General features: G+C 39.1%; 5 protein-coding genes and 1 long non-coding RNA gene across 10 annotated transcripts; 1 reads left to right on the top strand and 5 right to left on the bottom strand.

Moving 5' to 3' along the window:
• Nucleotides 1-648: 648 nt before the first annotated feature.
• si:dkey-163f14.6 (protein HEG homolog 1) lies at nt 649-9474 on the bottom strand. The gene is made up of 7 exons (XM_053493203.1): nt 8257-9474; nt 4800-4925; nt 2720-2842; nt 2049-2177; nt 1766-1969; nt 939-1082; nt 649-861 (listed from the first exon to the last, which is right to left on the bottom strand). Exons 1-7 carry the CDS (start codon nt 9392-9394, stop codon nt 728-730), a joined length of 1998 nt encoding a protein of 665 aa, XP_053349178.1. The 5' UTR covers nt 9395-9474; the 3' UTR covers nt 649-727.
• A 4157-nt stretch (nt 9475-13631) lies between these two features.
• On the bottom strand, nt 13632-14297 carry LOC128518765 (uncharacterized). Its single transcript, XR_008357766.1, has 3 exons — nt 14235-14297; nt 13901-13947; nt 13632-13718 (listed from the first exon to the last, which is right to left on the bottom strand). It is a non-coding gene; the product is annotated as an uncharacterized LOC128518765 (long non-coding RNA).
• A 980-nt stretch (nt 14298-15277) lies between these two features.
• On the bottom strand, nt 15278-50122 carry ppef1 (protein phosphatase, EF-hand calcium binding domain 1). 5 transcript variants are annotated; one of them, XM_053491275.1, is made up of 18 exons: nt 50063-50122; nt 42800-42906; nt 41329-41361; nt 39824-39951; nt 37658-37718; nt 35015-35187; nt 33741-33855; nt 33091-33137; nt 32645-32811; nt 32517-32553; nt 32278-32427; nt 23598-23894; nt 20228-20413; nt 19890-20032; nt 17777-17883; nt 17524-17687; nt 16474-16558; nt 15278-16298 (listed from the first exon to the last, which is right to left on the bottom strand). In XM_053491275.1, the coding sequence occupies exons 2-18, from the start codon at nt 42852-42854 to the stop codon at nt 16099-16101; spliced, it is 2148 nt and encodes a 715-aa protein (XP_053347250.1). In that variant the 5' UTR covers nt 42855-42906; nt 50063-50122; the 3' UTR covers nt 15278-16098. The 5 variants fall into 5 exon arrangements, with proteins under 5 accessions (XP_053347250.1, XP_053347251.1, XP_053347246.1 ...); XM_053491276.1 differs by lacking the exon at nt 50063-50122 and adding an exon at nt 45974-46040; XM_053491271.1 differs by lacking the exon at nt 50063-50122 and adding an exon at nt 45743-45845.
• Nucleotides 26777-31018, top strand: LOC128518262 (uncharacterized). The gene is made up of 3 exons (XM_053491277.1): nt 26777-28950; nt 29565-29679; nt 30314-31018. Exons 1-3 carry the CDS (start codon nt 27184-27186, stop codon nt 30316-30318), a joined length of 1887 nt encoding a protein of 628 aa, XP_053347252.1. The 5' UTR covers nt 26777-27183; the 3' UTR covers nt 30319-31018.
• A 2804-nt stretch (nt 50123-52926) lies between the features above and the next one.
• Nucleotides 52927-57939, bottom strand: rs1a (retinoschisin 1a). The gene is made up of 6 exons (XM_053493087.1): nt 57858-57939; nt 57636-57661; nt 57421-57532; nt 54974-55115; nt 54259-54454; nt 52927-53171 (listed from the first exon to the last, which is right to left on the bottom strand). The coding sequence occupies exons 1-6, from the start codon at nt 57922-57924 to the stop codon at nt 53019-53021; spliced, it is 696 nt and encodes a 231-aa protein (XP_053349062.1). The 5' UTR covers nt 57925-57939; the 3' UTR covers nt 52927-53018.
• Nucleotides 57940-67880: 9941 nt separating this feature from the next.
• cdkl5 (cyclin-dependent kinase-like 5) lies at nt 67881-116517 on the bottom strand. Its single transcript, XM_053492709.1, has 18 exons — nt 116448-116517; nt 112075-112310; nt 110394-110428; nt 97699-97744; nt 95805-95941; nt 93393-93513; nt 93175-93234; nt 91489-91579; nt 87978-88167; nt 87652-87732; nt 87046-87230; nt 85603-86692; nt 81095-81196; nt 76344-76449; nt 75993-76116; nt 75621-75726; nt 71856-72065; nt 67881-68546 (listed from the first exon to the last, which is right to left on the bottom strand). Exons 2-18 carry the CDS (start codon nt 112136-112138, stop codon nt 68154-68156), a joined length of 3141 nt encoding a protein of 1046 aa, XP_053348684.1. The 5' UTR covers nt 112139-112310; nt 116448-116517; the 3' UTR covers nt 67881-68153.
• Between the last annotated feature and the right edge of the window lie 2893 nt (nt 116518-119410).

Raw genomic sequence — 119410 nt, 5'->3', positions numbered from 1 at the left:
TGTTTTAGAGGATTCTCCATTCTGTAAACTTTTACAGTTATAAGCTGAGGTCAAATGCATGCTTAACTGGGTATAGGTCTGGTAATTAACTTGGCCAGTCTAAAACCTACCATACTCCTTTTTTTTTTTTTTTTAATCACCATCTCTCACAATTTTTGTCATCAACTGCCACTTTTGCCTTGGACAACCTGTTCAATGTCCTTCTATTAGTACACATTTAGTTTCTTTCTAATCCAGAACGTGTTGTATCAGCTATGTCCAGTGTTTCTGCAATGGCTCTGATCAACTTTTCTTTTCTCGGGTCCCATAGTAGACATCTCTTTGGTCTTCATTTTAGTGTCTAGATGTAAATAAGGCAAATGACACCCAACCAGATATCAAAATGGTTTTACAACCAATTAACCCCCACAGCTTAGTGCATAAAAGCCACAGATACCTCTTACAGCTGAAGTCCCCAGAATCACAAGTTCTCATCCATACTTATAAATACCACTGAGAGCAAAGTGCACCACAATTATGCACAAATACGTGTCTTTATGAAAACCTTTCCAACACTGTTTACAATTTTAATTGAGGGCACACTTCTGGCCAAAAAAAAAAAAGAACACAATGTCTTCAGTACAATAAATATGAATGCTCTTTCTACCTTTTAACTTCATATACAAAAATTAAAGCTCAACAATAACATTTTAAATACATTACATCTTACACTTCAATGACAGTAAATTTAAACTGGCTGGCATTTCTTCCTGTTGTAAGGAGAGAGACGGTAATTTTCAGGACAAGCGCATCTGTAGCTGCCTCTGACGTTCATGCACATGTGGGAGCAACCTCCGTTCCTCGGTGTACATTCGTCAACATCTGGGATGGACAAAAGAATCATATAATAAATCTGATTTGTTTGGTGCATATTACTCTAGTTAGTGATATGAACTAACCCTTGCATTGGTATCCGTTCGGATGGCGTGTGTACCCACGTGGACAGATGCAGCGGTGTGTGCCTGGGAAGTTAACACACTTCCATTCACACTTGTGCCGCTGGTGGTGGTGTGTTTGCTTCATGTCCTCACACTCATTAATATCTGAAATGTAGTGCACATAACTATTGTGGAATAGTTATCCAGGCTTCCTAAACTTTGGCAAAGTTTTTTGGCACAGTGATGCATGAATAATTCAAGTCATGAAAAAACATCGAACCATCTAACTTAAGGCATGAACCGGTGAGAAACCGGTGCAGATGATGACAGATGATCAGGCTGGTGATTAGTATACTGCTGATGGTGAATGCTAAGGTTGTTATTTTTTTTTATTGGCTCTTCTAGACTCTCTGCAGGTTGGCATAGTAAAATATTTGTTCCCATTTCTTTAATGTAATTCTTCGCTTAATATGAAGAAATGAGGTGTGACTTAAGGCTTTTAGGAGCCACTCGAAGGAAAGCACTGTCAGCTCTTTTTACATTCATATATGCTCACAGGCGCATGATTAGATAGTGTTGCTATGGTTGACAGCAATGGAGAAGGGGTATCTCATCCCTCCAACCCAAAAAGCGCAATCAGTTGCCTAGTTTTCTGGCCATGGATGGCTTTGGTGGACACCATCTTATCTAACCCACATGGAATATTTAATATTAGCATTGGGTCCAGTTCCCACCGCTCTATAAGGCTTCTTTCAATATATTCCCAATATGTACCCCAAACTCAATAACTTTTTTATTGGAGCTTCAAACATTTCTGCAGTAAGTCCTAGCTCTTGTGATGCACTCACCCACACAAACCAGTCCGGTTGAGTTTCCTTCTTTCGGATCAGAACGTTTTCTGGCGTATCCTGGTGGACACTCTGAGATGCAGGTGGTCCCGTCCCCAGCGAGCCGAAACCCATCAGAACACACACAGTGGAAAGAACCCGGAGTGTTCATGCATGCATCCGCACATGGTCCCAGACCAGCGTTCTCAATACATTCATCTATATCTGTGTATCATACGACAAACACACATCACTCAGAAAAATGTTGTTTACTGTAAATATAAAAACATTAATCATGACTGACCTTCACATTGTTCGCCTGTGATGTTCAGGCTATACCCCTCAGGACATAGACAGCGAAAGCTACCTGGTGTGTTAACGCAGCCAAACACACAGCGAGCCATGCCAGTAGGCAGCACGCACTCATCCACATCTGGAATAGAGGGATGTGTAACAAGATCAGCTTTATGAGAGCTGGGCAGAGCTGAATACTCAGCTGAGGTATATGAATATATATATGAGGTCACAAAAGGTTGAAAATCTGATCTGATTTTCTGCTACTCAAATGCACTTATCCCAGTGTTTCACTAGTGCCTGGATACCATAAAGGTCCATCAAGGTAGAAAGTTTTCTCAGTATGCCAGAGCCATAATCGGACTGCTTCATGTCTGAAACCTCCCAGGAACTCCCTTACTGGCCCAACACGTGGAAATGGCTTGGTGTAAGTGAATGATTGTGTTAACAATTGACAAAAGTTGCGTCTCTTCGGCAGTTGCTGACAAATTTTCAGTCAATTTTCAAAGATCTGGCGTTCTCTTCTTTAAACGTTCAGGAGAGTGAGTGCGGTGGGCTCCGAGCCACCTCGGCCTGGATCGCCATTTAAGTCTCATCGCCTTCATCCTGTCTGGAGCATGTGTGTGAAAAACAGACACTGTAGACAGGATGAAGAGTTTAGTCCTGGAACGAAGAACTCACCGGTGCAGGACATCCTGTCGGTTGAAAGTTGGAAACCAAGGCTGCAGCTGCACCTGTATGAGCCAAAGGTGTTTACACAGAACTGCTGGCACTCATGCAGACCCTCCACACACTCGTCTAGGTCTACAGTACAACACACACACACACACACACACTTATGTAAAACAAATTAATTAAAATCTTTTCCATCTATTCTATTAAAATGTCTTCCATCAAATGGAAGACATCCCAGAGTATATAAAGACAACTGATATAAATAAAAAACGTTCTAGAGAAAAGAATAAAGACACCCGGGTAAAGTTCTCTGAGTATTGGTGTTCGTCCTTACCTTACACATTAACAGTTGGTACTTGGGATTTTAAGGATTTTATGCATTTTTAAATAAATAAACAAAAAAATAAATATATCTAAAAAAAAAACAATGTATTTTTAATCAATTGAATGATTTATCCATTTATGTTGACGTATATATAATACTGGCCACAGATGGCATTGTGCAGTTTCATACTTTTCAAGTATACATCAAAGGTCTAAAGAATGTTATGCACAATTAAATATTAATTAGGTATACATAATATTTAAACACTGCCCTAAATTTATTTATGATGATTATATTTTATCTGCAAATCTGCTCTAACCACACAATCTTTTTTCCGCCCAAACTCTTGAATGCTGTTCATGTCACACGTTTCCTTCCGGTCTTTTATCATTTACAGTCATAAGTCACCCTGCTCCTCTAACTAAGTGAAAAACAAGCTGCTTTATTCATGCACTTCTCTGCACTACTAACAGCTAGACCATATGGCCAACAAGAGATGATGTTTTTTTTATATCAAACCTAGGAAATCTTATAATTCTGCTTTTATCTTTTTTATTTTCTGTATAAACAGCCTTGGGTTCTGTTATGGAGGTCTGATTTACTATAAATGACCGATATTACTAAATATAAATATTTTAGGAATATGAAAACAAAGTAACAAAAAATGGTTCTAATTAGCTCATTAAAAATGTTTTTATAATATATCCCAGCAAATTTCACATTTGTGCATTCCTATGTTTGTACTGTATGTTTGTACTGGCGGTTTTAAAGCAAGGGCTCATCTTCTGGTTATCAATCCAGCAACAGATGTCACATTGACCCAGTACCTTCTCATGATTTTATGGTTATGCCACAGTAAATTCTAGAGAGGAAAAACTCAAGGGATTGGAATGAAACAGCTGTGTAGCCTCAAGAAAACCACTTATCAGTGAGACTAATCAGACAAATAAAAAGCTTCAATTTGGTAAGGAACATAAAGAATGGACTGTGGAGGATTGCAGTCCAGAGTGATGGGAGCGTAGGGTATGGGCCAGTCATGCCTAGTGACTATAGTACAGTACAAGCCTCTGCTGGCAGTGTTATGATCTGGGGTTGCTTCTGTTGGTCAGGTCTAGGTTCAGCAACATTATGGAAAGAAATCACATCATCTGATGACTTGAATGTACCGAATATCCAGGGTTTTCCAACAATTCATTTTTTTTACTTCCCATATTGAACTATGACAAGGACAGCATTCCTCAGACTCAAATTGTTAAAGAGTGTTTCAGGGAGCATGAGGCGACATTCTCACACATTCACTGGCCACCACAGAGTCCATACATGAACGCTAACCCCATTGAGAGTCTTTAGGATGTGCTGGAGAAGACTTTACGCAGTGGTTTGCAGTAAAGAATGCCTTATACCTGCTGTGGCTCGCCCCCGTTAGAATAACACACTACTGTGGGACAAAAATTCACTGCCTTGGGGAAACTTCTTGAAAGTGACAGAACAAGGCATTTATCACTAAATCCAGATGTTACAACTGGTTTGCTGACAGATGTGTTTACATAAAGCCATACTAAAGACAAATGTTATGTTAGTGCCAGAACCGTGGCGCCTGAGGAATGATTGATAAAATTAAACAAGGCTATTATAAGGGCAATCTTGTAGATGGTCCAGGGTTAAATCTGACCTCTGACAGTGAACTTTCCCACTGCATAGCTGGTAAACTACTGTTTTATCTTTATCACCAAACATATGCTATGGAATAAAATGCGTTACCTCGACATGTCCTTTGGTCCCCCAGTAGCAGGAAGCCAGGGTTGCAGTGACACTCGGCATGATTGTGCTCGTTCACCTGGCACACTTGAGAGCAGCCACCATTGTTCAGAGAGCATGGAGTTAACCCTGCAGGTACGGATATACAAGGGTAAGTCAAAAATCATCCGCATTTTGGCTGTAGAATTAGTTTTAATTAACTTTTAGAAAAGAGCTGCGAGCTACGAATACACCGCTGTTTTCACTTCATCATTAGAAGTGAATCTTCGTCCTCATAGAGGACTAGGAAGGTGAAAGACAGGTGATCAGGACTATAGGAAGAATGCTTTAAAACCTTAAATTGAAGTATTTTGCAAAGTGTCGACAGTGTGCATCGTCATGCGAGATCACAGCGCCCTTGGATTGCAGTCGTCTGTGTTTTCATCCGAAGTTTAGCCTTCAGCTCTTTAATAAGCATCTCACTGTAATGAACTGTGTTGATTGTTGAACCTTTCTCCTGATAATGTTCCAATACTGGCCCTTGAGAATCCCAGAAAACTGTCATCGATTTTCCAGATAATGGTTGACTTTTGAATTTTGTTCGGTTGCCAATTGATAAATCCATGTCTCATTACCAGTAATGATTGTCTTAAAAAGAACTCCAAATGTTCCAAATCGCTTAAAATGTTGTTTGTATATATCCAAACACTTCTGGCTATGCTTTTCCGTAAGTTGTTTCAGCACCAGGTACACCATCAGACCCGCTCTTCTTCAGAACATCTATTTTTACTCAGACCACAGATAAACAAATGAACTAATGTAACACGTTCACTCCTGAACAGCAGTGACTGCGGAGACAGTAGTCTTGAACGGAAAGCGCTGATGAGACAGTACGGCCAACAGGAGTTTAAATATAACCGGAGTGCGGATAATTTTTGACTTACCCAGGTACATGGAAATAATCCATCTTAAGGCTTTTGTATTATGTTTCTTCCTTAGCTAAATACTCATCAGTCATGGAAAAAAATCCTAAGAAACTCAAAACCTAAAGAGGATGTCCTCTGCTTCCTGAAATGATTTAATAGGCAGACCCTGTCGTGCCCTGCTCCATGTCCAGGCTAATATATTTACCCTCTGAGGATACGAGTACTCCAGTTCATGTTTCTTACAAGTTGTTGAACAAGAGCGTCTTCTGTGGTATGTGTCTGTACTGTATATATGCATATATATCTGTAGTTCAGAGAACACATTTAATAGCCTGCAGCCCTTTTAATTTAAATAGCAGAAAGCAGTAAACAGAGGTACACAAGAGCTGCTTCGGAAAAAGATAATGAGCAAAACAGAGCACTAATAGCCGATGGTATTCACAGCCTAATCCCAGGTTGGTCTGATGTACAGTCTGGAGTTGCAGTGACTTTAGCCAGTTAGAGAGATTCCTGATGGCTTTTACACATGCTTATTATAAGCATTAGCAAAGCAGTGTAAGTCAATACACCTCTGGTTAAGTGTGATACAAGTATTGATGGATTGGAGTCCATTAACAGCTGCTCACACTAGTCGATTAGAGTAAGAGATCCACTGCTTTGGGAATGTCATTGAGTCCGAATGGTGAAAAACACGAGGCGGTTGTTAAAGAAAGCTCCTACTTTCTACACAAGACATTTATACATTCGGTCCTGTGACACAAGTTGCCCGCTGGTTTAGTTTAAAGCAGTACATGCAAGCTTAAAGAGATCTAATCTCCAGACTAAAGCCTAAAGAAGGTGTGGAGTTTAACTCCTGGGTTGTTATTTTCTCAGGAAAACCTTCCAGATTTTGGTTTTTGATACAGCAGTCACAAAGAGGTTTTGTAAGGGGTTAGAGTTATGGTAAGGGCCTTACTCAAGGGCCCAACAGTGGCAACCTTAATCCCTTGAACCACCCTTGCCTCATATGTACAGTGCAAAAAAGTATATAGTCAGCCACCAATTGTGCAAGTTTTCCAGAACTTGTGAAATCCAGAAAATCACACTGTAGGATTTTTATTTGCAAATTATGGTGAAAAATAAGTATTTGGTCCATAACAAAATTTCATCTCAATACTTTGTTATATACCCTTTGTTGGCAATGACAGAGGTCAAACGTTTTCTGTAAGTCCTCACAAGGTTTTCACACACTGTTGCTGGTATTTCGTTCCCGTTCCTCCATGCAGATCTCCTCTAGAGCAGTGATGTTTTGGGGCTGTCGCTGGGCAACACGGACCTTCAACTCCTTCCAAAGATTTTCTATGTGGTTGAGATCTGGAGACTGGCTAGGCCACTCCAGGACCTTGAAATGCTGTTTACGAAGCCACTCCTTCGTTGCCCGGGCGCTGTGTTTGGGATCATTGTCGTGTTAAAAGACCCTGCCACTTTTCATCTTCAATTCCCTTGCTAATTGGATTTCTTTGCAAAATCTCACCATACATGGCCTCATTTATTCTTTACTTTACACGGATCAGTCATCCTGGTCCTTTTGCAAAAAAAAAAAAAAAAAACAGTTCAAAAGGATGATGTTTCCACCCCCATGCTTCACAGTAGGTATGGATAAACTCATCTATTTTGTATGCAACTCAGCGTCAAGTTGAGTTTTTATCAAAAAGTTCTATTTTGGTTTTCTCTAACCATATGACATTCTCCCCCAATCCTCTTCTGGATCATCCAAATGCTCTCTAGCAAACTTTAGACGGGCCTGGACATGTACTGGCTTAAGCAGGGGGACACGTCTGGCACTGCAGGATTTGAGTCCCTGGCGGTGCAGTGTGTTACTAATGGAAGCCTTTGTTACTTTGGTCCCAGCTCTCTGCAGGTCATTCACTAGGTCGCCCCATGTGGTTCTGGGATTTTGCTCACAGTTTATCTTTTTGACCCCACGGGATGAGATTTTGCGTGGAGCCCCAGATCGAGGGAGATTATCAGTGTTCTTGTGTGTTTTCAATTTTCTAATAATTGCTCCCTCAGTTGATTTCTTCACACCAAGCTGCTTACCTATTGCAGATTCAGTCTTCCCAGCCTGGTGCAGGTCTACAATTTTGTTTCTGGTGTCCTTTGACAGCTCCTTGGTTTTGGCCATAGCGGAGTTTGGAGTGAGACTGTTTGAGGTTGTGGACAGGTGTCTTTTATACTGATAACAAGTTCAAACAGATGCCATAAATACAGGTAACGGGTGGACGACAGAAGAGCCTCTTAAAGAAGAAGTTACAGGTACTTATTTACAGAGGAATTTACCAATAATTCATTAAAAATCCTACAGTGTGATTTTCTGGATTTTTTTTTTTCTTATTTTGTCTCTCATAGTTGAGGTATACCTATGATGAAAATTATGCTCCTTTTAAATGCATGGCCCAATGTCTTTATGGTGCAATGGGCAGCGATAGCACAGATTAATTAATAGGAAAATTATCAAAACATGAAAAAATTTCAGCTTGTGTCTTAAGCAAAGTTCTGTAAAAGCAGCAGCTTACCGATACACATGGGTGTGACACCACTCCATCGCCCATTTTCCAGACAATAGCTGTAGACGTCCCCATGGGCCAGCGTGTAACCAGCATAGCAGGCATACTGTATGTAGTGTTTAAACTGGAATGGAGCAGGGTTGGGTATTGTATGGAAATAGAACGTTCCGTGAGCAGGTAAGGGAGGATAAGGACACACAGGTCTTCGTTTGCTTGAGTGGAGAACTGGGACACCTGACATTGCTGAAGTGGTGACAGAGATCTTGTGTTTTGCTGTAGAGGCAAGAGTCTGGTTCACCACACTTTTCTTAGCTGTTGCATTTTCCTGAACATGAAGACTAGATGTGGGTGGTGCACTATTGTCTGACCTATTTGAAACATCATGTAATTCTCCAGTTTTCTGACTAACTGAAAGACTATGAGGCTCCAGAAGTTCCTTACCTACCATTGTGCTACCATTTGTCAGAAATTGTGGTTGAGGATATTTGGTAGGAACAACTGAAGTCGAGTCTATGGCAGGGGCACGAGCTGTTGGCACTTCCGTCCTGGGCAGAAATTCTTCGTCAGCCCTGGCTGCTGCAGTGCTCCAGAGGACAAATGTTTCGTTATGGATACCAGAAGTAATGAATGGTGGGGAACTAGCCATATAAGATGCTGGAAAAGATTTTAAGGCAAGTGGCTTGTTTTTAGATACTGGGAGGACAAGAGGGCTTGTTGTAGAAACAGCAGTGCTGACTAACTGTGTTACCTGAACAAACTCTGGAATATCTGTATCAGTAGATGTATCATTTGAAACATTCCTAGAAAAGTCTCTGTTTCTAAAGATTTCTGGGGACACTCTAGGACCATCTTGAGTTGCACCATCTTGAAGACTGTTGTGTGTTTTGGCTTTACTTGAATCAGCTGTTGTTAGAATGCCATCCAAATTATTTCCTCTTGTTACACCAGTTACTTGCAAAGGTGTTTGAAATTCATGTTGCATCTCTGCTGTTGAAGTCGGGTAGTTTTCTCTCGTCTCTTCTCCTTTGGATGACATCCGATCTATGAATCTGGATGACCCCTTTTGCTGTTCTGGCTGATGATTTATAGTCGAAGTGACCAAGGTGGTTGACTGCATGTTTTTTGATAACAAAGAGGATGGAAGCATTGTGATGGTTGAGATAGTTGGAGAGTTCACTGGGAGTGGTGCATTGATAAGAGACTCTTCAAATGTAGTTGTTCCCCCAACTTTGTTCCGTTTAGTAATTGTGGCTACGGGTCCTACAGTCTCCACACTGGCTTGTGTAGTAATTTGATCATGCCAGAGTATTTTTGGATGGTTTGGATGTTTCTGTGAATCCTCAGACGGATCTCCAGTCAACTGGGGTTGGGGCTGAGGAGCCCCAGGCAGAGACCATTTTAGAAAGCTCTCTTTTGCAGCTGTGATAGCAATAGCGCCGAAATGTTTTTTCAGATTGGTCATGTCTTGGTTTAACTCCATAACAGGGTTGTTCAGTGATGTTTGCTTGTGGCGAAACAAATTCATGATGTCTAACTCTGAAAACAGAAATGAAATTGAAAAATTACTTTCAGAAACTTGCATGGCCTTGTTGTATTTTCTATTGTAAAATGACTATTAACATCAATAACAGTAAATGTATACATGTTACAGTGCTTGAAAAGAACCTATTAGACAACTCTGTTTATTCGGTAAGCTGTGTATGGGAAATATAGACAGATACTGTCATAGACGTCATGTACCTGGTTTAGTTGCTTGTGTTATCTTGTCTATATAAAGTTTATATATTCAACTATATGGAGTCTCACTCACCTTTACACACAGGAATGCTGCCATTCCAGCTCTTGCCATTGCAGTAGAGCAACGCTGAGCCAAAGAGTCTGAACCCGGTGTTGCACGTGAATTGGACCAGTGAACCATCAGGAGACATCAGTGTGATGCCATGCAAGAGATTGCCAGGACTAAGGCATCCTGGAGCTGGAGTGTGCAGGTGCCAGGGAAAAACAAGTCAGCTGACTAACCAGACACAGACACATCAATGAAGCAACAAAGTGCAGCATCCCTTGAAAAACCCGCCAGATAGAACATACTAGAGCCCTGACAAATAAATACACTTTTGCATGATTAAAAAAAAAAAAAACTTGGTGTTAGCGGGTATACATTAGTTCAACTAGATAAGCATAAGTGACATGAAGCACGTATTATATTATTTAACATATATTAATAACTATAACAATAATAATAAAATTTTCATATTATACATTTTCCCTAGGATCACTAGCAAAAGCATGATTATCTTTACATTTGCATATAAGTAAAACATTTTTTGAATAAATAATGGGTGTAACAACTGACCTACACACAGTGGTGGATGTCTAGCCCACTGGCCAGACACACAGCTGCTGGTGCGGTGGCCATGGATCCTGAAACCGGGATTACAGCTGAAAGTGATGTAGAGTCCACCATAACGGAAAAACGTGCGGCCATTCTCAAGATGCTTGAAGTTACTGCAACCGCTGGCAGCAACACCTCAATTTAATTCAATAAATAAACAAACAAATAAATAAATAAATATTTATCTATCCCTGGGGGGCAGTGTAAGGCACAGTGTAAATAATAAAAATAATAACATAAAATAAAATTTGACATAAAAAAAAAAATGAAAACTTCTAATGATAATGAATGAAATAGTCTGGTAGTGCAAAACAGCTGTAAACATCTGTATTAAATTACTGCACAAACTGTAAGGCAAAAGACTTAAGGTTATTATTAAATAAAAGGTTAAAATAACTGAATCACATTAAAATGGAGAGTCCACACCAACCAAGCAAAGTGTACAGTATGAAAGCTGTTCAACCCTACCATGTAAGAGACTTTCAATCTTGCTGATGTACTTCATATTTAAAAAAATCCCATGCACAGCTTATTCTAATCCAACAAAGATAAAGAAGATATGTTCTGTCTATAGTGTTTTATACCTGGAGCCAAGGCCCAATTCAGAGTGAGCAGTGCAGGTAAGAGAGTAGCTCCAAGAACCTCCATAGAGATCCACTAACTTTCAGACGAACAGGGGGAATGTTCTGTCGCTAGAAAAGGATGATGGAATGGTTGAGTAGGGGAGGGCACAAGGCAGAGCAAGTCACCAGCTTTAGACGTCACAGACACTCCTCTTGCTGAAGAAAAAAGAGGGAACATTCATAAAGTTCATAAAAGGAGCATGCTGCGTGGAACATTTCTTTGAACACTTCACTAATATATAAAATGCATCTAAAATCTTGCAAAGACACAACAAAACAAAAAAATTTGCTTTACCATGAAAATGTCGCCTTAAGCTCTTAGGATCTTTATTTAAGGGGGGAGGAGGGGCAGCTTTTAACGCCTTACAAAAGTTGTAAGTAGGTGAAAGTGGCAGCTATTACCACTGTGTTTTGTGGGGATAAACATGACTCAAGTGTCTATTTTCTCTCTCTCTCTCTGGAATGTGAATTGCTCTTTGCTGGATTCAGGACACACATGCAGGTAACACAGGTCAAACTGAGGCTTTGTGTGCTTCTCATATTCCAACATGAAAAAGTGCAGAACAGCCTTGAAGTCTTGAGTCTTACTGTACATACATAAAAGACTTGCAGTCAGTCAATACACAGGTGATAAAAAAAAATGTTCAAAATGTGATGTTTTTCTTGGAAGTTTTATATACTACTACTACTACTATTGAATAAATTTTTTCCCATTTTCCTAAAAAGCTCATAGTTAAAATTAGCAAAAGTTGTATTTATTGGGTTTAAGCTTTTTTGTTAATGTTGCTTAAAGTTAAATGGCCTTTACAATTAGAAGCCGCTCTTTATTTGAGAACATCTGCGGTATGTCTGTAAATCTGGAATACTGCTAAGTACTTTTCACCTTTATAGTATTGGAAATGTGACTGTTTTCAGCATGAATCAATTATCATTTACACTCATCATCAATGAAATCATTCTGATTATGTCCAAATGTAGGATTTCTTTGATGACATCATAGTTCCACTATACTGCTTAAGCATTGGTCTATGAAAAACATCCAAATCCTGGACAGGGTCTCATTCATGAATGCTTTCGATCGGGAGCGGGGTACAAACAGTTACAGTATAACGCAAGAACATGACTTTTCTATAAAAATGCCAAAAGGACAAGAACAACTATAATAAAAGCTTCCAAGACACATATAGCAACATCAAAGGAGATTCTGGAACACCTGTGGAAGGGTACTGTTCCTTCCATGCAGTACTGTACTGTGGGAACCCACTCATTTCTTTATGTTTTGCTTTCAAAGAGCCAGACTTTCATGTTTTTTTTTTTGCTGTAGTCTACAGGCCTCCTGAAGGACTTTTATTTTTTTAGCTCTCATTTTAGTTTCAGAGGAATGCTTCTGTACCCTATCAATCATTTAAGCATAAAAACATCTAACTTAAAGCATGGAGCAGTGAGAAAGAGATGCAGATGATCAGGCTGGTGATTAGTATACTGATGCTGAATGCCGAGTGGTTGGAACAGACGAGAGGGGAAATGAGGTTGCTGCTGAGGTTGTTACACAAACAAAGCAATTTTTCAATGGTATCTTTTGTTACATCGAAGCCTCTCACAGTAAAACATTTTGTAAGGAAGAAGACTTTCGCACAGAACTATATTCACTCTAAAAAATAAAACTGTGCCGTACTCAATTTTTTTGGTGAAACATTTTAACATTTTTACACTTAAAAATATTGAGTAAATATAAAAATAATATATAAAAATCATGTAAAATATACTTCATGAATTGAGTACAAGTCAGTAAAAAAATTAAGTAGACTCGAATAACTATATTTAGTACAATGATGTACAAAATTGAGTAAATGTAATGAAAATCAGAAGTTAATGCAATGTGAAAATGAGTAAAATAATTGAGTAGATATAATTGAAATGGAAGGTAGAAGATACTGAAAATTATACTATTATTTAACTAACAAATGTGCTACATTTACTAAATATTTTAACTGAATGAAAAAAAAAAACAATACACACATTACCGTTTTAATTAAACATTTATTTGCCAAATTTGACAAAACATGAAGTCTAAACTCAACCTGGTTTACTTTGCAAATGACACGTAACAATATAATAAACAAAGAGCTGAATTTATGTTATTATTAAACAGTTTTAGAAACAATACTCCTGCCACAAGTATTATACAGTTAACATGTGGAAAGTAGACTTTTGTATTAGAATCTGATGAGTCACATTTTACATCTGAAAGATTGCACACCTTCAAACTGTGGGATCCATACAAATGTGTGTGCAGACCTTCTCAGGTCTTAAATAAGCAATGACAGTCTAAATGAACACAGGACACTAAATATCCATGACCAACAGCACCATGCTTCACTCGATAATGATCGAAATTCCTTTTGATGATACGACAAATGTGCAGAGCTTACACCGCCATCCCATAATGCTGGCACCTAAAAAAGGAAAAATAGTATACAAGTAAGTACAAGTGTGACTGTTACTGTAAAGTCTACCAGACTGGTAAAATAGTACTTCCGTTCAAATACATACTTTTTGGACTAATAGTCTATTTCTATCTTTGATTCAATGGTTACACATTTAATACTTCTGTAACATTTAGAAAAGTTGACATTACCTCCTGTTTTATCTCCATTCAACTTCTCTTCATTAGTGGTGTTGGTGCTGTGAAAAGGACACCGGGACATGCACGCGCTGCTGCTCGGTGTTAAATCTCTCCTTTTACACCAGAGTTTAAGTGTCTGTATTAACGCCGCTTTAGCTGAGCAGTTCGGTGGTTGGAACAAACAAGCTAAATCACACTGAACCCCAGGACTGGCCTGTTGCTAGCTATCGTTAGCTCTGGAGCTCGACTGTGACAGGATTCAGAACAGTAACACACACACTATAAAGTTGTGTGTGCAGGCAGACAGAGTCATTATTACAGTAACTTGTGTTAGCTGTTTACTCACCAGGATTTGTAAGGAATGTTCCAGAATGTTCCAGGTGCTTCCTGTCCATTCTCACATCCTCACAGCGTCTCTGATGTTACACCAGACTTCCCATGAGCACTTGCACAGGGCAATTTACTCAATTATTTAAGTTTTTGTTGTTAAAAATAAAGAATATTGAGTTGGAATAATTTATAATTCTAGTTCTTGAAACTTATCAGTACAATTACTCCATTAACAGATATTTTGATTAAAATGTATAAAAAAAAATATTAAGTGCATGTTAAAAATATAATTCAGTTAGTCAAATGCTGATTTTTACTAGTGAAGTAAACTTAAATTATAGTTTAAATTTAAGACAAAATGAATAATTGTTTTTTAGGCATTTATTTTGATTTGTCTAACTCAATCATGTATGTGACTTTTAGAGATTTTATTAAGGTAACATAACTTTTTTATAACTGTGAAACTTACAAGGCCACAGAATCATTTTTTAGAGTGTTTGTGATGCAATGACAAGATCATCACATAATTACACCAGACATTTAATAGCTCTGCAGCTTTGCATTTAATATGAAATGTCATAGATATCCTACCTGCATGTAAAATACATGAGAAATGAGAAATTTAATTTCACTAAATAATATATCACGATACCCAGGTGTCAATTTTATTTGCATTGCGACTCTTAATATATTACAAATGTATAAATATCCTCAAACAGCATTATTATTATAATTGTTTTTAATAATGTGTTACAATTCTAAATAAACTTAGCAAATCATTTGCTCCACAGGATGCTGTGCTGCATGCCAACATGTGAAGAGTTCAGAGTGCACCAGCTGAAAGATTATATAGAAACAGCAACATTTTACCAGTTCAAAAAAAAAAAAAAAAGAAAAAAACGTTCATTTTGGAGTCAGTGTGGTGATACAAGAATTTCTCACCAAAAAAACAATATTTATCTGAATTGATGTTTGTTTTGCCCCATCACTAGTATCCACAATTTTTACATATATTTTAAATAAGTGATTATTGTGAATATTATTGCATATTAAAAAAAATTTATATTATTAAAATGAAATGTAAATCTGTAAATCACTAGACTTTTTATATAAATGGGAATAGTTAAAAATTTGCTCATGCTAGAATAAATATTCTAAGGTTTTTAATAAAAAAAAAAAGGTTTATAGTCACCACTGCACTGTATATTTTGTTTTTCTGGACATCTGATTTCATAAAATCCATTTAAATAGTGTTTTTCTCTCACAGCCATACTGGAATAAGAATTTTATGACTATTTATCTGGGCGAAGTGCAACTAAACTTGACAGATTTAACAATACAATCACATTATATTAACTAAAATTAGCTCGTGTGTGTTCTTTTCTTTTAAGTTAAACTAATTAATCTGCTGCTTTAAATCTTGCATACAGCAAATCAGATTGTTCCAGAGGTCTCGGAAGGACAAAAATACAAAGCTGAAAGTTTGTAAAGCATCAGTTTAAAAACAGGTTTGAATACAACAAATAGTTTACATCAGACATAATAACCTTGATATCGTGTTGCCAGTTTTTAACCAGACCACAAAATGTAAGTGGTGCTACAGTATAAAATGCGGTGCCAAAACCTGCTTCACACCTGTATTCACATCTGTCTTCTCATCTACTGTAAATACAGAGAACAAACTCAAACCTAATTAAGCAGACTCAAACCTAAAAAGCACATTAATGTTGATTAACCCCATGCTTCTCAGTCCTTGTTTTGAATTTTACATTAAGTGCAACTCTGTCATTAAATTAAAACAAATGGAAATGCAGTTAAGATCATTGGATATTGATCGTTATCTGAGCGTTATACTGTCTTGTCTTATGTGAATGTGTTCGTCAGCCTTGCTGTTGCTCCTTCACATCCAGTTTATGTACGACCCGGAACGCCTCGAGGAACTCGTTGAAGTCGATGCTGCCGTCCTTGTTGAAATCGATGCTGCGTGCCATGTCATCAATGGCTTGGTCGTCCACATCCACACCCAAGTGAGAACTGAAGAGTTTCCATGTCTGCCGGAACTCCTCGATGGAAATCTGACCTGCAAAAGGTGAAATCGTCATCCCTTAACCATGAAGAGTAATACACACAATGGGATTATGGGATGAATGAGGATTGTGGGATGGTGAAAGGAGTGAACGAGAGCAAAACATTTGGGGATGTTAGGAAATCAGTGCTAACAATAGGCTTAGGTTTACATTCAATTTAACACTTGCCGGAATGGTCCTTGTCGATGATGTTGAAGATGATCTCAAGGTCAGTTCTGTACCTATACAGTGTTTCTGCTAAGTTTGGTGCCACCTTTAGGTTGAAAAAAAACAAAACAATTAACAATAAACATCAGTTATGTTGATGGCTTAACAGTGAAAGTCCTACTAGGACACATATTAGAAATTTATTTACAACCTAAAGTCCTATATACTGCTTGCATGAACAAACTTCAGCCACAAATCCCCAATCGCATCCAAAATCTAATGCCAGTAGTACTGCACGTCATTACTGACTTTAGCCGATGCAATTTCTTTAAAGGTTCCAGAAACCGGTTTTAAAAAAAATCTGGTTTGTTATTACTTCTTAATATTGCTATTATGCAAATTTTGCCTTTAAGTCATTCCTGGGTTTTCAGATGGATTTTTCATTTTTGTATGGGTTTGGGCTTAAACAAGCCAATTAGATTTTGCCCCTGATGTGACCTCACAAGCAGACTCACTAGTAGCTTATTTACATGGACACTGAATTATTGTGTTTAGAGGACTAAAACAAAGTGAGTACAAAGTGGGAGCTCTGTGCCATGTTAGTCGTCTTCTTTGTCTTTCTGCTGTTCCCTTTCAGGGGTCACCACAGCAAATCATCTGCCTCCATCCAATCCTATCCTCTGCATTTTTCCCTCTCACCAACTAACTTCATGTCCTCTCTCTCTGCATTTACAATTCTTCTCCTTAGTCTTCCTGTAGACCTCCTGCCTGGCAGTTCCAACCTCAACGTCCTTCTACAATACCAAGATGCTCACAATCTCTCCTCTAAACATATCCAAACCACCTCAGACCTCTCTGACTTCCAAACATCTCCCATGGGTTGTCCCTTTAATAATAGTATAATAACAGAAATAGTAAAATATGGGGCCTTTCACAATTTTTTTTGCATGCAAAGAATGTTTAAAAAAACATTCTTCTGTGTCTTTAATTATAATATATTTTATATTCATATAAAATTTGAACATACATTTCTAAAGTAACTTTCTCTTTTGAACTAAATGAATGTGAAACCTGTGGCATAGGTTGGCCTGGACCGATGTTTTCAAAGCATGACTCGTATTCTACGTTTCCATCAGAGGCCAGGCGCACGAGGCGAGGTCTCAAAGTACGCCAAGGAAGATCCAACCTCAGCACCGACTCCACTACCTCGGCCCATTCATTAGTGGATATTCTGCCTGTGCAAGAAAAAGCAAGAAAAAAAAAATGAAGAGCAAAACAGTAAAGAAAAAAAAAAGTTTAGTAGAACAAATTTAAGTTCTCTTACCCGTCTTGCAGATATCGTACTGCTGAAAAGCAGCCACGAGTTCAGAGCGATGTGCGAACAGCTTCTCCTGCAGAGCTTTTAGAGCCGAGCTTTCAGCCACACTGACTCTAAAACAGACACACATACACTCAGATACATTGAAGCACTTACGTCATCATGTGTATGATGCTACAAATGTCACAGCGTTGACCTTATCCCATTCTTCTCTGTAGAATCCCTCTAGCACTGTCATGCTGGATGGGGAGCATTGCCTCAGGTTTTTCCAGAGATTTATAATCAAGTTGAACTCAATGCTATGGCTGAACCCCTCCTGAATTTCAAGCACTCCTAAATGGGGTTTTTACTGAAATTTAGGATTCAATAAAGTCCATCCACTCATCTATCTGTCTTTTGACCCATTTATCAGTCCTGTTTATGCTGCTGAAGACTATAGTCATACTGTAGGGTGATTCTGCCCCTGCCGTGCTTCAATGTAGGAATAACGTTTACAAGTACTTATGCAATAATATGAAAATCATGTGCAATATTTATATATATCCGGTGTGCAATATCATTGCTACTTTATATGCAATATCAAATATTGTGTGCAATATAAATCCTGAGTGCAATAACATAAATGTACATTACACAAAAAAGACAATTCTGCACCTTTCTGTAAAGTCTGTAGTTTTTCTTATATATTTTCTATTCTATTTATATTGTATTTTATTTCTCTCTCTCTCTTTTTTATTGTATTTGTATTTTATTTTTTTTATATGCAGACACTGGAGAAACTATTTCCTTCGGGATTATTAAAGGCTTATCTTATCTTACAGTAGTACAAGATGCATTCAGGCAAAAGAGTTGCCCCATCATTCCAGAAAATCTTGTTCTTCATAGCTTGTAGATGCTCCAACTTTGTCTAGGCTTCAACCTGAGCTGAATGATGCCACCTACTGTAGTCTTCAGAGCGTTCCACTAGGTCTGTACTGAAGGTTTACAGGCAGTTCTTGTAATCTCTTGGCTTGTTAGTCGATGTATGCCTTTACAAATCTAAGAGGATTATTTTGTTCAATAATACAATTCAACAATGTACATAAGACAAAGCTGTCTAAAAAGAAACAAGGGAGAGAAAAAAAAATATGTAAAGCTCAACAGAAGAGGATAGGATCCTTAAAAAGGTTAAGAAAATGCCTCGCCATAATGCAATATGCAAAGGAGAATTTAACATGTGTGACCACACCAAGTGGGCACCTCCCCTCAAAAAGAATGCCGTATTCACAAAGGCTTAAGCAAACTGAAAAATGGAACAACAGGGCCACCTGCTGTCCAAAATGAAACATTACATTACAGAGTCAGAGCTGGAGCAGGTCACAGTTCTAGTGATTCTGATGGTGAACACACACTAAAACCACTAGCCAGAAAGAAGAAATGCTGATTGATCAACTAGTGCCTGCTCAGGCTGACAATGTATGAAGATGTACAAATGATCTTTATTGAAGCTCAACTGGTTCGGTACGTTCGATGCGTGCCAGAGTTGCCCATCCAGTGTGTGTGATACATCTGTCTTATAAGCACTATCTGTTCAAGGCTACTGAAAATGAGACATGGATTCATCATTACGAGCCTGAGAGTGGATGGTAGAGTATGGAATGGAAATATCCTCAATCCTAGAAAAAGTTCAAAAGTCAAAGTTCTAGTGAGAAGCTTATTGAAGAGCTGAAGCCTAAACATCAGAATAAACACTGCACTGGTCTGCTATCCAAGAGCGTTGTGATCTCTCATGATGATGCACGTCTGCACACTTCTGTCCACACCGTGACTGACAATCTGCAAAAGCTTTGTTTCGAGGTGTTAAAGCATCCTCCCAATAGTCCTGATCTCGCTCTCTGTCAGACTTTCACCTGTTTGGTCTCCTGAAAGCAGCTCAACGAGCATAAAGATTCACTTCTAATTCTGGGGATTAGATCATACATATCTCAATATGAAAGAATATCTCACCTTGCATATTTTGGATGCCTTCAGTGTAGAAAGCAAAAAATAAATAAATAAATAAAATAAAATAAATCAGGAAAGACCATGGAAATCGAAGGTGTGTGCAAAGAAAAAAATATTCTCATCCAGACTTATATACCTCTGTTGCAGAGTAAGCTTCCTGGTGCTACGGCTGACTTGGTACTGGAAGAAACGTGGGATCAGATCTGGACCCAACTTCACGTATGCACCACGATTACTGCCCTCCTCGTAGTAGTTTGATGCAGAGAAAATGGTGATTACCTTTTAAAAGAAAATTAATAAACAAAGCCCAAAGCTATAGGTTTATTTCAAGATCAACTACTAAAAACACAAATACCACAGTTCTATAAGTATGACTTAATCTTTATCTAATATACAGTACTTCCCACAGCTAAGTTTAGATACATGCCACATTATATCCAAAACAATGTTGTTCTACCCCCTCAAGTGTCTGACCTGTCCGTCATGGCAGAGCTCATAGCCCTCCTGTCTGCATTCATGTGACCGAATGAGCAGACACATGCCGTGCTTTTCCAATAGCCGCCGGGTAACATCAGGCCCGAAGTAGCATCCTCCACCACGGAATGTGTTTGGGCTGCATCCATTCTGGCTCTTTGGGTCGCTCCACAACACGTCCACAATCTATAGCACATAGACATAATGACCAACGAATAAGTACGGATAATAGTAGGTGCTTATGTATATACTAATTGCTATGTTCCTAATATCTGAGGAGGGGATCCTTCTCCCAACTTAGAGGGGAATCAGTGTAGAAGGTAATGGTGGATGGTAAGACCTCCCATTGTAGCCCAAAAAATTTCTGACTGATTAAAATGTTTAAGAGGGCTCTAGAGAAGGGCTTCACCTCCAAAGGTTTCAGGAAAATCCCAGAACTGGGATAGCCTTCCTGCTCAGTTTGGTGGTACCAGTGGTATGAGTGCTGCTGACCAGCAGAAAGCAGCAAAAAATACTGATAACACACTGGCCAGTACAGACTGATAAAATAATTGCAAAACATTCTGCAAACATTAAAGAACCTGAGCTTCCTCAAGAAACAGTAATCTGCTCGGTTCCTTCCAGCAGCCTTTGTTACCTTTCCAGACTAGTCGGTTGTCAACTTGAATGCCAGAGTACCTGTACTGTAGCTGTCCACCCACCTCTTCCTCAAAAACAGAAAAGGCTATTCGGCTAGTCCCCGTGCTCCCAGGGTCGTCAACACCCTATTCTTCCTTGGTCTTGGCTACATTCAGGAGTTGCCAATTGCTCCCACACATCATGTGACATGTTCTGCAGCTCACAAGACTGACAGTTGTACTCAATTCCAAGGTGTATATGATAAGGGGGAGAAGATGACGGGACTTTCCCTTGTAGTCCCTTTGTATTTGGACTTGTATAGTCCCTCCGAGACACATTATGCCAGCCTGCTGCTCATGCGCCATTAGGAAGTGATGTAAAACACTCAGAGGATCGGACACATGATCAGCTAGTGTCATTATGATAGATTTGTTGTCTCTAAAACTATGAATGACATCTGTAAAACCAATATGACATGTCCACAGTTTTCCTTCATCAAACACATAGAAGATGTTGTGTTATTAATGCAAGGTGAAACCAGTTAATCTTCATTTTAATGGCACAATCTTTATTTCCTGAGGCTTCAAGTTTTCTTATTTCTTTGCTAAATTCAAAGAAAACATTGATGCCATGAATGTCAAATTTTAGCTTGACACATGACACACAAGCGACAGACAAGTTTGATTTTTTTCCCCTTCATAATATATATATTTAAGTTGATTTTATCTAACAGCACCAGGCCTAAAGCCTTATTTTCAAAAATTGATTCTGCTCTCAATCCCACTATTAATCAATTTTCTAAGATATCAATCTCTCTTTTTGGATTTTGCGAGATATTTTAATGATAGGATCTCACTGATTAAATCTCTAATGCCCCTGTCATCCTTTACATTATGTGATGTTTCCCTTTGCTCTTCTACATGCTATGTCTTTAAGCGTATCACCTTGCCTTCCCTAAATGAGATTGTAGCATTGTTAAAACCTACTAATTGTCTTTAGGATGTGATTCCCAATGTGAAACATTGAGAATCACATTTTCTTAAGCAAGTTTTCTTAAGCATTTTCTTAAGCAAGTTTTTTTTATTTGATTTGTTGCCTTTTATCAACAAAAGTCTGAAAACTGGGACCGTACCTGATTGTCTTAAACATGCCTTTGTTTTCCCTCAACTTAAAAAAACTAATCTGGATCCTATGCTCATAAGTAATTTTCGTCCACTCTCAAAATTACCCTTTCCTTCGAAAATTTTAGAAAAAGTGGTCCTAGGTCAACTTCAGAGCTTTTTGAATGAAAACAATTTACATGAATAAGTTCAGTCTGGTTTTAAAGCCCATCACAGTACTGAATCCACACTTTTAAGAGTTATGAATGATGTAATGCTGACTACTGATTCTGGGCAGTCTGTGGCTTTGGTCTTGTTAGACCTTAGTTCCGCATTTGACTTGGTAGATCACAATACTCTTTTATCACGTCTAGAGACCTGTGTGTGGGCCTTCGGGGTACGGTGCTACAATGGTTCCGATCATATTTAACTAATAGGAGCTACTCTGTCTGCCTTGACTCCAATTTCTCTTCTGATATACTTTTAAGTTCTGGTGTCCCTCAGGGCTCTATTCTTAGTCCGGTACTGTTTAATCTCTATATGCTCCCTTTGGGTACTATTTTATCTAGATATGGCGTATCTTATCATCTGTATGCTGACGACACACAGATTTGTCTTTAAAGCGTGACAATAGGTTTGCCTTAAAGCCTATATTAGATTGCTTGGACGAATTAAAACTCTGGCTTGCTAGTAATTTCTTAAGTCTTAATGAAAACAAGACTTCAATTATTTTGTTTGGCTCAAATGATCATAGCATTCATGATCTTGATTTTGATACTTTGTTACCATACAGTACCAATTGTGTTCGGAATCTGGGGGTTTTACTTGATAACAGCCTTAAATTTGACAAGCAGATATGTGCTGTGGTGAAGTCTTGCTTTTACCATCTTTGTCTTTTAGCAAAGGTTAAGCCTTTCTTGTCTGTTAAGAATTTTGAAATTGTCATGCATGCTTTTGTACCATCACGACTAAATTATTGTAACTCTTTGTATATTGGTGCCTCCAGATATGTGTCGCACGATTGCAGTTGGTTCAAAATGCTGCAGCCCGACTCCTTAAAGGGAAGCGTAAGTGTGAACATATTACACCGGTTTTGATTTCACTGCATTGGTTTTAGAATATCTTCAAATAGAATTGATTTTAAAGTTTTGTTATTTGTTTTAAAGTCCCTATGGAATCAGGCTCCACGGTATTTAGCCGACTTACTACATCCATCCACACAGTCGTGCTTACTCAGATCAAGTAACTCTGATTTACTCTATGTTCCTAGAACTAGACTTAAAAATAAAGGTGATCGCGCTTTTGCGGTAATCGGTCCTAGGTTATGGAATAGCCTTTCGATTTATATTAAATCTGCTCAAACCCTGTCAGTTTTTAAATCTGCTTTGAAAACTTACCTTTTCTCTAAGGCGTTCAATATTCCTTAGCTTAAATTTCACTTTTTTATTATTTACAAAATTACTATTTAAATGCCTTTGTATGTGTATTGTCTTTTTATTTTTGCTTTTGTAAAGCACTTTGGTCAACACTGGTTGTTTTTAAATGTGCTATATAAATAAATTTGTATTGTGTATTGTATATTTTTTAATTATTATTATTATTATTATATATATATTTTTTACTGTTTTTACTGTTCTGTTCACTTTACTTACCTGCTTCCACTCCAGCTCTTCTCTGGGTGCCTCAGGCAGAGCAAGGGACACTATGGAGTCGAGGAAGGGAACTTGCAGTATTTCAGCAGGGCTAGGAAACTTGGGCGATGGCGGAGCACGCCGCGATCCCTGAGGTGAACATAATGAGGAGGAGGAGGAAGAGGAGGACGATGAAGAAGAGCTGCTGCTCTGCCAGGTCAGGCGACTCTTACCCTTGCGCCTCTCCTTGCCAGTTCTTGAACTGCATACACGCATTTGATCCAAACTGCACTTGGGCAGCCGCAAAGCTGACTTTACCTGGAGCATGGGGACAGAATAGGGTGTAAAAAAAATATATATATATACTTTTTTAAACTGAAGTCAAATAGTACTCAATATAAAGAATAAACTTTATATGAAGATCAAACTTTAACCAAATCTGATTTTTGATATTTTCTATGATTTTTTACATACAAGAGTAATGGGATAAAATAAACCTGTTAATAACTGGGGTCTCGATCTTGGTGTGTTGATTTGCATTATGTTCTATTTTACAATTCCTAACCATCAGAGGGCAGTATTTAACACCTGGACATCATTTAGTGAGTACCTATACTCAATTCACCGTGAGTAAACTACAAACATACACTACAACAGTACTTGTACAACAGTGATTTTTACACAAAATCCTCAATCTGACAAACTGCAGACTTGCTTATACATGCCAATATTGCGGTCAAGCCGTTTCCCATCACCGTACTGTGCACCACACTGTAGAGTGTAAATTCTGCCAACCCTCTTACATGGGCCAGAGAGGGTCTCTCTTGATCCCCCCATATCTGAACCAAGCAGGTCTCCAGCTCTGCCATAGTCCCATCAGTCCTCTGACAAGCACTAGTGAATTTAATACGGTTTCTGTACAACAAGGCACTTGCTGATGTCAGCTGATTTTGCAAACATGCATACATGGGCTTGAGCAGATATCAATTTCCCCATATTTGTGCTGAAATATTTTCCCCAGCACTTTGGCTAGGAAAGTTCTTGAGCTCTGTGGTCTTCTGCCAAATGGGTCTGTGGCTGAGCTGCTTCTTTTTGGTTGTGGCAAAAAAAGGGCCCATTACAACCAGCTACTGGAGTGCAGAGTATGGACCAGGATGCTTTCTAAAAACAATGAACTGGTAGGGTTTTTTTTTTTCCAATACGCATACATACCTTATGCCCCAAGTCTCCTGGGGTACTCTTACGAATTTCCACCCATGGTTTGCCAACTAGTGGGTTTGTGACTTCATTAGCCAGATTCCTAAAACCCTAGTTTCTTGACTGAGCCATTGTTTTACTTTCTTGCCAGTTTATCTATGCATCAGTTACAATCTGATGACTAGCAGGCCTGACATTCCTTCCTGATCTGGTGATTTTTCACAGCAAAATACAAAGTTACCGAGTTTTCACCACATACACAGCTCCAGCTTTGATGGGTTATATAAGTCACAGGTATCATTCTTTCAGAATGCAATTCTTAACCATCGGGAAGCTGAAAACAAACAGTCACCATGATATTTACTGCTGTCAAACATTTTAAGTCAAAACTATACCTAAATCAAGTGAATGGATTGATCAGCTGGGAAGTGCCATAACCTGGTCTTTTATCTAGAAGGCTCCTTCAGATATTTTTTCAATCTAACTATCTTAGACAGCTCACTAAGGTAGCCGGCTTAGTGGTAAACACAGTCACCTTGCCTCTCCAGGGTCCAGGTTTAGTTTCTGGCCAGGTTCAATTCTGGGTCTAAAGTTTGCATGGTTTTCCCCGTGCATGTTGGGTTTCCTCCCACAGTCCAAAGACATGCAGTTAAGGCTAAGTGCCATATCCAAATTGCCTGTGGTTTGTAAATTAGTATGCAAGTGTGTGCCCTGCGATGGATTGACACCAGGGTGTACGCCACCTCATGCCCCAAGTCTCCTGGGATAGGCTCCAGCCCCCCCAGGATTTAGGCCTTACCACAGCACAGAGACTGTTTAAAGTACTGTTCTACTTGGCTTTGGTCAGAATTTGTCTCCTTGCTTATGTTGCTTGACTTTAGTGCAGACCACTGATCATACTAAACCCCACGATAAATTAGGAACTCTCCTGGCTCACGTCTTATTTAACTGATTGGTATCAGATTGTACCGTGGATGTAAATGGTGACTACCATTTTGGAGACAAATTTTAAAAGATTAAAAAAAAAAAAAAAAAAAAAAAAAAAAGCTATAGACTATTTGTTGGTACAAATAATAAAGACTAAAGCAAGAGAGAGAGCTTTCTTTTAAATCACATTGACCCCAAAGTACATTGACCCTGTACATGATGTTACAGTGAGAATACCCAAGTGTGTTTCTCTGTCTTTCTGTCTCTCTCCCACCCCTCCTCTTTGTCAGGCTACACAAGGCACTCCTGAGATACCAGTCATCTGTGATAATCAACCCAGATTTCGGGGATGATCTCATCAAGTGGCTACACTCAATAAAGTTTAAACTTCATTGTTCACATAATCAGAACAAAGACTTTCCACGTACAGAATTTCTTTATTTCAAAAGAAAGGTGGTTGATTCTTGAAAGCGCAGCGTTTTTGTTTGTGTAAGGTTATCAAATGTAATTTACTGTGATTGTGTAGCCATAAAGTAGGTTACTCTGGTAAATACGTGCAATGTACTTTTTATGACTAAATCATCAGGCTGAAACAATTTATTTGAAGCTTAATTTTCAAGGTCTGATCCTCAAGCCTTACTCTAGAGCTGAGGGATGCATGCAGGCAGCCTAGACATGAGGATATTGACAGGAAATATCAGACGGATTGACAGGGCAACTAATCCACTTAGTCCATGTGTAGGGAATATTTAATTTTTAGTGCGTTTCATGATATTCTGTGTGCATGAGAACAGTGTTTTCTTTCTTTGACCTCGACACGCTGCACTATCAGCAAACACATTCCTTAGTATAATCCATGTTCAGGGTCATAAATGCAGACCTACTCCCAAGCTTCTGTTATTCTTCACGTTATCTTTTTTATAAACATTTCAGACCAGATGTACCCGCTCCTGCACCTCTCCTTTTGGTGCTTTCTGTGTGTGTGTGTGTGTGTGTGTGTGTGTGTGTGTGTGTGTGTGTGTTTTTATACTCTTGTCTTCCACAATAAACTTTGAACATCTCACTGAGCACTGACTTGTGTGTTTCAATGAGGTGTTCCCTGGCCAGACGGGACAAGCTGAATACAGGCTGAGCACTGAGTAGACAAAGGGGGTCTAACCTTAATTCAAGAAATCCTTACAATCTGGGGGGCTTTGTCCAGGATACCTCTAATCAGGTGAGTGCTGCTTTTTTATTTTTCTCTATAAAAGGATAGAGCAAGCACGCTCCCTGTTTTGTGGTATCTGGACCGTGTAGAGGAGGTTTGATTTGTGGCTTTTACGCCTGTTTAGCAAGCACTCGCTTTTGAAAAGTTCCTGGAACTGAAGCGTAGTGTGAAAGCTGTATTCTGTTGCCCGCTCTTTGTTGTTTTTTTTGTTGAAGTTTTGTGTTGTTTGTTGAAGATATTGGTTCTTTCGGTCGGGGGTTAATTTACATTTCTAAAATGGGTAATAGGAACACAACTACTTATCCAAAGCCGGACCCAGAAGAGGTCCCGCGCGACTGGATGAATAGGTGTGGACTCACTCGCTTTACCACACCTTGGCTCGATAATTTATCAGGGTGGACTGAACCACAACCTCAATTTTTAACCTATCCACACAGAGGTACTTTTAAGTCTGAATATCTAGCCTATGCTTACTCTCAGATATATGAGGGTATGGGTGATCCAGGTTGGGATTATCCCTACATGGGTTTGGGTTACCAAAAATGGGTAGAAATGAAAGCTCTCTGGGATAAATACTTGAACATAAAAGAAACTAAAATACAAAAGAAAAAGATTCCCAAGGTCACATTTGAAACTAAGTTCAAGTCGCCTTTTCCGGTCCCTCCTCCACATCATGCTGAAACAGTAACATCAGCATCTAACCAATCAATTATTGAGGAAATCTATCCTAATTTGAATCCCACTAATCCTTTCATGAACTGCCCTTCTGTGCCTGTCTCCCCCTTTCTCACAAATGCGGGCTCACCCGTGAGCTGCTCCATTGCTGTGGAAGCAAGGGGAGCCTCGCTGAAAGAGTGGTTCTCTGGAAAGGGAAAGACTCCCAAGAGGGTGTTGGGACGAACTCCTGATAGCCCTCTTTCGGATGATCTCGAGGACACTGATGATGAGGATGATGATTATGATAACCCGAACGATGTAGGTCCGATTGTGAGGTCTCGCCCCAACCCTCTAACAGAAAACACTCCGTTTGTTTTCTCCATGGGACCCAAGGGTGCAAAAATCCTTCCACCATCCGTAAGCACGCTAAAGGACCTCATTAAAATGCTCCCTTCTCCCAACAAACCTTTGGATTTTGTTGATGTGCTGATAAAGGCTTCTAGGTACTGTCAGCTCGTGGGTGCGGATTATCGCTTTATTTTGCAAATGGTTTTGGGAGACTGGTACGATGAGGCTGATTTGATAAAGACGGTAAAATGCTTAGACCCCAAAGCAGACAAATGGCCTATAGTGGTGAAACATGAAGACGTAGACAGGGGGAGACGATGGTGGAAAAAGAAGGAATATGAGTTTCTTTGGGGCAATCCTAATGAGGCTATGGGACTTTTAAAAAATGAGCTAACTGCCTATCTTCTCTCACGTCAAGAAGCTAGACAGGATCTGTCGCAGGTAACTAATTGTAAACAAGAAAAGGGCGAGACTACAACCAAGTTTCTTGAGAGGTTTAGAGAGACCTGGACCCTTTTGGGTGGTATGCCCCTGTCTGAGGCAGACCCTAACCCACTTTTCCTTACCACCTTCTTGAATAATTGTCGACTAGAAATCGTAAAAATTTTAAAGTTCCAATTGTCAGACCGTTCTACAATGACTATTAAAAGATTAGGCGAGCGTGTGAGAACAATGGAAGGAGATGGTATTTTAGAATGCAAACAAGTGGAATGTCTCATACAAGGATACAGAAATGGAAAAAAAGGGGGTAGAGGAGGCCGTGGAAGAGGTAGAGGAAGTCTACAGGGTCAAAGTGCACCAAGTAGATCTGGTATTTGTTACTATTGTGGAAAAAAAGGTCATTGGGCTCGTGGATGTCGTACGAAGGCCCGAGGAGAGGGACGTGATGGACAGAATGCGTATAACCAATTGACTAATGGTCAGTGGCATGATGCTCATGAGGTGTTTTCTCCTAATCATTCCCAGCAGTCGCCGCAGCGAGTGCAACAACAACAACAACGGCGGCAACATATACCCAATCCCGTCTCACGGATGCAGGTGGGAATTTATGATTTAATAGACACATGCCATCTCCCTAGTACTCTCGCTATTCTAAAAATTAAGGCACATTCCTCTGGTGACTCTATGGAAGTGCGAGTTATTCGCTAGCTGAACATATTGCTAAAGAAGCGGCGCGAAAACAGATTTTCTTTTCTGACTCTGATTTTCATCTGATTAATTCATGTTTTCTTGCTAGTTCTTTGTCTTTAAAGCTTTAGCCATGCCGAATGGTTCCTCTTTTTGGCAAGCTCGGGGTGCCTACGTTGCTTCTGATGGTTTATGGCATTGTGCTGATGGCCGTTTGTGCCTGCCATCTCATTGTCTTCCGTTCCTCGTGCACGAGCTCCACAGTGTCACACATTGCGCAAGAAGGGGGGTTAAGGAAGATATCAAAACACTATTGAATAGACAACATGCTTGAAACAATTGATTCATTAATATCTAGATGCTAAGTGTGCACTCAGAATAACGTGACAAAAGGTTTAAGTGAACATGAAAGTCTTCCGTTACCTACTGCCCCGTTTATAGAGTGGAAAATTGGTTTTATGCATATGCCTGTATGTGGTCCATTCAAATATCTTCTGGTATATTTTTTTGTTTTTATTCACAAGTTTTCTAGGTGGGTGGAAGCTTTCCCGTGTGCACGAGAGAATGCAAAAATGGTGACCCGAGTCCTAGCAAAAGAAATAATACCTCGTTATGGCGTGCCTCATGCTATTGACTCAGGTAAAGGAACACCTTTTACATCACAGGTAACACAGAATTTGTGTAAATTCCTTTCACTGTCTTGGCATTTCCACATTCCTAATCACCCACAGTCATACAGGAATAATAGAAAGAAAGATAGGACACTAAAAGAGAAATTGACTAAAGCAAAGCAAACCACGGGTTGATCCGTTACCAGCTGTTCTAGCTGAAATGAGAATGACACCAAGAAAAGACGCGCACGTGTCACCACATTAAATTATATTTGGCAGAACCTTTCCCGTGATGGAAGAAAGACAAACCCACGATAGGAACGACTGATCTTGATGTACATATTGATGAATATTTTGCTGCTCTAATAGACACTCTAATCGAACATTAAGAACAAATTGCTCATGGGGCTTTAATACCCTCAACAACACCCACACGCCCTTTTAATGTAGGAGATACTGTTCTGGTCAAATCTTTAGCACCCAGAAAACTAGGAGATTGTAAATACGACGGACCAGCAGGAATAATCGCAATCACTCGTACTGCTGTCCTAAGTGGATCAATGCTACTGAGATGTCGTCCTGTCAGCGTGAGATCAAAAGATGAATAAATGCTTCTGGATTATTATCTTTCTTTTTCCGCCATTTTTGTTTTTGTTTCCTAGACTAAAGACGTGCTGCAGTGATGACCAACCCGTGACATGACACAGAGGGATCGTCTTGGGTTGCCACGGAACGACTTCACTTCTGCTATTAGTGTAGCATTCCTGGTGGTGTCTTAGCGCCTCGTGAGGTGGGACGAGTGCAGATTGGGCGTGCCCGCACTCTGAGCACTGTAGCGTCAAGAAAGGCAATAGGTCACCACTAGTAATTATTTATGAGTCAGACCTGTTGTGTCTCTTTAGCCTGTGCATTCTCTGCTGTGTGCAAAATCTTTTGTATACGTATGTTTCAGGTTATGTTCTCGTAGTGTTATTCAACAATGTTTCTTGTGAATAAAAGGGGGGGAATTGTAGGGAAAATTTCATTTTTAGTGTGTTTCATGATATTCTATGTGCATGAGAACAGAGTGTTATCTTTCTTTGTCCTCGACACACTGCGCTTTCAGCAAACACATTCCTTAGTATAATCTATGTTCAGGGTCGTAAAACTGCTGAAGGCTCATAAATGCAGAACTACCCCCAAGCTTCTGTTCTTCTTCACGTTATCTTTTATAAACATTTCAGACACTCCTGCACCCCTCCTTTTAGTGCTTTCTGTGTGTGTGTGTGTGTATAAATATATACTCCTGTATTCTACAATTAACTTTGAACCCGTGCTTAGCATTCATAGACTCTGTTATAGAGCTTTTTTTGTTTTCATGTTTAATAAAGAACATCTACATTTACATAGCCTCTGATGCATGACAGTGCTGTCACTCCTTTTGCTTTATTTTTCAACAATATTGTCTTTCAATGATATTGTGTGATATTGAGCCAAATGCAGGCTGTCAACAAAGACACCTTGAGAAAAATGAGACTGTTGCTTAGAGATTCAGTGCTCAACATACAGTCATAGTAACAAAAAAAACTAAAAATGAAAAGCTAAATGACTCTCAAAAATGTGTTTTGCATTAATAATTAATATACAATCTTGGAAGCCGTGTCAAGCATTAAATATATCACGGTTTTATTACAAAATTTTTCGCCACGCTTACTTTTTTAGCACTAAGATCGACAGCTAAGAAGGTACCACATGCGCTAAAATATACAGTTGTTGTTGGTCTTTCGGCTGCTCCCGGAAAGGGGTCGCCCCAGCGGAATATCCGGGCCGCACAACAACTTGGCACAGGTTTTGCCCTTCCTGACGCCACCCTTCCATTTTATCCGGGCTTGGGACCGGCACTGCATCCAGTGGCTGGGGGGCTTGGGCACTGGCTGGGAATCGAACCTGGGCCTTCCGCATGGCAGGCGAAACACCTACCACTGAGCCACCAGTGCCCCACCAAAATATACAGTACAAAAAAGACGAAAAAAAAAAAGCTGAAGGAAACTAACACACACTATTAGCATGCTGATTTACCATGGTATGTGTAATGTAAGTGTTCATATCATTCACACAGATTTTCAACCAGGATTCCCAAAACAGAGGTCGCTGCAGACTCCTGCAACAGGAGATGATTTGCTTGCGTGATGTACATTTACATTTAGTCATTTGGCAGACGCTCTTATCCAGAGTGACTTACATTTTTATCTCATTACACATCTGAGCAGTTGAGGGTTAAGGGCCTTGCTCAAGGGCCCAACAGCGGCAACTTGGTGGTTGTGGGGTTTGAACCTGGGATTTTCCGAACCGTAGTCCAATGCCTTAACTACTGAGCTACCCCTGACCCTAATGTAGATCTTTACAGTTGAAAACACTCTGCTTTAACATTCCCCACAAGCAGACGTCAGGTGGTGTGAGAACGGGGGAATGGGACGGGTACAGGAAGGAATTAATTGGCCCCATTTTTCAAACTCGCTTCGCTTTCAAGACCACTTCAGATGCACGTTTGAGATGCGTATGTTTCAGTACTGTATAACTCGTTGCATTCTGTATTAAATCTGGTGTTATAGAAAGATAAAATACTAACGTAGGAGGACAAACTCACCCTGTGTCTTTCAACAGAACTTAGAAAGTCCAGGTCGGTTTCATCTGAAATGCCGCCATGAACAATAAGAACTTTGTTATCAATAACGGTAGCGATTGGAAGCAGGCTGAAGACATCTTGAAGGAGCTGAAGGATTTCTCTCCCATGAGTCTGGACAAAATCGAAATCATGCCACTTAATGAAATTCAATTAATAAAAAAACAAGTAGGAATATCCTTTACAAATAAAAACTATATTACCTTGTACTTCTGCATTACTTCTTTTGTAAATCCATATCTGAAAGAGAAATAACAGTAAATCATTTAGGTGATTTTTTTTCGGGTTTAACACATACCTGTAATGATGTATATGGTGGTTATTATATGACCTCAGGTTCATGATATGATCCTCATGGTTGCCTCGGTTGAGGTGCATGTGATCTGGGTAAAGGAGCAGAAAGGCAAATAGGATGATGATAATTTCCATGGAATTTTTGCCACGGTCCACAAAGTCCCCGTTAAATATGTAGGAGTTCTCCGCAGATGGCAGACCATTCTGGGGGAAAAAAGCATTATAACACAGTATACAGTAGTACAGTCAAACAATAAAAAAAAAAAAAAAAAAAAAATTCACATTTTATTTTTTGTTTTCACATCCCTTATTTAAAAATTGGTTTGATTGACACTTGCTTCTTTATGTACACTTCAGCAATATCGTTTTACACAAGCTTTGAAAAATATTGAAGTCATTATGGTAAGTGGAACCTGTTGATTCTACCAGTAGCAGGGAACACAAATGTTGATTTAAAAGTTGATTTGAAGAAGGAATTATTACCTTATAGAAAATAAGAAGCAAATCATCTAGTCTCCCATGCAGGTCACCTGTAGTGAAAACAGAAAGAACCTAAACTCAGACAAATCATACTTTTCAAATTTCACCCTCTTTCAGACATCATCAATAGGGCTGACAAGTTTTTCAGACTTGATTAGCCCATAAATACTGTTTATAAATATTATGAAACTAAACAGTGATATATTCACAGACGCAGTAGAGCCATTATTGCTCATAATAAAACACTTATTAGCATCTGAATCCATTCATATCTGAAGAACCACTTCGTTCTGGGCTTTTAATCTGAAAAGAGAAAAAAAAATGGTTTATGTTTATAGGAAATCAGATGCAACATTTTCATGTTGGAATGCTGCCATTAGCTGCACCTCGTGTCTACATTTGATCTGAAGCACCATTCAAACGTCTGCTCCTCTGAGAAGACGACCATTGAGGTGCAAAGAAGTGCTTTGTAAAGTGCTGCATAAATACACACTTAATTTGGGAGACACTTTTCAGATGTGTGGATTTCTGCGTTTAAGCAGAAACAGGACTCGGAGAGGGGCAGGAACTGTGCTCGAAATCAAACCCAGCCTAAACAGAAAGGACACAGGACACATGTCTACACATTCAAACAGTGCAAGGTTTAATCTTACCGCAGATTGTAATTTCCTTGGCGTAGGATGATGACAGGTAAATGACATTTGGCATCTGTATTAGAAACTTCTGCGTCTCTTGAAGTAACTGCAGCACATATTTGGCATGGAGAACCTAGACAGGAGAAACACCAACATTTAGGACGTGAAATGAAACGAAGCGCATGGAAGCAGTTTTAATCATAGACCTGTTCCACTATTGAATAATTATATCTTTAATTATGTACCTCTATTTTGCCTCCTAATGAATTTGTGTACAACTTTACTTTTTGGGGTTGTTTCCTTAAAGCTAACAAGAAGGTAAAATTGTGTTATTTTAATATCCCACTAGAGTTTTTATGATTAGGACTTTTGTGTTGGGACTCTTAATTTGTATTGTCTGTTCTTTCAGAGGTGTTGTATTTATTTCTGATTATTTTAACTATTTAAGAAATTTTATTAAATAAGCTCACTGCCTCACTGACCCCCCCATGTCCTGCTAACTCAGAATGAGTCCTGAACCTAGCCCTGCACGACCTGAAATAACATTCTTCAACCTTACCTGAACCTCACCCTTCAAGCCACTAGATGACTTTAAGGACATTATGCGCTCACTGTCCAAGACTTCACAAACTGCAGTGCACCTCAGCTTTGCATATATCTTTCCTGCTCTGCCACCCGGCAACATGCCTGCAACCTCAACAGTGGCAACTTGCCATTTGTGGGGCAACCCAGTAACCCACAGTCTTAACCATCTGTGCCACTACTGCCCTGATAATGAGCTCTCCTCATGGTCCCATGAAGTCTTGGCCCATTCCCTTTGTAAAGCCAAGCGCTGGCATAAAGCACATACCAAGTCCAGTCCTAGTTTTCAGGTCATATCCCACCCCAACATCCATGTTAGCTCCTGGCACAAGCAATATACCAAGCTCTGTTCCAATTCCAGCTTTAGTGGTAAATCCTGGTACAGTCACAAACCCCATGGCAAGCCGCTCCCAGCCCCCATGACCATATCATAGCCTAATAGCATTGGAAGAGACCATTGTACTATCTATGCTTAGGATATGTTGCTTTAGAACTCTTACAGTATATGACCTCATGTTTCGTTTTTCCTTTGGTTCATTTGCCCTAGGTGTCGTGTTTACTTTTGATTACTTCCCTTCTTACGCTACTTGATTTTCTCTGTTTCCTTGCAGGCATTTTGACACTTGACCTATGCTAAAGCTAATTCTTAGTTCCTAACCATAGACAATTTTGTGTCTTGGTCACTTGGTTGACGTTGCAGAGTCTTGTACCTGCTGCTCTTTGAAGGCACTAAGCAGGGTGTTGGTATCAGTGACACTCAGGGGGAAGGAGAGCCGAGGGCCACTATATGACTCAGGAACCATGATCTGCTCATAATTATACTGTCTTCCATCTTCCATTACAGGGTCTACCGCGGGGTCCAGGAGGTGAGAGATCAGATCTGCTAAAAACAAAAAGCCATTATTGGGTCATTTACCACACAAATGATATTCTGGCTTCTTTCAAGATGTCTATGGATAAGGTAAAGTTATGAATTAAAATAAATGTTGATCGGCGGTCCTACCACGGTTGTACAAATGTCGGTCACCATTTTATTTATTTATTTAACCCTTTGGGAACACCAGATAACCTAATCTGCATGTCTGTGGACTGTGGGAGGAAACCGGAGTACGCGGAGGAAACCCACCAAGCATAGGGAGAACATGAAAAACTTCATGCACACAGACAAGGCGGGAATCGACCCAATGTCATCCTGGAATTTGCTTGATTGGCGAAGAGAAACTCCATAGATATTACACCCTATTATACAGTCACTCTGTCTGTATAATTCACATGACGCTGCTTTGTGTATCCGTTATATGTTGGTGCTGCTGTCAATCCAGATTTTATAAATATTTGTGTAAGCCTTATTTTTCAAAGCAGTTTTTTTTTTTCATTTCTTGGAAAGACAAGCAGGCCTGAGCCCTGCTAGTCCACGTATAACGGTCATCCCTGCTAATATAAATAACAATGCAAACCCATTATGTGTCTGAATGATCTAAAATCCTGGATATTGTTTTTCAAAGCAATAGCCAGTATGAACTGAAATTCAACAAGGCCATCACACACACGCACACACAGACACACACATATGCACACATTTATTTTGAAAGGCTGTTAATTATGTATTTGTAGTTACGTACTTTGTGCTACTGTGCCATTTGTGAGCATGTAAATGTGTGATTGTTTCTCGTGCATTGATTTAAAAGAGAGCCAGGCATCATGAGCAGCTGTTTCCACTGAACACGAGGAAGAGCCGACATCCTTGGCTCAAGTGTTTACTGGGTTGCTGTGTGTAAGCAAAAGCAGGTTCAACAGGTATGGATAGTTATCATGCTCTTAAATTGCTTTATAGAGTGATTCTCTGGCTAATTAGGGGATTAAACAAAGCTTTGACTATAAGACAATGTACAATGACAAACTACAGCATTTCAGAAAGAAAAGGAGTCTACAGTAAGAGACGTTTTGCATGTTTGCTCGGTGTCTACACGGGATCTGCCTGGGTTCTCTGGTATTCTTATAAAAGCATGGTAGATGGATATAATTCATCCGAATCAATTATTCTGTACCTTCTCCAGAAATAGATTTAATTATATATTTGTAACAACAACCAACCAGGACATCTAACCTGCTTTTGTATCTTTCTGTAGAAATGTCCAATTTCTATAATGCATGAACATCACCTAATTCAGTTAGGATCCTGCAGTATGCCCATGGTAGTCTTCTACAGCTTTGTTTTGGATTAGCCTGGATTAATTGTCTGCTCGATGCTTTTCTGACAAAACAGCACGGCTCTAAGTGGTATCTCCTCGTGTTGCTAAGCAACTGGGTCCATCCATGGTAAATGTTTTAAACCATTAGGATAGGTGCAGGATGGTTAAAAGGGTCTGCTCGTTTGATATGAAAAGACAGAAAACCAGGGGCTGATGTGTAAGAAAGAGGAGCTGCTGGATGAAAGAACATCAATCATAAAATTCTGAAAATAAATAAATAAATAAAGGTTTGACATGTATGGGAGCGATTACAAGCCAATTAATAATTTTATCCATATAATTACTGTAGATCACAGATTCCAGACATTCCAGCCCATGTTGAAACGTTTCCTGTAATGGGACTGAAATCTGGTATCTTGAAAGCACTAAGTTCATCAACACGTCAGTTGAACCAGCATGAGGTGACACATGGATTGTATCCTGCTGGATTACTTGCACAGAACAAACAGCTTAAGGTGACGCTTCAGCTTCAGTATGTCAGTGACAGTCAGGCACGTTATTACACTTCCCTCTAGATTTCATGTGCCTTGGGGCTCGTTTATTTTAGCCACCTTCGCGCACACGTCAGCAGTGACAAAACGGCATTAGCAGTGATGAGGACGAGGGTGTAATAAATGAAAAACAGGGTGGAATGCTTCGTCATTTACAGGTTTTGTTTTTTTAACATGGCTGTCTTCATGTGTAATACAGACGGACTCTCCTTCTACATTAGCAGAATGAAATTTGGTATTCCTTTCGTTCTTCATAAATACAGGCAGCAATTATCTACAGCTTCACGATTCATTCGTTATTTACACAAGCACAGTTTACTGGTGCGGGTTTACTAAAGCTAGACAGCAAAGGTTAGTTAAAACATCACATTTTTTCCCCCAATCTGTCCTGACTTGGTGAGCCTGTTCTCACTGCGACCTTAAATTCGCACCATTCATTTTATTTATTGGTACACTGGCTGGCTGGCTGACTATACGAAGAAGCGAGTGCTATTTAAGCAACTATGAAAAAGATTCCTGTGCCTGACTCACACTTAAAATCAACATGTTGCTACTGGACTGGTTTATTGAGCATTTTAGTGTATAGGTGGATTAATATAGATCTCAGTACCTGGACCGTTCCCATTGAGCTGTGTGAAGTTATCCAACATGAAGCTGAAGAAACTCGAAAGCTTTGAGAAAACAAAATAGAGCTTCTGTGAATTGACCATTTATGACAGTCAGTTCATAAATTTACATTATTAAAATATTGTGCATCATCATAATATTGTGCTCATGTAGTAAATGTGATTTATGCTTTAGAATCCTAAATCCCTAATCATTGATCTGGCAGCCTGGGGAACAACAGTTGGAAAGAATATTATAGTATAAACATGCAGTATATAGTGACTGTATTTTGAAGGTTAGGAGGATCAGAGACAGCATAGCATTTTAGAAAAAAGCATGTTATAAGCAAAAAAAAAATTATTATTCTAATATTACATTATTATATATCATAAGTTTTTGATTCAACCTAATATATACTTTATATTATAGCTTTTGCATTACTTTTTCATGGGGATCAGTCCTGCACTGTGGCTAATCCATGTGTGAAAATGATGTATCATGCTACCTGAACCACTCTTTCACGATTTTACCCCAATAAATCCTTCCATTCTTCTTCCAGGAAAAAAAAGATGCATTGACCGAAGAACCTGGTCATTCAGTATATATGGGTAGTCAGTTGATCACATTCTGACCAACAGAAGCAACTCCAGATCATAACACTGCCCCCAGCACAGTAAGCACTATGGATGATCACTCTGGCACAGGGTAAATCTGGACTTATCCGACCACATGACCATTTTTTTCCAATGCTCCACAGTCCATTCTTTTTAAGCAAATTGAAACCCTTTTTTTTAATATTAGTCTCAATGATAAGTGGTTTTCCTAGAGCTGCACAGCTGTTTCTTTCCAATCCCTTAAGTTCTCATCGCATTGTGCATGTATAATTGCTCTTACTTTCATTATTAAACTTGGGTGTGAGAGCTACTGCTGTTTCTTTCGATGTGGTTTCACTAAGCGTCACTCATTCCGGATCTCATTTCGACAGCGGCTTTCTTAAAGATGATGCTTCGCCACTAATCTTCCAGGTTTTTCATAATGTGTTTTGCTTTATGTAGTTTTAAGAATATCCATAGTTATTTCCTTTTCTAGATGCACAACAATAAATTCTTCTTTTTTTTTTGGTCCTTAGAATTAGCCCAAGTACTGAAGACACATATGTCTTAATTCGTCATTTTAAGACTGCCAGAGACTCAGCTGTACGGACATCTAGAGAAAGTTCATTCCACCACTTTGGTACAAAAACAGAAAAGAATCTACATGCACGTCTTCCTTGATCCCTGAGAGATGGTGGACCAGCCGAGCAGTGCTGGAGGATCGGAGGGAACGCGGTGCGGTACGAGGTGTGACTAGAGCTGAGAGGCAGGTGGGTGCTGGGCCATTTTTGGCTTTGTAGGCAAGCATCAAGGTTTTTGAATTTGATGTAGGCAGCTGCGTTCTGGTTCAGACCTGCCAGGAGATAGTCCAGTCTTGAAATAACAAGGGACTGAACAAGCACCTGAGTAGCCTGTGAAGAAAGAAATGGGCGAATTCTTCTGATGTTGTAAAAATTTTTTTTTAAAATCAAGAGCGAGTAAGGTTAGCAATGTTGGAGAAAATCACAGTTGATTGTCCAGAGTTACCCCAAGATTGCGGGCAATTTCTGAAAGAGTAATCTGATTGTTGTTCAGGAAGATCACAAGGTCTTGACCAGGGGATGAATCACCAGAAATGAACAGCAGCTGCCATCCAGGATGAAATGTCTGTTTTGCTTTTGACGATATGGTGAACACAGTTATAAAAGAGATCTATAGAAGGGATCTATTTGTGGTCTCACTATCTGGTATCACCTAAATGAGGATGGGTTCTCTTTTAGTCTGGTTCTTTTCAAGGTTTCTTCATGTTGTCTCAGAGTTTTTCAGGATCACATTCACCTCTGACTTGCTCATTAGGGATAAACTATAAAAAAAAAGCTCTTATTTATCCATTTTTTACTTTTTAAAATTTATCTCCAGATGTTTTTTTGTTCTGCAAATGTGCATTCTTAAAACTGCTATACGAATAAAACTGAATTGAATTTAATTAAATTAGACTTTTTCTTTATGTTCCTTCAAGCCAATTACTGCTTGACTAGTGAAAAACAATAGCTGTGCAAACCATATTTAAAAATTTTTGTTACTGATTTTGATATTACCTGTAACTGGTCTTGTTCTCCCGCATACTCTATGGACTGGAAGATGTTCCAAGTGTATCGTCTCCTGATCTCGAGCCGGGCGACGTAACGCCGGTACCAGCGCTGGATCAGTATGGCAGCTTTCATTGCTACAGACAGGTATACATGAAAATACAGTACTACTGATTCGATAATGTAGGAATTCTGGTCCTACTCCACCCGTCCAAATGCACATTGACAAGAGACAAAAATGCAAACCAATCCCAGGGCTCTTCCTACCAAAATATTAGCATAGCATTACGTCAGAACTACTATAAACAGACCGTGTTCCTATTTCCAGAGCATCAGTCCAACACTTTCTACAAACGCATCCATTGTCAGTCAACATAAGGACACTTAAATCGTTTAACACATGCTGGAGTGCAGTAGTACCACTAAAAATAGGAAAAGCGTCTGGAGACCTGGACCATCATGGCTGCTAATTAAAGATGCGCATTAAGAGTTGCTGAGACAGCATGGAAGGGAATTGATCAAGGGGTGGGGGGAGCTTTCATTAACAAGGCAAGATGCGCTCACTGTATTCTCTAAAAGTGTACATTCAATAACCTGATTCTTCATATTCTTTGCTGCAATAAACTGATATTGATTAAGTAAATAATATGTGGCTACTGTGAAAAACTAGAACATGCTGTGAGCAGGCTGGCGCACTTTGTTAAGAACTAAAAGGAGAACTAACGGACTGGTCTGAGCTGCCAGGAACACTGCAGGAACAGAAACCATTCTTTACAGTACACAGTGAGCAGAAGAGCATCTCAGAACGTATAAAACATCACGCTTCAAGGTAGATATGGTTCAGCAGAAGACCTGATCAGGTAATTGTGCTCTTCTGCTGTTTTAATGCATCCAACTCAAGGCTGAAGTTTTGTGCATGCTAGGGTGATTTTCTGCTAACATTAACTGAAACTCTTGCCCAGTATCTCTTTGTTTTTTTCAATGAATAAGTGCGTGAATGTGCAGGTGTATAACATGCCTTCCCTAAGACTCAAGAAGCCAGCCAAATGCTTCTTGTTGAACTCCTCAAAAATGCAGGAAGATTATGCACGTAAAATTCTAAAGTAAATAAAACATATCCATATTACTTTGATTATGTAAACTTATGATTATGATAGATGTTCTCTACCATGTTTTTTCTAGAATGCTGCTATTCATTTATATTGTTATCCTAGAATCTATAAAAACATGGAGAAGTCTGGGGAAGTATTGTGTATACTAAAGCCATTCAGTTGCACAAAATTTGTGCTATGGATTTTTCAGACCACACATCCTGGTAGTAATTATTTGTGACCTGGGATACTGCATGTGACATTGCTCTCTGTTTCCTATATTTTAATTTTCTGGACTTACTGTCCATAATAATAATGACGAAATATTAAATTGTAAGTTAATACAAATTCAGAGATTAGAAAAAGTAAAATAATAACCATAAAACAAGTTTATATATATTTAAGAGAAGGCCAGGTGCTTACTCAGTACTGGGCTGGGCGGCTTGACCATCAAATCTGTATAAGGAAGCAAGAGTTATAATCCATAATCCATTATAATGAAGTGAAGAAATGAAGAAATCTCTTTAAGGTGAATTTAAAACAGCAGAATTTCGACCTGCAGTGTGATAATATACACACATGTACACATTATGCTTTAATGACATTAAGTGAAAATCAATCTATAGCCGTGGCCAAAGGTTTTGAGATATAAATTTTCGCTTCAGTGTTTTTAGATCTTATTGTCAGATACTATGGTACTGTATACTGAAGTATAATTACAAGCATTTGATAAGTGTCAAAGGCTTATAGTGACAATTACATGTCACTTGTTAAAAATGTTAACAGTGTTAATTATTTATAATAAGTGTAAAAACTCTTCTTTCTCAAGACCTTAAGCGTTATCATCAGTTGTGTGATGTGCCAACAGTAAAGCATCCTGTGTGGGGTTGGACTCACTTACAATTTTGCCCAAAAACACAGCCATGAATAAAGAACGGTACAAAAACATCCTCAAAGAGCAACGTCACCAAAACATGGTTTTTTTGTGTCCATGGTCAGGAAACTCCCTTTTAAGAGACCTTAATCCCATTGAGGTGGACAAACAAAAACCCACAAATTCGAAAAAACCCACATATTATGCGAGAATGTGCTGCCATCAGTCAGGATGTGGACCAACAGTTATTTGACAGCAACTGCAAGTATTGACTCTTTGCTTAAACTTAATGTAATTGTCAATAAAAGGCTCCAACACTTGCCTGTAAATGACCATTATACTTATTATACAGTATACCATCTGACAAAATGATCTAAAAATACTATAAAAAAAAAGAAGAAAATTTATATTTTTGCCATTCTTAAAACTTTTGGCCAACTGTAGATTCATTATACATACTTCAGACATTTTTTTGCTTTAATTTTTAAATGATTATGCAGTAAAGCTCATAAAAAAATAAAATATTCACTTGAGTAACATACTCCAAATCAAAATTACTTTTTCTAATAGTTTGAGGTTCAGATTATTTTTTTTTTTTTACATTTAAACAAAAAAGGCCTTAAAATATTGCACTTTACATGCAATGAATCTAAAATGGGAAAGGTGTTTAAAGTAAACTGGGACTTTTGATTATGCAGAATAACAGCACACTTGCACTTATTCCAGCCTCCCACTAGTTTCAGGATTGTAACGCATGCAACTCTACTGCATCACCTTACCGTGATCATTCATGAGAAACTCCCAGTTTTACTTAAACACCCCTCATGCTTGAGACGTTCACTTTCGGAATTGAATTTAAAAAACATATTAAAAAAATAATAATAAACACTTTTATACAACATTCTACTTTATTTGGATGTAATGTATATATGCAAAGACACATCTTGCTACTTGAACTGTAGTGTCAAAGAACTAACGCTGGTCAAACTAGTTACTTGTTACAGTATGATAACCACTTACCAATTTCTGATGGCCCCCCTTGGTTCTCAGTGGCTACTGAGGCGCCGCAACCCATAATGGCAACATGAATGCTCTCTGTCTGATCATGTGTCCTTGTAAACACGAACCTGGGGAAATGTATTCAAGAATAGTCATGAATAGATAAGCAATTCAATGCATCAATATTTACACCCCAGCACTTCCAAATTTTATTCTTATTGGCTTTTCAATGGCAAAGCATTATCAAAGCAAATCATGGGTTTATGGTAATGTGTGTTTCATTCGGTTTCTATAGTAATGACTTTAAAAGAGGTTTGTATACTGGACTGACCACATAAAAGAAGTGTAAATGTTGGAATGTTGACATGTTGGCACTTTGTATCAGTCAGAGGTGCAGCTGTCCAACATCACCTCATCATTGATTACTTTCCTAGAACAGCACACTGCTCAGGTCTTTATCCTTTCATATTAAATTTAAAGGGTAAAGTGATCAACAAAAATGAGAGAGGCTCCAGCACAATTAAATGTGCAAATGAAAGCATGAGTGCCGTTGCCTATTTATTTCAAAATAAAAAGGATATCTAATTTATAATGGACTTTAATCTGTGTCTTAAGCGCTTTTTCAAAGGACCCTTGAATGGCTTTAGATTTATAAGAGCGGCTTACATCATTTATATCATTTATATCAGCTTTCCAGACAAAGTGAGAGACAGACACAAGATGTACATGCATAAGAAAAAAAAAAAGAGAAAATCAGAAGCCAGTTCATAGGCAGCATCCTAAATAATATTATGTAATGATATCAATTCATTCATCATCTCATGTTTGACCAACAGACGGATCCCATGCCACGTAATGCTTGAATTACAAGACTGATTGTTTGCATTCTTCAGGCACTTCTGAGCACTTTTCATCCACTTTTGTATTAATAATGTGTTTGCAGACATGCAGGTGTTTTTGAAGTACCACTTTTGCAGGCTAGTTAGTATGGAGAAGCAGTTGTTTAAACAATATTGCTGTACAAGTGTGTCTAAGTGTGAAGGTGGTAAAACATTCAAGGCATTGAATTATGTATTAAAAAATAGACCACTTGACTTTTTTCACCAACTGGCAGACATTCTAGCTGATAATCTGCTGAGATTTCACCCCATGCTTTCTTAAACATGTCCCACAAGATGGATTGATTTAATGGAGTCTTCCTCCATAAAAATCTGTTTTTCTTTGGAATTTTTTTTTTTTTTTTTTACACAAGTGATCCCAAACTTCTAAGCGGTGGTGTACATCTGAATGAAATCTTGCAACCCTGGTTAATTATAATAGCTCATATGGAACAGTTAGTTCCAACCAAGCAATCTGATTGGATGGAAGACATTCCACAAGAGTTAATAATGGATGGTAGCACACCTGGGACATTTATGTCCCAGATGTCCTACAGTTCTTAATTACACCAACTGTTGGTCTCAGCATACTGTAGATGAACGTAGGTCAGTACGGTCTTTTACACGCCAGTGCACAACAGAACAACAAAAGAAAACTTTGTTTTATGCTATTTAGAATTCAACTCCTGAATCCAGAAGCTAATGGAGCTGATATTCTAAAATTAAAAAAAATGGAAATCTACAGTAAAAGATAAATAAGTGAAACCTACAGGACTGTCCACCACCTCGATGGTTTATACACCTCATTAGTACCAGTAAAAATGTAAAAAATTCTCCCAAGCTGAAGTACCAGTTTACTGAGGGGCCAAACTAAAAGACATATTCCAGTTAATCAATATGTATTTAAGGAGAAAAAAGCAAATATGGCAAATATTACAAATATTACTAAAACGAGTGCTAAATTAAAGAAAATCAAATTAATATAAATAAAGTTTAGATAAACAATCATATTTTAACACACATTGTCTATTTGTCTTTCCTGCTATATCTTCTACTAGCGTAAGGACTCACTGTTAACGGGAAAAAAAAAAAAAAGAGTTTGTACGAATAGTTAAAATGTTACAGTAAAGCTACAAATAAGCTGATCAGCTTTATTGGAATCAGTAATATTAATAATGTATAATCCCACATACGTATCTGAATGCCTGTACATAACTGCTCATATCTTTACTTTTCAACATTTGCTTTTTTTCATTTAATAGCACTCATTAAATCTAAGGCAAATACCCAAGTACTGCTAAAGTTTCACTATACACTGTCCAGCAAGTTTAGCGTGATGCTGTGACAAAATCTGACTGGACAGACTGGTTTCTCGTTCTCTAATATATAAAATGTTAATATATCATTGAAAGAGCGAGTCCTGACCAATGTTTATATACTGTAGATATATAGGGTCATGGGGTGGGGTCTGGAGCCTATTCCAGGAAACTCTGGACACGAAGCATGGTACACCCTAAATGGGGTGCCACTCCATCACAGTGCACACACCCTATGGGCAACGCCAACTAGCCCAATCTGCAGTACAGTAAAAATCCGGAGTACTCGGAGGAAGCACACCAAGCACGAGGAGGACATGCAAACTCCATGGTGGGAATCGAACCCTCGGTTCAAGGCAATAGGGCTAACCATCATTCTGCCTCATATTTTACCTATATTTAATTGATGTTATTCATGCACAAATGAGTTCCTTTCTAAAAAAAAACTCAAATGAAATAAAAGCGATATCAGAAACCCTCTCCACTGTGAATGGGTGGGGGAAAAAAAATCACAATATTAATATTTTTAAATGTTCGGAAGGTGATTTACATGTTATTGAGGAATATACAGTAAATCATCTTTCAATTTTCAGGATATCAAACATTAATACATTTCCAGGATATATTCATACAGGACAAACTCATTTCCATGATATAAAACACTGGTACAGGGAGAGAAAAAAAGCGTTTGGAGAACGGATTAACTCAATGTTCTCTCTATACGAGCACAATACACATCGCATAGTAAATAAAAATCTAACATTACCTACAAAGACTGGACACCGCATGGCAACATCACACTTTGATGTTTTGTTTGTTAGTTTTAATCCAGAGAAACATTTCGTACACCCTTTGAAGTGAAAGTATCCGTTAGGCTCCAGCTCCTAGCGCGCTTCAGTTCCGTTCAATACCGTTAGCTTTTAAACCATTAGCGAGGCAAATAATGACGAATAACGCGACGACACACACTGAACTGAAGTCGGTTAAAAACCAGTACATACCGTCTCCGCGGTGACGTCGCGCGCTACAGGTGTGAGCGAACACGAAACGGAAGCGCGCCGACTCGCGCGCGTGTACAGCTGATGACAAGAAAGGGGGGGGGAAGCACGCGCGTCCTTGTCCTTCTTTGCGCGCGCATCTTAAAGACAGGTGGTGATATACCCTCGAAAGGACGCACAGTTAAGGGGTTTCACCATTCTGTAAGCCGAGTCTGTTCTCCTCAGGGTTTAGGTTGATCTTACTTAATTGTCTTGTTTTTCTAATAATGCAAACAGGTTTGAAAGTAACCAGGGCCTGATTATAAAAACCTACAACTGTGCCCAAAGTGTTTACGAATAATGACACAAATATACATTTTCCCAAAGTCTGCTTCTTCAGTGTTTTTAGATCTTTTTGTCAGATGTTACTATGGTATACTGACATATAATTACAAGCATTTCATGTGTGACAGGCTGGTATTGACAATTACATTAAGTTTATGCAAGAGTTAACATTTGCAGTGTTGACCCTACTTTTTTTTGTAAAGACCTCTGCATGCTATTTATCAACTTCTGAGCCACATCCTAACTAACAGCAGCTCATTCTTGCATAATTAATGCTAGGAGTTTGTTAGAATTTAAGAGTTTTGTTTGTCTATCTGCTGCTTGAGGATTGACCACAAGTTTTTAAATGGGATTAAGGTCATGGCCAAAGTCTCTTGGCCATGAACCGGAAAAAAATAATAATAAAAAAAAAAAAACAGTGTTCCACCTAGCATAAAAGAAGAAGAGTTTTACCTCTTATGATTGATTTTGTAATAAAAATAATTTACGTCACACTTAGGTCACCTGACATGAGAGCTCAAAGATGAATTCATTACAAAACCAAACATGATACACTTATCCAGGAGAATTGATTTCTTACCATCTTATTTTATTACATCAGCATTTTCCAACATCAACTATAATTTGTCAAAGTTAATTTCTGCAAAAATACCACTTGAGCAAGTCCAAGAATTTTAGTGTCCTAAAAAGGCTAATGAATCAAAGTCAACATGTTAAATACTTTGAAATTTAAATAATCACAAAACACACAAGAAAGCAGACATTCCAGACACAGAAGTGGCAGAAGCACAGAGCCACCAGAGCCAGTGTCTCGCTGAATGGGGATCGGTACATAGAGCACCAAATCTAGCGGCCTACTGAAACACTATTATAATTACAACCAAAGGGCTCGTGAAAAGAAAAAAGGTCACTGAATTAAAGATGTTAATGTTTTTAACGTATTAAACCGTATTAAGCATTAATACATTAAATTACCAAACCCCAATATACTATATGCACAGCAAATATTTATTTGGATTAATTTTAGATTCAATGTAGTGACAGACTTCAGCAGCTAGAGGGTGCAATGCACCTCCTGCCTTCCTGAAAACTCCACGAAACTCTTTCACCATACAACTTTTTCACCAGGCTTTAATCTATTTTTTAATTAGATGTTTAACTATCCTGACTAACTGTAAGCACATAATGTTTGTTTAAACTTAAAAATAATCAAAATAGAGACATTGTTTCCAAAGGCACCTTGAAGGTATCAAAAAGTTCTAGAAAGCCCAGTGGCGGCACAAAGTCACCCCTCTTACCGACATCCACTGTTTGAAGATTACGTATAAAAATTTAAATACTTGTGGTTAGCCTAGTGGGCAAAACTGCAGCAGGCTCTTGTAGAGGTGCATTGGGCCACAAATTTTCCAATGCTATAGTAAATGTGTCTTGCTTTTCCAAAGCCCCATTTTTGACTAGTTTCAAGTCTTTTGTGTGGTTTAAGATGTTGGGGTGAAGATGTTGCTAAAACCTGGCAATCCTAGTAACATTGTTTTTTTTCTTTGTGCAACTGACAATGGTGACAGGTAATACTGTACACCTGCTGTAATCAAACTTTGAACACAGGCAAGCTGCTAGATTTATATAATTATACAGCAGTGCACAGGCTCGCTTGATTTGTTGACCCAATATATACTATATGGAATAACAACTGCACTGTTGGGCCGTAATCATTACAATTGTGACATATTGTCAGCGTCACACGAGCCAATAGTGGACAAATGCTGTCTACAGTAAAGTAAAAAAATAAATAAATCAATAAAAGAAACACTTGATGCATCAGCTAGGTCATATGTTTCCTTGTACACACAGGAACCATATATGGCATCACATACACTATTTTCCACTAGACACACACCCTAGAGTACCTGGTTTCTTGCACATGACAAGTGTAGTTTTTTTTCCATTTAAAGGGGAATCATTAGGGTAACTATCACATTTAGATCTACTGAGGCTTTCCAGATAATGCTTCTGCAGTGAGTTTTTCAACATGGGGCACTAAAACCTCAGTGGATTTACCAATCTGCATCATCACATCCATTTGACTCACGCAACAAATGATCATTTTAGGGAACATGAGACACTCCACAGTTCCAAGGGGATGCTTAAAAATGGGAAAAACAATCCAGCATCTTCTATAGAGCATCTGACAGTTTTCATAGTTATCTAAAGAGATAGAAGTACCCAATCTCAGGTGGATAAACAAGCAAATGGGCAGAGTAAACAGGGCCTGGGTGTTGGTGGAAACATGTCTAAAAACCTGTTACTATCACAAGCTAGGCTAAAGCGGCTTATGGTATATGCTTTAAATCGATTTAACTCAATCTTTCTACAAGCCATCCATCTCAATAAAAAGACTAGATTGATGCAGACAATCACCTCAATACAATGGGACTGGACTGACAAACTAAGCTACAACCATCTAGTGATTCACACAAACCTGCAAATTTTTCTGCACAATATTTTATTTGCTGATTTGGAGATGGGCAAAGCTGTGGCAATTATAGAGGTATAAAGCTAATGAGCCAGAAAATGAAGCTGTGGGAAAGAGTAGTGAAAGCTAGGTTAAGGGCAGAGGTGAGCATTTGTGAGCAGCAATATGGTTTTATGCCTAGAAAGAGTACATCAGATGCAGTATTTGCTTTAAAGATGCTGGCGGAGAAGTACAGAGAAGGTAACGTACTTGCATTGTGTCTTTTTAGATTTAGAGAAAGCGTATGACAGGGTGCCAAGAGAGGAGCCGTGGTATTGTATGAGGAAGTCTGGAGTGGCAGAGAAGTATGTTAGAGTGGTGCAGGACATGTATGAGAGCTGTAAGACAGTGGTAAGATGTGCTGTAGGTGTGACAGAAGAGTTCAAGGTGGAGGTGGGTCTGCATCAAGGATCAGCTCTAAGCCCCTTTTTGTTTGCTCTGGTGATGGACAGGATGACAGATGAGGTAAGACAGGAGTCCCCATGGACTACAATGTTTGCAGATGACATTGTGCTCTGTAGCGAGAGCAGGGAACAGGTGGAGGAAAATTTGGAGAGGTGGAGGTATGCTCTGGAAAGTAGAGGAATGAAGGTTAGCCGCAGCAAAACGGAGTACACGTGTGTAAATGAGAGGGACCCAGGAGGATCGGTGAGGCTACAGGGAGCAGAGGTAAAGAAGGTGCAGGATTTTAAGTACTTGGGATCAACGGTCCAGAGCACGTTAGATGTTTTGGAGATAAAGTCAGAGAGGCCAGATTGAGGTGGTTTGGGCATGTTCAGAGGAGAGATGGTGAATAGATCAGTAGAAGGATGCTAAGGTTGGAACTGCCAGGCAGGAGGTCTAGAGGAAGACCAAAGAGGAGATTTATGGATGCAGTGAGAGGACAAGTTAGTTGGTGTGAGAGAAGAGGATGCAGAGGATAGGGTTAGATGGAGGCAGATGATTTCACTGTGACGACCCCTGAAAGGGAACAGCCGAAAGACAAAGAAGCCAAAAAAAAAAAAAAAAAAAAAAGCACTACCTCAACTCATTTTCACAGTAGTGGATCTCAGACACTCGTTTGTTATAATACTTGGTTTTGTTAATTTGCCTTAGCTAATCAGGTGTGCTGTATGTAGCACCTTATTCTTGGAGGAACGTGGTTTCGTTTCACTGTGTACTGATCTCATTAGGGTTGAAATGACACTTGACTTTACAGTACACTTTTGTTTTTTAAAAAAAAAAAAAAAAAAGGGGGGGGGGTGGAATTAGCTTACTTTTCGAGACAGATATCGTCCTAGTGGATATTCGAGGAACTGCACAGTTGCTTCTTTTTCTCCCTCAGAGGCTCTTATTTGATACACATCGTTTGTAGACATTTTATCTCCATCCTCTCATAATAAACACGGTGCAAGCTAAACTTTTTAAAAAAAAAAATTAGCATTTATTTTTAAATACACGTATAATAAAATATGTACAGACATTGGGTTAAAACGAGACGGGTTACGCTCCGTCCGTCGGGAGGGCATTGCGGCGGTGGGAGACCCGCTGCACGGCTGCACCGAGCTCCCGGCTCGTGATGATGCGGCGCCGGTTGAAAGCGGACAGGCGCGCGGCCTCCAGGCCTACTCTTCTTAAAAGAAACAGCGGCGCGAGCCTCACCGTTCTCCCGCGACCAGGCTCGAGCTGCGCGAATGAGAGAGGGGGGAAATCACCTCCTGTATTAAATGTCTATACTGTAATTAAGTAAAGCACACTATGTTTATACATCAAACAGATCGCGCTCACCTCTCTGTGCAGTTTATACATGTAGACCGCGTGCGCGCGGAGCTGGACCTTTGATCGCGGATGAGTGGCGCGTGGCTTCACCTGGCGGCGGATTGCTTTCATGTCGGCGGCGCGTGCTTTAGCGCCATGTGTGTGCTGAGATCATTTAAAGTGTCAGTAATAAACAAACACGTGCGCAATCAAGTTAACTTAATTAATTAATTAGTTAATTATTTACGTGTCACCTGACCTAATGACCAATCAGTGACCCCCGTCAGTTAATTTCCGGAGTTTCCAAAATTAGGGGATTATATATATATATATATATATATATATATATATATATATATATATATTATACATGCTAAACAACTGCTTGCTATTAAAATAATTTTTGTTAGATTATAGGAACATGATCCGGATTAAAAAGTTTTTGTCTAACAATAAAAGGTAGCTCAAATCATATGCATATTTCTATAATTATTATAATAAAATTTCTATAATTGTAGTTTTTTATTCATTTCAAGATTTTCCAAATAATGAAACGTATATCATAACTTAGATTAACTGAGCCGAAAAGCAGTTCCTAAAGAGTTCCTAAAGGGTTTTAATTTTTTTTTACTTTTACTTATTCTTCCCATGTCCTCTTATAAGAGAATGTCTAAGCCAAGGACACCTTACAAACTGCCAGAATCCAAAAGGCTTGCACTAAACAGAGGCAATATACAATATATAATTTTTTCTGTGTTGTATATGGTAAGCTGAAGACAACTTAGAAATCTTTCGCTTGCATTGTATGTAGAAGTACAGTGTACTTGTATTAGAATAAAAGGACTGTCACAGTATACAGTATATGTAAATTCACACTATTTTTATCATTTCATGATAAATGAAATGATAATTTCATGATTGCTAATTGTTACATAAAAGAATAACCCTACCCATTCCAGACTTTTTGTTTTATTCCAGTTTTTTTTAATCACATGACCACAAAGCATCCCTTAATAATCTATCTATCTATCTATCTATCTATCTATCTATCTATCTATCTATCTATCTATCTATCTATCTATCTATCTATCTAACAACATGATGAATGTTAGAAACAAACATAACAGTAGCTGGCTGTAAGTTTATTAGTATTAGTCCCTGGCTGTAAGTTTAAGTGGTCACGTGATGATTTCGATTTAGGGGAGCATCAAGTGGGTTACCTGTGCTGCTCAGTGTGCTGTGGTGACACATTTATTTAAGCTGGACATGGAGATACATAAGTTTCTGTTTTTTTTTTTTGTAACTTTATATTTAATTTTTGACCATGTGGAAAGTTTTCTATAATAATATAAAGCACTGCTCTCTAAGACAAAAGCCTCCCCAGGGTCTCATCATTCGCCCTCCATGTTACCAGGGTGTCACCAAGACAACTTCCAGAGTGGAAAAAGTACTGAGAATATACTGTACACTCACTGGTCACTTTAATAGGAACATCTGTACACATTTGTTTATGCAGTTATCTTAAAGGCCAATCCTGTGATATCAGCATGATGCATACAATTATGGAGACACAGTTCAAGATCTTCAGTTAAAGGCTGGATCAAATATATGAGTGGAGAACAGTCATCTCTGTGACTTTAACCATGGCATAGTTTTTGGGAATTTTATATAAACAGTCTTTTTAAAATGTCTGATCTCCACATGGTTTGCAAATGTCACACACAGACAAAGCATTAGCTTCTTAAAGAAGTCATACTGTACGTATAAAAACATCATCAACCAACCAATTATTCCCAGATTCACAAATCACATGACAAACATTTCAACACACAATAAACATGTTTAATGTGTTTCAGTGTGAAGTTTTCTGTCCCATAATATGGTTATATTAAACACCAATGGGAAACAATAATGGTCAAGAAATAAGCTAGTTGTTGATTTTAATACTTTTTTTAGTACTATATAATGTAATCTTTAGTGTAATTGATGTCATTTTTACAGGGGAAAGTGGTACCATAAGAGATTTTTATTCCTCTGTGGGTTGACAAAATTGCTCCATATAACGAAAAACAGGAAATATCACATACATTTACGTATACAGATGTAATGATAATAACACCAATGTTTCCTTATCTCCCTTTACCCTTTTCTATCAGATTACATCCAGCTTGCTGTAGCTTAATTATTTCTAATGCTCTCTTCCTATACTCCTGTAAGTTTTTTTAATCAATAATAATATGCAGAGTAATATAGAGTATCTATCTATCTATCTATCTATCTATCTATCTATCTATCTATCTATCTATCTATAGTGATAGATTATATATATATATATATATATATATATATATATATATATATAAATGATGAAGATGCTGTAATTTTAACACACATCTAAAAACAGGAAATAAACTAATGGGACAGATTGCCACTTGTTGTGGTGTAGGTGGTAAAGAAACGGGGCAGTGTGTCACATTAGGTGCATTTCTTCATGCAAAGCAGGAGCTCCATGCGGACAGCAATGCGTGTGTGCCAGCCCAGAGGGATGAGGCGGATGTAGCGCGCCACAATAGGGGGACGCAGCAGGTTTTGGACCGAAGAGGAGCGATCAGAATTTCCGTAAAACACCTGTGAATGGACGAGAGGTTAGCAATGTTTTAGGCTCTTTCAACTGGACTTGTGTTAGAGCAAGTTCCTCCGGACAGGGATACTGGGTGTATAATTCAAATTTCTATCAGTATAACATACATATAATAATTTCTACTGTAACAACTCATTCATAAGGATTTGTATGACATGTAGTATGTATCAGTTCACATGATGTAAAACTAAATTATTATTTATTCAAAAAAGTATGTATAATTGTTTATTTAGATAAGGTTTTTTTTTTAACAAAACATTTATTTAATACAGAAGAGGATTACACCGCCATACAATGTATTTGAGCTCTGACTTTAATATGAGAATTTTGACTTAATTTTCACAATTCTGACTGTATTCTAAGAATTCTGACCTTTTCCCAAAATTCTCACTTCAATCTAAAAAAAAAAAAAAAATCTTCTCAGAATGCTGAGAAGAATCTAACAGATTTTTTCCTCAGAATTCTGGTTTTAATCTAAGAATTATGATTTACAGTCATTTCAAAATTTTTACTTTATTCTTAGAATTCTGAAAAATCTCAAAATTAATTTTTTTTTATTAAATTAAATTAAATCTCAAAATGAAATAAAAAAATTTATCTTTAATTTTAAAATTCTAATTTAATTCTCAGACATGTGACTTTTTCTCACAATTCTGACTTAAATTTCAAAATTCAGACTCCAAGTCCCCCCTCCTTCTGTAATATCACAATTCAAATTCAAGACTTTTTTTCTTTATTCTCTGAAGGTTTTATTTGTTAGTATTTGCTTTGATCTGGGAAAAAAGTCTTTTTGAGATTAAAGTTGTTATTAAAGTTGGCCCACATCCTCTTCTGTAACGCAACATTGTTGGAATGAGTCTCTAGTTATCTTCCACTGGAACGTCCATGGTTTAAAGTCTTTTTGTTAACCTCTGTATTGTTTCTCAGATTAATTTCGAAGAAGCCGCTAGTTGGCAAATTTCATGGTATAGCAGGAATAATACACGTCAAGTTTATTTTACATAATCTTCCATTTTGATTTTTTTTTTTTTACAGTATTAATCATTTGGATCTAGTACTGAGAAAATCACTCACCCTGTTGTTTCCTGTTTGATCTTTGTAGTAGATCCAGTTGAGGTTCTTGTTGGTGCGGTACTGTACAGAGTACTTGGTGATCCACTCGTCTGCATCACAGCGTCCTTGGGTAAGGATACCAGAAACCACTGTCTCCTTCAAAAGGTCAATCTGAAGCCACTGGTTGGTGTCCTGGTACTTAGACAACCAGGAACAACTACAGAAAGAAAGAGTGAGAGATAACAATATAAAGTTAGACAGCATCAATTTAAGAAAATAAGAGGGCATGAAATATGACTTAGTATTGAAATGAGTTATGTGGTGTTATATTCCTAAAAAAAGAAATATATTGTGATATATATTGTTTATGATATTGTGTAACCTTTTCTAAAAAAGAAACTATTTTACAAGAGCCATTAAGTTGATGTCAATTTGGTTTTGCTTAGGCTTGTATCACTGGGTCTAGATGTCCAAAGACCCTGTGAATGAACTGTTACTATAGAAACCATGATAGATCAAAACAAGCACATTCATAAAAAGCTGTGATGCCAGCACTTCATGTCAGAGCGGCTATTATATTCAGAAACATTTTCAACATGTTTTGACTGATTTAAATAATAACGGTTTTAGAAAGAAAGAATAAAAGGAAGAAAAAAGAAGCCTGAAACAGCATTATAGCACTATGATACAAAAATATAAACATTTGTACAAAATTCATTTTAGAGGTTAACCTCACCCAAAACCCTGGTTGTTAAGTCTGGCTTTGTCGGGGATCCATGAGGAGAACCAGCCTGTGTACTGATCCTCATTAGAGCAGCTGATTTGATCAGAAGTGACTGCTCCAGACTCGAAGCCCAGGGGTCTGTGGTACGGGCATTCTGGGAAATAAACCGCTATCAGTCTGAGTGTTAAAATTACTGTGTTGTACAAGTTCACTCCACAAGAGCTTTCTAACAGGTTAATTACAAATAATTTCGAATAACTTTTCTTTATATGTAAATTTTTTTAATTTTATTTTTAAGGCTTTTTTTGGCAAGTTATCATCTTGTGTGCTCACAGCTCACCTTATATCTACTGTACAAGAAAAAGTAACTGTACAAATCAAGCAAAACTGGATTTTATCCCAAAAGAAATTTCCCCAAAAAGCTCATGTGTTGTTATGCCAAGGTCAAAGAGACCTTCTTCAAGGTAAGGCTAGCTAAATGAACTACTGAAATAAAAAACTGCTGTAAATCAATACAGTATGTCAGTATTCATGAAATGACATGATATGAGGTTTTGTTTCAATTCCAAGTTTCAAATGCTCTCTAAAAGGCACAATGTGTGTATTTGCCATGTAAAACAGAAAAGCGACTAGTCCATCGTAAGCATCATCTCATTGTTATGAACACTCACTCATCATCTACAGTACACTGCTTTATCCTGTATACAGGGTCACAGGGGTCCTGGAGTCTATCGCATGAGTACAGATTGGACAGGGTGCCAGTTCTTCGCAGGGCACACACACATACACACACTCACATGCTCATTTGTACACTACGGGCAATTTTAGAGAATGTTGGTTAACCTAATCTGCATGTCTTTGGATTGTGAGAGGTAACCGGGGTACTCAGAGGAAAACCACCAAACACGGGGAGAACATGCAACCTTCAAGCACGCAGAGACGGGAATCGAACCCGGCTGGGAACCGAACCCGGACCCTGGATGTGCAAGGCTCACTTTATCTTATGCTGTGTGTCTTTATTTTCTGTGTAAGCTACACAGGATTATAATCATGAAACAGAAACGATTCAGCTAAACCCCATGGCCTCCCTGATGGATGTTTAATGGAGCTTTGATAATCTCTACTGTATATGGCAAAAACTAATCACTAAGCATCACTAATCCTGATCCAATGGAAACAGTCCAGACAGTCTTCATGCCTGGACTGTTAGTTTCCTGGGCTCATAACTCCTCAATCCTTAAAGCCCCATTTCGATACAGAGCATCGAATTAATCTCCTGGCTTGAAATCTATTTTAAAATGTGTTTTCTCTTACTCCTGCTCCTACTCTTTTTAGTAGAGTGAGATGTTAAGTCATCCTTTGTATATAATCATAATAATGATGAAAATCTTTGCATTATTATGAATTATGTATTATAAATGTAGGAGTACACCATTTACTGGACCCCAGTCCATTGCAGCTCCACTACTGCTACCAATATTATGTATCTATAATATTTTGTATCTGAAACATGCATATAGTTTGTTATTGGCGTTTTAAATGTGGATTGCCTAGAAGCCACTAATAGATCCTTTAACCACTCACTCCACTATACTCCACCACCTATACTGTACCACTTTATCCTGTATACAGGGCCACAGGGCGTCCATCACACACTACGGGCAAGTTGGGAATGCCAATAAGCCTAACCTGACTCGGTCTTTGGACTGTGGGAGGAAACTGGAGTACCAGGAGGAAACCCACCAAGGACGGGAAAATTATGCAAACTCCACATATACAGAACCACGGAGGGAATCAAATCTGGACCCTAGAGGTGCAACGCCTCAGTGCTAACCACTAAGCCACTGTCTACCTTATTCATGTCAGAAAGACATGTCATATTCTACAGTCTGTAACCTTGGCATCAGATTGCTGTTTGTGCTAATCCATCTGGTGTCTGCCAGATGATTCTCTCTCTTTCTCTCTCTCTCTCTGTCTTTCCTATCTTGTATCAAAATGGAGCATTGCTGTCTGCTGGCTGTGTATCAGTGGGGCGTATCACGGCCTTACACGGTGCAGGTGAAGCTGCAAGCAAATGATTAATTACTTTTAAGTGTACAGTACCACCTGTCCTGGTGCTTCTACACACACACACACACACTCTATTTTTCAAAGAAACATTGGGAACGGCCTGATGGTCCATATCTTACTGTAGTTCTTTGCATCAACACTAAATATATGTAGTTTGTGTTTATAAATATGTGTTTGGTAATACATTAGAAGTTTTTGTTTAATTGCTATGGTAAATAATAATAATAATAATAATAATAATAATACATTTTATTCATAAGCGCCTTTCATAACACTCAAGGACACTATACTGTACAACATGGTAGAACATGTCTGGTCATCATAATGTCCTGTTGTTGATTATATTCCTCTAACACTGGGTCCTACTGAATAACGGATCATTTTCTCACCCGGCATGCAAGTGATTTCTTGGATCCAACTCAAGACAGGTATCTGAAGGGCAGATTTGTTTGCGTGACACTTGCAATCTTCCGTTGTCAAGCTTTCATTGCCTGTGATCTCCTGGTCAAAAGATACGGTCAATGTGCAGAAATGTGTTAATTGTCTTGTACTGTCATGTTAGTATATTCTAATAGAATAATATTAATAAAGAACTTTAACTCACCTGCTGGGAATAAGCTCCTTTAGGAACTTGGAGGATTATAAAAGCAAGAATTTATCAAAATTACATAACAAAAGACTATTTATTTATTTTAAAACCAATCTGTACCAAATTATGCATCTTCTGTATTATTCTTTAATATTATAGAATTATTATATTTCATTAACAAATAACTCCTAATATGGCAGATATATTTAAGGGTCCTTTAGGCAAATGTTCACCTACCTTCAATAATGAGCAATAGTGTGAAGGAGAAAACTTTCACAGCTCCAGATTTCATCTTGCCTTTCATATGAGTGGCGTAAAATCCCGACGGTGAATCCACTGGATTACTATAATCCACTGAGCCCTAATGGCCCCGTCTAATACTCTTTATCTCCACTAAGCTCCTCCCACAGTTCCTCAAGACCTGCTCATATGGCGCTCAGACCATGGTCTGCTCTTGTCTTTAACCAACAGGAGAAGAAAAGGAAAAGACAGGTAATAAACCCCCTGAAGTTCAGTTCAGGCGAGTCACCCACTGTGACCCAATTAACGCTCCAGTGCATGCAATTAACTCGCCTCAATCTCGGCCACCGATTTTTTACACTGCATGGACCATATATCTATGACTGTGGCAGCTTGATTCTATTTACCATCCAGCTATTAGCCTTCCCTTGACATTTTATAGCTGTGTACAGTAGATGCAAATTTTTAATTTACACATAATTCGTTTTTGAGTTTTTAAAATTTATTTCACCCGGTTACTTTTAGGTCCTGACCAAAATCATAATCCTATACATTGAGGAGAAACAAGCATTTAGACGGCATCAACAAACGAAGAAACGGTGATCTTGATGTTATCAAGAACAGGATGTTGCTCAAAAACTTGTTGAGAAGACTTCTTACTGAGTCTGCTAAAAGGGATTTCTGGCAGTTACGGGTTATTCTATAGACATGACAACAATTTCTTGTTTTTTTCCATTTCTGCACTGTGGAATAGGGTGGCTAGGCAGAAGGCGAACCATACAGGTACATATACAATATGATGGAGTCTAACAAGACCTTCCAAAAGATACGTTTGGAAAAATAATACATCAGATAACTAGACGAAAACCCTACCCATTGTGAAGCTTAGTGGTGATAGGACTATGATTTGCGGCTGCTTTTCTTCAACCAGAACTGGTGCTGTTATGAAGGTGGAGGGTATTCTGAATGAAATGGTGTGTGTGGTCATCCACAATTTTTGTGGCCTTTTGGATGCATTATGTGGTGTCTGTGATGAAGGGAAAAGAGACAAGAGTAATCACTTTCATAGGTCCTCATGAGCCACTGCAGGGTCTTCCAATCCTAGACAGTGCGATTCTCAAACCAGACAGGTGATACAGATGTTCAGGGTGCTTCCTATAGTTCTTTAAGAGAATTTATTAAAGATGGAGGAGTGGAAGATGGGCTTTTCTTCTCAAAAAGTAAAGATGCTGCAGGCCTTTCTTAGCAAAGGGGGTGGTACTGAGTAATTAACTGGGGTTCTCTGCCAGGGATTTGATCTTCACAGAAGAGCTGTAAATGTTCAATGAAGAGTGGTTGTACTGTGCTCTCCTGACGTTGTCCATCTTTGAAGATCGTTGCTGGTTCTGCAGTCTGTCCATTAGCTGGTAACATCATTAGCAAAAACAGTGCTCAGTGTGTTGGTTCTGGAGATGCTCCTCCCAATCTGGACTGACTGAGGATCCAGTTGTAGCTGGAGGTTTTCAGGCCCAGCATATTTAGCTTATTAAACAGGTGGTGAGTAATAATTTTTTTAAATTAATAAAATTGGTATTATTGCTAAAAAATAATGTAATGGAAATAAAAGTTGGTCATGAGCTTAGTCCTTCTCTACATATCCTCCACCTAAGGCGATACACTTCTTCAAACGATGGATGAGCTGGTGGAGACTGTCTTTTTGGGTCTTTCCACCTGTCATCTTCAAAAGCCTGCCACAAAGCTGTTTCTTTAAAATATGGAAGAGGAAGAAGTCACTGGGTGCGAGGTCAGTGTAGGGGACATGAGGCAGAATTTTGTACCCCAAGTCAGCTGTAAGTTTTATCATTTCATGAGCTAAATTCGGAGAAGGCAAACCTCCTGAGTGAGTGTTTCATGACGCTTTGCCTTAGTTTTGACCCTCAGGCGACATTGTGACGATCTATAGCGAGGGTTTTTTTTTAACAAGAAGACATGATCATGAATGTACTCATTTTCCTAAGAAACTTACAAAAGTGCTTTGAAGTTTCCGTCATTGGATAGATCCTTCGACTGGGATACTAGGTTAGTAACTGAGTACCATCAGTCAAACATTGTTTTCCGAGGGCATAAACCCAAATATAGAAGAAACAAATACAGTAGTCTTAAGTTGTCGTTTAAAGATTGCCAGTGACTCAGCTGTTCAGACATCTAGTGGAAGTTCATTCCACCACATAGGTGCCAGAACACAAAACCTAGAAGCATGTTTTCCACAATCTCTTAAGGACGGTGGGACCAGTCGAACAGTGCTGGAGGATTGGATGGAACGTGGTGCAGTGCGGGGTTTGTTTAAAGCTGAGAGGTAAGACGGTGCTCGGCCGTTATCTTTGTGACAATACAAGCCGTAATAATACAAGCAGTAACTATACACAAACTGCAGGTGGTCCAGTGAGAGGGTAGCAGAGGCTTGATGCACCTCTTGATGAACCTTTTGAAGCACTTTTATGCTGGTGGGTATGAGTGTTATCGAAGCAGGACACTGAGAAGATGGTGGTGGCCTTGAAGAACATTCAAACAACACTGTTATTCCGGGGGATATTAAACCTGTCTGTGAAAACATTCTCTTGCTGGAGGAGGTGTGGTCTTCCTCACTAGACCATTATTCTGTGCCTCAAATTGAGAAAAAACGTTGTTTATTAAATCTTAATGGAGGAATCACTGTCACATGCAGGTTTTGTTGTCCTGTAGTTGGTGAGGGTGTGGCCACATGTGACGTGTGAAGGTGGCTCTGAAGGTGTAGTCTCACATCTTGAGCAATGTTGGCCTTCAGCCAAAGAAAATCCATGTTTTGGACTGGCCCAGTGAAAGCCTAGACCTGCACCAAATGGAAAATCTGTAAAAATGGCTGTGCCCAAGAGGTGCCCTAGCAGTTTGATAGATTTTCTGAACTCTTGCAGGGAAAAGTGGGAAAAACTGGTCAAGATAAAATACTAAAACACACTTAGCCAATAAGACTAATTTCAGGAGGTGGAGACCATTATGGAAGTCTTTTTTTAAATTAGCTTTTCCCCAAAATATTTGTAAATGATGCAATTACATCGTTCAATTTAAATGAGGAAAACATTCTTGCATGCTTAACCCTACAACAACCCCCAATAACCCCCCTCACCGGCTGTACATAATGCTATGTAAGAATACAAATGCTAGATCTACAACACAAAACATTACTATTGGTAGGACATGATTTTATTTCTCAGTAATTACAGGGAAATATACAATATAAATGCTTTTTGTGTCAGACATGCCAATACTTGAAACAACCACAGAGGTGATGAAGAGCTCATGTCACATTTAACTGTTTGATATTGAAGGTGTGTAATGAGTGAAGTGGCTAAATTGATCAATCCTTTCCTTTTTGTATCTAAGAGGTCCAAGGTTGGAAGCTTTGTATCCGGAATGAAAAAAAAAAAAAAAAAAAATCAGCAGAATGCTAACATCTGAGTTTGACCCCTGAGAGACTCGCTCACATTTACACACTCACGCCCACGCACTATCCGGTGCCACCCTGGCATCTTATAAACACACTTGCGTACCAGCGAATGTCCTTACAACAACAGTCTGTTTAGAAAGAAATACAAGGACAGATCTTTCAAATGTGAAAAAGTCACTGCACCCCTATAATTGCTGATGGTTTGTAAACATTTGTGGTTACACACAGTTGGCACAGAAAAAAAAGGCAAAGCCCAGCCACAAAGTTAAAATAAAATGATAGAGTTCATAATCAGAGAGAGAAAGGCCATCAAGTACTGTATAATATGAATATTATTATCTGTGATATTGTCGCATCTGGCGTATTTATTAGGGATATAAACATACATCTCGATCCAGATTTCTGTGAAGCTGCTTTGTTACTGTATATCTGTTGGTAAAAGTCCCTTAATAATAATAATAATAATAATAATAATAATAACAACAACAACTGAACTGAATATATTAGAATGGAACAGAAAGCCGGTCTCTATTGTTATGTGTTATTTTCCTCTACAAGGCAGATGTTGACAGTTTTTGTCAGCATGGCAGCTATGCATTTGGAAGTATTTGAAAAACGCAATGCAGAAACAGAAATATATCCAGTGCAAGTGTGTTTGAGGGGAGTAGAGAGTGTTACACTGGGTACTGGTTTTGCACGTGCTCAGACGCTATATTGCTTACGTGGCATTATAAGCCACTTTGACTTTGATTTGACTTTCAAATTTAATCAGCTGTGGTGTTAATAATCATGTTCCCGTATGCTTGATAAATACGATTTTTAAATAATACTTGTAATACTTAACTAACATTTTTTTTAAACAGATGCTGGTAGAAATTATATGTCGATTATATTAGCAATCTGGTCTACAGTCTTTTCTGCTCCAACACATCCAACAGTAGTAGTAGGAAGTGGATTTCTAGAGCACTGAGGCATGTGGTGCCCCCAGCACTCATCCTCATACACCGAAGCTGCTATAATTTAGGTCACGCCAGTTGTAAACCCGCATTTTAGGGATGATGCCAATCCTTAAAGCATTGGTTGCCAGGCTAACAACGCAGGCTAATGCAAAACGCCTTGGCATGACATTGGCACATTCTGTTAGCTGGCACTATGCAGGTTAATATACTGTAAGAAAATGCTTTGTTGTATGCTCAAAAAAAAATATGACAGTTTTCAATTCAATTGGGAAATTTGTTTAAATTATTATTTTTTTTAACTGTAAGGGACAGGAATCACCAGGGACCAGCCGATATGATCTTATCATAATACCTAGGTGCCGATTTGATTTATATTGCGATTCTGTAAGCGTCATGATTTTATAAATATCCCAATTTTATTTTATTTATTTACTTTTTTTTTTTTAGATTTTGTTACAATTCTAAAAAAAAAAAAGAGTTGATTTTCTGCTACCATACAGGATGCTGTTCCACTGTGAGAATAATTTAGAGTGCATCACCTGAAGGACGATGAAGAAACTGCAAATACAAACATATTCAGTCCTGTTCAAAAGTTTAATTCTATGTTTTTGTGTAAAAACATAATAAAATATCATCTAATCGTAGCAGGTCTTAGCATTAGGCAAATACAACCTCAGATGAACAATATATACAGTATAATATATATTTATTAGGCCATTATATATTTAACAAAAATTGTCCCCCCCAAAAAACTAAATGTGAGCAATACAAGTTTTGGCAGTTTGCTTGTCTGGTTATGTGTTAACACAACGCCAAGATAGAAAGACATAGGCAATAGTTTTAGAGAAGGACTCGTTGGGTAATAAAAACATTTCCAAACAATTTGGACTCTACAGGGAGCAAGTGGAAGTGGAAAGTAGAAAGCATTTAAGACATCTTCCCAGCAGTGGACGTCCCAGTACATTCACCCCAAGCAATTCAGCACAATCAGACCAAGCAATGCTCAGAGAAATACAAAAAACCCAAGAGCTACTTCTCAGACCCTCCAGGCTCACTAAATATAATAAATGTTAAAGTCCATGACAGTACAATTTGAGGAAGACTGAAAAGGTATGGTTTGCTTGGATAGGTTGCCAGGAGAAAGCATCTTTTGTCTCAAACATGGAAGCACAGGTTCGCAAAAAACTGCATCTGCACAAAGTACAAGGCTTCTGGAACAAAGGTCTCCAGTATCATGTTTGGCATTTCACCTCATAGCTTATACCTTATAACGACTGTCAAGCACGGTGGTGGAGGGACAATGATTTGGCCTTTGGCAGCCAACCATCTGTCCGACAACTAAAGCTTGGTTGAAATTAGGTCATGCAACAGGACAATTATCCAGTAAATCTACATCACACCAGTATGGATCACACCTGTAAATCTACAACAGAATGGCTGTAAAAAAAATTAATCAAGATTTTGGAGTTCTAGTCGAAGACCAGACCTCAACCAAAATGCTGTGGTGGGACCTTATGAGAGCCGTGCGTAAGAGAATGCCCAAAAACTCAATGAACTGAAGCAATTGGTTGTAAAGAACAATGGGCCGAATGTCCACCACAACGATGTGAGAGACTGATAAAGTCATACAAGAAACGATTCCTTCAAGTTACTGCTGCTAGATCTGTTAAATCATAATATTGGCCATGTGTTCTCTGTTTTTGTCTTAATTTTTTTTTAAATAATAATGGCACAGTGAAAACAGTTACATGTTCATCTGAGTTTGTATTTGCCTTATACTAAGACCTGCCACAATCCGATGACTTTTATTATGTTTTCACACCCAGAAAAATTCAATTAAAAGAAAGGGTACTAACTTTTGACTTGAATAAATAAAATAACAAAAGTAATTGTAATTAAAAATAAATAAATTATCCTACAAAAGAGTCAGGATACCCAACTAAATATTTTTTTCCAATCTTTATAAACTATATAAGCAGAAAAATAAAGATACCTATGTCAACAACTGAATAATATGTGATTATGCGTGACCTTGATTTGACCCTCACCCCTGTAAGAAATAAGAAGGTTGTTATTGCATGGCTAGAAATCAAACAATTAGGTACAATTTCCGATGTGACCCGAGAGCACCGATAAAAAAAAAAAAAAAAAAAACTAGTTTTGAATTTAAACTTGGTGCTAGACGTTAGAAAGTATCTTTGTAGTCTCTATAATATCTCTATGTCAGTAAAATGAAGCAATAAGATGTAAAGATGATGACGAATGACAACAGAATATAAATCACAATGAATATCATTATTAAAAAAAAGGTTAAACAAAAACAAGTGATTTTAAATGTGCAAAATCCTCACTGTAGGTTTTTAATGTTGACTGTAAAGTTGCCAAATTACACACAATTTTTCATAAAACAAGTTCACATCCATTGTAATTTTCTAAAAAGTGGTCATAAGTTTACAAGATTACACCGAAAAAAAAGTTGCCATTTATAAAACACCGAATGGGCACAAAACACTTGTCAGAAATACAGCTTTAAAGTGCACCATTGGTAAACAATACTTGAAAAAAAAGGAGGGACAAGTGTACTGTCTACTGAAAATAACACAAAAATAAGAAGCATTAGAAAAAAAAAAAACTCTACAAATATTAAATATCTTTTTTTTTTTTAATTTGGGGGGAGTAAACTGTTAATAAATAAACTACTGTATGATGATCATAACCTTTAATCATTGTCATTAAATATATTTAAAGGAGTAAAATATTCATCTTGACATTAATATTGCTCCTTTTTCACATTGATAGAATTAATTCAGTCAACATTCATTCTTTTCTTTCATATCCTCAATTTTATATACACTATATATGAGATACAGTACTACGCAAAAGTTTTGAGCCACCCCTCATTTCTTTATATTAAATTAAATGATGTCGATTAAATAAAATTTTACTGTAACAGGCTGCAAAGATACCATTTAAAAACTGGAACCTCAGCAGCAACCTCATTTCCCCTCTCGTCTGTTTAAGCTGCTCAGCATTCAAAAAAAAAAGAAGTGCACCAAAGAGAGTGTTTCTTAAGACTACGTTTAAAATAAAAGAAAGTATTGCTCTTTGGAAGCAAAATATAAACAAATGAGGGTTGGCTCCAGACTTTTGCACAGTACTGTACTGTAGGAGCGTCTCTCAGCCCTGTACTGTAAGCTGAAATGGGTTCAATATTACATATGGTTTGAGTGTTACGTAAACAACATCTCTGTATCTTGAAGTCCTGATGTTTATATTATTTTCCCCCTCTTCCTATTCCTTCTGAAATGTACCATAAAGTCTATATCCAGAAAAATATTCTTCTGTGTTAACACGCTCTCACTGGCTTCCACTCATGGCTTGGTAGATCACGTCACCTCTGTCACACAAGCGAACACTTGCAGCTTATGGAGAAGGTGTGATGGGTAGTGGATTGCTCAGTATGAACACATTTGCTCTTTGTAACAAATATAATGCAGTTTTTCCTTGGCGAGTTGCACAGTCAATTTCCTTTGACTGGTATTTATAAAAATGAAAAAAAAAAAAAAAAAGTTGCTAAATAGCTACAAGTAACATAAATGACACCACCTCTCGTGTGTATAGTGCACATGTTACACACTTCAAATAAAAATCGAAAGCAAAGAATAATCTGTGTCAGAATCAGAATCCTACCGTTCAAAAGTTTGGGGTCACTTGCAAATTTCTTTGTTTTTGTTAAGTGATTTATTTTCAACAATAAATACTGGGGATTTTAAAACTATAAAATAACACATATGGAATTAGGTAATCACGGAACAACAACAAAAACAACAGTTAGTTGTTATTTTATGACACAGAGGTCAGCCTTTCTGTAATAGTTCTTGCAAAAAAGTGACCCCAAACTTTTGAACGGTAGTGTATATACTTGTGAAATACTTTCATATACACTAATTAGCCATAACAGTAAAACCACTGACAGGTGACGTGAATAACATCTCATTTTAGTGGTACCTGTCAAGCAGTGGGATAGATTAGGCAGCAAATGAAAAATCAGGTCTCAAAGTTGATGTGTGGGAAGCAGGAAAGCATAAAGGGTCTGAGCAACTTTGAACGGGGCTAAGTTATGATGGCTAGGTGACTGGGTCAGGGTATCTCCAAAACTGCAAGTCTTCAGTGGTTAGTAGCTACCAAAAGTGGCCTGAAGATGGACAACTGATGAAGCACGGACAGGGTCATGGGTGCCCAAGTCTCTTTGATGCACATGGGGAGTGGACGCTAGTCTGATCTGACAGAAGAGCTACTGTAGCACAACTGATGAAAGTTAATGATAGTAAGGTGTCAGAACACAGAGTGCATCACAGCAGACCGGTCAGGGCCCATGTTGACCCATGTCCACTGGAATGCCAAAATCTCCTACAATGGGCATGTGAGGATTAGAACATGGAGCAATGATAGAAGGTGGCCTGGTCTAATGAATCATGTTGTCTCTTATAGAGAAATGGATGGCCAGGCGTGTTTGGGTCACTTACTGGGAAAAGAGACAGCATCAGGATGTACTGTGAAAAAAAGGCAAGAGGGCGAAGGCAGTGAGATGCTTTGGGCAATGTTCTACTGAAAACCTTGGGTCCTGCCATTAAGGAGAATCTTACTTTTACACATACCCAAAATTGTTGAAGACCAATTTTGAAGTATGCTCCCTCATAAAAATGGGAACACTGCCTTCCTGTTGGCAGTGGCCTCTTTCAGCAGGATAATGCACCTTGGCACACTGCAAAAAAAAGGTTTCCCAACCCTTTAAGTTCAAGGTGTTCAATCAGCCTCTACTTTTTACCCAGCTCTTAATCTGAATGAGGATCCGAGGGGTGTGCTGTAATACAAGCCTGATCCATGGATGCCCCACCTCAGAACTTACAGGACCCCTGCACACCTTCAAAGAACAATATAAGGCAGGTGGTTCTAATGTTATGGCTAATGAACGTACAACTTATTGCGCTTACTGTACAGCTTACTTACAGTTTAAACGGCCAGGGAACTTTAAAAACAACTTTGCCGCACAACCCTAATAATGTGCGAAGGTGAACGTCCAGTATATTCAGTGCTGACACAAACCCTGCTGAATTAATCACTGTCTGCTTCGACTGTGGCTTGCTTTTCAGACTGAGCTTGACTTACAGTTCAGAGTATAGCTTACAATGCTTTCTGAAGTGGTGTCAGGAAAAGAGAAAGATAAAAAAGGTAAAAAAGGCAAAAGAAAAACAAAAATATATATATGCCACTGTATAGCTGGAGATCACGTGGTGAGGATTAGCCTCTGACAGTGTAGCTTCTGTGCTAATGGGCAGTAAGATCTCATAGATCTCGCAAAACTTTTAAAAGTTGAGATGCCTAAGTAAAAGACTCATTAAAGAACAAACTGTTTGATAATAATAATAATAATAATAATATGTACCATTTGTTACAACAATAAAATGCACTCTGTACAATGTAAATATTAAATATTAAGACACTGATAATTAATTAAATAATCTCCATGAAATATAGAATTATTACACAATAAATATTTATACATTCTCTGGTGTATAAACTAAAGCTCTTACTATTCCACGGTTAATTTACCCGTCCCCCCCCAATCTGATAAATTTCCTTATACAAATACTCAGGATACATCATCAATGTCAATAACTGAAAACTGAACCCATTAACAATAATACAAATTCTATCAAAGGATGTGAATGATTTAAAAAAACAAACAACAACAAAAAAAAAACCTCAAGATATGACTACCGCCACTTTCTGGCCAGAGGTGTCGTAAAGTGCGGAAGTGGTATTGGTTTTGCAGTTACCCTCACATACTCGCGCTAGCCATGTCTTCCCCTACAAAGCGGTTTCTTTCAGGTCATTGAGGTTTGGCATCCGGGGACGGGCAGCCCTGGCGAACCCGATGCCATTTTGCCCACCTTTACTGGCCATTTGGTCGGGATAGGGAGCCGAGGCATGCCAGGTTGACTCTATCTGCCCAGGCAGAGGGTAGTTGTGCGGCTTACGGCTCTTGGTGTTAGGAGTAATGCTGCCCACTGGAATGGCCCGTGCTTCAGGCATGCTTGGAGGTGCTGCTTTAGGTGCTGGGTTGGCAAGTGACTGGAAGCGCACTTCAGAGGAGCGATCTGGAGCAGGGGGAGGTGGCGGAGGAGGCTGACTAGCAGCTGCAGAGGATGAGGGGGAAGAGGAGAGGTGCAGCAACTTACGCAGAGACCTAAGAGGTTGGTTCTGAAAGTAAATAAAAGCAGAAGAACTATGATGACTCACATACTGCATGTAGGAAGTGACAGCCATGGCACACAGAAACATGAGAACATAGCATTATAAGAGTTTGTAAGAATATGGGTCTATATGAACTATAAGAACACAAAACCATAGGTCAGAACCATAAAAAATATAACCTTTACATCACTGGGATAATCCTCTGAATTCCACTCTGTACAGTGCATCCAGGAAGCATTCATAGCGCTTCCCTTTTTTTACCCATCGGGTTCTTGGTCACCTCCCTGAATAAAGACCTTTCTCCCTGATCGCTCAGTTTGGCACTGTGGCCCGCTCTAGAAAGAGTCCTGCTGGTTCCAAACTTCTTTTATTTACTGGTAATGGAGGCCACATTGCTCATTGGGACCTTTTACTGCAGAACTTTTTCTGTACACTTCCCCAGATCTGTGAATTAAAACAATCCTGTCTCAGAGGTCTACAGACAATTCCATCAACTTCATGGCTTGGTTTGTGCTCTGATGGAAATAAATCAACTTTTCGATGATATTCTAATTTATTGAGATTTATTGAGACCTGTAGTTAGGATCGAGGGAAAGATGAATGCAGTAATGTGCACAGATATTCTTGAAAACCTGCAACAAAGCTTTCAACAGGACAATGACCCTAAGATAACAAAGAAGTGCGTACAAGACAACTCTGTAAATGTCCTTAAGTTAAGTTTAGGTTAAGTTAAACCTTTATTTGTCACATATACATCACAGGACAGTGAAATTCCTTCTTTGCATTTTCCAGTGTATCTGGGGTCAGAGCGCAGGGTCAGCCATGATACAGCGCCTCTGGAGCAGTTAGGGTTAAGGGCCTTGCTCAAGGGCCAAGCAGTGGCAACCTGGTGGAGCTGGGCATCGAACCGATCTTCCAATCATTAACTCAGTGCCTTAGTCCTCTGAGCCACAACTGCCCAGCCACTGCCTTGAGTAGCCCAGCCAGAGCCCTGACTTGAACCCAATTGAAGATTTCTAAAAGATTTCTGTGCACCTACTTACAACTGGTGCTGAGAGGTCCCACTAAGAAGAATGTGAGAAACTGGCCAAAAATAAGTGTGCCAAGCTTTTAGTATCATACTTGAGGCTGTAATTGGAGCCAAAGGTGCTTCAACAAAGTATCAACTAAAAGTTGTAAACAGTTATGTACATCTGATCTTTTGTGTTTGTTTTTTACTTTTAATAAATTTGCAAAGATTTCAAACAAACCTCTTTCACATTGTCATTATGGGGTACTGTTTGTAGAATTGTAAAGAAAAGAATGAATTAAATCCATTTTGGAATAAGGCTGTAACATAACAAAATGTGGAAAAAGTGAAGCACTGTGAATACTTTCCAAATGCGCTGTAAGAATTTATACTTATAAAGATTTAGGACTACAACTGCAATCAGAGGTTTTTACATGCTCACCATGAACATTCAATTCAATTCAATTCAATTCAATTTTATTTGTATAGCGCTTTTAGCAATTTTCATTGCCGCAAAGCAGCTTTACATAGTCAAAAGAATTATTTAGGTTTGTATGAAATGTGAATTTGTATGAATCAAAATGGTCAGTTTGTCCCTGGTGAGCAAGCCGAGGGCGACAGTGGCAAGGAAAAACTCCCTGAGATGGTAAGAGGAAGAAACCTTGAGAGGAACCAGACTCAACAGGGAACCCATCCTCATTTGGGTGAAACAAAAGCAGTAAATGATCTGCATTTATACAGTGTGTAGGGTGGGAGGCAGTTCAGCTATAATAGCTGATGTTAATTGATGTTAATATGGAGTCCAGGTAGTTATTGAAGACCCAGGTAGACTTGTAAGAAGTAAGAAGTAGACTTGTAAGAACATGAGTGTCATTGAGCTATACACTGATCAGCCAATATTGTTTAGGCCCCCCTTTCGCAACCTGGGCAGCTCAGGCCCCTAGGAGCTCGTAAGCCCACAGGACCTCTAGGGTGTACTGTGGTGTCTGACATCAGGACATCACCAGTGCATCTCATGTGTGCTCAATCAGATTGCGATCTGGGGAGTCTGGATGCCGGGTTGGCAGTCTTGGCCTACTGCGTCCTTGGTACTGTGGAGCACTGGGTGTTCTGGTGCTTTCTATTGTGGCTAGCATTGCCTTTTATTGGTGAGTTGTACTGCATTGGCAAATGGCTTTTATGTGGGATCAGTTTGGACTTTGGACCCTGCGGGCATGGGTGAGCCAATGATCCTGTCACCAGTTTACCGGTATATAATATCAATTCTCAATGTTAATACTGTTATGTGGTGTTTTGACTAATCAATATCTATTGCTCTTATATTAGAAATTAACATTGTGCTTGAGTTTTCTTCTTGTAAAGGTGTATGTTGTACAATAATTCTGTTCCAGAAAACAACCATTTATTTTCTATATAAGGCTTGGTACAGGGTTGTGGGGACTCCTGGAGTCTCACACATACAGTGGTGTGAAAAACTATTTGCCCCCTTCCTGATTTCTTATTCTTTTGCATGTTTGTCACACTTAAATGTTTCTGCTCATCAAAAACCATCTTTTAACTATAAGTCAAAGATAACATAATTGAACACAAAATGCAGTTTTTAAATGTTTTACTCTTTGGAAATGCCAATTACCCTGCATGCTTTGAACTGTGGAAAGAAACTGGGTACACAGAGAAAAGCAGTGTGAAAATGTAACCCCGACCTTGGAAGTGCAAGGCCACAGGGTTAGCCACAATAACACAGTGCCAGCCGGAAAACAGACAGTTAAAAATTTATTGTAAGCCCAGTATCGACATGACATTTATGTTTATGATGAGTGTTCGGGAATTCAGAACGATCAGTACAAACTTAGAAGTATAAGAACTCAAAAGCATCAGAAGCATTTAGAAGTGACAAAACACTATAAGGATCCAAAACTATAATGATCCATAATGTACAGTATTTAAACTATAAGAATTCCAAAGTAAAATAGTTCAGAAGATTAAGAACTGTAAAAATGTATGACTATACAAGTTTAGAATTGTAAGGACCAAGTCTATTATGATTGAATAGTGTGCAAGAACTGTAAGGGTTCTGAACTCTGAACAGTTACATTTTCAGTTCTATAATGTTTTACATGAATTTAAAGTTATATGCACTCAGTGGAGAACATTCTAAAATTCAAAGTATATTCATGCATTTATGATGCATGATGCAAAATCAGATTTGTAAAGACATAAGAATTCATAAAAGTAGAGTTTCAGATCCATGAATACTTAATATCTTCATAATCTTTGGTTCAAGAAAATAGTAAACAATTTCTTGCCTGAGGTTGCACATTTGTATGTTTCTCTATAGGCCAGGTGTTATCTCTGTCTCTTTCTCGATCACGCCCTCGCTCTCGGTTCCTATCCCTGTCCCGGTCCCTGTCTCTGTCTCGTTCTCTCTCCCGGTTCCGGTGACGACTGCTGTGGTGGGACGACGATTTGACTGGTCTCTGGAGCACCAGCTGGTCCTGCTGGCCTTCAGCTGCAACCTGACAACCGTGCAGAAAAAGGAGTAGTGTGCAAAAAGCTCCAAAACCACAGCGACAATCGAGAGAAGCGAGGACTGGGAAACCAAAAAAACACAAATAACGTGCATGAGTCCAGCAGGCTGGGAGTGAACATCAGTTCCTTTTGCAATCCTTTTGCCTATATATAACATTATAATACATATACACACTAATATATCTTTTCTACTTTATTAGGAACACATACTATATACAACTGCATATTCATGCATGGTGAAATGCATAAAATGATGTAATTTAAGATCAAGAACTTCATGTCAAACATCAGAATTAAGAAAAAGTATGATCGCTGTGATTTTACCTGTGTTGGTACCACAATATGATGGTTTGAGTACCTTATAAACTGCTGATCTTTTAACATTACACACAACAGTCTCTTGATTTTGGAAAAATATTGTGACAGTTCCGTGGATGGACACACCTTTCCCATAAGGGAGGTCAGAAGAAAATAGCCATGGCCATTGTTTTGATGAAAAAGCTGCAGGAATATTCAGTTGTATTTGTGTTCATAATAAAATGGACAGTGGGTATACAGTATATTAATATACTGTACACAGTGTTTAAATAGCTGGACTATCAGGACACACCCAGCCCCTGTCTCTACTAACTACTATACATATGTTTGTGTTTTTTTCGGGGGGGAAAACGCACATTGTTCTATTCTTCTGCACTCTCCTGCTTCTGGAGAATCGTAAGTGTAGCTGTGCATCCAGTGTAAGCAGGCACTGCTGAAGTTCCATGCATGTGATGACATGCGTGTGCTGCTACGCTAGCAGGAATGCTAATGACGTTTTACATATTGAAAGAGTCGGGACCAGATCCATAAATCAGAACGCATGCTTAATAACATTTTTCAACAGAACTTCAACTGGGGACCACTGATATTCAGAACTGAATGATTTCTGATTCAGAATCATGTCTCTTATAGTGATGGCATGAATCTGGGCCCAATACTTGCAGTGTCACATTGAACAAACACTTATAAATAACTAGAAACAAAAAAAAGAAGTGATGGCTACATTTATAGACTCATGCAGTGAAGACTCTGGTGTGATGTCGACAATGCACAATGTGGAGTGGGACGGTTCTATGAGTGCTGTACCATGGGCTGAGCAAGGACAGGAAGCACAGAGGAGTTATGCTTTAAGCTATTCTTTGAGTTAAAGAGGGGGAAAAGGCTTTTCTTGATGCTCGGGTTCCTTCCCTCGCAGCCCTCCGTCTGGAATATAAGACGCAGAAAAAGGCCAGTGCCTCATTGCAGGAACAGACAGACATGTTTTTTTGTTGTTGAAAGCAGCAGATGAGATGAACATACGGACCCATGGTTTAGAGTTTGCACACAAAGCACGTTTTGTTTTTTGGACGGGAGGCAGATTTCCATCACAGACACACTTCTTGGGTTGGGGGGTGCACGACCGTAATTCCCATCATGCCCTTATCTTATATACAAATAGAATTAGCATATTATAGCATGAACTGAAATAGGCTAGACTGTTCTGTTTTTATTTCTGTTTATACAGTATATGAATTTATTTTTTCCCATAAAATATATAAAAATTAAACAAGTCCAGAAGGACAGAATATACTATCTATGCATGATACATAGCATCAGTTTTATAGATCGTTTTTTATTTAGAATATCACAGATAAATACTAGCATTATGTTAACAGAATATTGTTAACTACTATTAACCTAGCTTTAGCTTTATATTGACGTAAATACAATATTGCAGGCTAGTATTAGCTATAGAGAATAGAGCTTTCTATTAAGGCTAAGGAATACCATTGGCTAGTATATGCTAATGTAGTATTCTATTTAGGCTAATAAAATAGCAGAGGCTATTATTAGCTTCGTATAATGTAGCTTTCTATTAAGGCTAATAGTATATACCAAGCAAGTATTACTTTTAGTTAATGTAGTTTTCTATTAGGTCTAATTGAAATATACCAAGCTAGCATTAACTTCCGATAAGGTAGCTTTTTATTAAGACTAGTAGAATATCACAGGCTAGCTTCAAGTATAGTTAATGTAGCTTTCCATTAAGGCTAAGAGAATACTAGCCCTAGCCTATGATTTTAAAATTAATAGAATAGTGTTGGCTAGCATTAGTTTTAGATAGAATAGCTTCCTAATAAACCCAATAAAAACGTGCAGGCTTAATATTAGCCTTAGATAATGTGTCTTTCTATTAGGGCTAATAAAATATTACTGTCTAGAACTGACTTTAGATCATTTAGATTTCTATTAAGGCTGATAGAATAGTGTTGGCTAGCAGTAGCTTTAGTTCTATAGTCTTACAGAAGTCACAGGCTAGTTTAAGCTTTGGGTAATGTGGCTTTCTTTTAAAACCAAAAGAATATTATGATGACCATGATTAGTGTAATATTTAATGAGCATACCAATAAAGCTAATATTAGCTTTTATCCTATAAATGCTGGAGAGTAAGATTGCAAGGGGGTATTTACTTTTGAACTTTTTTAGATTGGTGCAGGTTGTGTCAGGGTAGCTAACTAATATACTAATTTACTAATAATAAAACCTCTATTTTGTACAAGCTGTTGTATGTTGTACAACATACAAGCCGCTTAGCAGTGATTTAATTTATTTAGTTGTAAATTGGAATAGAATGAAAAAAGAAGATTGGAAAAGTGGACTATTAATTTAGTATTTTTTGCACACACACATACTCAGACACATTGCTGTAACTGTGTAAAATGACTAAGGCGTAGTTCACACATACACAGGTATTTCTAGGAACTGTTATTTCCTCTTTTGTTCTTAAAAAATGTTCATCCAAATGAAAATGCAAAAAACGCTGTCAAAAGCACGCAAACCAACAGGCGGAGATATACCAGTGACTGTAAAGCCATGTTGGCCAATCGGAAAAAAAATATTTTTAAGCGGAGTGCGTCACACTCTGACATCTAACACAAGAGACACGGTGCATGTGGCATGTGCCCTTACAAGCCAAAAATGCAGTTTTACTGTCCACATATCAACACTGTTTTCCAAAAAGGTCAATTTTCAATTACCTAAAACAGAGTGTGAGTGTGGACAGAAGGTCAAAATTCATCGTTTAAAAAAAATAAAAATTATTTAACACCCGTGTACATGTGAAAAAGGCCTAACGGACAAACACACATCAAGCAACCCAGAGACACATAAAGACAAAGCAATCCTACTCGCAGCTGTAATAGGAACCACATTGCTGTAGTAATACTGAAACTAGGGGACACTAAGTATTAGGCATTAGGCTAATTTGTTGACACTAAGTTTCTGAAAAATTCATTTTTAGCATAGTTTTTCTCCAACAACACAATGGAGTACAAATCAGTTGTACTGTACTGGACAAGTAGATCTTGTGCTTGGACTATTAGCTTTTTAAGATAATACATCCTATGTCCTCTTTCAAATATTTGCAAAAAAGTTTTTATACAAATTCCACTGCACTCTGCATTACACTTACTGTATCAGGCAAGACTGAACATAGAGTGTTAGAGGAAAAGTATGAGGCTCACTAGTTGCGACTTCTTCTTTTTCTTCTTTATTGCTCTAAAGAATCCCTGTTTTTCCTTCTGTTTTGGAATCTCCGGTGGGTTCATAACCATTGCCTCTGTGTTATTCCTAAAATTAAAAATCAAAGCAAATATATTATGGCATGCTCCAAGACTTTTATGGCAAGATTACTTAAAAAAATGCTTTTTATAGTAAAATGCTTATTATTTTATTAAGGGGCATCCATCTAGAAGATATGGTCGGGAAAAAAGCATAAGTATACAATGAGCTAAAATGGTACAAACATTTAAGTGACATAAAAGGATATGTACTCTAGACTGTGCTGTAATACTAGTAACCACTGTAAATGAGTCATGCTATCAGTGAGAACTTACCAGGGGTCAAAGTTCGTCTGGCGTTTGGAGTGGTTGGCCATGGCAGCGCTGTCTGCTGATACTGGAGGAACTCTGCTCTGAGCCACGCTGTCATGAAAGGAATTGTCTGGTCGTGGAGATGGGACTATGATATAAATAAGGACACAATACCAGTATGTATTATTAAGATATAAAACACAAGGATTATAAGAATTTACTTCTCTGATCGTGTGCACAACATACTATTTGCTTAAGAAAATCTCTAATACTAGTGCCAACCAGATTGTTTTAAACCCCAATTAACCATCACATGATCAGCATATTGAAGGTTAAGCATTTTGGCTTTTATTCCCAATCCAGGTTTGTGAATACCTCTGTAAAAGCTGCCCACTCTGCGAGGCATAGAGTCACTATAGATGATCCGGTTCTCCTTGGATGAGGTTCCGTCTTCCATGTGTGGATCGTGGTACATCCCGACCTGCAGCATGAAAAGCATGAATACGTTTTTTCCCACACTATCTGTTCACATGCCAGTATAATTCTATGATGATTAATATAGGATATGACCTAATCCTTAAATATAATTCTTTTTAGTATGATTTGGTAAGTATCCCTTGTTTACTTATTGCACCGTTCCATTTGTAGATGCTGCATAGTTTATGCAACCAATTGAGTGAACCAGTCGGCTAAGGGAAAATGTGTAGCATCCATAGAACGGCTCTATGGTCTTCATTGTACAACTGAACAACCTAAATTACAACTTAGGTCTCTATTTTAAGTATGCTTTTACTGTAAGTGCTTCTAGTGGAACATTAAGTACAGTGAGGCTTAAAATGTAGCACCAGGTTTGTAATCTTTACCTGACAAAAAAACAATCACAGACATAGACACAGGACTGAAATTCAAAGCAAAATCAGATGAGAAAAACGTCTCGGGTTACTTGACTACTGTATAACCCTGTCTCCTGAAAAAGCGGGAACAAGATGCTGCATGAAAAACGCTATTGGAAATGCTCTTTGCGCGACCGGTTGTTAAAGCATGTGTGTCAAACATGCCACATTTTGGCTTATATAACCTCAATCAGGTGACGTCATTTGATTAGGTGCACCTGGAGGTTATAAATAGGCATGAACCGGAAACATCCTCTTTTTTTTTTTTTTAAAGGATGTCCAGTCACGCATACAGTGCGGCATTGGAGCGCAGCATCTTGTTCAAGCTTTTTCTGGGAACAGGGTTACTAGTCAAGTAACCCAAGACGTTCCCTTTTAAAAGCTACACTCGATGCTGCATGAAAAACGCTATTGGGAATGAGAATACCAACGCCGCCACACTGAAACGTGTCTGGACACCCAGGGTTGTGTAGCGTGTGGGCACAATTACCAAAGAGGTCTAGACCTGACTCTGGGATGCTGACTCGAGGACCCGTGAGGCTGGAGTGGCATGGACTTTCAGACTATAAAATCTGACAAATGTGTGCAGAGAGGAACAACCTGCCGCATCTCACACTTGCTGCAAGGGGACACCTCTTGCCAAAGCCATTGACGATGCAAGGCCCCTAGTTGAATGGGCCCTAACTCCTAGAGGTAAAGTGAGACGATGCACCTCGTAGGCTAGGGCAATAGCATCCCTCACCCAATGTGACATCGTTTGTCTAGTGGCAACCACCCCCAAGTTTGTCTAGTGGCAACCACCCCCTATAGCATATAAAAAGCTGCTCCGACTTGCGCCACTGGCTAGTGCGGTGGACGTAAATCTGCAGAGCATGTACTGGACACAGTAAGTGAAGTCTTTCCTGCTCCGGACCATTAAATGGCGGAGGACAGAAGGCTTCGAGAAGAACTGGGTGCATGGTCGAGAATAGAACTTTCGGAAGATAATTTGAGTGAGGATGCAGAATAGCTTTGACCAGCCCAGGGGCAATGTCTAAGCAGGATGACGAGACTGAGAGAGCCTGCAAATCCCCAAATCTCTTTAAAGAAGTAATGGCCATTAGAAAAACCATCTTAAGAGTCAGAAACCATAAGATGCTAAGTCCCATTGAGGGAATGCCGTTCTAGTGGGCGGGCATAACCGTTTAGTTCCACAAATAAAGCGGGCAACTAAAGGGTGCTTTTCCACAGAAACCCCATCAATCAGAACATGGCAAGCTGAAATGGCGGCCACATACATTCTAAGAGTGCTAGGACATATGCCCGAGGACAGTTTCTCCTGCAGAAACTAAACTTTTGTTCGCACTAAAACAATCCGGCAGTGGACTGGGTCTACATGGTTTGCCATACACCAACTTTCAAAACCATTCCATCTAAGGGTGTAAGTTCTTCTAGTAGAGAGAGCCCTAGCATCTCTTAGGTGGTCCCCTTTAGGGGCCAGATGTGAAGGTTCCAGAGCTCAGGCCTGGGATGAAGTATTGTCCCCTGCGCCTGAGACAAAAGGTCCCTCCTGACCGGAATCGCTCATGGCGAGCCGTCGAGAAGAGATATTAGATCTGAGAACCATACTCTGGTCGGCCAATGGGACGCTATCAATAAGAGGCAAAACCCCTGTTGATGGGGACTCTGGGGAGCAGAGCTATTGGAGGAAATGTGTAAAGACGCAGTCTAGACCATGTGTGGGCCACAGCGTCCAGACCCAGGGAAGTCACAAAATCTCTCCCAGATTTGACTGACCACTTCGGGGTGGAGATTCCATTCCCCGTGTACCACAGATTGTCTGGACAGCAAGTTTGCTTCCACATTCATATGCCGCAGAATGTAAATCGCTTTGAGGGACAAGAACTTGTCCTGTGCCCAAAGCAGAATTTGCTGTGCTAGCTTGTTCAAGCGGCGCGAACGCAATCCGCCTTGACGATTTATGTAAGAGACTACCGTAGTGTTGTCCACCCGCACTAGGACATGGTAGCCTCTCAACTGCTGGGGGAAGTATTTCAGGACCTGAAATAAAGTTCTTATTACGAGGCATTTGATGTGCCATGCAAGAAGATGACCTCTCCAGATAACTTGAGCTGGATAGCCATCTAAAACAGCGCCCCAACCAATGAGGGAAGCGTCTGTCGTTAGCATCTTGCGACACCAACACGGAGCTAGAGTGGGACCCAAAGTCTGAAACTGGGGTCTAACCACATAAAAAGGGTACGAAGCCCCTGGCGCATAACCCTTATTTGCCTCAGGGGATTGGCCCTTAGATGAAATCCCCTGGCTCTCAGCCACAACTGAAAGGGTCTCATGTGCAGAAGGCCCAAGGATATCACTGTTGATGCAGCTGCCATGAGACCTAGAATTCTCTGACAGTGACGAACAGTCACTTTGTGGCCTAGCTTGATCTTCTTTAGGGTACTTATAATCGATTCGATACGTGCAGGAGCCAGTTGTCCCTGCATTAAGATCGAATCCCATGCGACCCCCAAATACATTGTCCTCTGAGCAGGAGAGAGAATGCTTTTCTTGACGATGATGAGCTCCCAGGAGATAGATAACCCGCAAGCATCTCCTCAATCTGGGACATCATCATATAGCCATATTCCCTTGCATCATTGATAGTCAAATAAATCGACTATCGATCCCCAGGAGGGAGCCGATTTTCCTTTAAAGAGCACGAGCCGGGCGCAAAAACTCTGATTGAGTCCGAGGATAGCATGATCTTCCCCCAAACATTTAACGTAATATTTCCTTTTACTTTCGCTTTCTGCTTCTTTTCTTTTTAACTGCAGCGCAGTATTTAACACACAGATTTTGCACACATGCAAACACAATGCGGTCCTTGAAGACAAAAAGACCTGATGATGTTTCCGGTTCATGCCTATTTATAACCTCCAGGTGCACCTAATCAAATGATGTCACCTGACCGAGGTTAGATAAGCCTAACTTTGGCGTGTTTGACACACATGCTTCCTTTATACTAGCTCTCTAATAGTGACAACACTCAACTCATCCTCTTATTTCCTTCTTCAGGCATTTATGTTTTTTGCAGTGATCTCAGACTGCCAGGGAGACATCTCGTTATGTGTGGCAGCTCATCAGCTAAAAGTAAATCCGAAATAGACTAAGCAGGTTCTGGAGGTGCATCCCCAGGTCAATATCTTGTCCATGTTTCTGGACAAGTCTCAAATCGCTTTATATGTCAATAATGAGAGTCCTGTGCAACCAACTATCCTTCTCATTAGTGATGGGAAGTTTGAATCATTTTATTGACTCAGTTCTTTGAATCTCGTTCATCAAAATTAAAAATTTAAAACTTTGAGTGATTTAGTTCATTTCTTTTTTTTTTTATTCAGAAATAATAAAATGTAAAATTTTCAATTAACAGACACCCAACATGTCTACATACACAGATTTTGGCTATAGCTCCAGTGATGAAAATATTACAATGCTGCTAAAGACATATTATAATAAACAGAATGAGCAGCTCACCTCTCATATCTTCTGGTTCGAGTCATTCGTTCTTTTGAATCTATTGCACTACATAGCGTCCATGGGAGTCACAGGACAAAAGAAGGAACGATTCGAACCAAAAGACTCAAAGGTAACTACTTATTTCTGTTTTTTGTACATAACCTACGAAGGTTTTGCGGTGCTTTGCGCATGCGCGCCCAGTAGAAAATAAATGAATCACTCCGTGAAACCACTCGTTCTTCTGAGTCACGTTAAAGACTCGTTCAAAAAGAACGAATCATTCATGAATGACACATCATCACTTCTCATCTTACCTCACCTCACTAAACTCACTTGTTTATGCAGTTCCCACAAGTTTTTTCCACCATACTGCTATGTTAAACCACTGATGCTTACCTAAAAAGACATCATACTCCACATACCACTGATCATGCCACTGATCAAGATGCATCTATCCTGTTCTGGCACCAAAGTGGCAGAATGAACCAACTAAAGAACTACCCCTTGATGACCACTTTAATTAACACTTGTCAATCAATTAACCAACCATTACTGGTATTGTGTTTCTGTTCATACTTTACTCTCCTACAGGAAGTGAACTAGCATAAGGTGGCACCTCACTCGTTCTAATGCCATGTGATGAATGCTCTAAATATAAATAGTAAAAATTTAGTTCTAATATGGTCTGTTTATTATGCATATGGTGAGGCAGATTAAAGAATCTTAGATTCAGACCTCATTTTTGGCACGCTGTGAGTGGAAGGAAGTGGTGTTGTCCCTTGTTGAGTCTTTAATTGGACCATGAGAGTGAGGCTTCTCTTTTGGAGACTGGTCATTCTGTTAACACAAACACACAAGAATCAAAGAAGTGATTTTTTTACTCTATAAATTAATTAAAGACTTTGTAAATCTAGAGTGCAAACATGTAGGAAGTAAAGCCAGAGATAATCCATCTTAGTCACCCATTTTGAAGGAGCAAAGGTTGTTGTACAATTAGGTACTTAGGTGTTTCCTGGTTGTCTGCATCACAAATTTATGAGTAAGAAAGCTAAGAAGAGGATCATCACAGATGATGTGGCTCCTGGAGTACGCTTATGCTTGAGTCTCACCATGAGAATAAAGTATGCCCCAATACCAGTAACGTTGTTACTGTACAAGCCTTTATATGACCTAATCACTTTCTAATTAATTATTGTCCTAAATTATTTATAAGGTGTTAGACCTTGATGTGTTTTTTGTTTGCATCCATAATAAACAACTTACATTGATTGGAAATAAGAATGGCTATATATTGTTATATATTATATTAATAATTATAATAATAATAATTGTTATTTAATAGACCACCTGTGTATATAGTATATTCACTTTAGATTTCAATGTTTTTTTCCAAAATTTTCTTCCTAATTTAGTCGTGTCCCTTTCTTACCCATTGTGTTAGGGCACTTCCACATAATTGGCAACTACCAACACGTGCTTTTTCCAACACACAAGAAGCCTGTCGCTCACATGAACTGTCAGTCATGTACCCTTCGGGTCGGCATAACACACTCAGAGGACATCGCTATCCGATCCCTTCCGCTTGTGGCCATGACTTGCTAGTGTCGCTACGATCGATGTGGGATTTCGAGTGTGCCATCGCTCTTCCCTTGAGAGAGTGTGGCCAATCTGTCCTGTCTGTGCTCACAGTATGAGAACCCCCAATAATAGTGCTAAGTACTCTTCCGCTGTCCCCATACGGAGCTCATTGTGAACTTTGCTTTGTATAAGGACATAGAAGAGAAATAATAAATCTTATTAGCCACAAAACTGAATCTTGAGAAGATACTGTTGATGTTTCAACATGACAATGACCCATGTCATACAGCCAAAACTACAAACTCAAAGTCCTACAGTCTAGCTATGGATCTTCATGGACGCTGTAGATTCTACCAAGCTAATTAACCTGCAAGCTAATTACTTTTTACGCTAGACAACTTTGAGCTGTAAAAGCGAAACAATGTCTAATGTTGGGATCATATTATATGATAAGGTTTTTATTTACTGAAAATGTTAATAATGGAGTAACGAAAAGACACAAATTACTAGTCACATAGTACTGTGAAATGTGTATCCATGTCATCTTCTGAATTACATTACTAATGAACACAATATGGCGGCAAGGTGGCTTAGTGGTTAGCACTGTCGCCTTGCACATCCAGGTTCGAATCCCGTCTCAGGTCTGTGTGCATGGAGTTTGCATGTTCTCTCTGTGCTTGGTGGGTTTCCTCTAGGTACACCGGTTTTCTCCCATAGTCCAAAGACATGCAAATTAGGCTAAGTGGCGTTTTCAAATTGCCTGTATGTGTTAATAAGCATGTAATTGTGAGTATGTGGGTGTGCCCTGTCTCATGCCCTATGTCGCCTGGGATAGGCTTCAGGCCCCCCGCGACCCTGAATACAGGATAAAGTGATATTGACGATGAGTGAGTGTAAATAAATTAGGGGTAACTGAGTAGTTAAGGTAATGGACTATGGTTCAAAAGGTGCCAGGTTTAAACCCCACGACCACCAAGTTGTCCCTGTTGGGCCCTTAAACAAGGCCCTTAAACATCAACTTCTCGGATGTATAATGAGATAAAAAGGTAATTCGGGAAAAGGGAAAAGGGTGTCTGCCAAATGCCGTGTATGTAAATTAAAAGAATTATCAAGAATCATGAAGAGTGTACAAAGTATTTCAAGTCCGCAGACTATAAACATGCCAGGTCAGACAATCAAACGTTCTCTATAACACTATTCCACAGTTAGTGACCATGTTTTGATCTTACTTCCACTATCTGAGCCACAACCGGGGCTAAATGTCGCCTGCAGTAAATGTAAAACTCAATAGCTTGCTACTTTTTCTTGGTGTAATATGCTTCAACATTCTTTATCTGAACGGTGCATGCTACTGCTTCCTAAACAAACTGAAGCTCAATTAAAGATACAGCAGAACCGCCAGGAAGTTTCCATAGTAGTTGTTATAAAAGCATGCACTAGTTTCTTAGCATCATATAAGATTAACATTTCTTACTATAACATTTGTTACATGAATTAAATCTTAGGTTAGGGTTACAGAGGGTTTTATCTTTAGCTTTAGTTTGTACTTCTTGGTGACAAACACATAATGCCCATTAATACTCTACAAAATGACATGCTGCCTTGAGGATTATATGGTGCTGCAGTAATTCTCACGAGTTAACAGAACATTTCAGAAAGGCATGTGAATTGCCTTTTACAGGATGGATGATGCATAATGATTTGCTGGCAGCCTTTCTTTTCTAGAATTATTATTATTTAAAATTTCTGATTATACTGAGTTCTGGACGAATTAGAAAATCAGAAATAGCTCCATCATTTTTCATTTGGACACAATAACTAGATCCAGATGGGATGCACTCAGTATAATAATTTCCTTAAAGCCATGTTGCTGTTACAAAACCACAAAAGGATTATTGAAGTTGGTCTTAAAGCAGCGTTGATATGTTAATATACTGTATACCATGTATATATAGTGGCTGTAATGGTTCCTACCCTCCACACTGGAACTATGGAGACAATCAGGGATAACACATGCATTTCTGTACAATAATGCTCTCTACTGTTCATTTGAGGTGCAAGCAATCTGTCAGCTGTCCCACTAAGATAATTTGCGTCAGTAACTTTCGAAGGCATGCTCTATTTCAGACAAATTTCCTTTTTCTTTCATTTCCCAGGATAGTAGTTCCTTGGTGAAGGGAGGTGCTGTAGTAAGCATGTGTAGGTTATTTTTATCCCCAGTGTTGCCAGATCAGGTGACGTTTTAACATCCTGAGCTGGAGCCATGTGTCAGTAAGGTAATAAAAAAATCAGAAAGTGGACACTATATATATATATATATATATATATATATATATATAATTATATATATATATATATATATATATATATAATTATATATATATATATATATATATATATATTTTATTTTTTATATATTTTTTGTAGTTTTTATATATATATATATATATATATATATATATATATAATTTTTTTCAAATGAATATATTTTATATATATATATATATATATATATATATATATATATATATATATATAATAAGGTAATAAGTTCAAAATATTGATAGATGCCTGTTTGAATTGTGAGTTATTAGGTTTTTACTTTATAGCTACATCTACATAAGATTTTTTTTCTTGATGTACTGTAATTGCGCAGTTGTATCATACCATACTCTCATAAAGCAGACTTGGGCATTTTTGCATTTTAAAATGTTAACTTTTTTGATGTTGTTTAGTGTTTCCCAGGTTTTATTGCTTCTGGAGTAGGCTACATTGTCTCACTAGGGGAACATCATTTACATAAGCTGTTTTGTGTATCTTTGGGTATTGCTACTGAGCAATTTTGTATGACAAAGTCGTTTAAAGCAAAGTATGTGCACATATAATTGTGCTACACTTTGAGTTCTAGTCCTGATATTATTTGAACTTTTTCAAATCAAAGTGAGCAGGTATCCAACCCTGCCTAAGTGGGATTTTATGAGTGTGATCTGGCAACCCCAGGCTTGTACTTTACAAATATATTAGTTAGGAATATTTTTGCAGGATTGGGTTTTTGGGAAACTAGTAAAAACCTGCTCTGAATCTCTGCCTGGGTTATATTTGTGTACGTGACATTTCAGAGTCACTCCGCCTTTTTCACCTAATGATTTCTGCCTAATTTGTGCCTTGTACAAATTGGAACATGGTGGAAGTCTTCTGACTCAATTTAAGATGGTCTTAAATAAATAAGCAAATGACCAAAAGCGACTTCTCCTGAAATCCTGAAAAGGCCAGGTTGTGGCTAACAGTAGCAAAAATTGACATAACTTACATGGTTTAAAAAACTGAGAGGTATGTGCATTTTCAGAAGGAGAATTAGTGCAGGAGGAGAAGCTCTGAAGAACATGGTGATGCCATCATCAGCCAAGCTAACCACGGATAACAAGGGAGTTTGTGCAAATAAATTAATATCAATGTTGTTATTTATCAGTCAACCTAACGTATTCCCCGGCTACAGCTTGATTATTAAATAAACCATAAGATACTGACATGTATTAGCTTAGTGGAACAGCTAAACATCTGAGCCTCAGATAAACTTATACTTTCATGTAAAAAAAAAATAAAGTTATACATTTCAGGGTTGGTTACAGACAGACAGACAAACAAAAAGATATAAAGAGTCTGACCCTGCTGATGTCCTGGCTGAGCTCCTCTCTGGAAGAGCTGGTAGGGTGGCGTGGTAATGTGCGGTGAGGCAGCTGAGGAGAGAGCAGCTGTAGGCTGCTGGCCCGTGTTGGCACAGCCTGGCCCACTGCCAGCCCAGCGTCCTGCCCATGGGTCCGGTGGCGGTCTCGTCGAACGTACATAGAGTGCCTGTGGGGGCGCTGCTGAGACGAGAAGGGGCTGGTGTAGCCCAGGCCGTAGGGGGCGGCCTCGTGAGGGGCAGAAAGCGTGTGAGTATGCATGCCTGCGGCTCCAGCCAACATGGCCGGATCCAAAGTATCTGGCACTTTGGGTTCCTCTGGTGTTTTTTTGCGGCCTGAGGAGTGGTGCGAGTCCAGGGTGCCACCCTCCATGCGAGGGTTGGTGCGCCCTATGGGGCTATGGCCCTGACGATCTGAGCCAGAGTGCCGCTCTGTTCGGGGGCTGGCGGGAGCGGCATTCAAATCCAAACAGCTAGTCTGGAAGTACCGAGACCCAGAGCCAGAACTGGGCACAGACTCTTCTAGGTGAAGGCGTGGCTCGGCAAGGTTTCCAACAGATTTGGTATCACTTAGTGTGCCGTGACTTTTGGATAGGCCGAGGAAAGAGGAAGTGCTCTTGGAGGATGATGACGAGGGCATGGAGCCGTGTGAGCTCTCCATGTAGCCGTGACGCCCGTGCTTGTCGCTGGACTGGAGAGTGCTTGTTTTGCCCTCCATAAAAGACGACGATGGCTGGCGGTTTTGTTTGGATGATTTGAGGTACTTTCCGGTGGAAATGTCTATGCCGCCGGTGGTTTTAGGCCCGAGTGTGAAGTCAAACTCGATTTTCCCCTTGGCATCCTTGGGACTCAAGAGATGGGGAAGATTGTTGTTGGCCAGCTCTTTGTTGCAAGAGATCGAGCGGTTCAGCGTCTGGCTCTGGTAGCTCTTGGGATGTAGTTGAGGGCTCAAGCTGGCTGGCACGGGCCCACCACCACCATTCAGGAAGCCTTCAGTACTCCGGCGCAAGTCTTCATGGCGCGGCAGCGATGAGCAGTCTTTGCTGTTGGAGCGACGATGACTAGAGCTCTTGCTGCTGCAGAAAAAAAAAAGAGTGAAGGAGAATTACAAATGGTCACGACAGAGGGAAATAAGACAGACTTGATAAATTGGAGTGGTATGCATGTGCGAATATTAACATATAATACTGATTTGCATCTATATAACTTGATCTACTTATGTTTCTCAAGTCAGCTGCAAATTAGACATTTCTGGGCACCACTATTTGTAGGCTTTGTAGCTTTTTTTCACTGCCTCCGCTCATACAATTATTGTCTTTAAAGCTATCATAATTTAAAATACTGTGTGTCTGGCTTACCTTCAGTAGATTATCTCACCTGGATAGTGTAGATTTGTACATAAGAAATACATGGTAATGTGTGTCACAGAGTGGAGCTAGCTGACCGGCTAGGAATGGTGTTGTCCCCGTGGTACGGTTTCCTCTTGGAGGATCGGGGTGGGGTCGGAGACGGAGGCGCAGGTCGCTCCAGCACTCGCAGCGCCTGGAACACGAGGTGGTTCAGACACTGCTCTGTCAGAAAGCGCTCCGACGGGTTCAACAGCAGCAGGTTCTGAACAGGAGGTGAACCAGATTTAGAACAGCAAAGCAAAATCACGGAGCACAACGGGCTGAAAAAATAAAGTGGAACAAATCTGCATAATTATGAAAACCTATTCATAACTGTGTTGGCGGAAGGTGTGTAATTGTGCACAGGTGTTCTCACAACCTCAAAATCTTTTCTGTTGCATTTCAAAGCATGATGACTGCCAGGGTGTTAAATTCTGTATTTAAAAGTAGTCTAAAAATAATGCAGACTTTTGAAAGGACCATATACAGAGCATCATTTAACATTAGGAGTTACTACTGGGTATCTTGTATTCTATTGAAAGTGTGTAGCCTGCCCCCTACTGGAAAATATGCGAAAGTGAAAATTAAAATTGCTTCCATGGGTAAGATAAATTCACTAAATTCACAATGGGTTTAAATCTTACCTTCATAAGATCCAACATGAGTCCGTTGAGGATGCCTAGGTATCTCCTTTCCAGGGTCTGAGGATGACTGACTGTAGGGAACTGTCACAATCCATACAAAAACATGAGGAGTGGAGGAAAAAGAGAAATATATTTATATTGTAATCTTTTTACTAATTCGTTCATTCATAAGACATAAAAAGCTGGAAAGAGAAATGGACAGCTGGTGATGGAGAGTGAAGTGATTATGATGTGCAAGCAAAAGCCAAATTCTTGTCTTTTATTCACAGCTGGTGGAGATATAGTACACTATAAAGAAGAGAAGAGAAGAGAACCCTAGTTCCTACCCGCAGACCAGCGAAGCGGGGGTTGCTGTAGAAGAGCTTCATCTGCTCAGGCGGCAGCGGCCCCAGCACTTTCTGGATGGTGAAGAGCTGATCGATCTCACTTTCTCCCGGAAATAAAGGCTGCCCGTCACTCAGCTCACCCAGAATACATCCCACTGACCACATATCCACGGCCTTCCCATACGGAGCTCTGAGGAACACAGCAAAAACTCGCTATTACAAAGACAAACACAGCCTTTAAAAACAGAGACAATTTACAGTGTGGCCCAAAAGTCTGAATCCGAAGGCATACTGTATGGAGTTTTATACAAAAGTTAGTTCCGACAGAGTAATCTGATTGGATGTAAGCATTCTACGCGTATTGATGTAAAGCATAACAGCGCTGGGACATTTAACTATATGCATCTCTCTATGTCCCAGGTGTTCTAACATCGTTAATTACACTAACTGTCATTCGCAGCATGGGTGAAAGTAGGTCGGTGTGGCTTGCAGAAGTGAAAAGAGAGGAGAGCAGCTGTGTGGAAAGAAATCCCACATTCAAAACCAGTCACAGAAGCACTTTCAGCAAGTAAACGCGCCTGATGATGTTATCATCCTAAACAACACTTTGTCTAGTTAGTGACGTTCCAAATTGCCTCTGAACGGTCCATGTTGTTCTATTCACAGCTAACACAAGTTACATGCTAGCTTCTAAAACAAGGCTGAATCCCCAAATCCCACTCTAGAAAGCTACTTGGTGAGCGGAACAAGGGATTGTACAGTACACTCTAAATAGTGCGCTAGCTAGTGAAAGCCAGTGTGCTAGCTTTCCTTTTAACGCTATTTGAAGTTCAGATATTCTAAGTGGACTAAGTGAAGATATAAAGTAAGTCCGGTAGTTTTCTCAGGACTGTCCACCACCTCCATGGCTTATTTCCCACCTTTTGGCTACATAGTGAGAATTGAAAACAATTTTCCCCCCTTTTTCACCCTGCTGGAAAAATCCAGCATAGGCAAGCATGATTTATATGCTGGTCTGTGCTGGTTAATACTGGTTAGTGCTGGTCTGATGCTGGTTTAGCTGGTGAACCAGCATAGCTGATGGAAGACCAGCATATCTACTGTATGCTGATGAAACCTTAAAACCAGCATAACTGAGCTGATAAGGGTGTCAGGGGTAGCTCAGTGGTTAAAGGCATTGGACTACGGTTCGGAAGATCCCAGGTTCAAATCCCACAACCACCAAGTTGCCACTGTTGGGCCCTTGAGCAAGGCCCTTAACCCCTCAACTGCTCAGATGTATAATGAGATAAAAATGTAAGTCGCTCTGGATAAGAGCGTCTGCCAAATGCCTAAATGTAAATAAGTTCTCCAACAAGGTATAGCTACCTTTACTGGGCAACAAGCAGGGTTTTGCAAGTTAAACTTGGTTACCATTTTAGCTCATTATCTTGTTTTTTAACAGATACAGTAGTACTGAGAATAGTGTGTGATGTAAATCCATGGACCGTGTAGTGGTATCTTTAAATGCATTAACATACAAAAGACAGAAATAATCCATTTACTAAAAAGATGTAAATGCATAATTTTACATTTATTAAATATCTGCTGGGTTGTCTAAGAACACAACGCAAACCTTTTATACAAATGCACTGACAATAAAAGCATATTTTTAAAAAGTAATCAATTAAAATCACTTAAAAACCCAGCATAGACCAGTATAGGTAGTCACCAGCTTGACCAGCAATTATACCAGCATATGCTGGTCTATGCTGTTTTTTTTTTTCAGCAGGCAGTCTAACACTGCTATCCGTTATCACCCAAATGAGGATGGGTGTCCTGTTGAGTCTCTGTGTTCCTCTTCATGTTTCATCATATTGCCGTGTTAGGGAGTTCTTCCTTGCCACCTTCGGCCTCGGCTTCATCATCAGGGACAATCTGATCGTTCTGATTTATACACATTTCCTTACAGGTTTTAAACTCGTTTCTTTTTGATTTTGTAAAGCTGCTCTGCGACAATGACCACTGTTAAGAAATTATATACTGCAAGTAAAACTGAATTGAACTGATTTAATTACTAACTGTGGGTCGCCAGCTCTGCCAGTTGCGGAGTCTGTGGAGCGAAAATAACTGGTTAAAAGGAACAAACCAAACATAATCTGATGATAATAAATCGAGTTTGTGGAACTTTTGTATAAAAGCAATATCACATTTAAGGTCAATACTGAATATCAGCATGGCTGTGATACAATATAATATAATATAATATAATGGAAATTCAAGCACAACAACACTCAGATGAGATAAGATGGAACAGAACCAGAACTAGCATGACTTAACATTTTCTTTTTTGGGGTCGTCTGAATTAATACTTTATCTCTGACGGCCCCGAACAATTGCTGCACTGAAGAAATCACATCTGCATGATACAATGCACCAGTTGATACATTAAGGTACATTCGACATCCTCTGCTCAGTTACTAGAACCTTTTATATGAATTCTGTCATTTCTGCTCTTAAACGCCTGCCTAAATGAGTAAATATCAAATTAAGAAGTGCTCTGTGAGCTGAACCAGGTGTGTTGGAACCGGAAGGCGCTACAATTAGCAGACATATCACTGTCAAATTATCGTTTGTTGGCACATTTAAGACAAATTAGTTTGTCAGGATCAGAAAATACAAAGCGTTTAGAGCCGTGATGAATAGTGCACCAGTGCACACCAGTTTACCCGTTTAATGGAAAGCAAAAACAAGCCTATATTAGAAAAAAATATTTTTTTTGATCAAAGGAAATTGCAACCAGATGAAAGTGTTAGAGAATAGGGAAGGGACGGAGGATGATGGAGGGAGAGAGAGAGAGAGGGAGGGAGAAAGAGAGATGACTTGAGACAGCAGACTGAAAGACAGCTCAGCTCCGAGATGCGAAGAGAGGGAGGGTGAGAACATTCGAGTAGGCGGAATTTAAATGGCGAGACTTTTGGAAAAAAAAAACATTTGTAGCATTCCCTCTCTCGCTCTCTATCTCTCTTTTTTGATTTCTCCTCTGGTGGTGAGCAGAAAAATATCAATTTAAACAACAATCATCTCCAAAAAGCTCTAAGCTTCCAGAACGATCTCCTGTTCCACATCAAACCAAAGTCTATCCATGAACACGGCCTTTTCCATACAATATAATATTATATATTTTTATCCTGTCATGTGTTCTCCCAGTTTCATATGTTCACTCGTTTCTTCTTGTGGGGGAATTTCAATAGAAAACCTCAGCTTATTAGATCTGAATCTGCTTTGTGGCAATGCCTATAATAAAAATAAAAGCATTACGCAAATAAAACAGAAATAAACGGAACAGCATTAAAGTGCAAAGCAAACACCAGCGAGGAGCAAATCTGTTTATTAGCAAAAAAAGAAAATGCAAGACCTATGGAGTGTAAAAGTGTCAAGGGGTGAAGGGACCCGCTTCACCGCGACTCTGTGCTGGAACGGAATTCCGATCGACAGAATGAAAACGGACTTGTTAAGATACAAAACTCACCCGAGAAGTAGTTCAGGAGATCGGTACCACCTGGTGGCCACATACTCTGTGTAGTTGGCGTCGCTGCCTTCTGAAAGATTCCGTGCAAAGCCTGAAAGAGAAAAACAAGGGGGGGTGGGGTGGGGGGGTTAGTTGGTACTGAAGACCGTCAAACAGACAGAGTGAAAGAGTGAGGACGTTATCACTAAACTGGTGATGACACACACAGAAAGGTCTAAAAGCTTGGCTTAAAAAGCTCAAGAAAACTTTCTATCAAAAACTTACTTACATCAAAATTCCGTCAGCTGATTAATATATTACTGAAACATACAGCCTTCAAGTCTCAGCCATCTGAGAAATTCTCACTGTGACGCTGTTTAGTCCAGATGGTAACACATGTACACTCTTAACACTGTGTTCTGTGTCCCTTCATGACTAATACCTTAGAATCTTATATTTAAGCAAAATCACACAGTCGAGGTCGTGCTGTTGCACTGAATTTCATAAAACATCAAGGGGGGGAGGGGGGGGGGGGGTAATATATAACAGCCATGCTCATATTTGGTAAAATAGCACGACCTCGAGGGTGATATTGCTTTTATATACAGTAACAGTTTAACAACCACCATTTATTATCAAGTGATTTGTTTATTTAACCAGTTATTTTACTAATCCTATGGTTAAGCTGGTGACCGACCGATGGCTGAGAGGTCATAAATCCATGTTCGGGGAAACCTTATTCTAGATCATCATCCATCTAGAAACCATCTAGGAACCTCTGTAGTCCAACTAGGGACCGTGAAGGCCAATGGTGACCATTGTGTATTATTACCACTTTTACAACAGGGGCGGATCAACATTCACACGCCTGGGCAATTTAGGATGCCAATCAGTCGAACCTGCATGTCTTTGGAACTGTTGGAGGAAACCAGAGTACCCTGAGGAAACCCCTTCAAGCAGGGGGAGAAAATGCAAACTCCATGTACACACAGCCCCCGAGTTGGGAATCGAACCCAGACCCTGGAGGTGCATAGCGACAGTGCTAACCACTAAGCAACCGTGCCGCTACATCAGTCTCTTTTGCTGTATTTCACTAATCAAACAACCGAGGGTGTTTTCTCAGAATAGCATCAATGTACACGCTAATCATGTGTGCATCTGTTTAGTATATAGTTACTGGTAGATATCGTAAAGCAACTGGAAGATCCAAAAGTCACTATAAAAATAATAAACATATAATTAGACTATTATGATAAAAAAGAGATGGGTGAAGTGAGTGAGACTGTGGAATATTCACACTCAATTAATTTAACCGGGCTAAAAATACAAGCATTCAAAAGAAGTCTGCTGTGACTCATGTGCATTCTCCATGGCACTCGCTGTGCTGCCTGATCATATAAAGCGTGACTTTTCACTTTTTTCGGGAGCAATTGTGTTCGTCTTCCAGCTGGTGGGGCATCACGGTCTCGGTTAGAACAATCACACGTTGTGTACAGACGTCCTCTGGATGTTGCAGGCTTTTACATGTCTAATTATATCACTTCAACATATTCAAATACCAATCATGTGCACTGCACTCACGGGGGCATGATCTGAGATACAGGTACAATTGTCTGAGTAACACTGTCTATGATCGGGTTCAGTGGCATGAAGAATCATCCTCCGTTTAAATGAGATAAAACACAAAGAGAGGAGCCTTTGACTTGCCGAAATCGCACAGCTTGAGGATGTCGTTGGAGCTGATGAGGAGATTTTCAGGCTTGATGTCTGAAAAGAATCACAGAAACACTGTGATCAGTGAAATCGGAGGGTTGAGAAAAGCCGTTTTAAATCCGGGAATGGAGATACACGTACAGTAAACAAGCAAACAGCAATAAATACAAGCTTTACAGTTACTGAGTCACGATTACATCGGCTGCTTTTACCTCTGTGTACAATCTCGTTCTTATGGCACCAGTGGATCGCTTTAATCAGCTGATAAATGTAGTTGCGGAGTTTATCAGGCGGCACGCCGTTAGGCATTTCCTCCAGCAGCTCCAGCATGTTCTACAGTGTTACACAACAAAATGATTAACTGGGTAACATTTACTGAGAACCGCACAAGCACATGCAGGCTGGAGACACATTTGTACAAGCGTATTACAGCTTCAAATATTAATGTCATTCGTAGCAGGACTGTGTTTAGCGTTTCTTTTGTAAAGAAGATATTACTGAAGCTAGAAGCTTTATTTACGTCAAGCAACATAAAACTACGAGGGGCGTTCAAGTCAATCCAGGATTTGTGATGAAATTCACGGTGAGTAAAGCGGATTTACATTTACAGGAGACTTTACGGACAGGACGGTGATGAGGACGCTTAGTTGCAGTAAAACATATGGATGACCGCTTTATCATGCATACAGGGTTGTGGGGGGCCTGGAGCTTATTCCAGGAGACTTAGGGCACGAGGTGGGGTACACACTAGATAGGGTGCCAGGAAACATGTTGCAGGAAACATGTTCATTCACACTACGGGCAATTTGGGAACACTTATTAGTTCACAATAAGTCCATCCTGCTGTGAGAGGAGACCGGCGTACCCACCAAGCACGGGGAGAACATGGGCCAGGGGTAGCTCAGTGGTTAAGGTATTGGACTACGGTTCGGAAGATCCCAGGTTCAAACCCCCCAACCACCAAGTTGCCACTGTTGGGCCCTTGAGCAAGGCCCTTAACCGTCAATTGCTCAGATGTATAATGAGATAAAATTTTAAGTCGCTCTGGATAAGAGCGTCTGCCAAATGCCTAAATGTAAATGTAACATGCAAACTCCATAAGGCGGAAATCTAACCCGGACCATGAAGGTGAAAGGCGACAGTCCTACCCACTAAGCCATTATGGCTCATGTTTACTGGTTGCTGTAAACATTTTAAAGAAGGCTCTTGGCCGAGGTGGCTCAGAACCCACTTCAGTCATTCCCATGAATGTTGAGCGAGTGGAACGCCTGATCCTTAGAAATCGAAGAATTACATTTCACTACTTGCGGATGAGACGCTAAGAGATCTGTCTATGTGAACTGTACACACAATCACTCACCTACACCACTTGCACGTTACAGGAACTCGGCTAAGAGTTACTGCCACACCTCTGTACAGTTCTGACCTCACTACAATCATTTCCGCATTTTCGGGCCAATAAAGGAGTTCCTGGTAGGCCAGTGCGGGTATGACTCGAACACCACTCTTTAACGCTATTTAATGCAATTACATCTTTTTTGTACATATCACTTTTCTATAGCAAGAAAAAATCTAAATGCTTAATAGAATTTTTTTTCTTGTTTTGATCAACACGGAACTGTAGCATTATCTGCATCTTAGCAAGTTTGACGGCTTTAAGCTCCGTCCGCTTGACACAATCATGCCACAATCAGAAGAATTACCCATAAACGTTTGCTATTATTATCAACAACCAACAAAGCACCTATTAGTTTTTAATAATAGGGTTTAAGTGATGTAATAAAGAAAACCTTTCGGAAAATCTGATCTGTCAAAAAAAAAAAAAAAAAATGTATACCACAGCTGTGCTGAATTCTTGATTCTGATTGGATGGAAAGTGTGATTAATCTTTATTAATTGTACCAGATGCATGGTTTATGCAAACGCTTGTTCATGTGTCATCGTTTCCATGGTAACAGCTGGTATGCTTGCTGAATGCTTTACGATCTTTTATAGATGTTTATTTAACATTTATGAAAGATGCCTCCAGTGCTTTGTAATGTCCAGAACTAAAGCACTTTTTGGGATAAACACCTTCTGTTTCCATTTTAATACTACCTGCCACTTTTTGGTCACTGAAAGTGTTCGAAAGGGTTTGATATTGAGATAATCTTTTATATTTTCATATAAAGTCTGTGAGCAAAAGTGCATGAGGTTCACCATGATGCAGCATGCTCCTCATTCCAGGAGGTGAAAATGAGCATGGGTTGTCAAGACAGAAAGCAGATGCGTTCCTGAACAGATTATATCATCGCCGAAGCAGCCAGACTTATCTGAGTTACTGTTTTCCTCCCACCAGAGCTGATAAAACATGCCCATGCTTTTCACACGTTTAACTAATACAAGAAAAACATCTCTCTTGCTCATGAGCACGGACATGCTGAAGATGTGTAATGTTATGGAGGTAGAAATTCTAATAACAATTTCGATAGCTAAACGCCCTGGAACCCTGACAGATGGACATGTGTCCACATTCTCAATCACTTGTTATGTGATCAGCTTAAACGCCATGGTCCAGCAAGCACTTTGACTTGATGCACACACTGTATCACAATCATGAAGTTAAACGAGAGCTGCAGTCTGACCTTCTCCACATACTCAAACACCAGGTAGAGTTTCCCTCTGCGCCGGAACGCCTCCTTCAGCTCCACGATGTTCTCCTGCTTCAGCGTGCGGAGCATCTTCAGCTCCCGCAGAGTCGTCTCCTTGACCTCTTCATTCTCTGCGAAACAGGAGTCCACTTTAACAGGAACCCTCAAATCACTGCTCGTTTATCCAATCATGTTGCCGCAGCACGACGTCTAACATCATGCAGATACAGGACAAGAGCTTGGATTATTATATACACACCAAACATCAGAATGGAGACAAAAGGATTTTAGGTTCACCAAAACTGGACAGGTAAAGAATGGTACAACAGCTGTTCAGCCCATAGAACTGCTGGCCACTGGATGCTCTTTTAATCTGTTTGGTTTGGTTTTTTTATACCAAGTAAATTCTAAACTGTTGTGAGTGAAAACCCCCAGGAGATCAGCAGTGTCTGAAATAATCGAACCAGCCCATCATGCACTAACAACCTTGAAAGTGAATGTGATGCGTACATTAACTCAAGCCCTGGCCCTAAATGCATTCTGATGCTGCTTCATAATTGGCAGGTTAAATAAATGCATAAATCAGGTGTTCCCATTAAAGTGGATAGTGAGTGTGTATGGAATATATATCACCTTTTTATGGTTGTTAGTGCATGATGGGCTGGTTTGAGTATTTCAGACATTTCAGATTTTTTTCTATTACAGCTAACCCTAAGGATTCCAGGAATTGACCACAATGCTTTGGAGTCAAATCTATCTACCGAAAATGGTCAGGTATTGAAAAATCAGGTAACATCATCTCCCATAACTGAGTCTACAGTAAGTAGTCAAATAATAATAATAAAAAAACAGGTGTTTACATTATTTTGGAAGTCTACATTGAAAACCAACACTATAACACTTATAAACACATATTGCCTGATATTAATATCGATAATTCTGTACCTAAGTGTAAGTAATAATTACGTAGAGTATGTGTTAAGTATGTGTTATGTTGTCAACTGAGTGTAAAAGCTTTGCAGTAAGTACTACTGCCTGGAAAGAAGTATTCTTAAATAAGCATTTTTTGTTAAAGTATTGTTTATGAAAATACAAGGGGCGGTCAAGTCAAACCAGGACTCTTGATTGTGAAGAATAGAACAGAACACACTTCTGAGAGTAAAATCTTCCTCTATTTCTCTATACGATCTCCTGCCACACTAACGCACTTATCCCAGTGTTTCACTAGTGCTTGGACACCATCAAGGTAGACAGTTTTGATCAGACTGCCTGCTTCTCGTCTAAAACATTGGCCTCCCTGGAGCTCCAGTAACATCCCAAACATCTGGAAATGACTTGCAGCGAGTTCAGGACTATACGGTGAATGTGGAAGTAACTCCCATTGTGTAGTCTTTGTGAATGATTGCGTGTACAGTTCCTACAGACCGATGCATCTCTTTCTCAAGTCATCCGTTGATTCCCAAGGATCAGGCGCTCCACTCGCCAGATGTGCACGAGAACAACTGGAGCGGGTTCCAAATCATCTCGGCCAGGATCGTCATTTACAGACTCGCAGCCTTCTTTAAACCGTTTTGCCCATTTAAATGTTTAATCACTGCACTACGCTTGAGGTCTTCTTTACAGATCTGTCAATCCGTTTAACGCCTTCATTCACCAGAAATGTCATCAAGTCTCGGTTTGACTTGAACTCCCCTCGTATAAGTTGCATCCCAAACTTATATGCTGTATTTTTGCATTTTCAATATAGCAGGCAGAAAAATGCTGCAACGCAAGACCATTTATTACAAGTCAAAATAGAAATGAAACATTGTATTGATGGATATTATCATCAGATTAAGCATGCATATTTTACACTGACATGCAGCAGGTCCATGCAGTCGGGCTTTACCTTCACTGTCCTTAAACTTCTTTATGGCCACAAGCTCTTTTGTCTCCTACAACAACAACAACAACAACAACGATACAAACAGTCGAGTAAGTAAGGATTCTGACCTGATCACAATCACTTACAGACTTTCCCTTTAAAAAACAAGATTATAAACTACAATCACAGCCTTAGTTATTATCCAAATTGGATAAAGAAGGATTTGTTCTTTTATGTTGCACTTCTTTGGATAAAATCAATTGGGCTGTCAGTGAAGCCTTTTCTCATAAAACCTAATCCTAATAATTACGGTTAGGCTTCGAAAGGGCAAGGTGTATCGAGGAATAACCTAAGCCATTGTCTGAATAATCATAATAGCAGTTATTACTTATTATAACATATTACTAATTAGTCTTGGAGAGAACGTAAGAGAGAGAGAGAGAGAGAGAGAGAGAGAGAGATCTCCTATTTCCAGGCCCTGCTGTTACTGGTGTTGGCGCTTATTCTCATTTATCCTTTGTGTGCACAATTACTCTCGTTTTACTATAAGCCTCAGTGCGAGACTGTAGAATGACACGACTAATAGCGTTAGTGTTAGCACTAAAAGGTCTTAAATGGACAGTAGGTCTTGTAGAGGGTCAAATAATTTGTAAACAATATAATATTGTCCAGTTGCGCACTGCAGTCCTACTATATTCCTTACTTTCCCTGAAAGTGAGCTGCACTTGCAGTTAGCCAGTTCTTCCATGTGTGCCAAAAAAAAACAAAAAAAAAAAAAACAAGAGACCATTAAATTGTTTTTCCCTTCTGTCCATTTGTCCTTTGATCACACAATGAGTGCTTGGTCTATTTTAGTGTATTTTTTTAGTGAAGAAGATTAAAAAGATGATGAAAAGTTTCTTGTTCAACTTTAATGTCCCTTTTTTTTCCCGATAAATCCCGCCTCCCGCGTTATGATTGGTTACAAGAATTCCGTCTCATCTGTGATTAGATAGATGCTTTCCTACATGTGAAATGTGAGCCAATCAGAGATCTTTGCCCAGCCAGAGCCTCAATGCATGCAGGAGAGATGCGTTAGAGAATGTGATCAGGAATCTTTCAGGAAACTTTATCATGTCAATTAACATTACAACATGTTCGGCAAGGATGCAGAAAGAATATAGTTATTCCAACTATGGAATAACTACCCTTGAGCCTGGCTCAAGGGCCCAACAGCGGTAACTTGGTGTTTGGGGGGTTTGAACCTGAGACATTCCGAACTGACATTTCACTGAGCTACCCCTGACTAAGAAAAGCTGATGTCTATAAACAAATAGGTTAATTGGATTGAACACCTTCTCCAATTGACTGTTTACATCACATCATCTAGATGAGAAGCATTATATATTGTATTGTAATACAGAAAATGAAATATTGACTATAGACTCAAATATGCAATAAGGAGCATCTATAAAGTTATTATATAAATTTCATTAATTGCTATTTATTATCTATTTCCATTATTGTCAATACTATCCAACCAGACAATTTTCACAGTCAGATATTTTTCCAGAATAAAAACTGTTTCTTAAGCAAATATGAAACTCCTTGATATATTTAAAAATCTGCACAAACCTAATAGAGATTAAAATCCCAATCAGTCAGTATGTGTATATGATTGTGATAGCATTAAAGGAGACAGATGTTTACTTTTGTAAATCTTTTATGGCTGATGATGGTTTACTACATGTTGTAAATATTTAATGAAAATTTTTTAAAAAATGCTAGTCTGCTTTGCATTAATACTTTGACTTGCAATGTTCAATGACTTTATGACATTTTGCCAAGAGAACAAGCATGATGTTCCACTGGCATGATCATGAAGCTATGCTCATGTCCTTGTGTGTTTCCCTTCATCTGCATTAGATAATTAGCTATCTACAGTTCGGGACATTACACCAATCATTCATAAAATTAACACCACTGAATGGTGAACTGAACATTGATCACCAATTATATTCCATAAACTGGTGACTGGATCATAGACGCACATGGATCAACCTGCGAGGACCAAACATCAGCCCATAGGGTCCGATCCCACAGAAAAGCCTGAGCTGGACAAATCACAGAAATCAATGCTGGCCATAATATAAAGGCGCCAGAACAGCCAGTGTACCTAGCCTTGTGCTTTTTGGCCCAGAAGGCAAAGAGCACAAGACTGCCGACCCAGCCTTCAAAATCCCTAGATCCCAATCCACTCGAGCACCCATGGGATGTCCTGGAGATACATGAGACATGAGAGAGATACACGGAGACCCAATCCCACAACCCCAACCACCCAAGGTATCCACTGCCAACATCCTGCTGCCAGACACAACAGTATACTCCCAGAGGCCCTGAGGAGCCACGCCCTGAGGGGCCAGAGCTAATCTGGGTGCACATGGGGAACACAAAACCCAGCAGGATTTAATGTTAAATGTTTCAAAGTTAGAGCTGATCAGTGTATTCTAGCTAACACTTTTAGTCTTAGTCTTAGTCCAGTAAGTCAAAGCCCAAAACCTGGGATAAATGGGATAAATCCCAGGAATTCCAAACTGTTAGAGAGTTAGGAGGGTATGGATAAGCTCGCCATAACATGAATTAACGTTAAAATTCTGTTGTTTTCAGGTTATTTGTGCAGCGTTTATGTTGGGGGTTATTCATTCAACATTGATTGGATCCCAAATTGTTCTAACTTTTGAAAAAAAAAATAAAAAATGACGTCCTGACACTGTGGTTTTGGTGGATGCCACCACAATGGCATTACAACTATTTGACAATGGTTATCCAACATTAGGGTTTCTGCAGGGAATGGTTTCAAGATTAAACTCCTTCATTGTTCTTCTTTTCGTATTGTTTGAGAATCCAACCTCCTCTATTAAAGCTTATATAAAGGACATGGTTATAAAGAGGTTAAACGATTCTGATTATGAAATCCTTCCTACATGTTTGGAGACTATGAGATGAGAACCACTGGAGGAAGGATGTTAAAAGTAATGAGGATAGATAGAAATGCACTTCTTGAAAATTTTATTTTGAAAAGTCAATGATGTAACCATCCAGTCATACAGTGTGCCTAACCATTAAAGCGTGTCTCTGTAATGTGTCACGTAACAAAATGGCCAACCTGAAGTCTACTGTTTCTCTTTAGCATTAATCCACATGCGTAGACACTGGGATTATACATTGTACACTCTTGTTCGTAGGACTCTCATCTTCACACTGCACTCCGATATCACTCTGTCTTCACCTGTAGCAAAGGTTTGGGAGGTCCTGAAACCTGAGATCCTGCTTCTCTATGCAAGGTGAAAATAGATAATCCTAAAATGAGAAGTCACTTCAAGCTCTGAAAATGGCCGGTTTCTGCTGATATCATCATTTTTAATAACGTTCCTTGCCGCTGAGATGAAAAACCCCACTTAATTCATGAATCGCTGTGTTTCAGAGCCATCAAAGAGCGCTTTGGTTTTATGTCGCATTGCAAATTTGATGGCACTCAGCAGTGCTCTGCCTAACAGGCTGAGAGAGAGAGAGAGAGAGAGAGAGAGAGAGAGAGAGAGAGAGAGAGAGAGAGCAAATCAGTTCACTCTTCCTTAAGTTTCAGATTCCTGGTGTTCAGGACCGCAACACTGAAGATCAGCTGAATAAATGGTCTTTCATATTCACTGATCCATGACTGAGGTCAAGTGTGTCATGCTCACTTAGCTCAGGATCACTGTACAGTTTGAGTCAGTAATATGGTTTAAGATATCACATAAAACTGTATTATTCGACTTATTCCTAGATATTCATTAGACAGACATTAAAACATATTTCATATTTTAATAAACGCAAAAAATGGACTTTCTCAAAAAATGAAACTGTTATAAAATTTAATTTAATGGTATAAGTATATTTGAAGTTATGGGAGAAGTCCTGATATCATTTGATGGGGGTGGGAGTATCTAACACCTTCCCACCAGTAGTAAGTTGTGTGTTAATTTTAGTTTTAAGGTAAATCTTGTTTTGATGAAATCTACAAAATAATGTATCGTTACTCGATATTTTTTCAGCACATTAGATAACTGCAGAAAGAGTAGAGGATATGTTGAAGTTTATATAAATATATTTGCAAATGATGTCAGCAAAGATTAATAATGTCCAATTGGATGGTTAAAAATCATTGGTCCTAATGCCTCAGTTGTGTTTATTGAACTTTTAGGTAAAACTGGGACTTTTAATTGTGCAGAATAACAGAACATGTAGCTATGATTGGACCCCCTGCTTCACATCTGAAACGCCGGCCTCCCAGGAACTCCTTTAATAGCCCAAACATGTGGAAATGGCTTGGAACAAGGTCAGGACTGTATACAGGATGTGGCAATAACGCCCATGTGCAAGTGGTGCAGTGGACAGTATGAGGTTGTGCATTGTCCTGCAAAAGAGGAACACTGGTGGTGATTAAACCAAGCCATTTTTCCATTAAAGAAAAGGTCCCTTAAAGGAGTTCCTGGGAAGGTTTCCTTCCACATACAAGCAGAACCAGTGTAGACTGAATGGAGTTCCAATTGCCTGTGGTGTGTGCTTGTGCCCAGCAATGGGTTGGCACACTCTTTCAGCATGTACCCTGACTTATACCCTGACGACAGTTCCCTGGGATAGGCTCCCTACACAGAATGAGGGGTATAGACAGTGGACGAATGGACAGATTATATTACCTTATGTATTAATTAGTTTTGGTGTCTGGTTAATGTTACTCTTTCAAAGCCATACAGTATGAGCATATCCGATATCTTGTTTTAATACTTTCAATTGTAGTGTAAGTTTGCTATGCAGAATTAATTGAACAAGAGTACTTTTATTTTTGTCACATTTCCAGTCCATTTGTCTTGATCCCCTGACTAGTCTATGTTATTCTTGCTATATTCAAAATCTAGCAAGAAAAACATAGAAAACTGTTGACCAGTGTCACTAAGCAACAGTGTCAGGAAATACAACTGTAGAATACAGTGCATTTGTTTTTCTTATGTCTTTTCAGGAAATGCATTAAATGTATTCAGAATAAGTAACTAAATTCCTAAGATTATGTCTAATCGCGCTTCGAAATGCTCTGTCTTGCTGTGCAGTGGTTCCCAAGTCTTACTTTTCTGGGTCTGTAGTTTTCTGACCCTAGTCTGTCTCTTGTTACTGTGTTTTGTCTTGTGGTTTGGCTTGTGGTTTTTGTGCTACTTTGTGCTGCTCTCACTGTACATAAAGGAGCTCTGTCCTCGTATCTGAGCACGACTGTTGCATTCAGAGGCTGCTGCGACTAGTTAAAGCACTGAGAGACATATTGTGCACTTATCTGATTCTCATCCAATAGCTAAAAGGAACCCGAGCAACACATCATCCAAGCTTGAGGATGTTTCACTATCAATACAGAAAACCTGAACTGTAATACCCTATCAAACGTATTATTTTTCTTCTAACAATCTTTGAAAAGATCTCTTCTTCATTACTAAGGATGGACAACCTGCACCAGATGCTTTCCTGGCAAAAACTGAATTTCTTCTTTGTCGGATTCTGAAACCCAAATTCTTGAACAATATGTAGCAGCAAGTTTCATTATACTGTTACTAGGTGAAAGATGAAGTATGCTTTGGATAAGAAAGGGAATCAATTAGATTTAGATTTAAAAAAGCTTATACAGTATGCATCTTCACTAGCCTTGGATTGTTTATTTATGACCTGAATAAATAAATACTGCATGGCTGTTTGACTGAAACAGTAAATTTCAGGAAAAAAAAAGTAATTTTTCCGCAAATACTAACAAATACTAACGCTGCTTATCCACATTCCCAAATTTTATGCGATCTTGAGATTGTTGAAAATCACAGGGAGATTGTCAGGATGTCCGTGAAAGTTACGTACCCGTTTCACGGTTTGGGGAGAAATCTTAGCAGAGCAGAAAAAATATCCCATATTGTAAATTTTGTAAGCTTATCAGTTTCTAACAAAAGGCTGAATCCCAAATCCCTCTCTAACCCCTGAACAAGAGTGAGTGGAACAAGAGATTCTACACCCTATATATTGTACTAGCTTTCCATGTAAAGCTATTTGGATTCAATCCCAGAACAGTTAGTCATCTGAAACAGAATATGTAAAGAGATAAAGAGAATTGTATAAGATTTGCAATACTGTCCACCACCTCCATGATTTATTCTCGCTGCCTTTTCACTACATAGTACCGGTTAGAAGTTAAAACTACCCAATTACTTGTAGTTTTTGACCAGAGGTCCCACCATGATTCTTAAAATGGGAGTAAATACGCTGGTCACCATTGGCCTCAATGGGGCCTAGCTGGGCTACAGATGTTCCCAGATGGATGGATGGATTTTTACCATTAAGCTGTGCTTCTGAATGAAAAAAAGGTCATGCCAGCTAGTTGGAATAGCACAGGTTTTAAAATCTTCAGAGAATACAAAAAAGAAAGAAGAAGGAAATTCCTAACATAATTGAAGTAGATTTTGACGCTCCCTAACTTCGGGACTTTGGCCTGCATCTCTGACTGATTAGATTCAGGGGACTTTAATGAGGGAAATATAAAATGATTTAAAAAAAAAAATTAGGTGCAAATATATTCTGCTGTACTTTTATCTCCCATAAGAAATAAAAAAGATTTCTAAATAAGAATCTTAAATATGCAGAAAATTGTCCCAATATAAAAACCATTTCACTTTGGGCCCTAACTTCGCAGCGGTCATCACTTCAAATTAAGTCTCTGAAACAAAACAAAAATGTCCTCCACTTAGTCATTTTTCCCACTTTTGGTCAGACCCAAAGCAACTGACCTAAGAGCATAAACAGAAGCGTTTGGATATCTGCAAATTACTCTAAGGAAGGTGACATTACTGACGACGTGACATGGATTCATAACTACGAGCCGGAGAGTAAACGGCAGAGTATGGAACAGAGACATCCTCAATCACAGACTGAGAAAAAGATCAAATGTTGACCACCAGCTGGAAAATTTATGCTTTCAGTTTTCTGGGATCCTCTCATCCCTCCCTGTAGCTCGAACAATCAGCCTGTTCTAGACCTCCAGCTGCGGGAGGTTACATCATCACCTGGGAATCGAACTCGCGATCTCCGGATGATAGGATGAGCACTTTACCAGTGCGTCATTGTTATCATATCCTGATAACATTTATGATAGCAATTCTTGGTAACAGCTCATGCTGAGTGTTGTATATTGTTCATGAGTCTTTTTGGTGCATCCCTATAGGGAGTCCACAAATACACAAAAACAGATCTGTAACCCTAAGGGTCTGTTCCATCTGATAATATATCTTCATTGGTGCTTTATTATTACGTTGGATTAAAGGATAAAAACAGGGCAAAATGTAGCCTTTCAGAACGGAGCTTTTGAAATAACCTTGATGCAAATATTATTCTTCAATAAATGAGCAGCGTCGCTCCTATTAATAGAGCAGCCCTGCTTTTAAATATGCAATTTCAAGCAGCTAAGGCTCGAGATCAAATGCATCCCTTTGACAGTTGTATGACACGGTCGATTTACTCGAAACTGCAGGGTACTGCATTAGATTGACACGAGGAATACTCGATGAGCAATCTGCTGTCATCCAACTTGCAAAATGATTTCTTGCTGTGAGACGCTTTACCAAAAAAAAAAACGCAGAACTTTTGGAAAACTGTGCTGCTTAATCATCCAGATTCTACATCAGAACGATAAAATGATGTTGAATTCCTCAAAAGAAACAGACAACGGTTGTGAGCATTATTTGCGCTGCTTTACATACTTATTCTTTCATGTTTTATCCAATGATTTTATCTCGAATCATCCAAGCCGTAACTATCCGTTACTGTAACCTTCAAGCTGATTTGCACGGTGAGAACAATGGTATCGTAATAAGGACCGAATGTGACACTGCAGCTCTCAATTATCAGCTATCCTCATCCGTATCTTATCAGCATTAATACACTGCATTATCAATGTCATTATACTGCAGAAGCTGCCAAATAATCATATTTCTCTCAGTCTTACTTAAACACCAGCAGCGATAGCTCTGCACTGCACTGAACATTTCACTATTATTTTCTTCAGCTTCAGCATCACAACATGTCTCAGCACAGCCAGCATTCCCACTCAAGGTGACCTACTTAATGCTAACATACACACACATGCGCACACACATGCGCACACACACACAGACGCAGGCACGCACCCTCCCTCACCCAACATTTTTTCATGCATTCTTTAATTCAATGAAAAATTATTTGGAAACAATAATAAAATAACATCTCCTGATGGCTGTGGCTTTCCGTATCACGCAGAGCTCGTTTTACACACAACCCCAGGCAGCACTCTGGCTTCTACAGAAGTGTATTGCCTTCTTTAGAAGAGCCTGTGAAGCACATTAGGTCATTACACAAACAGGGGAGTTTGAATAAAAGTGCTAATCATTATGATTTTGATAACTCTAATTCTAAACATAAACACCAAACTAAAATCTACTTATTTTCAAAAATATATATATAAATATATTTAAATATATTAAATACATCTATACCTTTAATAAAAAAAGAACACTTTTGCTATGTGGAAATGCACTAGCCGCTAGCACATAACATTTTTTGCCTTTAATGGAAAAACGTGCTAGACCGTTCAACATGCATGATTTTTTTTTCCACCGTGAATCATAAAAGCAGTAATTCTGGGAATCGCTTTTGCAATTCCAATAAGAAATGAATGAAAGACAATTTAGAACTGGCTAACTGCGCGAGATGACACATGGCAGCTAGTGACTCATTTAACACACCGACCAAGAATTGTGAAAACTTGCAGGCCAGTATTGCAGCATTGCAACAACAGGCTTTTGCAAAAGCCTCCCACAAATCATGTTCTTTGTTAGTATACATACCAGTGGAGTTGCTTTTTGGCAATGCTTCAATACTTTCTCACTGGTAAAGAACAAGCACAGAAACTCCATAGTAACCAAAACGCAGGATTGAACCTGGAGCTATAAGACGGCAACACGACCCAGTATGCCACCACCTCAGGTCTCAATATACAGTATGATGTCCAAATATACATATATATAATACCCTCTTTTAGTAAGTTTCCAAACACAGGGCTTTTCCGAAGGTGTGAACTTACAAGCCACCCTACTCTATACTTTCCAAAAGCCAACATGTAGGACGGGAACAAACGACACACATCAACAGGCAATTGGTGTCAAATTGTCCTCCAGGAACTTGATCACATAACTGCGGTCCTATGATTCCTTGTTCCCAGAGGCAGTGAGAAACAACTGGATGCCACATTATGTATGCTTTCATCTGATTCATGATACAGAACATTGAATAAATCTCACCATCATACATCAATAATTTCCTGGAAACCTTCCTAGAACTCACAGAGTTCACAGGGGTACATCAAAAGATGTCAAAAGTTCTCAAAGATGTCATTCACATTCATTCCAATGTGAGACAAAATGCCATGGTGATACAAAGGTACCATCGGCATTGGTCATCCTGAAATGGCACACCTTTAAATGGAGAGTCTATATAATTCCTAAGTCTAAGAGATTTTTCACACAGGGCTCACAAGACTCCGAGAGTAGGAGATAAAAAAAAATCAACATATATCACTAAGACCGCGTGTTGAAACCCTGTGTGTCTTTAGAAGGGATTGCTGGATAGCTATAGGTCACAGCCTTCAGTTGGTGATACTGCCTGGAGACCAGAACCAAACAGACAAGGGTCAATGTTGGCAGCTAATTTGAGACAGCATATTTGCTTGCGGTGGCCTCCAGGGTGTTCAAACAACTAGTAAAAACAGCAGTCAGAACCAAGCTAAGCACCTTGGGGGGACGTGCAGGACATTATGTCAAGTTGCTGAATATTATTTAACATGGAAAGAAAATCAGAAGAAGTGGAAGGTGCTGTAACAAGTGCTGAATCCAGTCATGCCTATCCCAGTGCTGTTTACAGCTACAACCAGTTGGCAAATCACAACCAACAATGTGTTGACCTGCCACTTGTCCACCTGTGTTTCTCCAATTCTTTACCACACTCTGGACTTGCATGCCCTCTCAATAGTGGGTCTACTGTACCCCTGTACAGCCCAGACTAGTTGCTCTCAGTGAGGCCAGTTGTGGCTGGATAATGCTGAGGAGATTCGGTGCCAGAACACTGAGGACAATCAAGACATAAAACCAGCTTCAAGGTCAACTGGAGTAACACAGTTCCTTCTAGCTAAAGTGCTCTGAACTAATAATGCCATAGTGTAGCACCAAAGCGTTCCCCACTCACAAGCTTGTAAGAACCTTTAAGATCTGTTGTGATTATCTTTTTATGAATGGGAAGAGCTTCCAACAGGACTCCGTCTATCCAAAACTTGGGCCTCTTTTACTGAGACAAAGAAAAGTTTTAGTCTGTAACACTTCTGGTCTAATATTCAATGGTTTTGTTGCCTGTTAGCAGACCTATCCCTATCGAAAATGCTCTTTAAGAATTTTTAGTAGCGGTAGTGGGAGCATGTCCTAATACCCATCCCAAGAAGCAGATAAGAAGCACTCAAACAAGTTTGAAAAATCTTCGTAATCTAGAAGGAACTATGGCAGTCCAACTGACCTTGAAGCTGGTTTTACTTTTTGATCGTCCCCAGTGTTCTCGCACAGAATCTCCTCAGGGGTTCCAGCCGTGACTGGCCTCACTGAGAGCAACCTGGTTGGGCTGTACAGGGGTACAGTAGACTCACTACTGAGAGGGCATGCAAATCCAGAAGAATGATGTCTGCACCCTGTGGATGACCCACATCAAATTTTTTTGGCTTCAATATTTTGGAACCTGCAACAAAAGAGCCTTTGAAGGTGGGCTTAAAGAGCGACCCATAGCAGGCATTGGTTTAGATGTTTTTTGATTACTTGGAGGTTGGACTATCCCGTTCCCATATCTCACTAAATAAACCTGTTGAAGGATCCTGCAAGGTGTATGCACAAGCTTAGGATGGTATCCAAGTGTTTCATACTGCCCCTTGTGGTTAAAAGTTACAGAAGGTAACCTTCACACCTTTTACAGTTGCCCCTTACAATTCTGAACATACATATTTTTTCATGTTTAATGCAAAAGGTTCTGCTAAGCAGTCTACCCTTAAAATAAGAGCCTGAGGGGGGAGCTACTGTAGGACATGCAGGTTATGTGTCGAAGCTATGAGTCTCTTACATTCCATGCTGGAATTCATACAGATTTTATGATGAGGGTGCACACATAATATGTTGCAAGGACTTTGACTGACTTGTGTCTTACACAAGATTTAGTATCAGATAATGTTATATCTCTTCCACTTATAGCTAAGGCAACCATTAAATTAAGTTTGACCTGCACTTTGGACAAAATAGTAAATTACAGCGAGACTTTCATTCTGAGAGATTTTGTTTTATTACACATTATTTTACATGGTTCATTTTTTTGTTTTATATAAACTGTATATAATGTGTTATAAATTATATATGTGTTTAACAGAAACAACATTCCAATGGCTCATTCTTCTTCACCTCAATTCACCACATTTTTCTCCCAAACACGAACTTTCTTATAAGAAATGCAAGGTTAATCACGACTTCTATCATGCATCGATGATAATCTGCATTAAACTACCTGGAATAACCTATTGTTACCACAGTTACAGAGACCAATCAAGGCCCAATGAGTATAAGGCCAAAATAATCAATATCTTCAGTGGATAGAGCACTGAAACTGCTTACGGCTGTTTTTTTCCCCCTTTACATTAGGGAGCTTTATATTGTGTGTTAATTGTGCATTTTAAATTCGCAGGGCTTCTGGGTCACTTGGATAAGTTAAGGGACACAGATGGTGCGAAATGTTCTAGCATTAGCTTGTTTTGTTCTATTAAGGAGAAATATCCAATGTAAAAAGGACCTGTTTGAGAACAGGAAGAAACATTTCATACAGTACGTGAGACATGACAAAATATCTATGAACCCGAACAAAAATATTCATCTGAAACTGCTCGGGTACAGGGACTGGATTGAAAATTAGAGACAAAAAAGTTCTTCAGGAAGCCTGGATAACTATTCCCCAAGACTACATAAAAAATATAAGAAAGGCTCTTTGGAAGCAAATTATGAAAAAAAAAAAAAAACACGGGATCGCTCAAGACCTTTGCACATTACTGTATATACAGTACAGTATATATTACACCCATGAATCTGATCTCAGAACACACAGGCACTGATCTAATTAGGAAAGATCTGATTGGATGTTCAGGTTAGAGAAAATTGAGTCATGTGTCACATTTGGGAAGAAAACTTATTTAACCCTTGTTATTCTGTTATTTATATGAAAGTGTGATTTTTTTTTTCATTTGCACTTATGAATTATTCAGTTCAGTCTACAGTCAGAGCATAAGAGCAAAATTAATTATTGCCTGGATCTATTGACAGCTCCGGTGTTTTTAAGTGGGAAACCGTGTAAATTAAACATGATCTAGGAATTCTGATGCAAAATACCATTCCAGAGCAGTGTGAACTACAGAACAACATTAGCATATAGACAGCATTGTTTCAGATCGATGGAAATATTTTGTACATTTTATCAACAACGAAGTTGCACAATGTACGATAAAGACCACACACCAGAACCCCCAGGAAAACTGCTTTTAACCTCGGTCATTTGCTATATACATAAATATGTCTTACCTTGTGCCTGCATTTTAGAACCACCCCATAGGCTCCTATAAAGAAGAGAAAAGAGGAAAAGAAGTTTATTAAACATCTTGGCTGACATATGGCTGTAATACACAGTTCATCAACTGTGTAGAACAATGATCTAAAGGATTGTGTAAAATTTTTTTTTAAAGGCAACCCTATAATAAGGGCAGATGGGTTATTTTAATTAACGTATAGAATTTTTATAGATTTCCGTGTCTACGGTTAAGGTGTAACCTCCTGGTATAGGTGAGCAGGTTTTGAAATCAATTAATAATAATCATTTATATAATTGATATAAATCATAATGTTATCAATATTTACCCTTTTTACATTATTTATATTTTACAATAGGCTTGGGGAAAGTATGTCCTCCCTCAGACGCCTTAAAACCTGGCAGTAGAATTCACTATTGACCGTCTAGTCCCAGAGGATATTCATCTCGATGCACAATGCCGCAGATGTCGAAAAAGACGATGAGCATGCACTTTAGTAAAGCTGCGGACCTGCCTCAGCTCTTGATGAGTTCTTCCACTGTGAAGACTGTCGTCTTGTCTAAGGATCGTACCCGTACACCCAAGGTTTATCAATGGTAATGATCCTCGACCAGACGGACGGGTCATCCACGGCACGCTGACGGAGTTCAGCATAATGTTCCTTCTGCTCCTGGGTCAGTAGCTTGGGGATAGACTTCGCAGCAACACAGCGCATGTTCAAATCCCACATGAGGATTGCCTAGACTGTTCCACTTAGACTGACACACCAACAATGGCAGCAATGTTGTAGATTGTTCTCCACTGATCATTATGCACAAGTTGCTGAATGGTTTCGACATTTTCGGGGGTTGAGCCTCATTGAAGTTCTTCCTGATCTCTCGTTGTCTTCCAGTGATGTTCTGCCACTCGCATGTAACACTTAAAACACCTTAAACGACTCATTGTAGCATCACCGTAAACATGCCGAATCATCGCTTTTATCTTCATTAGTGTCCCCTGAGTTGTTTTTCTTCTTATTCTTTACACTTTGCTATTTACTTATTTGCTTATTGTAATCTCCCACTTCATGTCTTCCTAATGAGAACAAACTCATGATGCTGCTCATGAAAAAATGTCCTGAGACAATGAAAACATGAATATGATTTTAATTTCCCGTTTAAACTCTTAAAATCATGTATAAACGAATGAGCTGATGGAAAAGTATTAAAGTAGCCTTAGACTTATTGGATTTATGAAATTTGAAAGGCAAAATAACAACAACAACAAGGACGTTTCCATAAACCAGGATTCATATCAGATATTCACTTGACCTCTAACGGAATGGAAAGTCTTCAAATCGACTGATCGTAGGATCGTATAATACGTTATGTGATGTTAAGCTGGACACGTGTAGTAAACTCCTCTGAATCTCTTTGATGTCTGAAATGGTCACGACTACCAAGAACAATTAACTGCTGCTGCAAAAAAAAACTCATTTAAATACGGTTTCCCTTCACTTTGTTCACATGACAGCATTTGCATTTTCCTTTGTAACCCACCTGCACCACGACGACTAAGTGCAAATGTATCACACTGCACATGCAAATCATTGGTCATTATTTGGAAATCAGGGCCATAAAATGAGCACAAAAAAAAAAAATCCTGCTTGAAAAGTGTGACATTTGTTTTGTACTCACCTTCTCCTACAATCCCAAGGACCTCAAATTTATTCATCACATCACCAATGAGGCGAATCTTCATGAAGTCAAAAGGCAAGGGAAGTGATGTGTTTGTGTGTGTGCAGGTGTGTGTGTGTGTTTGCGGCAAGGTAGTAAAAGGGCGGTCAGGACACACAGCACCACGCAGCACTCGAACGGGTCATCAGAGCCAAAATGCTGTTCCGATTCGATCCCATATTCCTAATGCAAACTCACTGAAACAAACGCAGAAAACACACTCACACACACATACACACAAAACAGACAAAAAAAAAAAGACTTGTTAGATGGAACTGAGATTTATTTTCTTTGTAAATACTAATTAAATTGACATCCATTTCTCAACAACTAATATTTTGACATTGATAATTACAGTATAAAGTAACACTTTTACATCTACATGCATTAGTTCATTTGCATGTAGGGGGGAAGGAGGGTTGATGGTGGAAGGGGGGGGTAGCCTGAAAATGGATGAGAAATGGCTAAAATTTTAAAGATGAAAGGGTTAAAATAAGGGGCATTTTGTCCATCAACGTTCCACTAACTGCTTTCTGATTGGCTAGGAAGATGCACTTCTGCAAAGGATGAGTTCTTTTAAAGCTACAGAAACTGAAACAGCACAATGGAAAAGGAGTTAAATACAGAGAAAGTCAGGTATGGCAGGACCACATAATCAGGATTTCCATGAAATGAATCTAGCATCAGTCTCTCAACAAAAAAACTAGGAACTGGGCACCACACCTCTCCTAAACCTGCCATTCAGGTGCATTGTTCAGTAGCTAGCAAAGATGGCACCACCAACAAGGTCATATGATTTGCAACATTGCTGGGAGAACTATATATACCCATAATGATATAACGTTTTAGGATAGGCCACATAGGATTTGCAAATAATGTATCTTGCTTAAACAAATCTTACTTAAACTGTACTCACAGGGGTGGCCCCTCAGGGCGTGGCTCTAAGGGGCGTCTTGGTTTGTGAGGTGATGTCTGGCAGAATTATATGCCAGTAAGCTAATGATAGGATCATGGGCACCCAAGGATCATGACCCATCATGGGCCAGCCTGTCTGATCCAATACCAGAGAAAATCCAATGTCACATGAATGCCTAAAAAACGCAAATGCTGGCCACCGATAGAAAGGTATCAGAACACCCAGAGCACCACAGCCTGCCGTGTACGAAGCTTACCAGGAGAAGGATTTTTCTCCAAATCTCAATCTGACACAGCAAGGAGACCTCATCCCGCAACCCAGAGCACCCAAAGGAATCCAGCACTAACTTCCCGGTGCCAGAAACTACCTTACACCCCCAGAGGTCTTGTAAAGTCACAACCTGAAGGGCCAGAACTGTTCAAGGGGAATCCAGACAGTATGTGGCTTAATATTTTACATTGTAATACAGTATTTTGGATGATCAGTGTTTACTGTCATATGTAAGTCTGCCAGCACCTCTGTTTGTACTCGGCACTAAATATATATTGACTTTATTCATTATGTGAGTGTGAGCGTACCTAACTGCTCTCTGTATCTCTCTGTATCTCTCTCTCTCTTTGTCCATACATAGGACACTGCTGAGATATCAATCATCCTTACCCTTTCCGCCCTTCAGACCTGCCTGATTCATCCTAATTCAGGTTAGACTTCCGATTGGGATCTACTCACTGCTAATGCTACGAGGATGGCCCCGTTCGAAGATTAAAGTTGCCTACTGATGTTCGTTCCACTTAGAAGCCATGACAATGGCTTTGGACTGTGATTGGTACAGACAGTTATCCTGTGACAGCTTATGCCTGCAATGGCTCTGATAGTTTTAGGATTGAAATTGCCATGAACAGTTTTCTTATGCAAGTCACAGTGTATAGAACCCAAATAATAAAGCCTGTATGAGACACATATACACATGCACTGAGAAGCACTTAGGCATGGCAAAACGATCTACGGTTTTTGGAGGTGCGAGGAAGTGACAGATGCTGGCGGAATCTCAGGGAGAACATACCCATGGAAATACCCATGTCCAGAACCAGAAACCCAGGATCAAACCCGAGAAGTCTGGATCTGTTCCTCTTTTATTTGTAACAATAGACTTTGTCACAAAGCAGCCTTGCTAAAATGCAGATTTAGACTTAGATCTCTGAAGCGTAAACCACAGGCAGGACAGTGGTAATGAAAACCTCCCTGAGACTACCTGACTCAAAAAGCAACTCTTCCTCTTTTGGGTAACACTCAGATAGATAAAAAATTAAATCCTTTCTTCTACAGCAGCAAACAATAAAGATACACAGTAATAAATGTGTGAAAAGGACGCTCAATATGAGCAGGTTGTGAATGAGAGTCCTGGGATGAGCACAGGACCATCTTTATGATTACATTAGAAATTTACTGTATGTAGAAGTGATTGTCTACAAGCAGGATTGAAAGTGTGGAATAAGTCCATCAGGTATCGTCTACAACAGCAGAGAGTGACTGCATTTATTAGCAACAGGAGTATTATGTTTACCAAGAAACACAAGCATAATAGATACAGCGTACTGTATATACTGCCTGGACAAAAAAAAAGCACCAAGTAGGTTTGAAATTGCTGGAACTCGGTTGAGAATCCTTCAACACTTTAACAATAGCTGGATATAGAAGGATAGTGCTGAACCGTCAACTTTGTGGGATATGTGTAGTCAGGAAAAAAAAAACCACAAATAGAGATCACTTGAAAAAATCAACAATAAAATCCAGAGCTACAGCGTATGTTTAATAGGGAAAGTAAGAGCATTTCCATACACTCATAACTTACAGGATTGGGACTAACAACCTGTGTGTTCATAAGAAAACCACTTGTTATTAAGTGGAAGACTGGACTTTAAAGCATGTGTTTTGATGAGTCCAGACCGACCCTATCCCAGACTGATGGGCGTGTCAAGGTAAGAAGGAAAGCACATGAAGCTGTGGACCCGTCATGCATAGTGTCCACTGTACAAGCCTCTGAAGACACTGCTTGTACAACCCCTCTGGGGTTGCTTCAGTTCGTCAGGTCTAGGCTCTCCAACATCCTGTGGCAATAAAATAAAGTCAGCTGACGACCCGAACGTACTGAATGACTAGGTTATCACATCTATGGAGTTTTTCTTCTCTGATGGCACAGCCATATTCCAGGACGCAGATTGTAAAAATAAGCACGAGGAATCATTTTGTCACATGAACTGGCCACCACATTGTGCACTGTAATCAAAGCTAACGGTGATTAATTTAAATCTTAGAGTTTTTTTTGCCCAGGCAATATATATTACAGTAGAATGATCTATTTATCTTCGGTAAACATTTTCTCCTGGTCAGGGTGGTGGAGGATCACTAAGAACACTGGAAACAAGGCAGGAATACACCCTGGATGGAATGCCAGTGTATCACAAGGCACCATGCACTTACCATATACACACACACACACACACACGCATATTTCTACCTAGAGGCAATTTTGCATGAGACATCTAGCCATTTAGGCTAATGCAAACAAAAATGATCATGTGCATGTGATTCCACCAAAGAAGCTTATCATCCGGAAAAGTCCATTAGCCCGAGCAAGGCTCAATGATGCGATCATTACAAGGCCACACGGGTTAGGATTGTTTCACAGCAGGGACACGGCGCGTGTGACGGATCAATGCGATGCAGGGAGCAGGTGAACGGCTACACGTTACAGAGATCATCCATTCCACCTTGGATGCATCGCATCTTCAAAGTCCTGACTTGGGCTTCGGCGGTCTGATCTCAGTCTTGTCCTGGTGAGACAGATGAATGGTGAAGACACCCACGTTCCTTGAAAACGGCTGTGGTGAAAGATGAGATGATGTCGTCTTTCTGTACACCAAAGGATACATTTAATGCATGGGGGTGGTGGGGGGGGGGGTGCATCTGCATTTTGTGTGAGTGTGTGTGTGTGTGTGTGTGTGTGGTGTATGCATGCAGTAAAACAGTTAGTGGGTGAATTTCAGCTTTACTCAGATATTATGATTGATATGCATACATGTCTCTGATGATGATGACGATGATGATGATGGATGCACGACTTGCACATCAATACAGAACGCACGCGCACGCACGGAACAGAATAGAGTGTAATGATCAGAGGAGATACCGCAGCCTGGATTCGCATGACAGGTCATTGCAGCTAAACGCGTAGTATCATGTGCGTGTGTGTGTGTGTGTGTGTGGGCAGGGAGCGCCAGAGATCTGCCTATACTCTCTCTCTCTCTCACACACACACACACACACCATCTCTATCCTCTCTAAAGCGCAAAGCAGGTGCAACAGCGATCAGCATAATCACCCCTAATCATATGTATCAGAATGACGTCACACTCACTCAGGTTGTCCGGGACTCCACTGCAGGATCGCATCTTCTCTAGTCTTCTTCCTCTTCTTCTTGTTTTTTTTTTTTTCTTCTTCTCTTTTTTTTTCACCTGCAACGGGAGCCCATGGTTACAAGCGCAATCCTATCCACCTCCATTCCAGTCCACTGACAAGCGAGCCGACGCGATCCAGGCGAAGTGCTGTTGCCATGAGCGACGCGCGCTCCTGACCAATCAGAACCCTGCGCGTTCCATGGGGGGCGGGACTTGTTTTTTTTTTTTTTTTTTTTAAATGACCGTTTGCCGTTAATTAGAACTCGGAGATTTGGAACTGTTGAAAGGTTTTTTTTCTTTTTCTTCTTTTAATTATTATTATTATTATTATTGATCGCAAATATAAGAATAAAAAGTCAAATTCACAATCCTAATAGGGCACTTATTGAACGTGCAGTGCGCCACATAGTGTGTAGAGAGTGTAGTGCACCTCTATAAGCAATCATTTTGTAAGTTTAGGTTTAATAATAATAATATTAATAATCATAATAATAATAATCTATCATCAACATTATCATCATCAGGTTAGATCCCAGTATCCCTAGTGCTAATGGTCAAAACATAGTATTGGTGCAGAGTTAGTTTTTTCTGTTATACATAATTTCAAAAATGTGTGTTGCGAAGAACACATTATGCAGCATGGGATTGACCAGTGTTGTTTCCCTAAACATTTCAAATTGCTAACTTTAGCCGTTTTGGAGAGAAGATTTTATATGTGCACTTAAAATGACCATTCAAACAATAATCATTTAAAAGGCAAATTATTAATATTTTTTATAAGTATTGACACAAATATTGGTGTAAGCTTCTAGAAGTGTATGAGCTGAAAAAGGGGTTGCCTAAATTGTTTTTTTGGCAAAAGCAAAAAATCTGTAGTGTCCATAACCATGTCAAATTCATGTTGCAATATCTTAACAATTTTAGATTTTAGAATTTAGAAATGTAAATTTAAGAAACACTTTTTTTTAGGTTTTACATATTTTCATATAAAATCAATTATATGAATTAATAGAAATTAAAAAATATAAATAAATATATATAAATGTGTATGCATACTTGAAGTTCTTCTACACCAAACCCATCAAACCATGTCTTTATAGTTTTGCTTTGTTCACTGGGGCATAGCCATGTCGAAATAGAAAAGGGCCATCCACAAGCTGTTGCCCCAAAGTTGGAAGTTGCTGAAGCATTAAGATTGCCCTTCAATGAGGATAAGGGGTCTGATTAAAACACATTACACTGAAACACATATGAAACTCAATAATTAACAGCTTTGGCCAAATACTTTTGTCCACACAGACTATTTCAGTAGAGGAAAAGATGTGCTGCAACGCTGAAGAACTAAACCCAACCCAACTAAAAGAACTATAGCTCCACCTAGCGGTTAGACAGGGAACTTCACAATTAATCTGGTATACTCCTCTTACATAAACATCATTTAAAGAAAAAAATATAACAGTGCAGGTCTGAGGGAATAATAACAATTCAATGTTACAATACTTTTGTACAATGCAACAGTTTAATTTGGGCATATATTGGATATCACGGATATCAGGATTAATACTCAAAAGGCTTTCCAGAAACCATCATAAATTGTACACATGTGGAATTCACTAGTTAAACTAGTTAAATTCACTAGTTAACAAGTAGAGCAAAAATGGCTCACTAGTACTACTAGTGACCATTTTTGCGCTTATGGCAAGCCCTTCGAGCATATATTTACGGCTTGCCATACAAACGGCTTGCCATACCATTTTGCTCTACTCGTTAACTAGTGAACATGTTTTATATATATATATATATATATATATATATATATATATATATGGAGTGTGTGTGTGTGTGTGTGGTACTGTAGGGGTTGTACAAGCCTTGCTCTATATGATACATTTTCTCAAATTAGGAAATTATAGACTTCCCATTAATTCGTATTCCCGCAACAACAACAACAACAAAAATTATAATAATAAAATAAACTGACGATACGGAATGACCAGGTTTTTCTATCAGTGTATTTTTGCTTTCCTCTTGGCACTGACAGACTATACACAGTGGTCCAACTTTCCCATCATCAGTACAAGATCCTAGAGAGAAATTAATGTGAATGGATATATACTGTATATATATATATATATATATATATATATATATATATATATATATATATATATATATGTGTGTGTGTGTGTGTGTGTGTGTGAGTGTTTGTGGTCGTTATACCAGGGAGAGAGTTTCTTATCTCAAATATTTTTTTTTTATTACACAGCAATAATATAAAATAGTATTAACACACACACACACACACACACACACATATATATATACCAATATATATATATATATATATATATATATATATATATATATATATATATATGTGTGTGTGTGTGTGTGTGTGTGTGTGTGTGTGTTTGTGGTCTCCAATCAAAGTTGATAACTCTGGGAGATTACTGATAAAGCTCTGTGTGGTAGTTGATGTGAATGTACGTTTAATACGATAGCGCGGTGCTGTGCTTACATTATCACTATAACACACTTTAATTGAGACAAGATAGTGATCTGAGATAACTTCAGACAGATTGTGAATAAATTTCTTATGCTTAATCCGAAAAATATTATTAAATCTAAAGTGTGACCTGCTTTATGAGTGGGTCCTACTACACACTGATTTACTCCTACCGAGTCCAGTATAGACATAAGAGGGTCTTAGAGGGTTTTCTGGATTCTCAAAATGAATATTAAAATCTCCAGCAATTAACACTTTGTCTACGGAAACGACTAGGTTTGAAAAGAAATCTGCAAATTCACAAAGAAATTCAGAGTACTGCCCTGGAGGTCTGTAAATGATAATTAGTGGGATCGACTGAGCTGACTTCATATTTGTAGGTACACTTATGTTACTATAGAGAACTTCAAATGAATT

The sequence above is a fragment of the Clarias gariepinus genome, chromosome 3 (assembly GCF_024256425.1).
Source record: "Clarias gariepinus isolate MV-2021 ecotype Netherlands chromosome 3, CGAR_prim_01v2, whole genome shotgun sequence".
NCBI lineage: Eukaryota > Metazoa > Chordata > Actinopteri > Siluriformes > Clariidae > Clarias > Clarias gariepinus.
This window is presented reverse-complemented; position numbering and strand designations above follow the sequence as displayed.

Excerpts from the sequence above, each read along its gene's own strand:
- si:dkey-163f14.6 (XM_053493203.1), bottom strand. The coding sequence starts at position 9,394 with ATGCTTCCATCCTCTTTGTTATCAAAAAACATGCAGTCAACCACCTTG. Across the intron at positions 2,843-4,799 it reads GGACCAAAGGACATGTCGAG|ACCTAGACGAGTGTGTGGAG; the intron begins GTAACGCATTTT and ends GTTGTACTGTAG. Across the intron at positions 862-938 it reads GAACGGATACCAATGCAAGG|ATGTTGACGAATGTACACCG; the intron begins GTTAGTTCATAT and ends TGTCCATCCCAG.
- rs1a (XM_053493087.1), bottom strand. The coding sequence starts at position 57,924 with ATGAAAGGCAAGATGAAATCTGGAGCTGTGAAAGTTTTCTCCTTCACA. Across the intron at positions 57,533-57,635 it reads AAGGAGCTTATTCCCAGCAG|GAGATCACAGGCAATGAAAG; the intron begins GTGAGTTAAAGT and ends TCTTTTGACCAG. Across the intron at positions 53,172-54,258 it reads ATCAAACAGGAAACAACAGG|GTGTTTTACGGAAATTCTGA; the intron begins GTGAGTGATTTT and ends GTCCATTCACAG.
- ppef1 (XM_053491271.1), bottom strand. The coding sequence starts at position 45,768 with ATGTTGCCATGCGGTGTCCAGTCTTT. Across the intron at positions 41,362-42,799 it reads AGGGGGGCCATCAGAAATTG|ATTTGATGGTCAAGCCGCCC; the intron begins GTAAGTGGTTAT and ends TTCCTTATACAG. Across the intron at positions 39,952-41,328 it reads GCCGCCCAGCCCAGTACTGA|CAATGAAAGCTGCCATACTG; the intron begins GTAAGCACCTGG and ends ACCTGTCTGTAG.
- cdkl5 (XM_053492709.1), bottom strand. The coding sequence starts at position 112,138 with ATGAAGATTCGCCTCATTGGTGATGTGATGAATAAATTTGAGGTCCTT. Across the intron at positions 93,235-93,392 it reads GAACGAGATTGTACACAGAG|ACATCAAGCCTGAAAATCTC; the intron begins GTAAAAGCAGCC and ends GATTCTTTTCAG. Across the intron at positions 68,547-71,855 it reads ATACAAATGTGCAACCTCAG|AACCAACCTCTTAGGTCTCT; the intron begins GCAAGAAATTGT and ends ATTTACTTTCAG.
- LOC128518262 (XM_053491277.1), top strand. The coding sequence starts at position 27,184 with ATGGGTAATAGGAACACAACTACTTATCCAAAGCCGGACCCAGAAGAG. Across the intron at positions 28,951-29,564 it reads ATCCCGTCTCACGGATGCAG|TTTTCTAGGTGGGTGGAAGC; the intron begins GTGGGAATTTAT and ends TTTATTCACAAG.